Source organism: Lithobates pipiens, unplaced genomic scaffold, assembly GCF_037356315.1.
Source record: "Lithobates pipiens isolate NorthernLeopardFrog02 unplaced genomic scaffold, aLitPip1_a1.2 Scaffold_3, whole genome shotgun sequence".
Lineage (NCBI taxonomy): Eukaryota > Metazoa > Chordata > Amphibia > Anura > Ranidae > Lithobates > Lithobates pipiens.
Window position 1 is genome coordinate 194,802,278 of NW_027507790.1, and position 144,179 is coordinate 194,946,456.

General features: G+C 42.9%; 1 long non-coding RNA gene across 1 annotated transcript; it reads right to left on the reverse strand.

The window, feature by feature from the left end:
* Nucleotides 1-19,872: 19,872 nt before the first annotated feature.
* On the reverse strand, nt 19,873-87,743 carry LOC143940870 (uncharacterized). The gene is made up of 2 exons (XR_013263947.1): nt 87,663-87,743; nt 19,873-22,276 (listed from the first exon to the last, which is right to left on the reverse strand). It is a non-coding gene; the product is annotated as an uncharacterized LOC143940870 (long non-coding RNA).
* Between the last annotated feature and the right edge of the window lie 56,436 nt (nt 87,744-144,179).

Genomic DNA, 144,179 nt, shown 5'->3' on the forward strand with positions numbered 1-144,179 from the left:
AATCCTCTAAGCACATGTGGCGACTCTAGGAACAATATATAGGGGGGCACATAAGATACCCCAGTCACAACTGGGGGGCACTAATAATTTTCACACCACTGAAATATTTTTTTTTATATATCTATTTTTTTTTCTTCTGTATGTAATGACAGCATACATGTGATTTTTGTTACTGTGTATGTATGTTTTGTTAGTATATTTGTGAAAATTGTCTCTGTGCCTGTGTGTGTAAAATGTCACTCACATGCAGCCTTTATTACACATATACAAATCACATCACTCGCACACAGTCTATATAGGCTGCATGTGAGATGTATTTGTGTAATACAGTGATGCAAGTTGTATATGTGTAAGATGCACTACAGGAGAGAGACTGCAAACATACTACAGGACTTGATCAGAAACTGCAGAAACACTACAGGAGGTGGTCAGAGACTATGCACACACTACAGGAGGTGGTCAGAGACTGCAGACATAGTACAGGAGATGGTCAGAGACTGCAGACATAGTACAGAAGATGGTCAGAGACTGCAGACACACTACAGGAGGTGGTCAGAGACTATGCACACACTACAGGAGGTGGTCAGAGACTGCAGACATAGTACAGGAGATGGTCAGAGACTGCAGACACACTACAAGAGGTGGTCAGAGACTGCAGACACTGTAATATGTAATATATGTGTGTGTATATATATATATATATATATATATATATATATATATATATATATATATTAGTGTCGGCACATTGATCTTCCCGCCAGCACAGTGAAAAAAAAAAAGCACAGAAGCACTTCTCTTATGGAAGAGCCGGTGAGAGGGAGATCTTTCCCATCTCCCTGCTGGTACATAGAGCAATAATGATAATGTGCATGCAACACGGGGTGATTAGGGTATGCCCAGGCACTCCTGCACACCCTGTGTGCACCCCTATGAGTACAGGAGATGGTCAGTAGGGGTGAGCCGAACACCCCCCAGTTCGGTTTGCATCAGAACTGTTCTCCGTATTACTGGGAGCAGACAATTCATTATAGCCGCGAGTGCTTTTAAATGACTTTTTTTCTTCAGAAATTACACTTTGTGCAGGGACAGTTCTAAACACGGGTAACATGGGCCCCTTTACAGGCATACTATACACACCCCCTAAGTACAAAATTTAAAGGAATTTTACACTTTTATTGTTTCACTTTAAGCATTTTTAAAATCACTGCTCCTGATCCTTTTGCATTGATACATGTCCCCTGGGGCAGGACCCAAGTCCCCAAACACTTTTTATGACAATAACTTGCATATAAGCCTTTAAAATTAGCACTTTAGATTTCACCCATAGATTATTACAGGGTGTTCGACGGCTTTTTGAATTGGTCAGAGAACACCCCAAATTGTTCGCTGTTCGGCGAAAGGGCGAACAGGCAATGTTCAAGTCGAACATGAGTTTGACTCAAACTCAAAGCTCATCCCTAATGGTCAGAAACTGCAGACACACTAAAGGAGATGGTCAAAGATTGTAGACATGATACCGAAGATGGTCAGAGATTGCAGACACATTACAGGAGATGGTCAGAGATTGCAGACACTATTGATACAGGGGATGGTCAGAGACTGCAGACACGATTGATACAGGAGATGGTCAGAGATTGCAGACACGATTGATACAGGAGATGGTCAGAGATTGCAGACACTATTGATACAGGGGATGGTCAGAGATTGCAGACACGATTGATACAGGAGATGATCAGAGATTGCAGACACGATTGATACAGGAGATGGTCAGAGATTGCAGACACGATTGATACAGGAGATGGTCAGAGATTGCAGACACGATTGATACAGGGGATGGTCAGAGATTGCAAACACGATTGATACAGGAGATGGTCAGAGATTGCAGACACATTACAGTAGATGGTCAGAGATTGCAGACATGATTGATACAGGAGATTGTCCGAGAATGCAAACACATTACAGGAGATAGCCAAAGACTTCAGATATAATATAGCAGATGGTCAGAGATTGCAAACAAATTACAGAAGATGGTCAGAGATTGCAGACACGATTGATACAGGAGATGGTCAGAGATTGCAAACACGATTGATACAGGAGATGGTCAGAGATTGCAGACACGATTGATACAGGGGATGGTCAGAGACTGCAGACACGTTACATGAGATGGTCAGAGAACACCCCAAATTGTTCGCTGTTCGGCGAATGGGCGAACAGGCAATGTTCAAGTCGAACTAAAGGAGATGGTCAAAGATTGTAGACATGATACCGGAGATAGTCAGAGATTGCAGACACATTACAGGAGATGGTCAGAGATTGCAGACATGATTGATACAGGAGATGGTCCGAGAATGCAAACACATTACAGGAGATAGTCAAAGACTGCAGATATGATATAGCAGATGGACAGAGATTGCAGACAAATTACAGAAGATGGTCAGAGATTGCAGACATTATTGATACAGGGGATGGTCAGAGATTGCAGACATGATTGATACAGGAGATGGTCAGAGATTGCAGACACATTACATGAGAAGGTCAGAGATTGCAGACACATTACAAGAGATGGTCAGAGATTACAGACACATTACAAGAGATGGTCAGAGATTGCAGACACATTACAAGAGATGGTCAGAGATTACAGACACATTACAAGAGATGGTCAGAGATTGCAGACACATTACAAGAGATGGTCAGAGATTACAGACACATTACAAGAGATGGTCAAAGATTGCAGACACATTACAGGAGAAGGTCAGAGATTGCAGACATGATTGATACAGGAGATGGCCCGAGAATGCAAACACATTACAGGAGATAGTCAAAGACTGCAGATATGATATAGCAGATGGACAGAGATTGCAGACAAATTACAGAAGATGGTCAGAGATTGCAGACATTATTGATACAGGGGATGGTCAGAGATTGCAGACATGATTGATACAGGAGATGGTCAGAGATTGCAGACACATTACATGAGAAGGTCAGAGATTGCAGACACATTACAAGAGATGGTCAGAGATTACAGACACATTACAAGAGATGGTCAGAGATTGCAGACACATTACAAGAGATGGTCAGAGATTACAGACACATTACAAGAGATGGTCAGAGATTGCAGACACATTACAAGAGATGGTCAGAGATTACAGACACATTACAAGAGATGGTCAGAGATTGCAGACACATTACATGAGATGGTCAGAGACTGTGGACATGATACAGGAGATGGTCAGAGATTGCAGACACATTACAGGAGAAGGTCAGAGATTGCAGACACATTACAAGAGATGGTCAGAGATTACAGACACATTACAAGAGATGGTCAGAGATTGCAGACACATTACAAGAGATGGTCAGAGATTACAGACACATTACAAGAGATGGTCAAAGATTGCAGACACATTACAAGAGATGGTCAGAGATTGCAGACACATTACAGGAGATGGTCAGAGATTGAAGACACATTACAGGAGATGGTCAGAGATTGCAGACACATTACAGAGTGCAGTGTGCAGAGTGCAGTATGCGAAGTGCGGAGTACAGTGTTAGGCAGCTAGACCCGTGTACAGTCAAATGTGGTGGGCTGGAGAGGGGTAGGGTTACATTGCTTGCTGACTGGCTGTGGATGGGTGGGAGGAGGAGCAGGTCCTCCCTTATACTCCCATAAGCAGCACTTTTCACTGCGGGCCCCCCACTATCCGAATGGTCAGTGGCCCTAATTGGTGCTGTGCCAGTCACATGACTAAAAAATCCCCTGCAAGGGATAGTTTGTTAAGAACAAAAAAACTGCTGTTGTTACTGGTACTTTAGTACATGAGCCCTCCAGTAAAGTTCTTTTGTTCATAGTACTCTTTTTATTTTAATAGAAAGTTTATGAGTCAGTTCTTTAACATGGAGAATACAGTGAATCACTAAAAAGTACAACCAGTCATTGATCCCAAATCATGCTGACCTCTGATGCAATCTTGAAGAAAGTGAAAGTACTGTTTGCAGTGAATGAAAATAAAAGAGGAACTGAATGGCAGAGATTTTACTAATGATATAGAATGCATAAAACCACTGAAATTTGTCATCTGGAAAATTTTAAATAGTATGCCGAGCTTTCAGAAAAACCCGAGTTCAGATTACTGGGGAAACACATAGCTTTACTTTAATGATGAAATAATTTTGCAATGAAATGAAAAGCAATGTATAAAAATGACTAATGATATCTCAGATGTTCCAATAAAATAAAACAGCACAAAGTTGTGGTTTTGTAGGTGTATATATATATATATATATATATATATATATATATATATATATATATACACATTTATAATAGGTGCTCTATGGAATGATTTTATTTTTATTTTTTTCTTTTCAAAGATCATGATAGCCAAGAAATCCTGCAACAGAGGCCCATTTGCCTGCTATGCTGTATCTTTTCATCTTTTAATGATTCATTATCAGTGAGCAGGGCTGATACCCAATCCACCCAAGAAAACAGACAGAGCTATATCACGGTAGGAAAAAAGGAAATTAATTTAAAGTATAACTGCAGCTTCATTAACCCCCCCCCCCCCCCATACCAAGACTAAACTAATCACCATCCACATAATGATATGTGAAAACTGTTCCTTTTAAAAGTGCAGAGAGCTCAATCTGTGTGATGAAGCTGCCCCGGGGTCAATGACAATCTGGGCTCAGGAAATGGTTTGAACCAATCAATCAACCTGAAAGATTAGCAACATCTAGTGGCAGGAAAGAATAACTGTATGTGTGTGTGTGTGTGGGGGGGGGGGGGCAAGAGAAACTTCACACTGAGGTCGTTTTTAGGCGTTTTAGCACTAAAAATAGTGCCTGTAAAGCGCCTCAAAACTGCCTCTTATGCCTCCCCAGTGTGAAAGCCCGAGTGCTTTCACACTGGGGCGGTGCGCTTGCGGGATAGGAAAAAAAGTCCCACAAGCAGCATCTTTGGAGCGGTTTGGGAGTGCTGTATACAGTGCTGTATACCCCTGACCATTGAAATGAATGAGCAGCTCTTCCGAAGCACCTGAAAAGAACTTTGAAAGCGCCGCAAAATGGGCTCTTTTAACCTCTTCTTTGTCCACTAGCAGGGGTTAAAAGCGCACCGCTAACGGCCAAAAAGTGCAGTTTAAACAGCAGTAAAGCGCCTTTAAAACTCGCGGTGCTTTACACTAACAGACATGCTGAGCCAGCAGCCATAGAGTGAGGAAAGTGCATCATTTTATTACACTTGTGAATCAATGGAATACACACACATTAAAGTGGATGTAAACCCACTCTCATCCTTTCTAAACTACTGCAATATTGGTTATCTAGAAGGATATACATGCCTCCTGCATGTATACTTATCTGTCAAATGTCTCCCCTCTGTCTTCTATGAGACCCGAAAAACTGCAGATTTTGTGGGCGGGTCTGTTTTCCAGGGCTCAGTGGGTGGAGTCGTGATGTCAGTAGACTCCCCGCCCACCTCTACACTCCCCTTATCAACATGCATTTTCTCCTGTGTATTTCTTACATGGAACTTCTGCTATGATCACTCACTAACATCCAGTCAAAACCCAGAAAAGTCCCCACATGACTTCAGCATGCCAAATCATGCTGAGGTGTGGAACAGCCAATTCTTGCAGAGCAGCAGAAGAAAGGAGTGGGAGGGAATTCAAAAATAATGCTTAGGCTAGTGCACGAGATATGTAAATCACCTGTCACTCACAGCAAGGGGAAGGATTTGACAAAGTTTTTCTCTGTTTGTCAAGATTTTATCTCACTGAACAATAAAAGAGGATTGCTCAGAGCTGGATTAACTCTTTGTGGCAAGACTGGGCTCAAGTGATAGGAAATCTTATACTCTACATTATGACATCAAAAAATTTCGGGTTTACATCCACTTTAATTGTATGAATAGTTGCTGTTATCTTAGTATAACCTCATACCTTACTAGGACAAGTTTTACAACAAAAAACAGCTCCCAAGAGCACAGTTTTTTGCCTTGCCTTATTTAAATGGGAAAGTGTGGAACCCATACAAGTCTTTATTCTAATGACCCTTGATAGTGGTGTTCCAGGCAGTATACAATATTCTATGTAGGATTTTGCTATGTTCAAGGTTGTTGTTGGTTATATAAGGCATAAGAGGTTGATTGAAGAGATCTAGTTGGTCACAGAATCATTGGCCACAGTTGAAAGTGTAGCCAGGAGCTAGATATTGTACCTACAATTCAGGGACCATATGCAGTGCTATTAATTAGTAGCTGTCTCCCTCTAGTGTTGGCCTGGACTCCATGTGTCATTTCCTAAAGACAGAACTTAGAGCAGAGCAAAGCATTGTGGGATTTGTAGTTCAGAATGCTGGTGTTTCAATTTCAGCAAGACTGGCCTGAACTACAAACACCAGATTGCTGAGGCAAGAAAAACAGACTGCTGGGAAAGAATATTATAAAGGCGGTTTAGGCCTAGAGCGCTCTCTTGGGACCCAGGCCTGGATCTGCCAGCAGGAGCTCTGTGACAGTGTGAGCTGTGGCCAAGTTGTGGCATGCTTAGGAGAAAGTTGTACAGCTGCATCCTGAGAGACATTTGCAGTCAGCATCGCTTCCTTTCTACAGCAGTCTGGAGGCTGTTCCTGATCCTTCAACTATACCTGCACTTCAGATTCAGGTAGGCCGTGACGCAGTGTGACGGAGGTTGGTCCCCATTCCTTGAGCCAGGACCCAGAGAGATTTTCTAAAAGAGTTATTATTGTCATCTTCATCACTACTAGAAACTTTTGTGACGCTGTCGGTGAGTGGGTATATGCCCATTTAATCCAATAACACACTGCATATAGACATCACTTGTCTTTGCCCAATTTGCTGTTAATTGTAGTTCCACTGGAAGCAAGTTCTTTACTCCAATAGACACTGTATGCAGACATCCGTGCTTTGTTCACATCCCTATCATTTGTAATCTCGCTGGATACAATAATATCAAACAACAGCTATGGTGACCATGTACACTGAGGTCATACAGGAAAAGTCTGCAACTGAAGATGGATCTATCACATACCAGCTAAGTTTACTCTGTTCTATCATAAAGGATTATTCCATTCATCATACTTTAAGTGCTAGCTGAAGGTTTGCTGGATTCCATGGAGTTAACTCCTTTTATTCTCTCCTGAAGTGACGAGTGTTATTTAGAACAAGGGGTCTGCTCTCATTCCTCTGGAACTCTGTTTGAAGGAGCCAGCCAATTTAAGCACAACAGTTAACAGTGCTTGTCAGTTGTTGGTGTTAAGTGCCTGTTGGCTGAGGAGGTAGATTGGAGTGGCCTGACATAGTTCTATTAAGTGTCAGTCTTCTGCCCCTCTGCTACCTGTTCACATAGGCCTCAGTGACCTAAATGTGTTGGATTGCACTGTGTTTCTTTGCATTTTTGTCTTGCTAAATAGAAAGCTTTAAATTGAAAAACTGTCTTCCACGTTAGTGCTATGTTGTTCAGATAAAACATTTTATGACTTAAAGTGTTATGCTTTTCATTTTTCTGTGCTACTTTTACCACAGTAAACAAACTTGAACTGCTTCATTGGTATTGTTTAAGTTTCTTGTTATTGGGGACAATTGGTAAAATAATTACCGAACCCAGGGTGTCAGAGGTGTTGGAGGACTTGCAGAGTCGGGGAAACCAGTGGGGTACAGAGGCTACCAGCGGCCCTCGCGAGGGTATCGCTACATTAGGGATAAATCACACCATGTATTATTTTACCAAATGGTTGATGATTATCAAATGAAATCACATTAGAAGAAGGTGTCAGCTGTCAATAAATATTTTCTTTCACATTACAAACAAAATATCCTTTTCTGATGATATCTAATACTTTGTCCCACTAAGGGCATTATAAAGCATGAATAAAAAGATAAAAAATGACATGGTAATATGTAATTATAGCTTTTTCCTCTTAATAGCTGTTAAAACATCTTCAAGAGGTGCCAATATTCCAATTGTGATCCTATTCTACAGTACATATTCAAAATGTTTGATCCTACTGTGCAATTTTCCCCAGGGGCAGAAACATTGATCTTTCCCCTGTATCTCTCTTCCAGCATATACACATTTCTATTTCCCCTTTATCCCTCCTCTGGTAAAAAACACATTGGTTTTTCCCCTCTATCCTTCCTATAGCACACACACATTGGTCTTTCTGCTCTATCCTTCCTATAGCACACACACGTTGGTCTTTCTCCAGTATCCCTCCTCCAGCACAAACACATTAGGTAGGCTTTCTCAGTATCCCTCCTCTAGCACACACATATTGGTCTTCCCCCTGTATCCTTCCTCCAGCAAAAACACATTAACCTTTTCCAGATTTCCTCCTCCGACACACACACACACATTGGTCTTTCCCCTGTACTCCTCCTCCAGCACACACATTGGTCTTTCCCCTGTATTCTTCCTCTAGCACACACATTGGTCTTTCCCCTGTACCCCTCCTCCAGCACACACATTGGTCTTTCCCCTGTATTCTTACTCTAGCACACACATTGGTCTTCCCTCTGCATCCTTCCTCCAGCACACATATTAATCTTCCCTTGTATCCCTCCTCCAGCACACACACATTGCTCTTTCCCCTGTATCTCTCATCCAGCACACACCGTCTTTCCCCTGTATTCTTCCTCTAGCACACACATTGGTCTTTTTCCTGTATCCTTCCTCCAGCACACATTAATATTTTCCCGGTATCCTCCCTCCAGCACATCCATTAATCTTTCCCCTGTATCCCTCCTCCAACACACACATTGGTCTTTCCCCTGTATCCCTCCTCCAACACACACATTGGTATTTTTCCTGTATCCTTCCTCCAGCACACACATTATGGATTATCCCTCCTCCAGCACACACATATTGATCTTCCCCATGTATTCCTCCTCCAGCACACACATATTGGTCTTTCCCATGTATCCCACCTCCAGCACACACATTGGTCTTTCCTAGAGATGTAAAATTTCCAGACATTTTTAAGACATGGGAGGCCACTGACAAGAAATTTTTTGAAAAAAAAAAAATCAGTGTGGAGTAGTTTTACAAATTGAAAGTCATTTTCTTATACTTCAAACGTGAAATGCAGTGTACCATATATAAAAGTAGTATGCTTAAAATAAAAAAAAACAGCTTATTCAGTAAATAAACTAAACTTGCTTTTTAAAATAGAATTTTTTATTACAAACAGAATAACAAGGACTGTATATGTTAAGAACATTTCATCTATGCATGAGAATAGGTACCCACCCCCCTGTGTCTTATAATAATTTAAAAGCTTCCTGCCAATATGCATTTTCAGCTATTGACATTGCTGATCCAGAAGCATTTATTGCTCTTGCAAGTGCTTGATCAAGATTCCCCTGATCTGTATTTTTGGGAGGCCAGGGTTTGTAGCAATTCCTTACTAGAATATGCTGCTGGTGTAGAAATACTTTGCAATGATTCAGAAGCAGAAGGAAGAGTGTTTCTGGATTGAGAACTCTGGAGGGAAAAGCTACTTGTACTTTCATGCTTGTCCTGATCATATAATTCCATAAACTATTTCTTAAAGTGTTTAGGGCACCCCTGGAATGCCAGGATGTATTTTGACATCCTTGTAGCATTTGGAAAAGAATATTTCTTATCAAAAAATATGCAAATTGCAGGTTTGCTCTCAGAAGAAATTGCACTGTGGAAATGTTTCAAAACTCTAGCTGTTGTTCTCACCATTTTACTGAGAGGAGAAAAAAAAAAAAAAAAAAATCACTGATCAGACTATAGGGAAACATTATGTTGTGATGATGAAGAACATTAATAGGAATCATTTAACCCTTTCACTCCCAGAGCCGTTTTTGCATTTTTTGCACACGTTTAAAAAATAATTTTAGGCCTGAAGATTACACAAAACCCACAAACATTATATATTTTCTGAAATCAGATACCCTAGAAAATAGAATAGTAGTAGTTCCAATTTTTTATATAACACGATATTACTGCAAAGGTCTAGGAAATGCAAAATTTCTGTAGAAAACACACTAACGTAAAATTTAGGGCATACAAATGCAAAAATGTATCTACATTTTTGGTAAAATCTAAAATACGAGGTTGCACCAAGTAAATAGGTATCCAGCATGCCAAATCTTAAATTTTTGTGCACCAGTGAAATGGTGTAAAACTTCAGTACCCTATATTTTCAATAGGCGACGCTTCAAAAGCCCCCTATAGGTATCAGTTTAGTGTTACAGAGGAGGTCTTGTGTTAGAATTATTGCTCTCACTCCAGTGTGAGCGGCAATATGTAACATGTGTATCCCAATCGGCATGCGTTTACGTTCATGTGTGTGTGTATGAGAGGGGGGGGCCTCAAAACTTTTTGGGGGGGCATTTTATGTGCTTGGGTGTATTTTTTTTTTTTTGCAAAAAAAACAAAACATTTTTTTTACTTAAAGCGTAACTCCACTTTTGAGAAAAAAATACAATCCCCTCTGGGTGATGATCTATGTACTTTGCAGGAATTTTAACAACCTTTGTTGCAGATTCCTACCTTTTGTTATTCTGAAGAAATCCCTGTGCATTCCTCTGTGCCTCTGTGATGTGGGTCTAATGGGAGAGGTTTCATAATTATCAATCAGATGTGCACCTGCACAGCACTAATGAGTAAATCTGCTGGGCCTGCATCCCTTTAGACATGTTCCTACAGGGAGTATCTCACCAAAAATAAAATTTTTGTTGCAGGGAACGCCTGAAATCTGACTTGTATCTTAGGGCAGACTTCTGTGAAAATTGTGAGCAAATCACACAAGCAGGAAAGATGTTTCTGGGGGAGTGGTCAGTACGCATTCTGTAAAGAACAACTCCAGGTAGCCATATTGCATTGCATTTACAGAAAATCACAGTGGCTGCAGATTGAAAAGGAAAGTTAATTTTTAATAACATTCATTTACAATATGACTTGTGTCGCAATTGTGTACGCTGTATTATTTTTTCTTTATTTGTTATTTTTTTTACCCACGAAAGTGGAGTTTCCCTTTAACTGTTTCATTATATAGGGGACAAAAAAGTCCCCTATGTGATGGTTTTTTGGTGACCCTGCATGTCTCCCCTGTACTCCGCTGATTGTTTTGCAATGCAGATCACATTGCAAAACATTATTTCCGGGCTGAGCTAGCCAGGGACACCAAGAGCTTGATCTGGAAGTGACGTCAGAGACCTGGCGGCAAAAGGGTTAAAGGTTAAAAAAGAAACAAATTTGTCAGACAAATGTACTTTCTTACCTGTCAATTAAGGCCTGAGAGGACATTAACTATCTTCCCAACAATCACCCAACTGTAGCCGACATCGGGCAATACCCTTCTGTCAGCCGACTCTAGTCATCCATCTCATACTATAAGAAGTATTCCAGTAGGACAATTTTTGAGACTAAAGAGGCTGTGCACCAGACAAACAGACTTTGAACTAGAAGCAGAAAAAATGTCAGTCAGATTTGAAGCCAGGGGTTATCGCAAGTCTACCATTAATCGGGCTCTAACTATCGCTAATAAGACATCACAGGAAAATTTGTTAATTGATAGGAAACGTCCACAGAAAAATTCCATATAGTATTGAGTTCCAAAAAGTTGTTAACCTCCCTGGTGGTATGATTAGTTCTGATTTTAGGTGCTGAAAGCTGTACAATTATTTTACATGGACATTTGGCGTTTTATATTGTAGGCCTGCAATTCTTAGGAATAACTCTCTTAAATCTGTTCAAACCAGAGTCTAGCAGACATCCCGGGTATGATAAAGTTTATAATATAATAAATAATAATAAAAATTATTCAATAATGTAATCAAATCCAAAAACACTGCAATTTGCTAATTTGCAGAATTGTCGCTGTCATTAGATTTAGTGTTTGATGACGAATTTCCCCACAAATCTCTATCGCTCAATTCTGCAAGTGATTATAATTTATTGTTGCTGTTTTCTAGTTGGTCTAAAATTACTTTTGACATAAAGGGACAGTTTTTGGTTGCTATGGACAATCTCCAAATTCCAGGCAGAAAAAAACTGTATTTATAATATAAAAGTGCATGCAGGGCACTGGACAGACCACTAGGGACAAAGGGGGTGTGTAATTTTTTTTTATACAGTACTGTAATCTGTAAGATTACAGTACTGTGTGTGTTTTGTGTGTTGTTACTTTTTTGAATTTGGCGCCGATCTCCGCTTCTGTGCACCGTAACGTCGCAGGGAATGGAGCTCGGCGGCACCCGGGCACTGTGTGAATCGAGCGGATGACAGCTTGATCACACAGCGCGGAGGACATCGCTGGATCCAGGGAAAAAGGTAAGTAACTTCTCCCTGTGTCCTCCCTGTATCCAGCGATGCGATCCCGAGTCTGGCTCGGGCGGTTACCGCTCGTGGTACTGAAATCCCAGCCCGAGCCAGACTCGGGATCACCGCCAGGGAGGTTAAAATAGTTACAAAATTTTTGCCAGTTTTATCTAATGATCAGGTCTATTCACAAATCCTTGAAAAGGGTATATGTACAGTGTCCAGAAAAGCCCTGTCTTTGGGAGGACTATTATCCCCCAGTCTTTATCATAGTAAAAAATCAGCCACACATTGGATGCAGTTCAAAGGCACTTACAAATGTGGAAGTCGCACTTGTGTTTATTGCCATTTTATTAAAGGGGGAGACACTGTCACTTCCTCTTCTACAGGTAAAACGTATAAAATATTCATCAACTGTAACACCCGTCATATTATTTATACTGTCACATGTACTATGTGTTCTGTGCAATATGTGGGTAGAACCACCCGTAGATTAAGGGACCGTCTATATGATCACCTTTATGATATCGACAAGGACCATGCAACCAACATAGCTCGTCATTGGAACGATGGTCATTCAGGTGACACCTCAAACCTATGTATACAGGGTTTGGAACTAGTGGTTAAACCTCCTAGGGGTGGAGAATTTAATTTGTTATGTAAACAGGAAGTTTGATGGATTTTTAATTTAAACACTAGACGCCCTGCTGGGTTGAACTACGAGTGGGATGTTTCTTATTTTTATGACTGAACGCACAGACATCCACATGTGTTTTTCGCATGTTTGACAGATTTACTGGGGAGGGGTACATTTATGTACCTCCCTTCACTGATGTGTCATCAGCTCTGTTCTGTCTATCCGTCTAGTGTGTTTTGATGCACATTTATTGCCAATTTTGCTACTTATGGCAAATAGGCGAGCTCATTTCAAATGCATATGTAATCAGCTTGAGAATGACTTGTTTTCTTCGCTTTCACTATTCTAGTTTCTAGTTTGTTTGGTTACTTTTTTTGTTTTTCTGAGGTCCTTTGAATGGGACATTTTTGACCTCTGTTATTATAGGCTTTGATATGGTGGTTCATGTATTGTGAATGTGTTTCATCAATTTTGATATGCATGCATGCACCTGCACAGAGCTTGGATACAAGTATTTTTATGGATTTTTTCCTTCTTTTTTTCTTTAGTGTACCCTATTTTCCAGGTGAAGCTCATTAGAGGAGTGCACACTCTAGCCCAGCGGTCTCAAACTGGTGGCCCTCCAGCTGTTGCAAAACTACAAGTTCCATCAGACATTGCAAGGCTGACAGTTTTATAAGCATGTCTCCCACAGGCAAAGGCATGATGGGACTTGTAGTTTTGCAACAGCTGGAGGGACACCAGTTTGAGAACCCTGCTCTAGCCTGTAATTATTCTGTCTGTGCAGAGCCAGCGCCTGAGAGTCCCATTAGGGTATCACGTTGGTGGTGTTTCTGAGAGGCTGGAGCGGTCATTTTCCCTATAATCACCCAACTGTAGGAGAAACAAGACGGAGCCCACAAGCAAACCAAACTGGAGCCTTACTCCTGCAGTGCCCCCTAGTGACAGAAATGCATGTTTCTCTTGTTTGAGAACTGGATTGAGAAGTACAGTGTTACTTGAACTGTTTTCCAGGATTTGCTTGTCTTCAGCTGAGTGAACTTGCCATATTTTTAGACTTTACATAAAGTCTCAGAAATCTTTCAGTAAGGTCTTCATGTTTTAAATAATATATTCCACACTTCTTTCTTTTTTTTCAAAATTTTATGCAAAACAACAAAAAAAGGGTTGAAAAAAACTTTTTTTTCACAATTTACTTCATTTTTTTCTAGGCCTTCCCATCTCTAGTTTTCCCTTGTACAGTATCCCTCCTGCAGCACAAATGTCTTTCCCTGTATTCCTCCTCCAGCAAACTGTAGCACAGCTCATGTAGCTTAATATCTTAGAACCCAATGAATGTGCTGTAATCTCCTATCACATATTCTTATGCTTATGACATCTGTTTAAATGCTTGAATCCGTCAAAAGCCATTACCCAGTGCATATGTATGTATGTGGCCAGTCATTAGCACGTGTGTTAACCCCTCAACTGCCAACCACCAGCACATGTGTAATAATCTGTGACCAGCTCATGAGCATTAACCCCATAGTAGCACACAGTCTCCAGAATATGTGGTTTATTTCCTCACATTTGATCAGTGCACCACACCAAATCATTTTATGGTGGGGATATTATGGTGTGGGGTTGTTTTTCAGGGGTTGGGCTTGGCCTCTTAATTTCAGTGAAGGGAATTCTTAAGGCATCAGCGTACCAAGACATTTTGGACAATTTCATGCCCCCAACTTTGCAGGAACAGTTTGGAGATAGCCCCTTCCCGTTCCAACATTACTGTACAGTGCACACCAGAACAAAAAGAAAGGTCCATAAAGACATGGATGAGTGAGTTTGGGGTGGAGGAAGTTGACTGACCTGCACAAAGTCCTGACCTCAACCCAATAGAACACCTTTGGGATGAATTAGAGTGGAGACTGCAAGCTGGGCCTTCTTGTCCAACATCAGTGCCTGACCTCACAAATGCGCTTCTTGCCGAAACCGCGAGAGGGGCCGAAGGCGGCCAAGAGCTACCGGGCGCCGCCGAGATACACAGGACATCTCGGCGGCGACATTTTTAAAAATAAAATCTGAAATTAACACTGACAAGGGGACAACAATGCACAAGGCTGCATTACAAGGCTGCAATGATGGACAGGCTACATGACAATGCTGCAATGATGGACAGGCTGCATGACAAGGCTGCAATGATGGAAAGGCTGCATGACAAGGCTGCAATGATGGACAGGCTGCATGACAAGGCTGCAAATGACACTGATAAGGCTGCATTGATGGGCATTTAAATGTAAGTTTTTTTTCCTTAAATTCCCCCCCTAAAAGTTTTCTTCCTTAAAATTCCCTCCTAAACTCGGGGTGCGTGTTATACGCCAGCGCGTGTTATTCGCCGGAGCGTGTTATACGTTGATAAATACGGTATGCAAAATGTGTTATACGAATTCATAAAGCGCAGATAAATAAATGTGCATTTAAATTGCCATCTAGTGTCTCCAATAAGTGGCAGATAATCAAAAACAGTGTACAAAAAACGAATTCAAATGTGTGATAATAATGATGATGATAAACTTTCCTCAAGTGATTTCCAAAGGTGCAATGATCTCATGGATCCCACAATCAAGTGACTGAATTTCTTCCTCCACCAACACCGATCATTCAGCCTACTCACCAGATTTACATGACCCCCATTATAGAAGTCATATACAGCATATGGATACTAGCTGTTCCCATTGTCCGCCCCAGTGACTCAGCGATAAAGCCTCCAGGACCACATAGGAAAAACACCCACAGGATCTCCAGACGTCAATGGAAGGATACAGAAAGGAAGCATTCTCCCTTGGGGAAGTACGTATGTCTTTTATTAAAAATAATTGCTAAAAATCCACTTGAAAAGTGTACAAATATTAAAAAGAAAGAAAGTGGAATCAGGGATGCAGTTCTGCGCTCCATCTGCGTTCCACTATGGGAGGAAGTGATGTATCATGCTTGTCCACACCCAACGTTTTTCTTCAGCATGTCTGATGTCATCAGGGGACACGTCACTTCCACCCATAATGGAGCGCAGGTGGAGCACAGAAAGGCATCCCCGCTTCCACTTTCTTTTCTTTTTAATATTTGTACACTTTTAAAGTGGCTTTTTAGCAATTATTTTTAATAAAAGACCTACGTACATCATCATGGGAGAATGTTTCCTTTCTGTATCCTTCCATTAACGTCCGGAGATCCTGTTGGTGTTTTTCCTATGTGGTCCTGGAGACTTTATCGCTGAGTCACTGAGTCCTGCCATTAATCCAACTTTGCATCTGGCATTGATGTTCACTAGGTGTGCTGAAATTAAAGCAGAAGTTTCACTTTTGGGTGGAACTCCACTTTAATGAAATATGTTTATACAGAAAGCACTATGACATCCCCAACCCTGGACTCCAGGAGGAGACCATCACGTCCCCGACCGTGCCATGTTCACAGCACAGGGTATCCTCTACCGCTGATATTCTTCACCTGCAGGACTCCATGATGACCATCTTAACACCCTCCCTTTAATTCTTCCATCTTTCAGTCCCCCTCTCACCACCACCATTTTTATCTTTGAACTCTTCCATCCTTCTGTTCCTATCCATGGATTCCTCCATCTCCATCCCCATCCTCTTTCATCCTTCTGTTCCTCTCCATGGAATCCTCCATCTCCATCCCCAGACTCTTCCATCCTTCTGTTGCTATCCATGGATTCCTCCATCTCCATCCCCATCCTTTTCCATCCTTCAGTTCCTAACTCCAGACTCCTCCGGTCCCTCCATTCTCTATCCATCCTTTCTTTCTTATTCATGGATTCTTCCATCCTTCAGTTCCTACCCTTCCCTCATATCCTGGACTTTTCCATGTCTCCATGTCCTTGTCTTGCTATATGCTGGGAGTGTCCTCTTTTTTTTTTTTTAAGCAGATAAAATTTAAAAAATGTAGTTCTTTTAAATGATTGAATTATTTTTGATAGCAACCATCATCAATAATTGTGACGCATTGTGATGCATCGCAGAATTAAATTGTATTGAATCCTTGACCAGATAATCGTAATTGAATTGAATCATGAGACCAGTGAAGATGCGCACCTCTAGTGTTCACTGCAGGGTAAAGCATTCTCATTCTGCCATGCAGCTGCCCCATTTTGGGTACATGATTCCATAGTACAAGCAATGACACTAATTTCCCTTTTTCAGTCGCTCTATGGGGTGTTTCTAAAACTCTCTAAATGGAAGGTTGCAATGCTTTCAAACAAATTTGTAATACTACTTTATAAATTAATTTAGATGATGGCACTGGAAAGTCTGTTGGGAGAGGAGTTTCCCAGTAAACATTCAACTGCTACCCCCCTGAAAGCATAACTTTATGCAGGTCCTTTGCAGTGATAGTGTATGGATGTTTTGTATACCTAGCAATACTACACGTAGTTCTGTGTCAAATTTTATTTCTCTTAAGATCTTGACCTAACTTCTATTCATTTCTCTTTAATCTGCATTTTTCAATGACTTTCTGGATCATGGAACATGCAGGCAGAAAGAATCAGCTATCATTTTAACGCCTTATCATGATTTATAACCATCAATTATATTTATTTTCAGAAACTGCCCTTGGCTGTTGGGTGTAATCACAACACCTTGAGAGTCACCATAAGTCAAAGAATATTTTTGGGTTTGTAATTGACATCACCTGACTTGGAATAATGCCCAACTTTTCAATAAAAACTAAAATCCATTTTTAAATTAGTCTGTTGGTAAATCTCACAACCATGCTTGTTATGTAGGTGCACGTCCAAATGTCCTGGTACCCCTTGTACCTACGTAATGACTAAATGACTAAATAAGTTTGTTTACTGTAGGTATAGTGCAAAGCAGTGATTGGAAAACCTTTACATTTTTATGTAACTTAAATATATAAGTTATTGAAAGGGTGAGTTGGTAATGCTTTGACTGAGTCATCCTAAAAAGCAAAATCACAAGTTCTGATTCATACTTATGTGACTTAGCCAGATGGATCCACGTGATAATCAAGGTTTGCTTTCAATGCACATTCGATTTGTCCTGATTACTCAAATACTCTTGTGTAATTATTGGCACGGGGTGAACGTCTATTTAAATATTTTAACTATTATCTAGAAAGCTGCAGTTCGTGAAAATGGACTTTGACACTAAAATGTCTGTCATTCTCTTCATGTACTTTCCATTGCTTATCTGTTGCTTAATTAAAAGGGGGTTTCCAAGAAAACCGCAAATCCCCCTTTTTTTTTTTATTTAGTAAAAAAAGAATACCAGAGACCTACAATACCATATAGGAACTCTGATTTATTTTAATTTTTATATAGCACCATCATATTATGCAGCACTTTATAGAGTCCATGAACTCATTCAAATCAGTCCCTGTCCTCTGGAGGACCTGAAAATCTGGAGAGTCCTCTGCAATGAGGACTGGCAAATGATATCAGGTGTGCCTACTGTATGTCAGCCTTTTTAAACCAGGGTGCCCAGGTACCTAGGGATGCCTTCAGGTTTCTTCAGGGGTGCCTTGGCAAAATACCTAAAAATTGCCCAAAAACTGTATACAAGCCAGTGGGGAGATCAAATCTGCCTTTTAGTTACACAAAGCCACAGGTTTTCATTGTGCACCATTACAATCTTCTAGCCACCGGGTCTCTGAGGACATCAGGCCCCTGTATAGCAACCTTATTTTCCCCTTCCCTGCCCTTCTCCATCAGCAGCGGGGTCACATTAGCTGAGTGAAAGGGAGAAACTGAGAGGGAAGAGAAATGCCAGAGTACAAGTGTGCAAGGTGTGCTTGCATTGGAAGAATAAATCACCTCTAACGTTGTAAAAATATTTGTTTAATTTTTAACATTTTAGAATGAGCATAATTGTAAAGGGTGTCTTGATAAACAAAAAAGGCTGGTCTATGTTTCTTAGTCTAAAATTGGTTCTCTGGCTAAAAAAATAATAAATAAATTGGGACTAGGATTCCGTGCACATCACAAGCCAATGCCACAGCTAAATCTTTGAAATATTGGAGCAAAAGATTAATTTTTATACACTGGATGCACAGATCTTACTGCGGTAAAATAAAAATTTTGAGCAGCCACAACAATTACCCCTTCCAAAAATAATAAAGCTTACCTGTAGGTTAAATGAATATCTTCTAAATGTGCACCATTTAGGAGATGTTCTAGTGAGCAGCAGCCGGTGACATCACCAGCGCATGTGCTCTGAAGGAACAGCGTACCTGTGCCATTCCTTCAGAGCTGTGTGCCATGCCTGGGACCCAAGCATGCATGTGCAGGAGCAACGCCATCACGGCTCAGCCATTCAAGCTACAGCAGCCCACGAACCTGGAAGGAATACTGGGTGAAGATGGAAGCCTCCTCAGCAGTGACAGCATGCCGCTAGAGGGCTTACTCAAGGCAAGTCTTTCATAACATGCTAGTATGCGATTCATACTAGCAAATTATGGCTTTATCTTGTAGGTGGAATTTTTTTTTCTAACGGTTTACTACCAATTTAAGGCTGCCAACCCAAAGACTCAACTCCCAAAACAATAGCACTGAGAATAACAACCTTAATTGCACCTGTAATTGTAGAAAAAGGAAACACACAAATAGTCTCAAAGCAGAGTTTTTGTAAAAAATTACATAATCGGCAACCAGGCAAGCCAGTAACCGAGAAGCTGGTTGGTAAACAGGTCCTTCAGACAGAAAATTTTGACTATCTGGGAGGGCCCATGGAGAGTCTGCCAGGAGCCTGACAAAGTCCACCTACCATGTCCTCCTGGATCAGTTGTAATGTCTCAGGCAGTGAGCTAGTAGTGTTTTTGTAGAGGATCACAGCTTCGGACTTATATACATACTATGTGGTTAAGTGGTAACACCTTATGGCACAATACAGATAAAGGAACAAAGGGATGTTGAAGGATTAGTTGGGGTTTATTTAGAGAGTTTATATACAGCCATAACTTAGGTATCAGGAGGGTCGGCAAGGCATTAGCAGTTAGGAGTAGTACAACGTTTATGCAGTTCAGGAATACTTGCAGTGAGTTGCGTTATGCTGATGGGGACACTCCGTAGGTCTGGAGAGATGGTGGTGAAGCGTTCATTGGCCCAAAATGGAGAGTAGAAAGTGGAGGCTCTGTCCGGCCCAAACAAAGAGGATGAAGTGGGGCTCTGTCCGGCCCAAATGAAGAGGATGAAGTGGGGCTCTATCCAGTCCAAATGAAGAGGATGAAGTGGGGCTCTATCTGGCCCAAACAAAGAGGATGTAGTGGGGCTCTGTCCGGCCCAAGCGAAGAGGATGAAGTGGGGCTCTGTCCGGCTCAAACGAAGAGGATGAAGTGGGGCTCTGTCCGGCCCAAACAAAGAGGAGGAAGTGGGGCTCTATCCGGCTCAAATGAAGAGGATGAAGTGGGGCTCTGTCTGGCCCAAACTTGGAGAAGTAAGCAGCAACGTGCGCCTGGTGTACTAGGCCTGGTAATAGGTTCCTAGTACGAACGATGAGTCATTGGCGGCAGCTGTTTAAATAGGAAGAAGAGGAGGTATCAGGTGATGTGACTGAGACCTCATCAATGTGCTGAGGGGATAGTGGAGATGACTGAGCCCCCAGTGGAGGAATCAGACATTACACCAGTGCAGTAAGATCCACCAGAATGTCTTCAACCCTGATCCTGCTTAACAGGCGAGGAAGATATATTGCTCCCATTGGGCTTCCGGAGCATCCACTGCAAAGGTAAGTGAATCCCTGGACCTCGAGAAAAACCTGGCTAGTCTGTTCCTGAACCTGGAGACCAAGAGGTCCACATCCAGCATCCTCCCTGCAACAAAGTTTATGAAATACATTGGGCTGATGACACTACTCTCTGGAGATCAGATGCTGAGAGCAGTCACTTCAGCACCAACTGGAGATTCTAAATCCACGCAAACCTCCATAGGGTCTGAAAGATCCAGTAGAGATTACCTTACAGAGTCTAGATGCAAAGATAGGATATAGTAGTTGACTCAGTAACATCCAGTTGCGGTTAGATTTATTTAACTTAAAGGTGAGTATAGCATAATTCGCCAGCTGTATCCTATTTTTGCATCTAGTCTTATGAGTGATACTGGAGACACTATCAGCCTGGGCACCAGTTTTTCTCAGTTTATACGTGGAATCTTAGTGGTAGCATTGTCTTTTTCTGCTTACAGAGTCTGAGCTGACTGTTGCCTGAGTAAGAGGTCATCCAAATCTGTCACTATGGGGATGCCCTGTAAACGAAGCACAGAGGCTAGCACCCGAGGGCAAGGTCCAAGGGCAACAAATTGGTAATTTTTTTTGTCCAAAGAAATACACAGGATGCACTGATGCTCCAAATGATGGGGATATGCAAATAAGCATACTTTTAATCCATCAGTTTAAGTCCTCAAGTTGAATGGAAGCAATGTCTGACCTTGCAGATTCCATGCAAAACCTTTGCACCTGGTGGAAGGTGTTGAGAACAAAAATGGGGTAGATAGATAGATAGATAGATAGATAGATAGTGTTTTTTTAACATAACTTTCAACTGAGGATAACGAATTCTAATGAGGCTAAGCATGAAAAAATCTGTCATTTTAAAATGACCTTCATTGTCATCCGTGGTGCTTGGATTAAAGGCACAGTTGGCAAACCTCTTGCCAGACAGCTTATGCTTTGCACGCCCTGGGAACACAAGTGCACACCTTTGAATAATAGGGCTTTCAAGCTTTCCATGTGGCAGAGTAAATTTGAAAGTGCTCTTATTAGGAGCGTGGAATCACATTGACATTAATAATATTGAAGCCCATTGCGTAATTTCATTAGCTGATGCAGATGCAGACAAGGGATGATGTCATACTTCTCTGTTCCTTCTCTCCCGCTCTCATTCTCTTGTGTTCTGAAATCTGAGACAGGCAGCACAGATAGAAATCTGTTTTACTGCCTTTAATCGGATTAACGTTCCTGGCATCTAATGATCGATTGGTTACCAGAGAAATCTATAAACGCTGACAGGTTTCTTAGTTCATGTGAAGATTTGACTCCTCACAAGAAGCTGGATGTATCTCTCTCTCACACACAGCACTGTCAAAAGATACACAGATCAGTGAAAAGTGAATATGAAATGTAATAAAGCAGACAGTCTAATCCATGAATATGGATTGTTCCAAGACATTTTTTGTATGAAGACTTCTCGATAAGCTTGCAAGATGCATTACCTCATCCTTTAGCTCTGAGATCAATGAAACGAGTCTGACAATCAGTTATAGATCCCCCAGGTTCTTTTATAGGTAAACATGATCTTCAGGAAATAATACACAGGACGCCTAAAAAAATAAATAAAATACAAGATTATAATGTCTTAAACACGGTTGCTGAAAGCATTTCAGACCCTAAAGCAAGTAACAGAGCTCATGTATTATTAATGGTCTGCTTGTAATCAATGATATATGCTAGATAACTTTGAAACTGACTAAAGCTCATTTACCCCATTGTAAGTGGCATTTTCCACAGTAAATGTAATCAGGCAAACATTCAGAAGCATACATACTCAGCAGTTGTGTTATTTCATGTTCACAACTATGCATTTAAGAAAATACATTTATTTAATGTACAATTTGAATATTTACATTTATCAATATATCTCCAGGTAAAAAAAAAAAAAATGTTTCTCACCGTATACAATATGTGGATAAAAAAAAAAGTCCCTAACCCCCACAAAAAAACTATAATGAAATTGTAATTGTGCTAAAATGTGTAATAGGTTACAGCTGCTAGCACACCAATAGATATAAATTGGTAAAAAAAGATTCATATAAATAAGTGCTGTGCTCTGAACATCTCATGCAGTACCCAATAAATTATAACAAGACAGAACAACAAAAATAAATCAAACATGCAAACAAAATACACAGGTGAAAAAAACAATCCTCGTAAAAAAAAAATAATAATCCACAATGTAATTCCACCATCCAAAATCAGTGATGGAACCCATCTTTGCAGTATATTCTTCCAAAAAGTACAGCAAAGTGCAACTCTTTAAACTGTGAAGCACCTCACCACTGTGTTCATCCACCACAATCTTAACCACACCTGCTTACCAGAAAAATGTCATACTCAATGCTAGAGATGTCAAATAGCTTTTGATGGAAAAGCGCTCTGGTCACAAAAGACAAAGTACATCCCACTCAAGTCCACTGGTCACCCTCTGGTTCTCAAATATATTCTAGAGAGAAAAAACAGGGAAACTGCATAGGGTAGATTTTTTTTTTTCATTAAAAAATATAAGTTAGGTCCAGAGGGGCAAAGTAGAAAGGGGATTTTGTATATTTTCCCTGCGAATAAGCCTTCATCTTTTGTAGGCCTATTGCACCGGGTAATTGCATGGAACATGGAGGTGTTGTACACTACTTGTAGTCAGGCTGGAAATGTAGCTGTCTCGAGGCTGGGAAAGAGTTAAACATATTCAGCTTAGTTTTATATATATATAGGTGTATATAGCTATATATATATAAAAACTATGGGTGGAGCCTAATGTTAGGCATGTAAGCCTGAGCTGTAGCTTCCATAAAGGGCCCTGTGGTGCATGGCTGAACTGCCAGGGATAGTGATTGAGGACACTTGGGAAACAGGTGAAGTCATCTTGTCTACCCCTGACCTTCTTCTGCATGTCTGTACCTTAGTGTGGATTGCCTTCGGGGTCTTCATGTCAATATGGGCCTATGGTCAGGAATATCATGAGCCAGCCAGGAGACATGTATCCAAGATCGTGGCCCTAAAGACAGGTATGTGGTGGCTCTGTTTGAAAAAATGCAGGGTGGGACCCCGGGACAGCATAGCGCCAACTGCAGTCCATTCCAGGTTCCCTTACGTTTTGATGGTCTGCTGTGCCACATGGCAATTTAGAACAAATTTCTTATTCTTACTATTGGATACTTCTACGTTTTTAGCACCCCCCCCCCCCCCCAAGCTCTATTTACCCCATCAAATCTTGGTCCAAGGCCAGTGACATTGTTTAGATCCCTCTACACATTAAAGACACCTCTTTCCTTCCTGAAATAGTCAAATGTCAATATCTAGTAACTAGTGGCAATGTTGTTTAGTCAACTTACAATTGACATGTTGGTTAAAGAAAGAGAGTGTTTGAAACAGCTGAATAGATTATGACGGTACTGTTATGTTTCAATGCTTGGTCAATAACAGCACCCCACTTCCCTGCCCAACAAGGTATTCTCACCCATTTGTGCTCCCTCATTGCCTTTCCACTCTGTTGGAACATTCACCCTCGATTGCTATTTCAGCAAGGCTTCGAGATATGGGGGAGCATGTTTTCCTTTCTGTGTAACAGTGCTTGGGCCTGGGTGACTAGACCTGAACAATATTATGTGAGGTGGGGGGGCCATCCTAAATAAAAAATGCACATGAATCCACTCGCTTAGTCAATCAGAAGATCAAAAGATTAATACTTCAATGTGACGGGCTCCCTCCCATGAAGCAGAGTCAATATGCATACACAGAAAAAAGGGAATGAGACCATAGCAAGCTCACGACTGCTCACAGTGGGAAAAGAGAGCAACAAAAATATATTTTGATCATCAAAGAGTAAACTTTATTGAAAAATATGCACAAACATCTAAAAAGTAAATCCCACAGGTGTATCACATGTTATCACCTGTGAGATCATTTCCTTCACAGTACCCCATAATCAGTTTGACATAAATGCATGAAAACTGTAGAAATGAATGAAACAAAAAAACAAAACAATGTATTATACAACGTACAATGTATATATATTAAACAAAACAACCTTATATTATATTTATTATACTAATAATATTTACTATCTCTTATGTACTGCCAAGTTGACATATATGTATCTATTATGTTTATGTCATGTGTATTGCATTCATTTTTTTTTACATCATCTTGGAAAAAGGACCAGGTGAGAGGGTTCCTAAGCCATTTAACACTTCCTTTTTGCAATTGTGATTGCTGTTCAAGTTATTTCAAGTTTAAGGATACTGTACATTACAGGCTTATGCAATCAGCACATGTGCCAGAGTCCATCTATTGCTGCAGTTCTGCTAGGCAGAACTCTGCATTTAGTCCAGTTCAAGTTCAAGCCACCCAAGGAAGGAATTAGCAGCAAGTTCAAGTTCTCCATTTATCTACATCAATAGTCATGCTGACATTGCATTATAAGCTGGATGATTGTGTAACAGTTGTTCAACAATGACACTTCATTGTCCTTCTTTTATAGGTAAACTGTACATCAATGTATGGGGCACGGGGTACATTGTTTTCCACGCCTATGTGCTGTTGATTGTTGTTTTCCATATCCAATGTGTTCTGGATTTTTGTATGTCTTATTTTTAATGCTCAATAAACGTCTTTTATTTGGGAGGGACGTATACATTTAACAATCCCCCCCCCCCCCCGCTCCCCTACTAAGGTGATGTTTTCTTACCTTTCAATATTCTTAGCCCTTGTACACATGGTCGGAGATTCGGATTTTGTCCGTCGGATTTTGTCTGACGGATTTTGTCTGAAACTGTTGCATACACATGGTCGGACGAAGTTGTTGGAAAATCCGATTGTTCAGAACGTGATGACGTTATTTCGTTACAACAGGACTAAGTTCAGGCTAGTAGCCAATAGCTTTGATGTAGGAATTTGATCTGAGCATGCGTGGCACTTTGTCCGATCTGAATTTTCTACACATGATCGGAGTATGTCCGATCGGAGCATTTTGTCAGAAAATATTTCCGGCAAGTTGGAAAATTTGGTCCGATGGATATTCCGACGGAAACAGTCCGATGCAGACCACACACAGTCGGAATATCCGTCAAAACGCTCCGATCAGACACATTCCGTCGGAATCTCCAATCGTGTGTACAAGGGCTTAAAGTGATCTTCCCCATGAACTTCACATATTAAAGGGGAACTTGGCTAACCACTCTATCATCTATAAAGATTATTCTGTTTTCTTAACTTAAAGAACCGCATCCTTCATTGCGCGCCAACATATGGGCCCCAACTAAACCAGCAGAGGAATCCAATGTATATTTATTGTTTAGTTGTGGGAGGTAGTTCTGACAAACGTTCTGAAGCTTAAATTTAGTATTTTCTGACTGAGGGTCTATAAGTGAGTTAGCCTTGTGTTTTTGTTACCCCTCTTTACTCACTTGGAGAAAATCACTAAGTCTAAGAGCTATCATTTACATCTTTAGTCCTGAAGGATGGGTGGGTATGTCCCAAAGTGGTATTGGACTGTGTTGTCCCTTTTGCTGTAGTACCTTGTTTATTGATAGTTTTGTTTAACTATTTTCTTTGCATGCCATACTATTATTTGATCTTAATACAAGCTAAACATTTACATTACCAGTGTGTGCGTATTTTTCCTTTGTGTGACAGCCAAGGAACTACCTGGCGAAGGTACATTTGTGGTGTCAGCAGGGGTGGTGCTCTGCCCAGTGCTCAGTGATGAACAGAGAACCCAAAATATTCTAGCGGTTCCTGCAGGGGTAGCACTACAAGAAGATGGCTGCAGATTACAGTTTTCATGGAGAATACTGAGTTTACTGTTAGTGTATATCTGAAGATCATATACTCTGCCTGAGAAGTCTGGGCTGCTGCACCAAGGCCACCAAGGACAAGGTATTGTTATAGTGCATGCACAAATAGATGTCCCATGACCGATTGTCTCCAGATGCACTAGAAACACTACACTAACACATTACAGCCCCAGCTAACCCTGCTATCCCAAGAAAATGTATATGAGTGCATTTTGGTATAGTTATAAGCTAGTACTTTTCATGCAATCTTCAGAATTTTGTATTTATTTTTTCCCATTAAGGGCAAAGCAACAGGTTTGCTTTACGTCCCCATATTCATATCAAATAGAGGATAGAGGAAGAAGTGTCCTCATTGCAGGAGAAACAGCAGCTATTTTGAGACCAGACAAAGACTTAGATTCTGAAACCAGCAGAAGAGAAAGTGGGTGCTTCTGAAGAGATGGAAGAAAATGTGGCAGAAATGTGGAGTGCTGTGAGCTGTGCTGTCGAGAGGGTGCAGTACACAGGGCCACAAGGAGCTAGATAGAGAAGGGCTGCTCACTGAGAACTGAGGTGTCGCACAGTGTTGTGCTGTTTTGAGACAGAGACTAGATAGAGAACTAGAGACAACATGCTGTGCAGTGCTACAGAGAAGAGAGATACCCAGAGGGACCACCTAGATTGAGAACTGTGAGCTCCAGAGAGGGAGAAGATCCAGTTGGCATCGGCTTAAGGGGAAGTCTGTGTGCAGACCTCTCATCCGGCCTACAGAGCTCAGACTTTTTGGTGTGAAAGGCTTTTTGGCCACCTCTATTGTTACTGAAATTGTTTTCTGGTTGCATAAAAACTTCTGCTACTTGGAGGGTTGGCCCAGGATGTATGAGGCATGCTCTTGGGTTGTAGATACTCTCATGAGAGAGAGTGAGCTCTCCAACAAGAGTTCATAAGCCCAGTGCCAGCAGATTGTGTATTAGACTCCACACTGGCCAGTGGAATAGTTAGGGTGGCAGAACCAAAGATAGGCCACATTGTTGTCCCTTTATAATCATCCTATTATAACAGTTTTTGTTCTGGAGCCTGCTTAATGCTATATATATATATATATATATATATATATATATATATATATATATATATATATATATATGAAAATGCAGTGAGTTTCAAGCTCAGTTAGGATCAGTAAGCACTGGGAAGGGCAGAAGAATCAAATATACCAGCAGCTACTTCAGGGAATTAAGCAACACAAGAGGTTTGTCCATGATCTTTCTGCCTCCTCCTCATCTGGAAGCCAGGTCAGTAGGATGGACCTAGTCATTGCTGATGAGTGGTGAGAGGAGCAGAATAGTCCATAAGGGCTAAGCATAGTAATGGACATGGTTAGGCATCCAGCATAGGCATCTGTCACCTATCTGGGGCAAGTCATCTCTGCAAAGGGAATGGTCACTTATCCAATGAAGTTAACAGCCATTGTCTCTTAGCTGAGGCCCCAAAATGTCACAGATGAGGGTGGGTCCTGGGATTCCGGCCTTATTACAGATGGTTTGTGGAGGGGTTCTCCAAGATAGCCCAATCCTTCATCAAACATCTGAGGACTAAGTATAAGCTTTATGACTGGTAGCCACCAGACTCAAATTCCCAAACTAAAGTGCCTAGAAAGTCTCAGCAAGCAATACTGTAGCTGTAGTGCTACAACAAGATTAGTGATTAGACCAATATGAGCATGCCTTCCAACAGCTAAAGTGGAGAAACCCCGGTTCTGGCCTATGTTGAACCTGATAAGCAATACAAACTGCTTATGGATGCTATCAGAGAGGGATGCAGCACACTGTTGTACAAAAGAACGATGGACATCTTAGACCTGCCACATATGTTAGTTAAAGCCTCATCCCTCTCCCCTGAGTCCTCTGAGTCAACCCTTTTGACTATAGAGAACATTTCCAAGGCATTTAGGGAGAACACATCAGAGTTTTGACCTTGATTCAAGAAGAACAGGAGTGGCAAGAAGCGTCTGTTGAATATGCTCCAGAAGCACAAGAACTCTCTTTACATCCCATTGAGTCTGTGAGGAAGCTCTTCACCCAAGTCGCTCTTCAGCCCAGAGAGCATGGAGTTAAGAGACTGATTTGTCCTCTGAAAAGTATGACTTATAATTCAGAAGGGAATAACTCTGAAGTAAGTAGTTTACACTGTGTGTAGTTACAAATATGCGCAGGTGCATTCCATCACCATTCCGGTAAATGATACCGCCAGCGGCAGCGAAAAAAAAAACAAATATTGAAGCTCCCTTGCCCCCACCATTTGTTGGTACTTGTTATATAGTTCTGTGTCAATGTTAGTCTGGTTTATTTGGTTTGTTTGTCCATGGGGTCAGTTAATTTGTACCCTATATGGAAGAATAGCATGCAAAAACCAAGTAAAGTGGTACAAATATTATTTGGTTAGATGAAGCATGTGGAGTACAGCTGTGGAGAACAGCTGCAAGTTGCAAACACTATGGTATCAGCGTCTCAGTGACACAGTCAATACAGGTGCAGTAGTTCTCAGCAATGTTAGTGACACATTGGAATAGTTTCAGCACGAAGGTTGTCACTCTATTAAGGCTTACGTTATCGGAACAACATCTGAGTGGAGGGGTGGCCATTAGATAGTATAAAAGTGTAACATCAATTGGAAGAACTAATCCAAAAACTTTATGTCAGTACCAGAGTGCAAGGAATGTTGGAGCCAGCAGCTGTGTCTCTAGTCTGTCTCTTCTCATCAGGAACCTCTCCCTAACGCAAAATAAGCTGTCCCTATCCATCATGGATCCTGTCCCTACTATATCCATTTCGCAACTGTGCATCAACTGCAGCAGAGGACTGCTATTTATTAGCATTGGCCCCAATAAAGATGGCTGCTGAGGTCATCCAGTGTGGCAGCTTCCAATTGGACCACTGCTGCCCTTGTGACACCTACAGAGGCTGCAGACGAACAATATTCCCCTCATCCTCCATTCCATTCAGCTCTTTTGGGAGTATGAGCTACAATTACCCTATCCTTCTCTCTCCCAGCATTATGTTCAGTACCAGGAGCCAAAAGGAATACCCTGTCTGCTGGAGCAGGTAATTTGGCCATGTGACAACACTGAGTTCATAGTCCTGTGTAAGCTATGAATCCAACAACTCAAAGCTTACCAAAAGGGTTTTTTTTTAACACCAGCAGTTGAACGATGTGGAAGGTGAGCAAAAGGAAGGTAAGTACAGTATATTTGTCCACATTAAAATAAATGCTTTGTTTTGCATTACAAAACACACCGATTCAATTTAAAAACAGCATGTGAAAAGATATAAAATAGCTCCATACATACCGAACTCACACATAATTTTATTTTCATAAGAATAGTTTGTTTTTAACCCCACCTTTATTTTCAAAACTACTTTTTTTTTATTCCTCAGACAGCAAAAAAGGCCATGGAAGGTTTCCCAGTAGTTGACTCCAGAGATCAGAACTCCCTGACTTTCAGTATTTGCATACTCAGCAGGTTCTCACTAACATCCAGACAGCAGTTACCGTTGACCCTTCCGTGCTTGTTCCTAAGCAACAAAACAACAGTTAAACAGAACCTTTCAGCCTGCAATGTGCTTTGAACACTAAACTCAGGGAAACCATTAACACCCAGCAGAAGACCACTTGATGAAGCAATATGATGCAATCATTCTCATGCTCTAAAAGCACTTTCTAAGAAGCCAGATGCCCTATAAAACATAAATAGCTCATTAGCAAAATGTGCAGTTAAAGCACAAAAAGTTATCAATAATTGCCAAATCACTGCCAAATTAAGCAGTTTTTGCACTTTTTGTCACTATGCATAACAAGAAAATTTCAGTTCTAAAACATCTGTTACCTGTACCAATTGTCTGACCCCAGCTTGTTTCAGATTTGACACATCATTCCAACATGTCTACCATAGCTTTTTCCTACAGTAGTAGGGATTAGCAGCTGATTTTACCAAATATCATTTTTCATCAAAATTACTGATTTTGCTATTGGCAAAATGTTGATAAAATTAGTCTCTATATTGGTTTGGGGGACTGCTTAAAAATGTTGCCTTTATCTGCTAGGAGAATTATTAAAAGGATAAAGGGGCTTATTTTTAACATTAGGATTAGAATTATCAATAACCCAACTTCACACTTATGATTTACACATGCATTACCACAACATATGGAAACACAGGATGCAAACATTAGAGCATTATGGTCACAAACAAACATTTCCTAGCACACTTACCAGCTAGCCTGCAAAAACCTATCCTGTCTAACAATTCACGTTAAAGACAAAAGGTTAGTTGCACACATTTGTAAATATATGTGTAAGGCACAGTGGCCACATCTTTGTATACTGCGTTTCTAACTCTATACTTTTGAGAGCCTCCAAATTGGAGCACATATTGCAATGGATAGATTACGGGCAGGTTTGTCTGGAGAGAGCCCACTCCTCCTTAAAGAGGAAGTAAACCCTGATGAGTTTACTTCCTCTTTCATTCCCTGCAAAGGTAAAGCATAATGGACTACTATGCATCGCATTGTAGTCCATTATGTGTCACTTACCTGACACAGGAGCCAGCGATGTCACCGCTGTCCCCTGTAGTCCGGCGCATCCATCTTCTCGGTGGGTCTCGCTGCTCCGCCACTGTCATTCGGCGAAGCCGCGATGACGTCACTCCTGCGCATGCGCACGGGAGCCGCCACGCGCGGCATATTCGCCGTTGACGGTGCCGCGCTCAGTGCGCATGCACCGTAGACAGCGGTGCCTGTCTTTCGGCAAATATCTCCTAAACCGTGTAGGTTTGGGAGATATTTCTTGGACCTACAGGTAAGCCTTAATCTAGGCCTGTGATGGCGAACCTTGGCACACCAGATGTTTTGGAACTACATTTCCCATGATGCTCAACTACACCGCAGAGTGCATGAGCATCATGGGAAATGTAGTTCCAAAACATCAGGGGTGCCAAGGTTCGCCATCACCGATCTAGGCTTACCTGTAGGTCAAAGTGTGTTGTAAGGGTTTACAACCACTTTAAAGGCACAGGGACACGCTGAACGCCCAGCAAGAGCACAATGTCAGCTAAAGGCATCCAGTGTGTCCCCACACAAAATCAAGCCATAAAGATGTGCAAACAAGTGGCAACCGCCAAAATCCATAATTAGCCATTGCAGTAAGGTGCACAACTTTTGATGGCAAAAAAGCACTAAAGGAATGCACCTCTGATGCACCTACATTGCAGCACACCGCAAGGACGTGTATAATAGTGCAGGCATGCTTTTTTGTCCATTTTGGTGCTTTAGTAGCAGAGAAAAATGATTTGGATGCTTTAATACATGTTAGGGCATGTGCTTTACTGCTCCAGATAGGAAAGGTGTGAAAAGGAACTTATAATTACTGTGCTGCCCCCCGCAGTATGTGGAAAATGTTGTTGCATCTATATGTTTAGTCTAAGTTGTTCTCTGGTTAATTGTTTTTTTATTATGTTTTCACCTTGTGTTCCGAAACTGTATGCAGAGCCTGAGATGATGAGGGTAGCCCCTTGCACAGTTCCCATCTAAGCAACCCATGGATGTATAGACAGGGACTGCAGGGAAAAAGGGAAGACACAAGCACTGTGAGCAGGAACTGGGTAGAGCTGGTATCTGACAAGCACAAGTACAGCTGATGATGCACTGTGAAAACACAAAGTCCAGTTGATGGTGGTGTCCAGTCCCACACCAGGTCAAGTAAAAGCAGAGTTGAAGGAAACCAGGATGTAAGCAGAATCAGATTATGGAACAGGCAGAAGTCAGCAACAACTGGGCAGCAAGGTACAGAGTCACTAGGCAGAAGAGTGGGCAATAGTCTAGGCTGGGGTCAGTAACGAAGGAAGACAGCAAACATGAGCAGGCAAGGGTATTCTGAGAGGAAGGTCATAGGGGAACCCGGGTCAGTAATAGGATCAAGGATGCACATCAAGACTGGATTGCAGGAAGAAGGCTGAAGACCATAGAGCAAAGAACTAGTGAACTAGAACTAGAGTTCAGGCTTAAATATGTAGCCTGGCAGTAGTAGATGTGCACACACGTCCGCATCTGTGCATGCTCATATGTTTGGATAATGATGAAGGTGCAGTCCATCTTCTTTGCTCATAGAAATGTGCATGCCTATGCCTATGTCTATGCACACATGCATTAGCCAGACAAGCCATCTTAGACTGGTGGCTGGCACCATGTTCAGGCACCTTGTGACCATTTTTTGTATTGCATATTATTTTCTGTATTTTCTTCCCCTTCTTGTGAGGTAATAATTTCCTTTTCCCCTATGTGGGCATTTGTAATACAAGACACACATTGGGGCTAGGAAAGCCAATACTCTTTTTTGACCGCCTACAATAGTTCTATATCAAGTCTACTGCATCGTATTGTATTGCCACTGCTTTCTGCATGCAATAAAGACACTCGTGGATTTCAAGTGTTTAGTGAGTTCAGCTGATGAAGATTGTCTCTGCTATATTCAAGATAGGCATAGAGGTCTCAGGAAGGGATAGTCACTATTACAACAATTGGAGTCAGAATAGTTACCATTAGGGCCAGCATTAGTGTAATGCCACGTACACACGACCGGACTTTTCAACTTCAAAGGTCAGACGGAACAATTCCGGCAGACCATTCGATCGTGTGTGTGGGCTGCAGCGGACTTTTGATTTGCAAAAATCCGACAGACTTTAGAAATGGAAAATGTTTCAAATTTTTCCCCCGGAACTCCGCCGGACCCAGTTCCTACCGAGAAATCCGCTCGTGTGTGTGCTAGTCCGACGGACAAAAACCGACGGGAGGGCAGCTATTGGCTACTGGATATGAACTTCCTTATTCTAGTCCGGTCGTACGTCATCACGCTCGAATCCATCGGACTTTGGTGTGATTGTGTGTGGCCAAGTCAGTTCATTCGGAAAGTCCGTCAGAACTCCGTCGAAAGTCTGTCGGACCTAGTCCCTCGAAAAGTCCGGTTGTGTGTACGCGGCATTAGTCTTAGGACTGTGGTTAGTGCCAGGTTAGGGTTAACGTTAGGTTTAGGGCTAGTGTCAGGGTTAAAGTTAGAGTTATCTTTAGAGTTAGTGCTTTTTGCTACACAGGTTCAGGGCCAATTTAAAGCCCTTTGCACCCTCAAAAACAACTTTCCTGTTGCTTTCCTCTTGACTATAATGCAATTCACTAACTTGTGCCAAAATGGCCTTTGGAGGATGAATTACACTATATTACCAAAAGTATTAGGGCGCTTGCCTTTACACGCATATGAACTTAATGGCATCCCAGTCTTAGCCCATATTGCTCAATATTGAGTTGGCCTATCCTTTGCAGCTATAACAGCTTCAACCCTTCTGAGAAGGCTGTCCACAAGGTTTAGGAGTGTGTCTATGGGAATGCTGTCCACTGATGTGGGCGAGAAGGCCTGGCTAGCAGTCTCTGCTCTGATTCCTCCCAAAGGTGTTCTATAGGGTTGAGTTCAGGACTCTGTGCAGGTCAGTTAAGTTCCCTCACCCCAAACTCCATGTCTTTATGGACCTTGCTTTGTGCACTGGTCCAAATCATTTGGTGGAAGGGGGTTATTGTGTGGGGTTGTGTTTCAGGGATTGGGCTTTGCCCCCTAGTTCCAGTGAAGGGAACATTTTGGACAATTTCATGCTCCCAACTTTGTAGGAACAGTTTGGGGATGGCCCCTTCTTGTTCCAACATGACTGTATGCCAGTGAATGAATAAGGTCCATAAAGACATGGATGGGCAAGTTTGGGAAGGAGGAACTTGACTGACCCGCACAGAGTCCTGACCTCAACCCGATAGAACACCTTTGGGATGAACTAGAACGGTGACTGTGAGCCAGGCTTTCTTGTCCAACATCAGTGCATGATCTCACAAATGCGCTTCTAGAAGAAGGTTCAAACATTCCCATAGACAAACTCCTAAACCTTGTGGACAGCCTTCCCAGAAGAGTTGAAGCTGTTACAGCTGCAAAGAAAGGGCCAACTCAATATTGAACCCTTTGAACTAAGACTGGGATACTTTTGGTAATATAACGTATTTGGAGTCTTTACATTGCAGTTAGCTAGCTTCTAACCTCAACTAGGTTTTAAGGGGATTCCATCTCTCAGATCTCACTTACACACAGAAATTCCACAATTAGGACAGTCCACTGCACACGTTGACTATACATTAACTTGAGGCATTTTAACCACTTGCCGCCTGCCCTATAGGCGAATGATGGCTGCAAAGTGGTTTCAAAATCCTGACTGGGCGTCATATGACATCCTCAGGCTTTTGAGCCGCTGCACACCCCCGGGGCGCGCATCGCGGCGATCGTTGTTGTGGTGTGTCAGTCTGACCCCCCGCAACTACGATCTCGGTAAAGAGTCTCCGACGGAGACTCTTTACCACGTGATCAGCCGCTTCCAATCACAGCTGATCACAGTGTAAATAGGAAGAGCCGTTGATCGGCTTTTCCTCACTCGCGTCTGTCAGACGTGAGTAGAAGAGAGCCGATCGGCTGCTCCTCTGACAGGGGGGTCTGTGCTGATCGATTATCAGCGCAGCTCCCCCCACTGAGAATGCCCACTCTGGACCACCAGGGATGCCACCAGACCACCAGGTATGCCAACCTAGACCACCAGGGATGCCAGTCAGTGCCCACAATGGATGGCAATCAGGGCCCACAATGGATGCCAATCAGTGCCCACAATGGGCATCACTGATTAGCATGCATTATTGTTTGGCACTGATTGGGCATCCATCAGTACAAAACAATACAATACAATGCCGCTTATCAGTGCCCATCCGTGCCACCTATCAGTGCCCATCCATGCCGCCTATCAGTGCCCATCCATGCCACCTATCAGTGCCCATCCATGCAGCCTATCAGTGCCCACCCATGCCCATCTGTGCCACCTACCCATGCCCATCTGTGCCGCCTATCCATGCCCATCTGTGCCGCCTATCCATGCCCATTCATGCCGCCTATCCATGCCAATCCGTGCCAACTATCAGTGCCAATTTGTGCCACCTATCAGTGTCCATCCATGTCGCCCATCAGTGCTGTCTATCAGTGCCACATATCAGTGCCCATCAATGCCACCTCATCAGTGCCACTTCATTGGTGCCACCTCATCAGTGCCCATCAGTGCCGATTTATCAGTGCCCGTCAGTGCAGCCCCATCAGTGCCCATCAGTGAAGGAGAAAACATACTTATTTACAAAGTTTTGAAACTGAAACAAAAAAATACATATATTTTTTCAAACTTTTCGGTCTTTTTTTATTTGTTTAGCAAAAAATAAAAACCATATAGGTGATCAAATACCACCAAAAGAAAGCTCTATTTGTGGGGGAAAAAATGCTAAAAATTTCATTTGGGTACAGTGTAGCATGACCGCGCAATTGTCATTCAAATTGCGACAGCGCTGAAAGCTCAAAATTGGTCTGGGCAGGAAGGTGTTTAAGTGCCCGGTATTGAGGTGGTTAACATGTAAAAAAGGCAGAAATAGCAAACTTCTGTACCTTGTAAATACAGTCCATTTGGTCAGGCAGAGATGTGTGTTTAGATCTTTTTAAACTCTCCAGGATAACTACTCTTGCTACATTATTCTGCCACTTTAAATTTCAGGCAGCACTAGGTCTCCTGGTCTACTGCTTCGGGACTTACATTATGTCTCCATGTTGTACTTCTGTTACCTTTTTGTTGTGAAGCCTTATACAAGGATTTATTTTAAATCACAGTTTTATTGTCTCCCTTGACTTGACTGTCCACAATCAATACACTACAGAAATTCTGCAACGCTTTTAACAAGGTAGTATAAACATTATTTAGAGACATGTAAGAATATAATAATTTAATAAAACACTAAAGTGATGAAATCTGAAACTGCAAGCAAACATACTTCTGAATCAGCTAAAAACTGTGTGGAGCAGATAACATCCCCAGTGTGTTTAAATGTATTTTCCACTCCATGGATTGATTTTGATTAGTGTGAAAAAATATAATACTATTGTTACTGTTGTTACTTATTTATACAATGCCATCTACAGTCTCTCAACAATTTTGGTGTCCGGTGGTTTCTTGCAGTGCAGAAAAAGTATCAATCCGAACAAGTTACATGAGTTGGACCACTGGTTGGGTGGCAAAACAGTATTGCTGCAGACCAGTTCAGGATCTAGGCTTAGTTTCTGCTTACCTAACATGTAGTGTAGTCAAGCAAATCAAGCAGGCATGCATACTGTTTGGCGGCAGCCTGGAGGTCATGCATACTGTTCGGCAGCAGCCTGGAGGTCGCTTCTGTCCAATTCACCCTGCAGAGTTATCAGATTGGTGTGAGCCGTGGAGCGGTGCAGTGGAGGCCGGAGATTGTCCCTTGAGCCAGAAACTTGAGCGATCATCATCATCCTCATCATTGTCATCATCATTTCCTGTTCTAGTGTGGTGAGCAGGCGATTTACCAATTTAACAGACACTGCGTATAGACATCTTTGTTCCTTACACTCTTTGTCATCCCAATGCCAAGATTTGCTCCAGTATATCATGGACACTATACACAGACATCCGTGCCATCCATTGATCTGCTGTTGCTTGTGGTTCCACAGACCTTAATATCTTTAAGTCAGTGAACTGTGAATTCAACTAGAATTCTGGTTGCACAGGAATACTGTTTACTTGCTACACAAAATCTATTGGAACAGCTACATTATTTTAGCAAGAAGTATTCTTTGCATGCAATTAGGTACTTGAAAGCTAGCTGAAGATTAACCGGATTTTCAACTCTGGATTTAGAGAATTGTTTGTTGAAATTATTGTAGCGTCGGTACTCCTGAAGAATATGTGCTATATCTGTAAATTTAGTTTTTTGCCAAGACTATAGTTGAGACTTGGGATTAATTGTTCTAAATTGTGGTTTTGGCATCAGTTTGGCTGGGGTGTACTAATGTTCTGCCTGGTCATAGGTGTAGGTAGCACCTTTGACAGGCATTGGAACGCAGTCTGGTTGGACGCATTGGGTACCAATCTCTCTCTCTGAGCCAATCAGTGAATGTGTTGTCTCGCTGTGTATTCCGGGAGAGGGTACTTAAGGTGCTGGAGTCACGTGGTTCTGGCTTCCGGTCCAGAAGTATGTTCTGACTCCATGGTCCTGGTCCTCCTGACAAGCCCCCAGGGGCCCATCTATTTCCGAGTCTCGTAACTGGCTAGTTCGAGGCAAAGTAACTGGAAGGAGAATTCTAAAGTGGTCCGGTGCCATCTCGGGTTTTGGAGGGGCCCAGCAACTCGTCATGCAACCAGGGTAGGACTCTTCAGAAGAGGGCAACGCACGAGGCTGGCTGCTCGGTAAGAGCCTGGATGCTGAGCTGACACCACAGAGACCTGCTGCCCTTAGATAGATACACAGCAGTGCCATTAATTGTTAATGACATCCTCACACATCTGCTGAGACGTGTGTATTCATATCCACCAAAATGTACAGTGCTGTTCCAGATCCAGATGCTGTATCCAAAAGGGTTCCACCTCCAATTTGTTTACTTTTGCAGAACAGGCTGATGATAGACTTAATGACCACAGTTGAAGGCAGGACTTTCCAGCATGCCCCTTTACCTCTTCAGTGGGCAGCATTCAGCAGAAGTGATGGTGGATATGACCTCAGGGGGCATGATATACATATCAATGTCGCTGGTCCGGTCCGTGGCTATTTACATATTAATGCAGCCACTATTTACATATGAAACATTTTATTTACATGTAAACACGGGGTCTGCAGGTGAGCCATCTGTTCACAGCAATAGGGCAGAGCTGGACAGCAATAGAAACAGAACTTCACACTGAGCTATCAGTACACAGCACAGGACTAAAACCTCAAGGGAGAAGGAAATTTAAACTGGGATAGTTGGCACGTATGAGGCAGCTGCTTTGGGCCTCACAACAATGACAGGGCCCAGGGCAACTGTCCCTTTTGCCCTGCCTGGCTGGAAAACTGAAAGAATAATCGGTAATAGAAAAAAAAGTTGTAAACAAAAAATAAAATCCCGGCAGAGTTTGTCCATGAGCGGAGGGCCATGTTAAGGGGGCTGCTTTGAGGAGAAGCTGCTCTGAGGATTTGAGCAAAGATCTAAGAGACAGCGTTGATACCATTTAGGAGATTTAAAGACCGATTTAAAGACCACAATATCAGAGGCGTGATTAGACCCAACAGGGTCTTCCCCGAAGATGAGCGGGCAATTCACCAGGAGGTGGCGGTGATGTTTTTTGATATAACTGATTTTTAGGTCGCACCTGTTGGAGCAAGTTGTTTAATCACTTCAGCCCCTTGTGCTGGAGAGAACACTGGATTTTTTTGTAAATACAGCACTGCGTCGCTTTAACTGACAATTGCGTGGTTGTGCAACATTGTACCCAAAGAAAATGTATTTTTTTTCCCCACAAATAGAGCTTTCTTTTGGTAGTATTTGATCCCCTCTGCAGGTTTTTATTTTTTGTGCTAAAAACAAAAAAAGAACAAAAAACAATATTTTTTTACTTTTTGCTATAATAAATATCCCCCCAAAAATTTTTTTAAAAAAAAATTCTTCTTCAGTTTACGCCAAAATGTATTATTCTACATATATTTGGTAAAAGAATTGTAATAAGCGTATATTGATTGGTTTGTGCAAAAGGGACTGCGACTTTGCGGCGGACAGATCGGACACCTAACTGGCATTTTTGACACCTGTTTTTGGGAACCAGTGACATTATTACAGTGATCAGGTCCAAAAAATTGCACTCACATTGTACTAATGACACTGGCAGGGAAGGGGTTAGTATCAGGGGCGATCAAAGGGTTAACTGTAATCCCTCAGTGTGTTTACTAACTGTATGGGGGGATGGACTGCTTGGGACAACACACAGATCTGTCTTCCTGCATAGCAGAAAAACAGGCTCTCTGTGTGATCCCCTGTCAGAATGGAGATCTGCCTTGTTTACAAAGGCAGATCCCCATTCTGTCTCTGTGGGGAACGATTGTGGGCTACCAGAGGACATGAAGTTAGCCGGACCCGCTGATTGGCTCGCCCACTGGCCAATGAGCCCAACATACAACTATGCCGCGTCACGCAGCGGAGCCAACGTGCCGCAGTATAAGTGCGGTGGCTCGTCGGCAAGCATGTTAAGGAAGAATTATTGTTTTTTCTACTTTGTGGGACTTTTATTCACTGTTTTAATGGTGCAGCTGTTCTTATTTTACATTATCTAAATATTTGACATACTACTAGTACTAGAATTAAGATTCTGCACAGGATACATCAGTGTAAAACTGGTCAGCAGCAGGACAGTTTTAAACAGGGATACAAAACCTAACTGGTGTATGCCTAACTTTTATTATATCTATGGAGATAGGGCTTGTGGAGAATGTGAGTGTTGTAATGGCAGGTAGTTTAGGAGCAAACTGTTCTTGCTCCCTTTTTTTCTATACTCTCTACTTATCATTATTGTTTCTAGAGGCTACCCCTACTTTGTTATGTTCTTGCTCTTTAGTGGTATGCTGTGAAAAAAGCAGCTTCAATAAAAGATGGTCAGTAATAAGTGAATGCTAAGCTTTGAGTACCCCAGACTTAAAAAAGGAGGCCCTAACAACATAAACTACAAATCCACCTACCCCCCAGCCTGACCTCAGCCTGAAAAGAAATTAAAACCCCAACATACTAGTCCTAAAACAAAAGCTCTCTTTATTTAAATGGAAGTCTTGCTACCAAAAAAAAAGTTTAACCTAAAGTAAAGTCCCTATCAATACAAATTATAAACCAATATACCCCCAAAATAAATGAAAAACCCGCAAATTCCAGCCCACTGAAAAAAAGCCCTTTTTTTTAAAGCGGTTGTATAGTCCTTTTTGTAACTTTTACCTGCAGGTAAGCCTATAATAAGGCTTACCTTAGGTAAAAAGAATATCTTCTAAACCTGTACGGTTTAGGAGATATTCCCCTCGCAATGAGCCATGCACACAGGGGATTCTCGGCTGAAAGTCCAGCAGACGCAAGACCCTGCCAGGAAGAAAACTCCTGCGCATCGCGGCTCCGGCCACTCACAGCACCGGAGCTGCGATACCCGGAAGACACGCCGAGGGAACATGTCAGCTCCCTCAGCATGGACCTAGTATTTCATAATGAGCTAGTATGTGGTGCATACTAGCCCATTATGCCTTTTCCTTTACAGGTGTAAAAAAAAAAAAAAGGTCAGCGGGTTTACTCCCGCTTTAAAGGCAAGCTTGCAACAAAAAACATTGCTATAGCTCAAACAGCAGCTAAAAGTAACTGCTGACCTCAAATCAACCACAAAATAAAATCCAGAAAATCCCAGAATAATCCGTCTTTCGGCTATGGCCCAGTCGGCATGTGGTTAATAGACTTTTTATCATTTATGCACTTTAATCAATGATGTTAATACAGTTCATGCTTTTTAAAGTTCACTTTAATTCATACCAGCATCACGCCCCCCGTGACTTCACCATTAATATCAACAACACAACCATTGGTCCCTCCACACATGCCAGGATCCTGGGTGTAATCCTTGACTCTGACCTCTCCTTCATCACCCATATCCAATCACTGGCTAAATCCTGCCACCTTAACCTTCCGCAACATCTCCAGAATTCGACCCTTCCTGACTAATGACACCACAAAGCAACGTATTCACTCCTTGATTATTTCCCACCTTGACTACTGCAACTCTCTCCTTAATGACCTACCCTTAAGCAGGCTATCCCCCCTTCAGTCTATTATGATTTCTGCTGCTAGACTAATACAAACCGATCTGGGACTGCTGCTCCTCTCTGCCAATCCCTTCACTGGCTCCCCCTACCCCACTGTGTAAAATAAAAAATGCTAACCATAACATACAAGGCCATTCACAACATCGCCCCCATCTACATCACCAACCTCATCTGCAGATATCGCCCAAATCGTCCCCTCCGCTCCTCCCAGAACCTCCTGCTCTCTAGCTCCCTTGTTACCTCCTCCCATGCTCGCCTTCAAGACCCAGTATATCCGATTAGCCCCTATCCTGTCCACCTTTAAGAGATCCCTGAAAATTTATTTATTCAGGGAAGCCTATCCCACACCTACCTAACTGTCCCTGAGCCACCCCCATCAAATCATTCTCTGCAGCTATTGCCTTTTGTACCACCCCCTCCCTTTAGAATGTAAGCTCTACGAGCAGGGCCCTCCTGTACCTTTTGTATTGAACTGTACTGTAATTGTGTTGTCCCCCTATACATTGAAAAGCGCTGCGTAAACTGTTGGCACTATATAAATTGTGTATTATAATAATAATGTGAGATAACACTGCTGTTTACTCGTCGCAAAGGGTCACTGACAGCATATGTTGTGAAGATTTATTTTATTTTATTTTATTTTATTTGGGGATTAATTATTTATGATCATAAGCTTTTTTATAGCACATAGTGCTCACTTTAAAGTTGTATATGATAGAGAATTAAGGCCTTGTACCTGTCTGCACGATGATACATATGAAAATAATGCTGGGATGGCTGCAGGTAGACCACATAGCTAAAAAAAAGTATAATTACAGACATTTACAGATATGTAGGATCTCTTGGGGTTATTTTTTGTTAAGGTCAAGAAGAAGGTGTTTGCAGGTTTCTTGTATAAAGAACACTTATGCAAACAAAAAATGTCTGAAAGCTGTACTCTGATCTGATATTCACCTGTATACATAAAAAAACAAAACAACAGAATGGGACAGAATAGAATTAGTCTTAGCACAATGAAGGTTAGCTTTTCTCGTTCCTTTATATGCATCTGATATGTTAAAGAGGGATTCCACCTACAAAAAAAAATATTAAAAGCCAGCAGCTATAAATACTACAGCTGCTGACTTTTAATAAATGGACACTCACCTGTCCCAGGGTCCAGCGATGCCGGCAGCCGAGCCCGATTGATCGCTCGGCTCTCGGCTGCTGCCGCCACCATTCTAGATGAGGGGATCAGGAAGTGAAGTGAATCGGCTTTACTTTCTGGTTCCCTACTGCGCATGCGCGAGTCGCGCAGCGCAATAGGAATTGTCCGCGCTGTCTCTGGGACCCGTGTGTGTCCCAGCAGACAGCGCGGCAGGACAGGAAATGACATAGACTCCCACGGGAGTCTATGCCCGGAAGTGCGTGTAAATACCTGTCTTTGACAGGTATCTCCACCCCCCTCCCCCCTGAAAGGTGCCAATTGTGACACCGGAGGGGGGGAGGGTTCCGATCAGCGGAAGTTCCACTTTAGGGTGGAACCCAGCTTTAAGATATGTTAAAAACATACTTTCCCGAATTTAGAAAGATAGAACCAAACTTGTCAAATGATGTCTAATATTGTGCACAGGGGACAGTCATGTAGGAACAGAAAAGGACCTTCCCCAAACTGCTTCCAAAAGGCTGGAAGCACAAAATGGTCTAAAATGTCTTTGTATGCTGTAGTATTCTTTACTGGAAACAACCAACTTGATTTAGAGGGGTGTCCACATACTTTTTGGCCATATAATGTATTCTACACACTTCTGTACATCTTTACCCAAATTGTGCACTCCACTTACCATTAAAATGCTGTGCAGCTAATCTTTTATGCATACAGTGCCTTGCAAAAGTATTCACCCCCCTTGGCATTTTACTTATTTTGTTACATTACAGCCTTTAGTTCAATGTTTTTTTAATCTGAATTTTATGTGCTGGATCAGAACACAATAGTCTAAGTTGGTGAAGTAAAATCAGAAAAATATATACATAAAACTATTTTTCAGAAATAAAAAAAATGATAATTGGCATGTGTGTATGTATTCACCCCCTTTGTTATGAAGCCCATAAAAAGCTTTGGTGTAACCATTTACCTTCAGAAGTCATATAATTAGTGAAATGATGTCCACCTGTGTGCAATCTAAGTGTCATTACATATACACACCTTTTTTTTAAAGGCCCCAGAGGCTGCAATACCTAAGCAAGAGGCACCACTAACCAAACACTGTCATGAAGACCAAGGAACTCTCCAAACAAGTAAGGGACAATGTTGTTGAGAAGTACAAGTCAGGGTTGGGTTATAAAAAATATCCAAATATTTGATGATCCCTAGGAGCACCATCAAATCTATCATAACCAAATGGAAAGAACATGGCACAACATCAAACCTGCCAAAAGATGGCCGCACACCGAAACTCACTGACTGGGCAAGGAAGGCATTAATCAGAGAGGCAGCACAGAGATCTAAGGTAACCCTGGAGGAGACTAGAGTACATAGGGGCAATAATAAGCCGTACGCTCCATAGAATTGGGCTTTATGGCAGAGTGGCCAGATAGCTATTACTTTCAGCAAAAAACAAAATGGCACATTTTGAATTTGCGAAAAGGCATGTGGGAGACTCCGAAGATGTATGGAGGAAGGTGCTCTGGTCTAAAATTAACTTTTTGGCCATCAAAGAAAACGCTATGTCTGGCGCAAACCCAACACATCACATCACATCACCCAAATAACAGCATCATGGTGGTGGCAGCATCATGCTGTGGGGATGTTTTTCAGCAGTCGGGACTGGGAAACTGGTCAGAGTTGATGGTAAGATGGATGGTGCTAAATACCGGGATATTCTTGAACAAAACCTGTACCACTCTGTGTGTGATTTGAGGCTAGGATGGAAGTTCACCTTCCAGAAGGACAATGACCCCAAACACACTGCTAAAGCAACACTTGAGTGGTTTAAGGGGAAACATGTAAATGTGTTGGAATGGCCTAGTCAAAGCCCAGACCTCAATCCAATACAAAATCTGTGGTCAGACTTAAAGATTGCTGTTCACAAGCGCAAACCATGCAACTTGAAGCATCTGGAGCAGTTTTGCAAGGAGGAATGGGCAAAAATCCCAGTGGTAAGATGTGGCAAGCTCAGAGACTTATCCAAAGTGACTTGGAGCTGTGATAGCCACAACAGGCGGCTCCACAAAGTATTGACTTTAGGGGGTGACTAGTTATGCGCATTGACTTTTTCTGTTACTTTGTCCTATTTGTTGTTTGCTTTCCCAATAAAAAAAGAAAATGTTCTGTAAATGAAATGATGCAAATCCTCAAACAATCTATGTTAATTCCAGGTTGTGAGGCAACAAAACATGAAAAATGCCAAGGGGGGTGAATACTTTTGCAAGGCACTGTAGATGATTTGTATATAAAAATAAAAAAGCACAACTGATTACAATGAAACAGGATACTGTCATGAAATTTAGAAGTTAAGTGGGGTCATACTTGATGAACAGAAGTCCACCTTTCCTATGAAATATACATGCTCCATACTCTCATAATCAACTAGCAATTAAGGCAAGATTGCAGAAAGACAAGAGAGATAATTGCTCTACATTACCTATTATCAAGATGAGTTTTGAATTTGATGAAGGACAGATGAGAAATAAAGAAAAGGTTATTTTACAAAAGTTCAGCATAGTGTGGTAAACTGACTTTGAAAGCTGTAAATTTATTAAAAAAAAAAAAGTAAATCACATTGAAAAAAGTTAAATGTGAGATGTTTGCTTTTTGTTGTTTTTTTATAGCAACTAACATTTAATACATTGAGCTCCATTCACAAAGCGGTATGTTTCCCCTTACAAAACGTAGGAAAATACCGCTTTGGCATTCACAAAAAAGTGCTACTAAAATACCACATGAGTTATTTTATGAAGTCTTGAGGTATTTTAGTTGTGAACCATGCAGTAATTTAACGCCTGGCACTAGCTGGCATATTTATTAACATTAATAATTGGCATTGTTAAGGAGAGGGCGGCCACCTGCGTCCTTAACAACTAGAAAAACAACAAGGTTGTTAAGGAGCGGGTTGCCGCCACATCCTTCACAACCGCTGACAGCTGAATCTAACAAATAAAATTGCTGGCAATAAAAAAAGCTCAAAAAAGGGAATGGGGTCCTTAGGGTCTTGTATGGATTTTGAGGGAACCCCATGACAAAATTAAATAAAAATGGCGTGGGGGCCCCAAGAATCTATACCAGACCTTTATCTGAGCATGCAGCCTAGCAGGTCAGGAAACGGGGAGGAGGAGCCCCCCTCTCCCTTCCTGAACCATAGGCCACATGCCCTCAAAATGAGGGGGGGTGGCAGTGGCTGCTGCCCACTCCTTACCAGCTGGGAAACATTCCACAAATACCACCTGGACCACTACATAACCCCTTGACGTCCGAAAGATTTACCCCCTTCATGACCAGGCCATTTTTTTGTGATACAGCACTGCGTTACTTGACTAACTGACAATTGTGCGGTCATGCAACACTGTACTCAAATAAAATGTAAGTAATTTTTCTCCCACAAATAGAGCTTTCTTTTGGTAATATTTGATCACCACTGTATTTTTTTATTTTTAGGTGCTATAAACAAAAAAAGACTTACCAACATTGTTTACTTTTTGCTATAAAACCTATCCAACAAAAATTAAAACAAAAACATCTAATTTCTTCATGAATTTAGGCCAATATGTATTCTGCTACATGTTTTTGTTAAAAAATCCCAATAAGCGTAATTGATTGGTTTACGTAAATGTTATAGTGTCTACAAACTATGGAATATATTTATAATTTTTATTTATTTATTTATTAAATACTAGTAATGACAACAATCAGTGACTTATAGCGGGACTGCGATATTGCGTCGGACTATCAGACACTAATTGACACTTATCGGGAACCAGTGACACTAATACAGTGATCAGTGCTAAAAATATGCACTGCCACTGTACTAATGACACTGACTGGGAAGGGGTTAAACATCTAGGGTGATCAAAGGGTTAACTGTGTGTCTAATTAATGTTTTTGTGTACACAGTGTGCTGCTTTGTTCTATTCTAGTCCCTGCTTTGCAGAGACACAAGATTGTCTCTTACCCCCTGTCAGAACTGAGATAAGCCTTGTTTACATAAGCATATCTATTTGCTATATTCTCTGTGTTTTACTAACGATCGCCAGGTGCCGAAGGATATTGAGGACCCCGGGACCTGCAGATCAACTTCTGCAGGCGGAAATGCAGAAACACGTATATATACGTTATCCTACGCACAGCTGCCGCCCTGTAGCAATAACAGTGCTAAATGCCAGTCAGCAAGTGGTTAATTTCCGCATGCATTTAATTATTTATTTCCTTATGTGAATGGATTTCAATGCCTGTTCATATGGTATTTACCAAGCGTTTTTACCAAGCGTTTTCAATATTTTTCGGTAAATACCGCACAAAAGTTCTATTGAATTGACAGTTTTAGGATTGCATGACACTCCCACTAAAAATGTTTTTTTGTTTTTAAAGACAAAAACAAGGATGCGCTAAACCCGTGCCTTAATCCTCTCTTGGCCTAAAACATAACTTTTTCTAAATAAAGAATAAAATATTTGTCATTATGCTAAAGTCAAAAATACTGCTAAGTGTAAAACCTTACTCATAGGGAGAAAAGAAACAGGACGGGACTAAGCCCTTGTACACACGGTCGGAGAATCTGTCGGAATGTGTCCTATCGGACCGTGTCGACGGATAATCCGACTGTGTGTGGTATGCATCGGACTGATTCCGTCGGAATATCCGTCGGACCCAATTTTCCAACATGTTGGAAATATTTCCCGACCAACTGGGCCGGTCGGACATACTCTGATCATGTGTAGAGAATTTTGATCGGACCAAGTGCCACGCATGCTCAGATCAAATTCCTACATCAAAGATATTGGCTACTAGCCTAAATGTAGTCCCATCGTAACGAAATTACGTCATCACGTTCTGAAAGATCAGATATTTCGCCAACTTTGTCCGACCGTGTGTATGCAACAGTTTCGGACAAGATCCGACGGACAAAATCCGACGGGCAAAATCCGACGGATTTGGTTGTGGAAATCTCCGACCGTGTGTACAGGGGCTAAGAGGTAACAAACATGGGGACTTTTAAACGGTATCAAATGTATGGGATAAATCACCAAACAATAGAAATTTAAAGATTTCATTTTATTACAAAGTCATTAAAACATAAGAAAAGGAAGACAATAATACATCCATATAAACAGATATATAGGTTACTCAGACAAGTATATGTATAGCGCTACCACTCTCGACATGTTTCACTCATTAGAGTTTCTTCAGGAGATTGATGGTATAGCTCTTTTGTATGCTGAAAAGATGAGATAAAGAAGAAACATCCTTTTAAGTACATAAGACATAGATGCAATAGCACTGGAAAAAACAATCAGCTTGGAAAATCCATTAGCAACCAAGCAATTATTGATACAACCATAAATACATGCAATGTCAATATTATAGGGACATAGAAACAAATTATCAAAAATAGGAAATGGGACACTCAACATAGTGATTCTGAAAAATACATATAGCATAGTGCAGAAATGCTTAGTAATAAGGCTTCACAGGGAAAACAAACAAGCTTCTCAGGTTAGCAAAAAATATTACCTTTATTATAAATGTTGACAGTAGTAGAATCAATGCAGATAGGGAATAAGCTAACTTGCTGGAAAAATAGAGACCAAAGCGTCAGCATCTGACTGAGTCCAGGTGCTGGTTGTTCTGGGCATCTAAATAAAAATAATTTATATAAATGTAGCTATATGGCAGTAGTCAAAGATGGCCAATAAGCTCAATCAGAGTTAGATCAACTCCCAATAAAGGGAGTTAGAGCTATATTCAGTTGTTACAAGAATAAATCTTACCCCATATAGTTGAATGTGGAGGAAACCTGAGGAGGGGGACAGCAACCGTGTCCCTCACACGGCCGTCTCTGACAGAATGTGTAGGCACAGGGGAACTGCCTATAAAGGCCCTCTCTGACATCACTGCCAAGTCGTGGGTGGTAATTACGGAGCCGTCATTGTGCCAAAAATCTGGGACTGCCCACCGCGCATACTCGATGATGCCAAACGCGTCATAGGCATGCCGCAGCCATCTTTGAAAACCCAATGCCCTGATTGCGGAGAGAGAGGGCCAACGTCAGACTGAGGGGATGGGCAGGAAGCAACCAAGCCCAGCCCCACCGTCCGGAAGGGTTCCAAAGAGCTCCGGAACAGCACAAGACAGAACCCAATAAAGGGGAAAGCCACCACGGCTGAATGATTGATTAGCATTTCAGCCCATGCGGTGTCCCGGGCGCCATTGACCGAGAGGAAGCCAGTGGAGGGATTGACAGAGAGGAGTAGCAAGCACAGAGCAATTGGTAAGGTGGTTGAGTCTGGCAGCAGCATTCATGGTGGATTGAAGAGGTGATAGACTATGTAGAGGTAAGCCAATGAGAAGGGAGTTGCAGTAATCTAAGCAACAAATGACCTGTGAGTGAATTAAAGAGCTTTGTCATTGGTTAGAAAGGGGCATATTTTGGAGATGTTGCGGAGGCTGAGTCGGCGGGATTTGGACAGTGATTGGATGTGTTGCTTAAAGGGGAGTTCAGAGTCCAGGACTACACCTAGAACCTTGGCATGTGGGCATGGGCTTATAGTTGTGTCATTGATTGTGACAGAGAGATCAGGGGAAGGGGCATATGGGGGAGGAAAAATTATAAGTTTGGTTTTGGATAGATTGAGTTTGAGGAAGTGGTGTGACATCCAAACTGATATATCTGATAGTAAATTAGTGATACGTGACAGGGAGTGAGCTGAGGGGTAGAGAAATAAATTTGGGTGTTGTCAGCGTAGAGCTGGTATTGGAAGCCATCGGAGGCTATCAGCTGACCCAGGGAGGAGGTGTAGATTGAAAATAGGAGAGGTCCAAGAACAGAACCTTGGGGGACCCCAACAGTGAAAGGAAGAGGAGAGCAGGAAAGAGTTGTAAGAAACACTAAAGGTGTGGTTGAATAAGTAGGAAGACAACCAGCAAAGAGTACAGTCACGGAGACCAAAGGTGTGGAGTTTTTTGAGGAGGAGGGGGTGGTCAACCGCAGCAGAGAGGTCCAGGAGTAGGAGTACAGAATAGTTTTGATTGGTTTTGGCCGTTAGTAGATCGTTTGTTAGTTTTAGGAGAGCAGTTTCTGTGGAGTGTTGAGGACAAAATCCTGACTGAAGGGGATCAAGAAGGCTATTATCAGCGAGGTGGATGCTCAATCAGTTGTAAACCAGATGTTAGAGGAGTTTGGATAAGAAGGGGAGCAAGGAAATGGGGCGCAGGTTGTTAAGATTCGATGGGTCCAGTGAGGGCTTTTTAAGTATGGGTGTGACAAGTGCATGTTTTAGAAAGTTGGGGAAGATGCCAGAAAAGAGGGAGAGATTGAAGATGTGGGTTAGAGAGTGTAGCACAGAGCCAGAGGGTGAACGTAGCATTTGTGAGGGAACAGGATCCAGAGGGCAGGTGGTAAGGTGGACATTAGCAAGTAGTTTAGCAACCTTGTCTATTGTGGTGGGGCTGAAAGAGGGAAGTAATGATTGTGCCTGTGGGCTCTATCCATCTTCCCATCAATTCAGACCAGCTTCCTTGCCTATATTGAAGAAAAGTATCCCCACAACATGATGCTGCCACCACCATGTTTCACGGTGGGAATAGTGTGTTCAGGGTGATGTGCAGTGTTAGTTTTCTGCCATACATAGTGTTTTGCTTTTAGAACAAAAAGTTAAATTTGACCAGAGCACCTTCTTCCATGTTTGCCGTGTCCCTCACATTGCTTTTCGCAAACAGGACTTCTTATGGCTTTATTTCAGCAATGGATTTCTTCTTGCCACTTTTCTATAAAGGTCAGATTTGTGGAGTGCACAACTAATAGTTGTCCTGTGGACAGATTCTCCCACCTGAGCTCTGGATCTCTGCAGCTCCTCCAGAGTTAACATGAGCCTCTCGGCTGCTTCTCTGACTAATGCTCTTCTTGCCTGACCTGTCAATTTAGGTGGACGGCCATGTCTTGGTAGGTTAGCAGTTGTGTCATACTCTTTCCATTCAGGTGATGGATTGAACCGTGATTGACATGTGCATTCATTTTTGTCTGAATGCATTTTCATCCGGATTTCAGGTATTTTCGTTATCGTTTTAACAAACGATAACGAAAGTGCAGAGTCTGGAAAACAAAAGATCCGACATAAACAAATGCTTTATTTTTGTTTTTGTTGTTACAACAGTTCGATACAGATAGGAAATTCGACATGACGCTGACAATAACAATCTGTGTCTATCGAACCTGTGGTCAAATGTGCCTAACCTTAACTCTATTAGTTCAGGATTATTCTACATAGAGAGAAAAAATTTGACATAGAGAGAAAAGATTTGACATAGAGAGTAAAGATTTGACACAGAGAGAAAAGATAGCTGCTGGAATTGGGTGGGGGAAGTAAAATAAAAATAATGATGATGATGAATGTTATTGGCTGATTGTAACCAAAGAGGAGGAGCAGTAAAATAGCTAGAACTAAGTACACACCTTACAGCCAACTTACTTTCACTTACGATTGCTAGCAGAGAGACACACACACTGAATCATTTCAGAAGACAGTCAATCTTAGCTGGTCCGTTTGTCAGAGAACCTAAATTATATAGCAATTAAGCATAAGCACAGCAGCAGAACAATAGTGAAGCAAGCTACAGTTCAACTTAACTTTTTCATAATAATCTGCTGCTATTGTGTTAGTGTTGTGAACTTGATAGTGATACTAGTGTTGCTAGTGTTGTGATAGCATCAGAGGCTGCCCGTGTTGTGGGGGGGGGATTTATTATTATAGATTCTATATTATAGATTGAGATTCAATATATATTCTATATACCCTATCTTGTTACCTGTCTGATCAGTGATCACTCTCACCAGTCCATTTGCTGTTTGAACTATATACATTCAACATGAACGACAAAGATTCGACAAAGCAGCGAAAAACATACAAACGTCGAATCTTTGGCTTATGGTGTTCTAAGTTCTAAGAAGATTCAACGGAGCAGCTAAACTATACAGAGTCATACAGTTTAGCTGCTTCGTCGAATCTTCTTTGAACATTCGACAGACACCATAAGCCTTCAATGACAGATTAGACCTTAATTAATTTGGATTTTCTGATGAATGCAATTTTTAACGAAAAACTAAATAAATAAAAACGAATTTCAGGAGTAACTAAATAAATGTATTTTTTGGACGAAAACAAAATTCGGAAACAAAATATTTCAGTGTGCACATGTCTATTAAACGGTGCTCCATGAAATGTTCAAAGCTTGGGATATATTTTATTAACCTAACCCTGCTTTAAACTGCTCCATAACTGTATCCCTGACCTTTCTGGTGTGTTTCTTGGCTTTCATGATACTGTTTGGTCACTAAGGCTAACAAACCTACGAGAGCTTCACAGAACAGCTGTATTTATACTAAGATTAAATTACACAAAGGTGGACTCTATTTGCTAATGACTTCTGAAGGCAATTGGTTCCACTAAACCTTAGTTGGGGCATTAGAGTAAAGGGGGCTAAATACAAATGCACGCCACACTTTTCAGATAGTTATTTGTAAAAAAAATGATTGAAATTAATGAAAACCATTTATCATTTTTCTTCCACTTCACAATTATGTGCCACTTTGTGTTGGTCTATCACATGAAATCCCAATAAAATACATTTATGGTTTTGGTTGTAACATGACAAAATGTGGAAAATTTAAAGGGATACGAATAATTTTTCAAGGCACTAGATCTCCTCAACAATGGGAGAACTCATCCATGCTACAGGACAGGGCTACTCTCTGCATGTATTCCTCCCAAACTCACAGAGAGAGTTATTCCTGTCAAACAAAGAGGTATACTAAGGGTTATCAACATAATAACCTCACCTCCCTACCTACAGGCTTGGACTAGGCTAAAGGGTACTTCAGCTACTGAAGGACTTGACTGTCTTTCTAAAGCCCAGCACGCAACAGTCCCCAATTCCAGCCTATTAACAACACTGTTCTGCTCAATCTACCTCTTTTAGCAATTACATATCTCCTTTCTGGCTTCCAGCACAGTTACACACACTTTCCCCATAAAAAAGTGAAAAATAAATAAAATGTAAGACCCTCAGCCCAACAAGTTGTGGAAAGCATAGCGTTTAGTGGCTCAATCAAAACACATGGCAAATGGCAACTAATCCCATTCCCAAGATGGGGGTGTAGTTATCCCCTAAGATGGGGGTGTAGTTATGTCATGATGCCCACCAACTGGGTGCATGGTGTCATGTGTGCTAATATCATACATCTTGATGTCACGTGTGTGTCACGACATCACTGTGTCGAGCACTGCACATGTGTGTTATCCATGCCCATTTGATTCCTGTGAACTCCATCACCATCATTAACGGACACATTATATAATCACACGCCCCCCCTTGTGGCAACAAATATAATAATTGTGCACATACGTATCATGGACTCATTGCCTACCAATCATAAGACCACTCTATATCATATCAATTTATTTACATGCATTATTCATAACTCAATTATATGCAAAGGACATTGGTAAGTTGCTCCAACACCCTCTATCTAAATTGCTGAATTATCTTCCCTACGTATAAGAGGGTACACAGACAGCTGGCTGTGTAGACCACCCCACTTGAGCTACAATTATGGAATGTTGAAATCTCTATATCTTATGCCATTTTTAGGATTCATAAAATGTTTTGTGGTTGGTACATACATGCATGTCTTGCAATGCCAGCAATGATATGGCCCATTGGGTCTCATCGAGAGCCATGTTGGATTTCTAGGTGTTACATAGTTCTTTTTTAGATGACTATGGACAAGATATCTCTTATCTTTCTCCCTATCTTACATGTAATTAGAGGATACTTAGAACAGTGGCGTCACTAGGGTTGGTGTCACCTGGTGCCATAAACCGGGTGTCACCCCCCCCCCCCCCCCCCCCCCGCCTAGCTGGCTACAGTGCTCTGTCCTTCCTCTGCAGAGTGACAGCAGGACAGGCAGTAGGGCACTGAGCTGGCCAGCACACTGAGCAGGTCTGCACACCTCTCACACCCCCCCTCAGCCTGTCAAAGTGCTACTTGATAGTGCCCTTCTCAGAGAAAAGGTGCAGGAACTAAACCATGCCTCACACCTTTCCCCAGAGTAGGGGGTGGGGGATTGAGCAACTAGGTGTGGGAGGGTCCTAAAGGGTCAATAAATACCAGGACGGTGCTACATGCAGAGTGCAAGGTTCTGGAGGGTGCTAGGTACAGTGTGCAGAGTTCAGGGGAGTGTAGGGTACAGAGTTCAGGTGGGTGCAAAGTTCAGGTGGGTGCAGAGTTCCGGTGGGTGCAGAGTGCAGGGTGTAGAGTTCAGGTGGGTGCAGGATGCAGAGTTCATGTGGGTGCAGGGTGCAGGGTGTAGAGTTCAGGGGGGTGCAGGGTGTACAGTTCAGGTGGGTCCAGAGTGCAGCGTTCAGGTGGATGCAGGGTGCAAAGTTCAGGTGGGTGCAGGGTGCAGAGTTCAGGTGGGTGCAGAGTTCAGATGGGTGCAGAGTTTAGATGGGTGCAGAGTTATGGTGGGTGCAGAGTGCAGGGTGTAGGGTTCAGGGGGGTGCAGGGTGCAGAGTTCAGGTGGGTGGAGAGTGCAGAGTTCAGGTGGGTGCAGAGTTCAGGGTGCAGAGTTCCGGTGGGTGCAGGGTGCAGAGTTCAGGTGAGTGCAGGGTGCAGAGTATAGGGTGCAGAGTTCCACTACCAAGCCACCATCCTTGACAGGGCTGTCTTCCCCCTCCCAGCACAGACACCCATTCCCCTTCCTGCTCAGTTAGCACCCTTTAATTTCTCCTCAAATCTCCCCTTCAAACACAGACATCATGATGCAGCATGGCTCAATGCCTCTCAGGCTCCTCCTCAGCTCTGACGTGCTAAGACACGTCAAAGCCGAGGAGGGTCCACCTAGCAAAAGCTTCCTCAACTCAATGTGACAGGCAGAAGCAAGAGATGCTGCAAGTGCAGAGAATTGGTACGTGGCCAGCATCAGCAGTACCCAGCTGCTCCCAGGGGTTCAGTGCAGTGGCCTGACAGCCTGGCTTCTGTGTTAAGAAGTGACAGTAGTAAGCAGAAAATACTGGGCCAGCGTTGGAGATGGCAGAACCCTCTTCCGCCACGATCCAGCTGAAAAAAGCTCTGGTGTCACCCTTCTGGTGGGTGTCACCCCGGTGCGGGCCACACCCCCATAGTGACACCACTGCGTAGGAACATATTTAGGTCCTATTTAGGTCCTTTTTAGGTCCTTTTCACCTAGTAAAACTTGCCAATTTTTTTTAATAATGTTATAAATGTGCCCCGATTGACGGGAGTATGTACAAATTATCTGTGTCTCTTTCCTATCATCTTTGTTGTTGTTACGACCCAATAAAGATTCTCTCAGCACTGCTTTTGCCTTCCTATACAATCTCTACAAGTCCCTTCTGGCATACCCTCTTTAGATATATCTCTCAAAGAATACTCCACATTCTCATTCAAATTCTCTAGATGTGGAGCAATTTAGTCTTACCCTCTTAAACTGACCTGTAGTGGTCCCCCTCTTTAGAAATTTGATGTGGTCACTTGTCCACTGAAAAAAGTCTATTTGCTGATGTCGGCTTGCGATAGGTGGTATATATGGGTCCATCTTCATCCCTTCTAATTTACAAATCTAAAAAATAATGGCCTTCCAATGTACTGTATTTCACAAGTGAAATACATCCTAGTGGTGGAAAAGTCCTTAATACCCATACTCAGTTTGTACTGAACACAATGATTTCCTATTTAGTAGTAACATGTATAGACAAAGCATAAGGACAGCAATGAGTACAGCCTGTGCACCCACCTACGCTAATTTATATTTAGACTGGTAGGAGACTATTGTGTTAACAGAAAGTATCCTTTGGTTCACATCATGCATCTTGCTATGGACAAGGTTCATTGACAATGTGTACGTCCTGTGAAAAGGTACAAAAGAATCCTTTCCACAATTTATGGAGTGTCTAAAGGACAACACCAATGGAGATGTATTTCAATTGTGAAATATATTGGATGGCCAATACAATTTTAGATCTGTAAAATGAGTAGGGATGAAGATAGAGATGTATATACCACCATCTATCGCAGGCCGGCATCAACAAATAACCTTTTTGACTGGACAAGCCACCACCCTAAATCCCACAAGAGGTTAATCCACACAGATCAATTCATAAAGACAAGATGAAATTGCTCCACACTGAGAGAATTTGAATGAAAATGTGGAGTACTCTTTGAGAGATTTATCTAAAGCTGGTACTACAGAATGGACCTGTAGAGATCGTATAAGGTAAAGGCAGTGCCAACAGACATACTCCAGTCAATCAGCACACATTTATAACATTATAAAAAATATTGACAAATTTATAATTTTTATATATATTTATATTTACAAGGACCTAAATACATTCCTCCCCAAGTATTCTCTAATTACATATTACATATAGGAGAGGGAGGAATTTAAAGGACATGTTGTTTCATACCGCCTTTCCCTGAAAGTAAGACATTCTCCGAAAATAAGACCTACCGCCATTTTTACCTCTCGCAGTAATATAAGGCACCACCCCCCGATAATAAGGCCTCCCCGATAATAAGTCCTCCACCGAACATAAGGCCTCCCCGATAATAAGTCCTCCACCGAACATAAGGCCTCCCCGATAATAAGGCCACCCGGAATATAAGGCTCCCAAAGCTACGGTACCATAAGGAGTCTGACTCCTCTGGACCATAGCGGCGGGCGCCTCCACACAGCTCACTGATTGACTGCAGCACAGCCAGAGCTGTTCAGGCAGTGCGAGCTCTCTGGATGACGAGTGACGTCACCCATCATCAGAGAGCCCACACCGCCGCCAGGACAAGCTGATGCCTTCTGCTGCTTGCTGCTCGCTCTGCCCTGACGGAGTCTGGCTGACTCAGAATTAGACAGTGAGTGAGTCGTCCGGGGCAGGAGTCAGGCACATTGGAAGGGAGAGACTAAATAATCCACTGTCCACTGGCACAGGGGTGGGGAGAGGGGGACTCCCTTAAATGACACAGGGTGGATTTGGGGGGGGGGGAATCAAAATGGCACAGGTAGATCAGAAGAGGGGGAATCAAAAGGGCACAGGTGGTTCAGAAGGGGGGAAATCAAAATGGCACATAAGGATCAGAAGAGGGAATCAAGATGGCACAGGTAGATCAGAGGGGGGAATCAAAATGGCACAGGTGGATCAGAAGGGGGTACTAAAATGGTAATCCTCCTGTGCCATTTTTATTGATTCCCCTCTGATCCCCCCTGTGTCATTTTAAGTGATCGCCCTTCCCCCATCCTGATACCCCTGTGCCATTTCAATCCTCCTCTCTGATCCAGTGTGTCACTTTAGGGGGTGACTGCTTTTCTGCAGAAGGGTCTAAAGTACAAGAAATACTGGTAAACAATGCTGGTATATTTTTACCCCTAGACATGAGCTTAAAAAGAAAGAACTACTCCATGGAGTACAAGAAAGGAATCGTGGAAGACTCTTGGGGCCAAAATCTTACTGCTTTCTGCAAAGAGAAGATGTTGAGTATCCGATTGGTCCAAAAATGGCGAGCAGAGTACAGTAACCTCATTGAACAAGTGAACAAGGGAAATGCTAAAAAGTGCGTGGATCAGGTCGGCAACCATTATTTTCCGAGCTGGAAAATCTGATCTGTGAATGGGTTGTTGACAGGAGAGCAAAGGCTTTGGTTGTGAATAGGGCTCAGATTAAAAAATGTGCCCTTGCAATGGCACCACAGTTTGACATACATCCATCAGGGACCTGCTGAGTGACCACAGTATTATACTGTTATATGCCTATTGATCTTTATATTAGTGTGGGTAGCCATTTGGATGATTTTAATTAAATATACCATTTGTTGCATCTTCTGCTGCACTTAGTTTTTGTCCCACCTTGTTTTTCTCCATTGTTCTTCTAGAGACTGCTTCGCTTTCAAGGGAGCTGCCACTAATGCTCTATATGTACACTTCCTGGAGTGACTTTTAGTTGTGTTATCAGTGTGTTCTGGTACCCTCTCGTGTGCCATTCTGTTTTTGTCTTGTTCCCATCCAGTGTATGTTGAGCATTGGTCCACTGATTTGGGTTTAGCTCTGGAGGCAGAAGACTGGAAGGAAATCGGGAAAACGACAAATACTCACAGAATATATGGGCTCTTGAAACCACCTACAGTCCTGTCACGATGGTACTTAGTAGGCTAGGATAGCTAAATACAGTGCTTTGTAATAGTATTCACCCGCTTGGCATTTTTCGTGTTTGTTGACTCACAACCTGGAATTAACATGGATTGTTTGATGATTTGGATCATTTAATTTACAGAAAATGGCACATCTTTGAAGATGTTTTTTTTTTATTGTGACACAAATAACAAATAGGACAAAATAACAGAAAATGTCAATGTGCATAACTATTCACCCCCTAAAGTCAATACTTTGTAGAGCCACCTTTTGCGGCTATCACAGCTCCAAGTCACTTTGGATAAGTCTCTATGAGCTTGCCACATCTTTCCATTGGGATTTTTGCCCATTCCTCCTCGCAAAACTGCTCCAGCTCCTTCAAGTTGCATGGTTTGCGCTTGTGAACAGCAATCTTTAAGTCTGACCACAGATTTTGTATTGGATTGAGGTCTGGGCTTTGACTAGGCCATTCCAACACATTTACATGTTTTCCCTTAAACCACTCAATTGTTGCTTTAGCAGTGTGTTTGGGCTCATATTGCTGGTGGAAGGTGAATCTCTGCCCTAGCCTCGAATCACACAGGGTGGTTTCACTCAAGAATATCCCTGTATTTAGCACCATCCATCTTTCCCTCGACTCTAAACGGTTTCCCAGTCCCGACTGCTAAAACAACATCCCCACAACATGATGCTGCCACCACCATGTTTCACTGTGGGGAGGGTGATTTGATGTGTTGGGTTTGCTCCATACAGCGTTTTCTTTGATGACCAGAAAGTAAAATTTTAGTCTCATCAGAACAGAGCACCTTCCTCCATACATTTTGGGAGTCTCCCACATGCCTTTTCACAAACTCAAAACGTGTCATTTTGTTTTCTGCTGAAAGTAATGACTTTCTTCAGGCCACTCTGCCATAAAGCCCAACTCTATGGAGCATACGGCTTATTGTCATCCTGTACAAATACTCCAGTCTTTGCTGTGGAACTCTGCAGCTCATCCAGGGTTACCTTAGGTCTCTGTGCTGCCTGATTAATGCCCTCCTTGCCTGGTCCGTGAGTTTTGGTGTGCAGCCATCTCTTGGCAGGTTTGCTGTTGTGCCATGTTCTTTCCATTTGGTTATGATAGATTTGATGGTGCTCCTGGGGATCATAAAAGATTTGGATATTTTTTTATAATCTAACTCTGACTTGTACTTCCCAACCACATTGTCCCTTACTTGTTTGGAGAGTTCCTTGGTCTTCATGGCAGTGTTTGGTTAGTGGTGTCTCTTGCTTAGGTGTTGTACCCTCTGGTGCCTTTCAAAAAGGTGTGTATATGCAATGACAGATCCTGTGACACTTAGATTGCAAACAGGTGGACATCATTTCACTAATTATGTGACTTCTGAAGGTAATTGGTTGCACCAACGTTTTTTATGGGCTTCATAACAAAGGGGGTGAATACATACGCACATGTCAATTATTAGTTTTTTATTTCTGAAAAATAGTTTTATGTATATATTTTTTTAATTTTACTTCACCAACTTACACTATTGTGTTCTGATCCGTCGCATATAATTCAGATTAAAAAAACATTGAACCAAATGCTATAATATAACAAAATAGGTAAAAAGCCAAGGGGGTGAATACTTTTGCAAGGCACTGTATGTCCCCAACTACATGCAACTCGCTTTCATAACTGTGTGTCAGAAACCATGAATCAGACTGAGACAGAAGTAAAGTTAAATCACATTTGTTTAATAATAATAAAAAAAGGTAAATAGAGTAAACGTAGTCAAAACACAGCCAGAGTTCAGGAGCCAGAATGGATAGTCAGACAAGCCAAAACGTCAGGGAGCTAGAGAGCAGCATAGTAGAACAGCAAGCAGGATCTGGCCAAGCCAAGCAAGTTTTTAACAGGAACACAGTAGAGCGTCTCTAAAGATGTGACCAAGGCGAAGGTAGAGATCATCTGGACTGGACGGCCTAAGTAGGCAGGACCGACGAGCAGGATCATCAACAGGTGAGTCACTGTGGAGAGATAGGATCTGGCACATGGCTGACAGCTGAGTGGCCAGCTCAGAGAAGGAAGGGCCAGGCCCAGTTCTGACACTGTGGGGGCCTGGGAACCCACTACCATATCTGGTGGATCTATCAGATAGTTAATGCATTCTGGATCAACATTTTTAGCCTCCTCCCACAGTTGTTCAATTTTGCTCTTGTAAGAAACCATGAAATCAGACCGAGACAGAAGTACAGTTAAATCACACTTGTTTAATAATAAAAGTAAATAGAACAAACGTAGTCAAAACATATCCGGAGTTCAGGAAGCGGAACAAATAGTCAGACAAACCAAATGTCAGGGAGCCAGAGATAAGCGTAGTAAAACAGCAAGCAGGATCTGGAGCCAGAAGGGATGTCAGTCAAGCAAATCTTTTAACAGGAACGCAGGAGATAATCTCTGTGATGTTGACTAAAGCAAAGGCAGAGATCCACTGGGCTGAACGGCTTAAGTAGGCAGGAGTCACGAGCGGGATATCATCGACAGCTGAGTACCTGTGTAGAGATAGGAGCTGGAAATTAGCCGACAGCTGAGTGGCCAGCTCTGAGAAGAAAGGGCTGAGCCGAGCTTTGACAGTTCTCCCTAATATGCATTCACCGGATCTAACCAAGGAGCAGTTTCAGTTGCTACTCCAAGTTACTACATCTGATAAACAAACTATAGTGAAAGTCTGCAAAGACACCTTCCCTATGTCTCTTTGTCACAAAGAATAGTCACACAAGCCATACGCCATGCCAAGACTGAAGCAACCTTACAAGACAGAATATGCACGCACACACAGATTTGGCAGACTTAGGTGAACCATTGTCTTCCACCAAATTTTGATTCTTCCCTACTTGAACCTGGATACTTTAAACAATCAATTGTTGATGATATCTGGGCCGAAGGCTGTGGCCTACATGACCCCTAAGAAGATCTCTTCCCTCTTCCCCCTTTCTCTCATACACTCCTCCTTTCCCTTTTTTTTTTACTTAATCCCCCCCCCCTTTTCATCTCTGAATCTCTGAATCCTAGAAGCTATAGTCCTCTCTCCTTTTCCCCATTTATAATATGTGATACTTTTATGCATGCATATTTTTACAACCCCCATCTTAGTAAAAAACAGATCTCTCCTGCCAAATGTTATATTAATTGTTGGCAACTTATACTCCACGCGGTTATATATGACTTGCTTGTTTGCCCTACATAGAAGGTTGACTTTACAATAATTGGTTTTGGGGTTTGTGCTCCCTTTTATGTTTTGTTATGTTAAAACCTTTTAATATAATCTTTGAACAAGAAAACTGATAAGTACATACAGTACATTATGTCACATAACATGTACACCCTGTACATTTCTAAAGATGCATTTACTGTTTTTGTAGTTTATAGCTTGTAAAATAAAACCTTTTGCAAATAAGCTGCAACTTATAAAGTACCTACAGTACATTTTTATGTAATAAAATGCACAGTGTACATTGCTCTTTTTTATTGGTGTCATTTGAGTGCAAAGTCTTGTGGTTGATGGGAAATCCAAAGGTGTCAAACACCCTCTAACTCAGCAAACAAAATGTTGGGTTTTGTTTTGCTTAAACTCGATCAGGCAAGTGTCAAACTCTCTTAACCACATACCAACAGGTGAATGGAGAATTAAGTGTTTACAAAAGATTCTCCTTTCTATATTAAAGAGAAGTCATCCTATACTAAGTTGTTTTCACACAATATAGGGTCAGAGCTGTCATACTGTAATACAAAAAGTGTTATTTAAATGATCTCAACAGTTACAGATCTGTGATAGTTTATAATGAGGGTAGTGAGAGAAACAATGATAGTAATGAGTTTATCCAAGAAACTTGATGAGTTATTTTCAAGAAAAATATATCTGATTAATGTGTCAGCTCATTCCACTGTATTTTACGAATAAGCACAGAACAACGCTTTTAATACAAATGTAGCGATACCCTCGCTGGATCCTCTTGGTAATTTGGGTTCTCAGTTCTGATCCTCGACTTCAAGAACAAATTCAGCCCTTCTGATACACCCGATTGAGTTAAATATTTTACAAGAACTGATGGAAACACAGGTGTAGATATCTTTAACTGGATTATAAATTAGTACCAGGAAATGGACACATGACCATTTGGTGGTAAATAAACTCACAGAAGGTACTGGAGGTTCAAACACAGTCTGCTAGACAGCATAATCACTATCCCAAGCTAACTTAGAATATAGTTCTGTACCACTAGAATGGAATTAACACATACATCATCAAAGTCAGCAATAAATAGAGCATATAAGCATTAACTGCAATGTGAAAAATAATACTAGTCTAGAATGCACTCTAGGAGAATTGCTAGGATATGGTGTAATGTTCTCTGAGAAGTACCTCTTAGCATAAGCAATAGCTACTGGGGGCAATAGCGTTGGGGTCCAGTTGTACCGTTGGTACATGAGTACAGTCCCAGTCACACCTGCAAGTAAAAAATAAGGCTACAGGATGGCTGTATGATCACTTCTCAATAGGTATGGATTAATCTCGGGCTTTAGCAGCAGATAGTAAATCACCACAGCAGCATCTCACCATCCAGTCACACGCAGCGATTAATCCACTCTCTCCTCTGCACCCTGGTGACTCTGTCTGCACTCATCACTTCGGATTGTGCTCAGAGTTCAATCAGCATTTTCCCTTGTTAGATACACAGCTCTGTGCAATACCTTTGATTGGTTTACAGTGACAACCCTTCCTCCCACAGTTTGAATGGTGATGATTTTGGAACTGCATGAATTTAGTAGAAAGGCAGATAGTATTCAACAATACATGAAGCATGATTAAAGAGTATATAACTAGATTAAATGTTGGCCTTTTATAGCTGCCTACACTTATACTTTTAAAAATGTTCTCCCAAATATACTTTGATATACATTTGGTTGTTGTTGGGCTTTAAACAACAGGTTTACATTTCAGTGGTTTGGTGTAATATGTTTTGAATAGATCTGAATGACTGTGGGTGAAATTCTAACTTGAATCAAACTTGTACTTTCCCTCTATCCTGTTAAATGGCTGAAACCCAATGAAATAGCCCTTTGTATATTCTGGGTTGGTTTGGGTTGAAGTGTGCAGATGGCTAAAGGCCCTTAGCTTACCCCTACATGACAGCACTCTGCCCTGGTGATTGGCTGCTTAGGTAATGAGGCATTCCATTGTGGGAATAATGGGGAAGAGTCGCATGCTTCCCCATTCCTGGAGCTACCAGATATTTCACATGGCTCTGGCGGGGGAAGGGGATGGTTGAGGGAGCATGCGTAAGGTAAGTATTAGTAGTGGAAGTGTTTGAACAAGCCCCATTACTTTATTCCAAAGTTCACTTTAACACTGGTATTCTAAGCAGCCTATTCCCTGAATCACCTTGCAGCAGATATATTTCAGAATCATTTTCTCTCAACCACATGAAAACCCTCTTTTGGGATACAGAGAGTTGCCTCTGGCTGGCTTTTTTTTTTACAAATGTACAGCATAATGTTCAAAGCAGACATCATCAACAGATTCTGCAAAAAGAAAAACTGAACTGTTAAAATATTGATGTGCTTTGCTGCGCTCCTCAGTACATGCTCTGTAAATCTCCAACTCAAGACAGGAACAAAAGTGTTTTAAAGAATTATAACTTTACTGGTTCTGAAGAAATTATTTTACTTTATTTTAAAGTATAAAGTTATATTACTGAATTTTAAATAGATTCCACTGCTGAAATCAGCAAAATGTATACAATTTGACATATACAGTATACATGACAATCTCTCTCTGTATATATATATATATATATATATATATATATATATATATATATATATATACACACACACACACACACACACACACACACTTTAGTATAGTTTCCCTAGAAGCCAATATTTGTGACAGGTTTAAGTATAGCGAACCAAGAGGAATAATGAGGACATCCAGTTGCCAAATTGCCCATTATTATAAGCATGAATTTTTTTACAATGTTAGAATTGAAAAAGCTCTAATAAAATATAAGGAGCCGTTCACCATATACAGTATCTCACAAAAGTGAGTACACCTCTCACATTTTTGTAAATATTTTATTATATCTTTTCATGTGACAACACTGAAGAAATGACACTTTTCTACAATGTAAAGTAGTGAGTGTACAGCTTGTATTACAGTGTAAATTTGCTGTCCCCTCAAAATAAATCAACACACAGCCATTAATGTCTAAACCACTGGCAAAAAAGTGAGTATACTAAGTGAAAATGTCCAAATTGGGCCCAAAGTGTCAATATTTTGTGTGGCCACCATTATTTTCCAGCACTGCCTTAAAGAGGGAGTCCAGCGATGTCAACAGCCGAGGCTGATCAATCGCTCGGCTCTCGGCTGCTGCCACCGCCATTCTAGGTGAGGGAATCAGGAAGTGAAGTATTGCGGCTTCACTTCCCGGTTCCCTACTGCGCATGCGCGAGTCGCGCAGAGCAATAGGAATGGTCCACGCTATCTCTGTGACCCGTGTGTGTCCCAGCAGACAGCGCGTCGGGACAGGAAGAGGCATAGGCTCCCGTGGGAGTCTATGCCTGGAAGTGGGTGCAAATACCTGTCTTAGACAGGTATCTGCACCCCCTCCCCCCTGAAAGGTGCCAACTGTGACACCGGAGGGGGAGAGGGTTCATATGAGTGGAGGTTCCACTGTAGGTTGGAACCCCGCTTTAACCCTCTTGAGCATGGAGTTCACCAGAGCTTCACAGGTTGCCACAGCAGTCCTCTTATACTCCTCCATGATAACATCTTCTGATGGATGATAGAGACCTTGCGCTCCTCCACCTTCCATTTGAGGATGCCACACAGATTCTCAATAGGGCTTAGGTCTGGAGTCATGCTTGGCCAGTCCATCACCTTTACTTGATTGCCACCACACAAGCTTGACACTATCTAAAGCAAATAAGTTTATCTTGGTCTCATCAGACCACAGGGCATGGTTCCAGTAATTCATGCCCTTAGTCTGCTTGTCTTCAGCAAACTGTTTGTGGCCTTTCTTGTGTATCATCTTTAGAAGAGGCTTCCTTCTGGGGCAACAGCCATACAGACCAACAGGCAGGTGTCTGTTCTATGTTTCTATGATCTGTCTTATGCTTATGTATGTGGTGATTATCCACTTGAGATCTGCGCTATAGCCGAATGACGGCTACAGCGCGGACCTCCTTTGCCGGGACGGCGTCTATTGACGTCGTCCCGTGCACGAGCGGCCTGCGTGCCCCCTGAGGGGCGTGCGTGGCGCGCTCTGTGATCGGTGAGTCTATGAGACTCGCCTGATCACTGATCCGAGCAAGGGGTCGATCCCGACCCCTTATCACGTGATCAGCTGTCAGCCAATGACAGCTGATCATGTGATGCAACGGAGCCGGTAATCGGCTATTATTCCTCCTCGCGCTGTCAGCACGAGGAGGAAAAAAAATAGCCGATCATCGGCGGCCGTGATCGGGACATCATTCCCGATCACGGCCAGCCCTGCCAGTGCCCACCTGCCCCCTGCCAGTGCCCACCTGCCCCCTGCCAGTGCCACCTTTATAAAACATAAGTGCCCCCGTCAGTGCCACCCAGCAGTGCCCACAGTGCCACCCAGCAGTGCCCACAGTGCCACCCAGCAGTGCCACCCACAGTGCCAACCACAGTGCCCACAATCTGCCTCAACAACGGTGCTGCACCCCAGTGCCACATATCCGTGCCCATCAGTGTCATCTACCAGTGCCCATCAGTGCCCAGCAGTGCCGCCCATCAGTGCCCAGAAGTGCCACCCATCAGAGCCACCTATCAGTGCCACCTATCAGTGCCCATCAGTCCCATCTATCAGTGGTACCTATCAGTGCCCCTTAGTGCCACCCATCCATGCCACCCATCCGTGCCACCCATCCGTGCCCATCTTTGCCCATCAGTGCCGCCTTATCTGTGCCCATCAGTACTGCCTTATCTGTGCCTATCAGTGCCACCTTATCTGTGCCTATTAGTGCCGCCTTAACTATCAGTGCCAGCCAGTGCAGCCTATCAGTGCCCACCAATGCAGCCTATCAGTGCCCACCAGTGCAGTCTATCAGTGCCGCCTCATCAGCGCACTTCAATGAAGGAGAAAAATGACCTGTTAAACATGATTTTTTATTTATTTTTTGCATCTTTTTTTGTTTGTTTAGCAAAAAATAAAACTCCGAGCTGTAATTAAATACCACCAAAAGAAAGCTCTATTTGTGGGGAAAAAATGATAAAAATTTCATTTGGGTACAGTGTTGTATGCCCGCGCAATTGTCATTCAAAGTGCATCAGCGCTGAAAGCTGAAAATTGGTCTGGGACGGAGGGGGGTTTAAGTGCCCAGTAAGCAAGTGGTTATTAGAAATCTGCTATTTCATACTTCTTATAAAAGGTCTTTGCTGTTACTGTTAGTGCTAAAAAACGTCACTTCTCTTTCTAGCTTTTTAGCTCTTAAGTTGTTAGCTTTACTTTTTTTTGCTAGGGACCAAATGTGCCCCTTCCCCCCCCCCCCCCCCCCAGTTCTCTAAGAAGTCCAGACTTCCTATTTATTATTTATTTATTCTTGGTATGCTTATTGCACCCACTATTTAATCCCACCAAATAAAGTTTAGCCCAAAAAGCTTTTCAATGCCTTTAGCAACCTAACTTACCTATAGTGAACTACAGTATGTCCAATGTTCTGCAGGCAACTGTATCCTGTAGAACTCTTCTGAGCAGGGTGCACTGTCCTCTTCCTGTTGCTGAACTTCTGGTGCTGAGGCAGCTAATAGCTCTGAGATGTCTGTGAAAGTGCAGTGAACAACCTCCCAATGGGGACCTAGCCCTTCCTTCTCCATTGTGAAAAGTTCATTCATGGTGTATACTAAAATTTGTGAATGGGAGAGAGGCAGCTGAATCACAGGATCCTCTTCCCCATTCATAGATAATGTTTCATGCAGCAACTTTTCCCAGTGGAGGAGGTAGGAGGGGTAGGTCCTTGTTGGGAGTTTGTTGACTACAGCTTTACAGAAGACTCTGAGCTATTAACTCCCTCAGTGCCAGAAGTTCAGCGGCAGGAAGAGGACAGGGCACCCTGAACAAAAGAGTTCTACAAGATCCAGCTGCTTGAACAACATGGGATCATTTATTACAGATAAGTTAGGTCCCTAAGGCTCTTAAATGAGCTAAACTTCAGCTTTAAATATAACCATAATATACTAGGTATTAGCTATAAGAATAAATGTATTTAATGTTAGTTCTAGTCCATCGACCATTTATCATTTGAAGACATCATTTGAAGACATGACACGGGGCCATGTGCTCAGTACAACTTGCACAGAATTGCTAAATTAGACAATGCATTGATCTCATCTTAATAAATTGAGAGAAAATTAATTCAGTACCGAGCTGACCTCATATTCTTAGAATTATTCTGATTACCTTCACTGCGCAAGAAGAAAAATACTTATGCAATATATTTTTTCCTGTATTATTTAAAGTGAACCTGTAAGAATTGTGGTAGTTCGGAATCTCCAATCCTGGGACCGGGTTTTGGGAACAGCCAGCAGTCTGGCTGGATGATTGCACAGGTGGGTCTTGGGCTTAAAACAAAGCCAACACCATGGTTCTGGGCTCCACCCTCCCGAGGAGTCCAGGCGTGTAAGGGAGAAGAAGTATGCATGTCTGCACAGGTCGGTCTGTCAGAGCAGACAGAGGGTCCAAGCTTGTGGGCTGAAAGAGAAGCTGTTAAAGAGTGCTGAGGTACTGGGTGTACAGGAACTCTGTTAAAGAGCCAAGAGGGCTGCAGCAGAAGTCTGAGCAGCAGTGCTGCTAAAGAGAGCCAGGTGGCTTGGTATTTTTGGTTCTACATACATTACTGCTGTGGAAAGCTGAAACCCCTGTGTGGGCAACTATTTTGTTATCTGACTTTTCTTTCTTTAATAAAAGTGGGCCTACGAGCCCTTAAACGACATCTGGTGTGGATCCAGCTCACTGGTAAGCTCTACCTTTAAGCTAAAATAACCCCCAAATACTACAAGTGGTGGAGAATGCGGGCAGAAGACGGTGGAATCCGGGTCCTTGCTCTACACTAAGTTCAAGTCAGGAACTATTGGCTGTGTGTGAAAGTGCAGCCAGGCAAAAGGCATTGCGTGTTGCAGGCGGTGTACCTGTGAATGAAAAGTCAAATTTTTTTTTTCCTCTTGCTATGAACTGTGTTTGTGTGCATGAGACAGCACAATCAGTGTGTGCAATGTGCAGGTGAGGAAAGCTTGCATTAAGAGAAAAGCAACTTGCTTTAAAAGAGACCCTTTCATTTTCCTGGACTGTTTAAAGTTGTTCTGGAGTCTCTAAGTATGGGGCGGTCAAAGCTCTTAAAAGAAGCCAGGTTTGCTGAAATGAGAGACAGAGCTCTGTGGTTGGAGGGGTTGTTACCGCCTGAACGAGCCCCATACATACCTGATCAGAGTTTATCAAGGAGAAAAATGGCTGGGGTTGTCCCTAGCAACCCTGGTGCAATGAGTGCACAGGTGACTGCTGTTATGGAGAGTCCACCAGCATTTGAATCTGCAGTGGATTGGTGCAAGCGGCATTTAGCAGCACTGAACCAAGCTACAGAGGAAAGGAAGCCAACCCTCAGTGCAAGGGAAAAGCCGCTGGATGTCCATAACTGGAAGAGGGCTGTTGTTGCCTCTGGCAAAGCTGCTGCAGTTAAAACCACAGCTATTGTGAAAGATGTGAATGTGTCACAGCATGAGATGGGATCCAGCAGAGAGAAGCCCATGCGATATGCAAGGAGAGAGGCTGATCAAAGGCTGAGGATGAGAGTGGTTGCCCATAGCAACGCAGAGGAAGCCAGTCGGGCTGTCGCTGTACCATGGGCTATGTCTAATAAGGATCGTGGAAAGCCGCTTAAGGAGGAGCCAATTTTTCATGTTGAAGAGAGCCAGCAAAGTTCTGCTGGGAGAGTGCGGTCTCCTATGGCAACCGGAGTGAAATTTATGCCTGAAAGGAGCTGCAGTAGAGGTTTGGTTCAGCGTCCCCACAAAGGGGCCTGTGCATTCCGGCCTGCTGGGAATCACCAGGAGAGAATCGCTTTGGGAAAAAATCGTCCAGTACCATGCCTGGAATGTGGCCAGCTGGGGCATGGCATGTTTTCTTGCCCTAGGTTGTGGAATACGGATGGAGATAATGTTGCTGAGAAAGTTTTGTCTGTAGGCCCAGGTTCCGGTGAAAATATGTTTGCAGTCACCCCTAGCAACAAGAAGTTTCCTGTGGTGCCTGCAGGGGGTGCTAAACGGTGGGAGATGCCTGCTATAGTTTCATCCCATGGCCACCAGAAGGAGTTGGCCAGTAAAAGTGCAGCAGAGGACTGGTGCATAAGACGACGTACTCAAATGAAGATGGTGACACCAACTACTGCGGTGGGTAAGACTGTCTTTAATGAAATGATGGCTGGAACTGCTGATTTCATGTATAAAAGGACTGGTTACGAGACTGTCCATGATGATGTGAGAGTGACCCCAGTTAGTGGGGCCACTGAATGTGCACTTGAGAATGACTTTTCCCTATATAGTGGGAATGCAAGGGTTAAAATCCAAATGGAACCTGTGTTGATGACTAAAAGTGTTGTGTCTAATGACTATCAGGCTCAAGTTGACCATGGGCTAGGACAGCCTACAAATGCGAAAAATGCTATAAGTGTTACTGTTAATGAAAAGTTTAATGCTGTTGGGAAAACTTTTGCTCTGAAAGAACCTGGGGTTATCAAAAATGGGCCGTTGCCTGTAGCAACTGGTGGTAAGACAGCACAGTTGTCCACAGGAATCTCCAGGGAACTTCATGTGTTGGAGTCAGAGGTTGCCCTGGACAACTGCGATGTCACTCTGGTGGGACAGAGTGGAACTGTACTGTGTAATGGTAATGTGTTAGTGCAAACTGCTAGTACTAAAAATGTGCAGGTAAATGGTGGATTAACACAACCTGTGAAAAATGCAAAGGTGTGTGAGGCTTATGAAATGCAAGCAGAGAAAGGTGGTGAATATGGTGTATTGCAACCTGTGCTACCACAGTCTGATGTGATTTACAATGGCTGGTGTAATGAGTCTGCAGCTAAGCCAGTCTGTTCTTATGTGTCTCCTTGGGCAGATGGATCGGTGCTGAGGAGTACCGCAGAAGGGAGCGCACATACAACAGATTGGGATAGTTGGAGTGAAAATCTTATCTCCCTGATAGATAAGGCTTTTATGCACAAAGATAAGGTGGACACGGTTTCTGCTGGGCCAGCAGGAGGGGCTGCAGAACAGCTTGTACCTGAGGGTGCGGTGGCTGCTGCAGGGGTTAACCCTGGTGAGCAGGATGAACCAAATAAGGGCACAGCAGAGACATTGTCCGTGACCCACAAAACTGAGGTTGACATGGAGTGTCAACGTGACGTCACTGGTAATGTGCTGGAGCAGTTCACTGATGCTGAGCCTGAGAAGTTGGGTATGAGTCCAGCACCTGGCAGCGCTCTGGTGGAGCACCAGGCTGTGTTTACTTCCAGCCGGGGGGAGGTTCCGTTAACCATTGCAACTTTTCAAGTCTCAGCAAGTGAGTCTCTCTGCATCCCCAGTGTCATGAAAGTCCCCAGGAAGGACTTAGGTCTGGAGTCAAGGGCCTGGTTTATAACTGAAGCATTAAAAGAGATGCTTGAACTTTGGGATGTACAGCCAATCTATACTAGTGTGTCTCCTCCACAGTCTGATGGGCTGGTACTGCGCAGTACTACTAGGTGGAGCACTGTATGGCAGGCTGTACAGAGCAAAGCAATACAGGACAGGAATGATTTATTCCTAAATCTGCTACTTTTGTTAAAAGTTGCCGCTACGTATGCTGCTAGATTACGTCCAGAAGAAATACTTGAGACAGACTTTGGAGAAATGGTAAATAAGCCTAAAATGTCTGTGGTTTCACCTCCTAACAGCCAGATGGGAAGCATTTCTGCTGCTATGGTCCAGTGTGGTGCTGGTCAGTTGTTGGTGAAGGGCGCGTATACTGCACCAGTAGAAAAACCACATGAGGTGGAAGGGCCATGTGTGGACCTGAAAGCAGCAGAGATCCTGACCAGGGCTCAAACAAAGGTGGTTAAAAAGACTGGGGTCCCCAGTCCAGTGGTTGGTTTAGGTGACAAACCTAATAAGGTCCCCGGGACAGGGGAATGGACAAGGAGTGTGATAAAAATTGTATGTGGATCAGACCAGAGCTTGCCTGTTCTGGTGGATAAAAATACAGATGGCATCAGAACAGGTCAAGTGATAGGACAGCTGCCTGCAGAGTGGGTGAACCCAGGGGAGGTGGCGTCCTGTGAGGTTCCTGTGGGTGATGGCGGCCCTCCAGTATGTGTGCCCTCTGCAGACTCTGCCCTAGCAAATTTTGAAAAAAAAGGCATTGGTGACATGTGCAACATTGAGAGGTCTAATGTTGGTTTGAATATGTCTGTCAATGATGAACCAAATGTGTTAATGGTACATGATAATGTGGTGTCCAAAGGTACAGGTAAACCTGGTAATCAATTAGTGACTGCTGAGTCAGGTACCAGAAATAAGAGGTGGGTTTCCGTTCTAAACACTATAGAAATAGGCCCCCTACGGTCTCAGAACAGTACTGCTGAGAGAGTTTTGGGGAAACCTGGGAACCTGAAGCGTGGAGGCAGAAGGGTTGGTAGGAAGACCAACGGGAACCCATTAAGAGTTCAGGAGAGGAAGTGCTTATGGAAATGCACTCGGAAGAAAAGTTGGGAAGGTCGCATCAAAGCGCATAGCAGAGTGACAGTAAGGCTTAGAGGGAGACACCAAAGGAGGCATTGGGTGGAGTTCCCCGTTAGGAGAAGCGAGGTTGGACAGGAGGGTACTTCTGTAAATGGTATCTGGCACAGAGGTGCCAAAAGTAACTTGGGTGTTCCGCCCTCTGGGTCGAAACAAAGGGGGGGGATATGTGGTAGTTCGGAATCTCCAATCCTGGGACCGGGTTTTGGGAACAGCCAGCAGTCTGGCTGGATGATTGCACAGGTGGGTCTTGGGCTTAAAACAAAGCCAACACCATGGTTCTGGGCTCCACCCTCCCGAGGAGTCCAGGCGTGTAAGGGAGAAGAAGTATGCATGTCTGCACAGGTCGGTCTGTCAGAGCAGACAGAGGGTCCAAGCTTGTGGGCTGAAAGAGAAGCTGTTAAAGAGTGCTGAGGTACTGGGTGTACAGGAACTCTGTTAAAGAGCCAAGAGGGCTGCAGCAGAAGTCTGAGCAGCAGTGCTGCTAAAGAGAGCCAGGTGGCTTGGTATTTTTGGTTCTACATACATTACTGCTGTGGAAAGCTGAAACCCCTGTGTGGGCAACTATTTTGTTATCTGACTTTTCTTTCTTTAATAAAAGTGGGCCTACGAGCCCTTAAACGACATCTGGTGTGGATCCAGCTCACTGGTAAGCTCTACCTTTAAGCTAAAATAACCCCCAAATACTACAGAATATAAATATAGAAGCAGCAACTGTTGACTTGGTTTGAAAAAACCAAGTGTACACTCCTAGCATGCACTCAACTTCATAACCCAATGTCAGATTGACAGCTCAATTACTCATTCAGAGGAGCCCCTGTGTGAATGACTACTGCAAAGGGCAACACAGTCTGCAAGGTCAAATTGTACAGAAATCTCAAGGTATGTTGTGTTACATCTGACTACAGCTGCAAAAGTGTGTATATCTCAGTTATTGTAGGAACTGGAGCTATCTAATGGATAATAAAGGACTTTAATAATTAGTATTCTAATTATAAAGTGCTGTGTTATATTACTCTTGGCTATAAGTGACACAGAAGAGTCTGTTAGAATGTTTATATGTAATTGTGGGTAAAATTACAATGACATAAAGTACATTTTTTAGTGATTATAATATCTTACAATCTAAGCAGCAGCTCATCTGACTGTCCCTCTGCTCCTATCAGCATGCTTCTCATTAGCATTGCAGCACAACTCATGATATAACAAATTTTCATTTTCAATAGTAATCTTCCTGAGAGGAAAAAATCGTATTTGTTATGATTTCCCTGTTCCTATAAAATGCCAAATAAATGTGCATAAATTACCATTTTAACTGCTTTGTTTGGCTTGTCCTTTTCTTAGCATATTTAGGAAACATACCATCTTTAGTCCTGTTTGAGCTCTGGTATTTATTTGCTCATAGAAAAGATGGCCACAGACAGGTATTTTTCAAGGATGCCAATCATTGGGTTTGTATATCAGTTATGCCTTCAATGAATGGAAAGTGTGCTGTATTTAGTGACTTCAGCATTAACGATTAGCATCAGATCTGCTCATCTTAACTCTCAAAACAGTCTTAGTGAACATAATTAAAGGTAATCCAAAAATCAGCTAATACTAAAAAGCTAGACATTTTTCAGGTCTGTGATTGGTATCTTGGAAAAACTTCTTAAGGTTCAACCTGCACTAATTTCTAAAGTTACCTTAGATGAATGCATTTGAAATCTATACTTGGTAGAGAAAATCTTTAAAGGAAAATAAGCCATCTATTTAATGTCTCTATATTGTGGTATCTTATCTGCGCACATTTCTGTAATTGTAACATTTTTAAACATATTTTCTTCATTTAAAAAAATTAAATGTTAAACTAATTTGAATGGACACCACAAATCCTTTTATTTTTCCCGGTAATGCTGTGAATTAAACATTCTGCTGTAAGATCTACAATTATCCAAGGAATTCCTGAGAAGTGTAGTATCGGGAAGTATGAGCAAACTGATGAAATCATTTTCCATTATTAACAAATAAAATACATCCATTTGTTCACTGGCTAAAACAAGAAATAAACTGCAGATATGGTGTATGGACTACTTAAGGTTAGAACACAAAATGCACATTCCATTAGATCACTTTCTCAGAATTGGCCTCTTCTTTTATTTTTTAAAAGGTGTTTGATGAGATCTGATTGTTATCTTTGTCAAGATGATAAAGTAAGATGCCATTTAACAAGCAACACACAGTATATTGTGTAGGCATACAGTGGGGAAAATAATTATTTGATCCCCTGCAGATTTTGTAAGTTTACCCACTTACAAAGAAATGAAGGGTCTATCATTTTTATCATAGGTGTATTTGAATGATAGAAACAGAATATCAACCAAAAATCCAGAAAAAACACATGATACAAATGTTATAAATGGAGTTGCAGTTCAGTGAGTAAAATAATTATTTGATCCCCAAGCAAAACAGAATTAAGACGTTTCTTGTAGTTGGTAACCAGGTTTGCATACATCTCAGGAGGGATTTTGGTCCACTCTACTGATCTTCTCTAAATCCTTAAGGTTTCTTGGCTGTCGCTTAGCAACTCGAAGTTTCATCTTGCTCTATACATTTTATATAGGATTAAGGTGTGGAGACTGGCTAGGCCACTCCGTGACCTTAATGTGCTTCATCTTGAGCTACTCCTTCCTACCCTCATCTTGACCAACACTCCAAGACTATTGTTAACCTCTTGGAATTTAAATTAGAAGAAAGACATAGAAAATTGCTTGAAAAAGGACTCTCCTACTCACCTACCGTGTCAATGAACGCTTGAGGTATATAAAGATATCACTTTATTTTTACGAAAAGTGTACCAGAGACAGTTACATCAAAGACCTATCCAAGAGGAAGATGGGAACCCTCCAACGGAATCCCAAGATGATGAGGCTCTAGATATACTGAACTCCCTATTAACAGAAAATGAGGATGAGGACCAACCTACCCGTACTCCTTCTAGCCCATGGAAACGAGACCCCAACCTACTTATAAAATCAACAAGAATGCCCCCTATCAGTAAAATAAGATGGTTGGGGGTCTTTTTAGACTTGATGATCTAACCAGGGTAAATTGGCAAATAGGAAGAAAAGACAACCTGAACCCTGAACAACGCCGGCCCTTACGAGAGCTGAAGGAGTCACCAAATCTGGTCAGACAAGACGTTCCTTGTAGTTGGTGACCAGGTTTGAACACATCTCAGGAGGGATTTTGGTCCACTCTTCTTTACAGATCTTCTCTTAATCTTTAAAGCTTTTTGGCTGTTTCAGCTCTCTCCATAAATTTTCTATAGGATTAAGGTGTGGATACTGGCTAGGCCACTCCATGACCTTAATGTGCTTCTTTTTGAGCTATTCCTTTGTTGCCTTGGTGGTATGTTTTTGGATCATTGCCATGCTGAAAGACCCATTTCATTGTATTGTAAAATCTTGGATGAGAACCTTCTTCCCTCAGCCAGAACACTGAAGATGGGTCGTGGATGGATCTTCCAGCATGACAATTACCCAAAGCATACCGCCAAGGCAACAAAGGTGTGGCTCAAGAAGAAGCATGGAGTGGCCTAGCCAGTCTCCAGACCTTAATCTTATAGACAATTTATGAAGGGAGCTGAAACTTCAAGTTGCCAAGAGACAGCCAATAAACCTTAAGGATTTAGAGAAGATCTGTAAAGAAGAGTGGACCAAAATCCCTCCTGAGATGTGTGCAAACCTGGTCACCAACTACAAGAAACGTCTTACCTCTGTGCTTGCCAACAATGGTTTATGTTATGTTTTCTGGATTTTTGGTTGATATTCTGTCTCTATCATTTAAAATACACCTATGATAAAATTTGTAAACCCTTAATTTTTTTTGTAAGTGGGCAAACTTACAAAATCTGCAGGGGATCAAATAATTATTTTCCCCACTGTACAAGTGCCCCCTTGGAAAGCCGCTTGCTATGGGGGCACCCATGTGAGGATGCTCCCAATCTGAGCTTTGTTTGTCCATAGACACACACAGCATCTGTAAGCCACACCTCTGCTCCCTGCCCACAGAAGTTTAACTATGGCTCTTGCTGTTGCCAGTTTCTCCTGTGAGACCATGAAGTGGAGGAGAAATGCTGCAAACTGGGCAATGCTCAAGCAATGAAACAAGCCAGGTAAGTGTTTAGGGACAGAAGGGGTGGGGTGGGGGAGTAAGGTAGTGGGTCGTTTTTTACCTTAATGTATACAATGCATTAAGCTAAAATCCATTTTGACTTTGGAACCACTTTAAGGCTGGGTTCACACTTGACCTAAGTGTCTTTGGTAATTTTAGAGGCTTTTTTTTATATCCATACAGGAATTTTTGTGCATCTTCTCTAGCATCTCAGGCTTGCCTGTTTTTTTTATTTATTTTTAGCCAATGGAAAGCCACTTACCAGGGAAAAACATGTATTTTTATGTGTTTTTCAGGCACTCCCAAGTCTATTGAAGACAAAAACACTTGCAGCTTGAAGCTTGTGGCTCAAAAGAAACGTGTTTACTTTTTCATGCTTAAGGCTGGCAATAGACGGTGTATTGCAATAATTGGAAACATTCCGTCAGGCTGGTTGTATCCAAGTTGATCGATAGATCAACTTGGTACATTCAGCCTGCCCATTAATGGTTAGGATCTCTGGCGCTTCCTGCTGAACTGGCTGAGATTAGAATATGTATATTGAGCCTCTAGCGTCAAGAATCAAGCAACTCTATGCTCAGATGTGAACTGGCCTAATTGAAAATCATGGGATTTTAGCTGCTGGGCGTTTTGGAGCTTTGAGCTGCAAAACACTCAGATGTGAACAGGGTCTAAATTGTAACTTTAATTTCCTTGGAAAAAAACTGTTTATTCTGTGTAATACATCCACTGTAAGGATTATTTTATTTTCACTTTCTTTTCTTCTAATTTGTATTTTATCGTGTACTTTCTCAAACCGATTTCTGTATCGGAGATAAATAGATAGATGAGTGCTCTGTAAATCAACAGGGTGCAGAATTTCTGTATGTTGCCATATTAGAAGGAAGCAATATTTATTTTTTTCTGCCAGTTTGAAATTGAAAGGTAATTAAAAAAATTGAAAGGTAATTAAAAAAATATATTAAAAGGGGTGTGTATGATTTATGTATTTTGTATATATGTAACTTCTTTAAAGCAGAGGTTCAGCCAAAATGACAAGATAAAAATGAATAGTCCATTAAAACAATATCAAAAATAAAAATACCAAAACCAGCTTTTGCTGCAATATTCATATTCAGTCCAGAGATCTCCACTTCCTGCCTTTTGCTTCTGCTGAATGTCCCTAGTCTGATTCAGCTTTATTCAACAACCCCCTTGCTCTGAGCCCAGGAACCAAGCCCTAACCCCAAAAAATTCTAGAGTATTTTAGAAAAGAAAAGACTATGGCAAGCCCTATATATTACCATATTGTCTATATATAAAAAATCTGCCACGTGAATGTCTTAAGCATTTATACAGGCACAGCAAATGATCACCATATTGTTTCTAATTGTATCTCCTATGATCTTAAGCTCCATTTAGTATTTTTCTGAAATATCTCAATAGAGAATGGAGCTTACAATCACAGGAGATAATCATATTATAATCAATACAGTTATCATTTGTTGTGCCTGTGTGAATGCTTAAGACATCTGCCTGGCAAATCCTTTTCTACCTAGACCTCTTAGTGTTATATAAAAAAAAATAGCATGGGATTAGAAGCTAAGGGCATGCAGAAATCCTTTTAACTTGTTCATACAGTATGTTCACTATAGGAAAAACAGCAAAAAGAATGTCCATGGAAAATCATTGCTCATTAAAGAACATTGGTCCAAATCTCAAGTTTAGAAAAGACCATCCTTATTGCCCCTACAACAACACCATGTGGACAGAAGAATATGCTAACTCTCCATTAAATAGCGAGGCATTGGGGGCATGGGATTGCAGGTGACACCCTGGGCCAGCAACATAACATAACACAATAAAATGAAAAAGACAACAACCTCAAGCATTAAAATGGCCTCAACATTTTTATTGGTTTATATAAAATTGAGCATCAAATCTCAAACCTTATTAATTGATTTTCACCAGACATATTGTTAGGTGTTGAGGACAAATAATTAAATTTTAGTCTCATATGACCATAGCACCTTTTTCCATGTGGCTTCAGAATCTTCAAGGTGTGTTTTGGTAAAGCTCAGACGTGGTTGCATGTGGCCTTTCTTCAGGAGTTGGCTTCTTTCTTGCAACCCTCCCACAAAAGCCACATTTGTGTTGTCACATGCAGGCAATGACGACTCTTTGTCATAAATTCCTGGATCTGCTTCAGAGTTGCTGTAGACCTCTTTTTAGCCTCTCTGACCAGTTTCCTCTTGGCTCTCTCATCCAGTTTGGAGTGACATCCTGATCCAGGGAGGGTCTGTGTTGTACCAAATACCTCCCACTTCTTAATAATATATGCCACTGTGCTTCTAGACATTGATCAAGCCTTTAAAATTTTTTTTGTATCCATCTCCTGACTTGTGCCTGTCCACAACTTTATCCTGGAGGTCTTTTGACAGTACTTTGCTACCCATTGTTGATTGTCTGTTTCAGTTGCACTACCAGGGACTGAAATGCTCCAGGAAAGCTTTTTTCATGCTGTGCTAATCAAAATGACCACAGCTGATCACAGTTGAAAGTCAAATAGATTTTTGTACCATCAAGAAGGTGATTAGCTACACCTAAATTTATCTCAGTTTACAAGGGGTGACTCCCTTTTCTAACTCGGTGTTTCTGTTTTTGATTATTTTTTTTATTATTCTGACATACTGGTGTTATATCTTTCACTTGAATGTTATAAGTTGCACTGGGTAAATACAGCTGAATAAAACAAAAACTGTGTCTGTCTTTATTTCGGGCTGTAAAGCAACAAAATGTATTTATTTTAAAGCGGGAGTAATTCTTTTCTATACCCACTGTATATAATTTAATGAGTCTTTCTTTTAAAGCTTGCTTGTTTTATTATCCTGCAGCCTGTCCTCAAGTTGTTGTCTCCCCCTGTCTGTTTGTGGATATCTCCTTCACCAACCAGCTGCTAAGATGACACCCATGCATTCGTGCTTCTGTCCTGGCCCAGCAAGTAAAGCCCTTGCTCTTTACACCTCCTTCTTTCCAGCAATGTGGGTGATGGCAAAAGGAGTCAATTATTCGACTGTCCTCAGTACCCTCCTCTAGAACCTGGAAGATGGGGAAGTGGTGCAGATCAGCCTGGAGCCAGCAGCGGTGATAAAGGACCACAGGTAAGCTTTTGGGGACATGGGGAACAGAATGGCACTGGAACTTTTTTAATTGGATGCAATATGTGTTAAGGTAAAAAAAAAAACTATAATTTAGTAACACTTTAGGTTTCGCTGGGCCTGTCTCTTGACATTGGGATTTACAATGTTATAATCATGGGGGACTTCAACTATCCTAATATTGACTGAGCAGACGAAACTGCACAGTCAACTAATGCCGCGAACACACGTATCAGACTATCCGGCGGACTTAGTCTGGCGGACAAACCGCCGGACTGTCTGCCGGACTTTCCGAACGAGCTACCTGCCCACACACAGTACTTTTGCGGCGGACTATCCGCCGTACCGCCGGACTATCCGCCCTACTTTTGAAATGAACGGACTCGCCCATACACACGGAGGAAAGTCCGTTCATTTTGAGCGTGGCTCCAGGTAGCCGGGACCAGCGAAGGAGGCATCGCTGACACCGTCACCTGGTATGGAGTTAAAGGGGAAGCCCTACGCCAAAAAACGGCGTGGCCCCCCCCAGGTCCATATTAAACCCTTATCCGAACACGCTACCCGGCCGGTCAGGAAAGGGGGTGGGGACGAGCGAGCGCCCCCCCCCTCTGAGCCGTACCAGGCCGCGTGCCCTCAATATAATAATAATAGCTTTTACTAGCAGAGGAGCCCGGCTTTCTTCTTTGCCGCCGCCCTCTTCTTCCGACTTTGGGGGTCTTGTCCCCCTCTTCGGTTCTTCTTGCTGGGCCACCACGCCTTCTTCTAGCTCTTTTACAAGCGGTGGCCCGGTCTTCTGTCGCTGCCGCCTTCTGTTCTCTTCTTGAGCTGTTGCCTCGTCACTGTCTCTGGCTACGATGACAGGCACGCGACATGCGGCAACTTATATAGGGACATCGCCAGATGATGTCCCCGCCCATTATGATGTCACAGTCCCAGAGAATGTTTGATCGTGTGTACGTGGCTTAAGGCTCGTTATTTCTTGAATGTAATGCAGGACACTTTCATAAGTCAAATCATAGAAGCTCCAGCTAGAAATATTGCTCTGCTTGACCTTTTATGGGGATGATTTAGGTAATAGCAACCACAGAGTACTTACGCTTGCCATAAATTATAGGAAAAAAAAGACAGGAGGGAAGAATAAGGACACTACATTTCAAAAAAGCTAATTTTAATAAACAAAAAAATTTAAATAATTTTAATAAGCCATGCTAATCACTACATCACTATCACTACATGCTACTAAATGGGATAACATTCTTGCAACAAAGAACACTGAAGACAAATGGGAGTGCCTTAGGGACATATAAAACAATGGCATTTATCAGTGCATTCCACTGGGCAAAAAATATAAATGAAAAAAAAAGGTAAACCTGGGTGGCTAAATAATAAGGTAAAAGGCATATTATTGAGAAAGATGCCCTTAAAAAATATGACTGAAGGATCACCATCGGCATTCCAAAACTACAAAGAAGGCAAGAAAAAAATGCAAGAGCATAATCGGGGCAGCTAAAAGAGAGACAGGTTTCAAAGGAGAGTTAAAAAAAAAGAAAATTCTTTTTTAAAATATATTAATAGTAAAAAGCTATAAACTGAATGAGCTTGCGCGCAAACTAAACTAATGACTCAGAAACTCCTCAATTGATACAGCTGCTGGCATTGATCACAATCTCATAAGTGCATGAATATATAAAAACAAATAAAATGGTGCGCTATATTAAGATTACCAATGTGATATGACACATTTAAATGAATGAATATCTTAGTGCAAACAGTGCATGATATCAAACATATTAAACAATAAAATAAAAAATGTCCATTGTGCTGGCAAATTAAAACAATAACAGATGAGAAGTGCCGCACTATATTGAAGTAACCAATGTAATATAACGCATATAAACAAAGATATTAAATGAAAAAAAAAGTCACTCATGCTGGCGAAGTAAAATCCTGTGATTGTGCCCCCCCTGTGTGAATCTGCTCATTTTAGGGCATTTGACCGCACACCTAAGTTTGGTCAAAAAATGCCTGTGAACCACCCCTGGGTTCTATGTGAATGAAACACTTTGGGATCCTGAGATGTCCAGCAGAAAGTCCATATACAAAAATAAGGTCTAAATGGTGTATTATCGTGTGTGTGTTTTATAATAACTTATTTTATTTATAAAACATCAATATGAGTACTCACATCTTCCAGGGGCTAAAGCACACCACTCTATAGCAGATAAAAGAACAAAACTATGAGATAGCTTGTCCATTTGCAGCGTTCAAACCTGCTGCCTACTGGACCATCCTGTCACCTCCACTATGCGTGTTTGACACAGGGATCTGTCACGTGTCTTCCTCAGGGGGATTGAGGAAGAACAAGTGGTTGTAAAGTCAAATAACTATTACTGCCAGACCCTCTGTTTTACTAAATGATTCTACACTGTGTACATGTTTTTATAAAATTGTCCCTGTAAATATCTTATTTCAGATCAGTTCTGGCCGGTCATGTGACCTCCGGCTGCTCCCCTCCTCTGATCTAAAGGCCCAGATCCTCCCCTGATGTTAGCGGGGAGTTCTTGTGACCACTGTGCTCTCCGCTCAGTCCCTCCTGCTGAAGCCCTTAGATCAGAGGAGGAGAACAGCTGAAGGTCATGTGACCAGCTAGAACCAATCTAAAATAAGGTATTTACATGGACAACTTTATGAAAACATATACACAGTATAGGATCGCTTAGTAAAACAGAGGGGCTGGCAGTAAGCTTTATTTAACTTTACTGCCAGCTACTAATAGTGGCAGGAGTGGGGGGGGAGGAGGAGACGGCTCCAACACACATGAGCAGACAGGTTAGCGAGGGAGGGGGAGAGAGGAGAGCAGCAGGATGACAGAGGCATGTAACCTGACCATGGTAATCATGGATCAGCGGCTATGATTACTGTGGTCAGCACACTAAGGGGAAACAGGAACAGGCAGGATCAACCAGGTTTTTTACAGTATAGAAAGAAACAAATTGAACAGCACAAGCACTGTGTTGTTTAACCTGCTATAAGGGAACAGGATCTCTTTTTTTTATAGGGTCACAACCTCTTTAACCACTTGACCACTGGGCACTTATACCCCCTTAATAACCAGACCAATTTCCAGTGATCTGACATTTTGAATGACAATTACTCAGCCATACAACACTGTACCCATATGAAATTTTTGTCCTTTTTTCACACAAATAGAACTTTATTTTGGTGGTATTTAATCACCATTGGGTTTTTTATCTTTTGCGCTATAAAAGAAAAAATACTGAAAATTCTGTAAAAAAATATATTTTTTCTTAGTTTCTGTTATAAAATGTAGCAAATTAGTAATTTTTCTTGATATATTTTGGTCAGAATTTATACTGCTACATATCTTTGGTAAAAATAAGTACAAATTGGTATATATTACTTGGTCTTTGTGAAAGCTATAAAGTCCACAAGCTATGGTGCCAATATCTGAAAATTGATCACAACGGCCTATCTCAGTTCTTGAGACCCTAACATGCCAGAAAAGTACAAATACCCTCCCCCCCCATGACCCCTTTTTGGAAAGAAGACATTCCAAGGTATTTAGAGGCATGGTGAGTTTTTTGAAGTTGTCATTTTTTCCCACAATTCTTTTTTTCACAAAATTGTCATATTAGCAGGTTATTTCTCTCACACAGCATATGCATACCACAAATTACACCCCAAAACACATTCTGCTATTACTCCCAAGTATGACGATACCACGTGTGAGACTTTTACACAGTATGGCCACATACAGAGGTCCATCATGCAGGGAGCATATATTTTTTTTAGCAAAGACCCTAGAGAATACAATGGTGGTCATTGCAACTTTGTATCCCACACGGTACTTGCGCAGCAATTGTTCGAACACGTTTTTTGGGGAAAATAAACATTTTGTGCTTTACAAATAACAAAACAGTAAAGTTAGACCAATGTTTTTGCATAATATGAAAGATGAAGTTACGCTGAGTAAATAGATAACTAACACGTCACCCTTCAAAATTGCACACGCTCGTGAAATGGCGCCAAACTTCACTACTTAAAAATCTCCATAGGCAACGTTGTTTTGAGTTACAGATGAGGTCTAGGGCCAGAATTATTGCTCTCGCTCTAACGTTCGCAGTGATACCTCACATGTGTGGTTTGAACATCGTTTTCATATGTGGGCGGGACTTACGTATGCGTTTGCATCTGCATGCGAGCACATGGGGACAGGGGCGCTTAAAAAAAAAAAAATGTATTGTTAATTTTACTTTATTTGTTTTAGTTTGATGCTTTTTTCCAAAAATTATTTTTTTGATCACTTTTATTCCTATTACAAGGAATGTAAACATCCCTTGTAATAGGAATATGGCATGACAGGTCCTCTTTACAGTTAGATATGGGGTCAATAAGACCCCACATCTCACCTCTAGGCTGGAAAGCCTGAAATAAAAAAAATAAAAAAAAAATAAAAAAAACGATCCTGGCTTTGATTGTAGTGGTGAGTCCTCCCTAAAAAAAAAAAGAGATCCTGTTCCCTTATAGCAGGTTATGCAACACAGTGCTTGTGCTGTTCAATTTGTTTCTTTCTATGCTGTAAAAAAACCTGGTTGATCCTGCCTGTTCCTGTGTCTCTTAGTGTGCTGACCATGGTAATCATAGCTGCTGATCCATGATTACCGTGGTCAGGTTACATGCCTCTGTCATCCCGCTGCTCTCCTCTCTCTCTCTCCCTCCCTACCTGTCTGCTCATGTGTGTGGGACAGCCATTATGATCATTCTTATGGCGTAGGGAATCGCTGGCTGAAAAAGCTTATATCTGAATGATGCTTGTAGCTGCAGGCATCATTCAGATATCCCTGCACAAAGTCAAGGATGTCATATGATGGCCGACAGGTGGGAAGTGGTTAAAACACATTTTTTTTAACACAAAGTTGTCCATTTATACAAGATTTCTAACACATAGCATGTACATACCAAAAATGACACCCCAAAATATATTCTTCTACTCCTTCTGAGTACGGCGATACCACATGTGTGAGACTCCCACAGCCTGGCCACATACAGAGGCCGAGTATGGCTGAGCATGGCCGAGCATGGCTAAGTATGGTTGAGCATGGCTGGATATGGCTGGGTAGGGCAGGGTATCGCCGAGTATGGCTGGGTATGGCTGGGTATCGCAGAGTTTGGCTGGGTATTGCAGAATATGGCTGGGTATCACTGAGAATTGCAGAGTATGGCTGGGTATTGCAGAGTATGACTGGGTATTGCTGAGTATGGCTGGGTATGGCTGGGTATTGCAGAATATGGCAGGGTACTGCAGAGTATAGCAGGGTATTGCAGGGTATGGCAGGGTATTGCAGTGTATTGCATGGTATTGCAGGGTATGGCAGGGTATTGCAGGGTATTGCATGGTATGGCTGAGCATGGGGGGATGGCTGAGCATGGATGGATGGATGGCTGGATGTGACTGCAATTGTCACAGAGCAGCGTTGTGGGCACTACAGCGCTGTTGCCATCCGATCTCTCCCCTTTCCTCTCACAATGTACCGATCGGTACACAGAGAGGACAGAGGAACCAGCGTCATGTCATTTGACAGAGCGATCATGTAGTAAATGGATGATCTCGGGTGTGCGCCCCAGGGGGTGTACGAGAGCGGAGTTCTGGGAGGACGTCATAGTACGCCCTCCCGGGGTTAAGCAACCGCCCTGTAGCCGTCATTTAGCTATGGGCCGGTTGCTAAGTGATTAATTTACAAATGGCATTGATGATATTGTATGCACCTGGATAGAAATCTGATTTCAGGAGCGCATCCATAGAATAGGGATTAGTGGCATAGTTTCTGAATTAGCGATGTTCCCCAGGGTTTTGTCATGGGACCAATTATGTTTAACTTGTTCATAAACGTTAAAGAGGTTGGAATAAATAGTTCAATCTCAGTGTTTGCTAATGACACAAAACTAAACAAGGCAATCACTGTACAACATTACAAGAAGTTATAGCAACTTTACAAGACGATCTAGTTAAAATAGAAGGGCGGTTAGCTATATGGCGATGAGGTTTAATACTGAAAAAATGTAAAGTAATGCACTTGGGAACTAAAAATATGCAAGGTACTTGCTAAGGGAAGAACTTCAAGAAAGGAAAAGGATCTGGGGTTCCTAGTAGATCACAGACTCAGCATTGCATGCAGCGCCAAGCTGTAGCTAGCAAGGTTAGAGACTATCATGCATTAAAAAAAGTATTTATTCAAGAGATAAATCTCTAACTCTACCACTTTGCAAAACTCTGGTATGCCATACAAGGAGGGCAGTGAAACTAATAATAGGGCTGGAGGACCTCGGTTATGAGGTACGACTGCAAATATTAAACTTATTCTCCCTGGAGAATAGATGCTTAAGATGGGATATGATCACATCAAACAAAGCTTTAAACGGTGACTGTATTTTTGGAATAAAACTTTTTAATCTCAAGACTCTAAAGAAGATGCATGGCCACAAAATGAAGTTGGATGAGAAAGGGTTCAACCTTAAACTACATAAGGAGTTCCTTACTTTTATAAAAGTAAGGATGTGGAACTCCTTTCCACAGTTGGTGGTGTCAGCGGGGAGAGAAGATAAATTCGAAAAACTTTTAGGTATGGTTCTTAGCAAGCACAATGCACAACGATAATGAAAATGGTAGGGACATGAACATACAGGCACACACTCAGGATGAACTGAATGAACCAGTGTCTTCATTTAACTTTACCAATTATGTAAATGTATAACTATAAGAATAGAGAATGTTAACATTGCAAAACTTTGTAAGTTAAAAATAAATTCGGCAGCTACTTACAGAAAAGTAAATTGTACTTTCTGGTCTGTAGAAGCACTGATACTGTAGCCAGGGTCTCACTAGAGGCCTTCTCTAGAAATATAGTATGTACACTGAGAGGTCTATGTAGAACAAAATAATAAATGGGCTTTCTCCTGAGATCTCATTCATTCTTTTTTTTACACAGATCTGTGGCAAACATCATAAGTGGACCGACACAAGGAAAGAGAAAAAATACATTTTCATATTTGGCAGGTAATGGGGGGCATATCTCTAAACGCCTAAAATTGCTGACAAGTTGGACTCGTCATTTTGAATGTCTGTTGGTAGAACAAAAAACTCCTTAAAAATAATTACAAGTCATAAATACAATGCATAATACAATAAAAAAAATGTTTCGACATTTTTGTTATTACATCAATGCCCTTCTCAAAGGTTTGAATTAAAAATTGTAAAGAAATAAGTAATTATACAAATCCAGCCAGAGCTATTTTTTAACAATATTACATCTGAATTCACAGTGCAAACACATTTACAGCGCTGTAAAAAAGAAATCTCATTTATTATTTAGTCAACACCTTGCATGATTGAACATCAGCTAAAAGTGGCTCCAACTGCATTCCCAGCCACCAGGAACACTGGAGATTTAGTTACCTGTTCCTGGGAATTGCTGAAAGTCTCTACATATTAGTTTACCACTGGAGGAATTACAGGCATTGGTTGTGGAGAGGATTCCTAACTGGCGGGCATGTTCGTGGAAAAGGGTTTATTTTTTCCACAGTGAATCAGTAACTGTGACATTACCGCTACAGCCATGAGTTTTAAAGTCTACCTTGAACTTGAGTTTATCTAGCTGCAATGTTTAATAGTTATAATGGTAAATCCCAACTCTAGCCAAAAATGTTTTCCTTTTGTTTTGCAATGAGCGGAAATTCTCCAGTTTTTCTTTCAGATTTTAAGGGGAGTCTGTATTCTCTCCGGGGGAACTTCCATTCACTTCCTGTTCTTCATGACCTCAGTAGAGAGTCAGAAAACAATCAAAATGTTACAGAAGGCATAGCTCCCAACTGTCCCTGATTTTGAGGGACTGTCCCTGATTTCGAGGGACTTTCCCTGATTTCGAGGGACTGTCCCTGATTTCGAGGGACTGTCCTTGATTACGAACAATGCCCCCCTGTCCCTCATTCCTCCTCATTTTGGTCTGATCTATATAGTTGTATATAAAATGCACTTTTTATCTTTCAAAAAGTCTTAATTGCTACATTTGTAAATTTCAAAACAAGTATAAAGGAATAATAGTAGTAAAAAAAAAGCACACGTGGGTTACCTAATCTTTTTTTTTACATATAATTCTCCTTTAAGGGGGTGTGGCAGGGGGTGTATCCTATGCCTACATAAATTTGCTAATAGGTGTCCCTCATTCCCTTTTGAAAAAGTTGGGAGGTATACAGGAGGTTCAACTCCTTCCTGCTGTTTTAAAAGCAATTTTTTGTTTTTATTATTGTTGTCTGCATCCTAGTTGGGGAGATTTCCCATGCATCCTGTTCTGTCTGACAATTGTCAAATAGACCCAGAAATAAAGGACCCAGGCAGCAACAAAACCTGCTAGAATTTTTAACTCTTCCAAAATCTACCTAAAACTGAAAAAAAAAGAAAGTTTTGGCTAGGTTTGGTTTTTATGATTGTCTATTCTAACACCAGAATGATGTCACTAATGTGGCTGACAGGCCAAATATTGGTTCAGCTAACAAAATAGCTGACTCTAATGGACACTGATAACAAGTACAATATAAATGAAGAATGTTTCCTCTTTTATCAAGAAAGCGTATGGCAAAAACATCTGTTGCATATAAAATCCTTGTGTTCGGTAAACTAAGGCCACATCCAGCAATTGTTCATAAAATATAGCAAGAGTGTGTTGAAATCTAGATGTGAGCTGCATATGTCTTAACTGAAACCTGGATAAGTTATTCTGTTTCAGCTGCTGAGGCTATGTAGATTGTGATTTCCAAACTTTCCTAGGTTATGATGGAATAGCACTTACATACTGGCAGAATCCACAGGTAGCTCATTAGAAAACACGACTGAAGATCTTGATAAAGTTTAAACTCAGAGGATGAATCCTACAATGTGACCAGGTCAAATGAATGAGGTCAAAACAGGTATTCAGAAAAAGATCATAAAACAAGCAATCTTATGCGCTTAGATAAATACACTATATTATAAAAAGTATTGGGGCACTTGCCTTTACAAACACATGAACTTTAATGGCATCGCAGTCTTATGCCGAGTACACATGGTTGGATTTTCCGATGGAAAATGTCCGATCGGAGCTTGTTGTCGGAAATTCTGACCATGTGTAGGCTCCATTAGACGTTCACACAATTTGAGATCTGGATATCAAATTTTCCAACAACAAAATCCATCGTCGGAAATTCCGATCATGTGTACACAATTCGATGCACAATGTTCTACACATGCTTGGAATCAAGCAGAAGAGCCGCACTGGCTATTGAACTTCAATTTTCTCGGCTCGTCGTACATCACCACGTTCTTGACGTTCGGAATTTCTGACAACATTGTGTGACAATGTGTATGCAAGACAAGTTTGAGCCAACATCCGTCAGAAAAAATCCCATGGATTTTGTTGTCGGAATGTCCGATCGTGTGTACGCGGCATTAGTCCATAGGGTTTAATATTCAGTTGGCCCATCCTTTGCAGCTATAACAGCTTCAACTCTTCTGGGAAGGCTGTCCACAAGGTTTAGGAGTGTGTCTATGGAAATGTTTGACCATTGTTCCAGCGCACATTTGTGAAGTCAGGCACTGATGTGGACGAGAAGGCCTGACTCGCAGTCTCCACTCTAATTCATCGCAAAGGTGTTCTATCGGGTTGAGGTTAGGATTCTGTGCATGCCAATCAAGTTCCTCCACCCCAAACTCACTCATCCAGGTCATTATGGACCTTGATTTGTGCACTGGTCCAAATCATTTGGTGGAGCAGGGATTATTGTGTAGCGTTGTTTTTCAGAGGTTGGGCTTGGCCCCTTAGTTCCAGTGATGGGAACTCTTAAGGCGTCAGCATACCAAGACAATTTCATGTTTGGAGATGGCCCCTTCCTATTCCAACATGACTGCGCACCAGTGCACAAAGCAAGGTCCATAAAGACATGGATAAGCGAATTTGGGGAGGAGGAACTTCACTGGCCTGCACATAGTCCTGACCTCAACCTGATAGAACACCTTTGGGATGAATTAGAGTGGAGACTGCAAGCCAGGCCTTCTCCTCCAACATCAGTGCCTGATCTCACAAATGCGCTACTGGAAGAATGGTCAAACATTCCCATAGACACACTTATAAGCTCCTAAACCTTGTGGATAGTCTTCCCAGAACAGTTGACGCAGTTAGAGCTGCAAAGGATGGGCCAACTCAATACTGAAACCTACGGACTAAGACTGGGATGCCATTAAAGTTCATGTGAGTGTAAATATTTATTGAGAATGCAGAACACAATCAATTTGAATACTGGGTACAAATAAAAATGATAATCAAGTGCGCAATCCCAACACTAAATATAGATCTGTTCTACCATATGTGACACAATAAATATAAAGCACAGATATAAAACAAATATATTACACATACATACACAATGAATAGACCTCAATGGTCATATAGCATAAAAAATTTAAAATATGTGAACGTTACATGGGTAAAATGAAACAGACAATAAAAAAGTCCACAACCAGTGTCAATAAAATAAAGTGTACGGCCCTTTAAGGCGATGATATTAAAGCCCTGGGAGTAGGCTGAAATGTGTCAGCAAGCATGGCTGGACAGGAGCTGAGGCTGAGGCTGTTCCTTAATACAGGGGTCATCAACCACCAAGCTGTGGCCCACTACTAGCCTTTCTGCAGCCGGGCCGCAGGTGCGGGCGGCCGGTATGAGACACCTGGGCGAGCAGACGGGATGAAAGAGCCGAGTGGCCAGCATAAGAGAGCTGGGAGGACAGCATGAGACAGCCAAGTGGACGGCATATGAGAGCTGGGTGGATGGAAGAAGCGAGCAGGTAAGCAGAGATGACATCATCTCTCTCCACCCCCCGCATCACCACTCTTTCGCCCTCACAGCCGATGTTCTGACAGCCTCAATGTCAGAGGTATGGAGGAGAGCAGAGAGATGACATTCTCTCTCACCGCCTGCCCCGCATCACTGCTCTCCTATCTTCATTCAGAACCCACCACTGCACAGAGGCCTGCAGTGGTGGCAGGCAACGTGGCAAGTGACATTCCACATCTAGTGACAGGCAGCGTGGCAGGTAACGTGGCAAGTGACAATCCACATGGCTCCTGACTGATTGTGCATTATAGTGAGTTAAACTATTTAGTTTATTACTACAATGTAATAATAGAAATAATGTTCTTCAATCACCCTGACACCATATCAAGCATGGTGCTGTGATGATTGAAGCGCTAATCATTTTTTTTTTCCGGTAACGTTGGCGCCGTGATTGAAGATGGATGGACATTGCAGGACACTTTTTTTAAAATAAAGGAATTGTCCAAAACTGTCTCCTGTCATTTTAACTGTTTTAACACTTTTTTGGTGAATGGGTAGGGGTACAATGTATCCCTACCCATTCACATGGGTGGGTGGGATCTGGGGGCCCCCCTTCCAGATTTCGATAAGTTGCCTGCCTGCAGACCCTCACAACCAACCGGAAAGGGTTGTGGGGATGAGACCCTTATCCCCATCAAGATTGGGACAAGGTGCTTGGGGGGAAGTGCTTTAATTAACCACTTGCCTACTGGGCACTTAAACACCCTTCCTGCCCAGACCAATTTTCAGCTTTCGGTGCTCTCACACTTTGAATGACAATTACTCAGTCATGTAACACTGTACCCAAATGCATTTTTTGTCCTTTTTTTCATAAAAATAGAGCTTTCTTTTGGTGGTATTTGACCACCTCTGGGTTTTTGTTTTTTTTTGCGCTATAAATTAAAAAAGACAGAAAATTTGGGGAAAAAAAACAAATTTTTCTTAGTTTATGTGATAAAATTTTGCAAATTATTAATTTTTCTTCATAAATTTTGGCCACAATTTAAATTGCTACATATCTTTGGTAAAAATAACCCAAATTAGTGGATATTATTTGGTCTTTGTGAAAGTTAGAGAGTCCACAAGCTGTGGTGCGAATCATAAAAAATTGATCACACCTGATGTACTGGTGGCCTATCTCATTTCTTGCTCCCCGAACAAGCCAGGAAAGCAAATACTCCCCAAATGACCCCTTTTTTGAAAGTAGACATTCCAAGGTATTTAGTAAGAGGCATGGTGAGGTTTTTGATGTTGTCATTTTTTCCCACAATTCCTTGCTAAATGAAGATTTTTTTTTTCTCACAAAATTTTCAATGTAATAGGTTATTTCTCTCACATGGCATGTGTATACCACAAATGATGCCCCAAAATACATTCTGCTACTCCTTCTGAGTATTACAATATCACAAGTGTGAGACTTTTACACAGCCTGGCCACATACAGAGGCCCAATATTGAAATAGCACCATCAGGCATTCTAGGAGCATAAATTACACATCTCATTTCTAAACCACCTATTACACTTTTGAAGGCCCTGGAGCACCAGGACAATGGAAACGCCCATAAACTGACCCCATTTTGGAAAGCTAACACCCCAACATATAATCTATCAGGCATAATGAGTCTTTTGAACGGTTCATTTTTTTCCAGAAGTTTTGGGAATATGTGGAAAAAAAATGAAAACGCATTTTTTTTTACTCAAAGTTGTCCATTTATAAGATATTTCCAACACATACCATGTACATAGCAAAAATGACACTTCAAAATACATTCTGCTACTCCTCCTAAGTATGGCAATACCAAATGTGTGAGACTTTCACACAGCTTGGCCACATACAGAGGCCCAACATGCAAGGAACACCATCAGGTGTTCCAGGGACACATAGCATGCACATTCCAAGAATTACACCCCAAAATACATTCTGCTGAGCAAAGAGTAAACAAAAGATTACCTGTGGTTTTAGCAGCGCAGTTGTCCACAGGATGATAGCACTGGTCCAGGCAGCAGGCAGGGACTTGATCAGCAAAAGCGAACACAATTTTCCAGGCAACAGGCAGGTATACTGTCCATAGTCAATACAGGCAGCAGGCAGGGATACTGTCCATATACAGCCCAAGATCAGTGCAGGCAGAGATTGTCAGCAGTGCCAAAATATTGGTCCTGGTAGTAGGCAGGAACATGGTCCATCCATTTGGTGTGGTCAGTTTATGCGACAGGCAGAGGCATGATGGCATAGGTCCTACAGGCAGCAGGCAGAATTAGGGCCTCGTTCAGGACAGAATAGGGATAGGGGTAGAGGCTTCTCCCACCCAAATCTCTTTGAAGCCTCCGGGTCTCCAGACTCTAATCTAGGAATGAGAAAACAAATTAAATTGTTTTCTTCATCCAGAAAAACAATTCTGGAGCCCCTCACATATGTGAGGCCCCTGTTATGAATCCCACTAGTCCACTGGGAGGGTACAAGATCAGTCCAAGAGGCAGGCAAGAGGCATGGTCAAACAGTCCAGGGTCAATTCCAGATCAGGCAGAGGTATGTACAGATTTGGCAGGCAGAAGCGTGGTCGAATAACAGTCCAGGGTCAGTTCCAAATCAGGCAGGGGCATAAACAGAATCAGTAGGCAGAAGCATGGTCGAATAACAAGCCAGGGTCAGTTACAGAGCAAGTAGAGGCATAAGGGGTGTGAAGGTAAATGGCAGGAAGTGAGAGTTATGGTTACCATACTTCACTAATAATTCACTGAAGTATGGTAACGGCGGAAACAGTCACCTACGCAGAGGCCTGGTTGGGAAGGGCATTGGGCACAATAATAAGTGGTGTCTCTTCTCAATCCTTGTTTGCTGCACACCCAACATTTTTTCTGACGTTTTTGGCCTGTTGGTCTGGGAGGGATTTTATCAGGAAAGTGGCATTCAGAGAGTCTGCTAAATACATCGGATCGAATGTTTTCTGGTGGGCCATTCGGGTATATAAGGGCAGTGGTGATTTCCTCCTGGTAGCAAAGGAAGGGTTTGGGTCTTTCAGTGGATTTTCTATAGATTACATAGGTGTTGTACATGGCCAATATAAAGATATAAATTGAAACTTTTCTATACCACTGGTATGTTCTTCTTGTGGAAAGGTAGGGTTCTAGCATCTGGTCGTTGAAGTCGACACCCCCCATGAACATGTTGTACTCATGGATACAAGTTGGCTTTTGTATTGGACCATTCCTCCTGGTGATCTCAACGAATGTATTGTTGTGGATCGAAGAAAGCATGTACACATCCCTTCTGTCCCTCCACTTCACAGCCAAAATTTCCTCATTCCGTAAACTCGCCGCTTCGCCTTTTCTTAATTTTTTGTTGACGAGGCTTTGAGGAAAGCCCTTCCGGTTCATCCGGACGGTGCCACATGCTGGCGTTTTCCTTCTATGAAATTTGCGGAACAGGGGTAAACTTGTATAAAAATTGTCCACAGAGATGGTAGCCTTTCTCCAGGAGTGGGTTTATGAGTTCCCAAACGACTTTCCCACTCGATCCGATGTATTCCAGGCAATTAGGGGGATGTAGCTGGGTGTCCTTCCCTTCGTATACCATGAAGGAATATGTATAACCTGTGGTTCGGTCGCACAATTTATACATCTTCACCCCATAGCAGGCCCTTTTGGAAGGAATAAATTGTTTTAGGCCTAGCCTGCCAGAAAATCTTCTGAAGAAAAGCATCCTCGCAACAAGATGCTGCCACCGCCATGTTTCATGTGGGGATGGTGTGTTCAGGGTGATGTGCAGTGTTAGTTTTCTGCCACACATTTTGCCCAATTTTGGTCTCATCCGACCAGAGCGCCTTCTTCCACATGTTTGCTGTGCACTCCACGTGGCTTCTTGCAAACGGCAAACTGGACTTCTTATGGCTTTCTTCTTGTCACTCTTCCATAAAGGCCAGATTTGTGGAGTTTATAACTAATAGTTGTCCTGTAGACAGATTCTCCCACCTGAGCTGTGGATCTCTGCAGCTCCTGCAGAGTTGCTATGAGCCTCTCGGCTGCTTCTCTCCTTGCCCGACCTGTCAGTTTAGGTGGACGGCCATGTCTTGGTCGTTTTGCAGTTGTACCACACTCTTTCCATTTTCATGTGATGGATTGAACAGTGCTCTGTTCAAAGTTTGGGATTTTTTTTTAATCTAACCCTGCTTTAAAATTCTCCATAACTTTATCCCTGACCTGTCTGGTGTGTTGGTTTCCCTTCATGATGCTGTTTGTTCACTAAGGTTCTCTAGAAAACTTCTGAAGGCTTCACAGAACATCTGTATTTATACTGAGATTAAACTACACACAAGTGGACTCTATTTACTAATTAGGTGACTTCTGAAGGCAATTAGTTGCACTAGATTTTAGTTAAAGGTATCAGAGTAAAGGAGGCTGAATACAAATGCACGCCACACTTTTCAGATATTTATTTGTAAAAAAATGTGAAAAAATTTATAATTTTCCTTCCACTTCACAATTGTGTGCAATTTTGTGGTCTATCACATAAAATCCCAATAAAATACATTACGTTTTTAGTGTAACATGACATAATGTGGAAAATTTCAAGGGGTGTGAATACTTTTTCAAGGCACTGTATACTTCAAGAATATATAGCTTTGCAACACATTTGTTGGCCTCTTCTTTGTGAGTTAGGTCAGTCAGCAGCGTTGCTCTCTTTCAGACCCTCACTGAGCTGCTGTTTCAGAACAGTCTGAACATTTTCTGGAGGATTTTGACTTTTCTGCCACTGGTTTATAAGGCCAAGCCTTGGAGAATGTCATGTAGCTCCAAGGCCTCAGTCTAAATCTGTCCTGCTTAACAGCTGCTATGAAACATCTAATTGGTGGGACTTGAAGGTGGCAATGGTCCATTTTGGCTACCATCCTCACCAGGGCCGCTGATAAGCCAGTACAGCTGACCCTGTTGTACCGGGCCCAGCCAGCAGGGGGGGCCCGAGCAATCTTAACAGCATTTAGAATAATAATAAAAATAAAAAAAAGTCTGACTGCACAGGGCTGATCGAGGGAGGAAGAGAGCATCACTCCAGGAGCCCAAATCTCAGATAACACAGGGGTCTATGGATAAGAGAAGAGCGGACATGTATTCCTATCAGCACCCGAGCCTCCCTCCCCCTCCTCGGGAAGGACAGAACACCGGAGCTCTCCTCAAGGCAAGATAACAGGTGACAGATTGCATTCTTCTGTGATCACCGTTCTGCCTCTGTACAAATCTGTGCTGTAAACTTGCCCTGCACCTCAGCAGGACAGGTCTGGTGGAAGTGAAAGCTAAATTCATGAATATGCTAGGAAAATAATGGGACTTTTCAGGTACTACACACAGATGCATTTCACAAAATTATTCTTTTAATATATGTGTATGTTGAATATATTTATATAGCACCTGAAAAGTCCCAGTATATTCCTAACATATTCATAAAGTTGAGTATTAACAGCAAAGAAAGTGTATATATATATATATATATAATACAGCCCATCTCCAGGAAATGAAATAAAGTCCAACCTTGCAGTGTGTGTGTGTGGGGGGGGGGGGAATAGACTCTTTCACTTACCTGTTTCCATGCTCAAGCCAGCTGCAGAGCCCTCTTCCTCCATCAAACCTCAGCCTCATCACATCGCAGGGGGGCTGAAGTGTGAGCAACTGGGCTTAGGTGTCTGTTTGTGAAGCAGTGATCAGCAGTGATCCAGAGGATCGCCGCTGATCACAGCCCATAAACAGTTTATGAACCAGAGATAATCGGGGGGAGAAGTGTTTGAATATGTTCTCCCGCCGATTATCTCCGCACACTGAGAATCCTCATAGAATGACACAGTAACGGCCAGTTTATGAAGCTGCGATCTCAGCGCTTCACTGGCGATCTGTGTCAGAATTCACACTCCCCGATTCACCATCTCAGAGGTGGAGAATCGGGGAGTGAAGAGAGAATGTGGGGGGATCTGAGGAGGAGAGAGGAAGATAATTAACTTCCTTATGCCTCGTTCAGACCCCCAACACTGTAACCATGTCCCCCTGTCATATTTATGTGTACTGTATATATATATATATATATATATATATATATATATATATAATATGTATATATATAATGTTTGTGTATATACATGTATATATATATAATGTCTGTGTGTGTATACATGTATATATTATGTAGGGGGACTCTTTATTTTACTAACATTAATCACACCGTGTGTCAGTGTATTGAGCTGTGATAACTTATCACTGCTTAATAAATTGACATCTCTGTGTATCGGTGAATTTCTAGTACTGTAATCTTGTAATCACGAGATTCCAGTATTAGGGGCCGTTCTCCAGTGTTAGAAGCGTTTGTAGATCGCTTCACTCCTCCAAGGGTGAAGCGATCTACTCCGCTTTATAAACTGGCATACAGAGGAGAAAGATCTCCTATGTGAATGCCGGAGAATGAAGTAGTGAATAGATTTCACTGCTTCATAAAAGGACACCATAGTCAGTAAAACATACACAAGCACTGTAGGGAACCATTCAGCGCTGGAAGAAGCCAGCTAAAGCAAGAAATTGGGTAAAGCTGGGTACACACACACATCAAAATTCAGTTTAGCAGTAATCGGACAAATTTTGATCTACCGTATATACTCGAGTATAAGCCGAGATTTTCAGCCTCTTTTTTGAGGCTGAAAGTGCCCCCCTCGGCTTATACTCGAGTCATCGCTGTCTGCCTGCTCGATCAGCGTGTCGAGCAGACAGACAGCGGACATTCTACCATTCAAACGCCGCGCCTCCGCCTCCGCCTTCGCCTGTGATAGGCGGAACACTGAATTTCCCAGCAGCCTGTGTTCCGCCTATCACGGACATCGTCTCATCCTCGTACTACGGACGAGGATGAGACGATGTCCGTGATAGGCGGAACACAGGCTGCTGGGAAATTCAGTGTTCCGCCTATCACAGGCGGAGGCGCGGCGTTTGAATGGTAGAATGTCCGCCGAGGCGCCGACGAAGAGCGGCGATCCTGGCAAGGCACGGGACGGAGGCAAGGCAAGGCACGGCACGGGACGGGACGGAGGCAAGGCACGACACGGGACGGAGGCAAGGCACGGCACGGGACAGAGGCAAGGAGGCAAGGCACGGGACGGAGGCAAGGAGGCAAGGCACGGGACACAGGCTCGGGACACAGGTAGGCTGGACACACACACACACACACACACACACACACACACACACACACACAGGGATGGATGGATACACACACACACAGGGATGGATGGATGGATGGAGACACACACACACAGGGATGGATGGATGGATGGAGACACACACACACAGGGATGGATGGATGGATGGAGACACACACACACAGGGATGGATGGATGGATGGACACACACACACAGGGATGGATGGATGGATGGACACACACACACACACACAGGGATGGATGGATGGACACACACACACACAGGGATGGATGGACGGACACACAGGGATGGACGGACACACAGGGATGGACGGACACACACACAGGGATGGACGGACACACAGGGATGGACGGACACACAGGGATGGACGGACACACACACAGGGATGGACAGGCATGTCTCACCCTCGGCTTATACATGAGTCAATAAGTTTGCCAGTTTTTTTGGGGGTAAATTGGGGGCCTCGGCTTATATTCGGGTCGGCCTATACTCGAGTATATACGGTAATAAGGCAGGGTCTGGCCCTGACTCTCTACTATTTTGTGTTAATTGAGATTTGCAATTGCTGTATAAAACTACTGTGTACTTTGATCTGAACAAAAATGTTAACTTTGCAACAGACATGTAAGGCCTCCAAATATACTACAGTTCTACGAAACATCAATATACCAGCTGGAAGCAGTGAATAGATTATCTGTAGAAAATCTGGTAAATTTCATAATGTTTTGCCATTTTTCTGTTTGCTTAAACTTAGCAAACAGCAGATAGTGTCTCGGGATACAATCATTACACAAGCATTTGTTAATAAGGTCAGAGCGCTAGGGAAACATGACACTTTACTGACTCTTCCGAAATCAGGCTGGACTCATTCACAAAGCACTAGAACATAAAAAGAAAGAAATGGCATCCTCCTGAAATTCCAGTGATTCAAATGCTGAGACACCCCCTTCCCCACCAAAAAAAGAAGCTATAACTTTAGTTTTGTATGGCTGCTGGGGAGCTAGATCTCACATCAGCTTAGAATTTCTGAGGGACTTACTTTAATAGTGAGATATCTCCTCCAGAATTCCAATTTATGTACATCTGTCTTAGCTATTACAAAGCCACCTGCTCCTCCTCAGAGCTGTGACTCAGTAGTCATGCAATATTCAAATCCATAAGGTAGGCACAGAACAGGCAATCTAGAACGGAAAGCATAGTGATCTGAGCTGCTGGAAGAACAAATTCAGCCTCAGCTGTAAACTTTGGAAATGAACTGCTCCACAGTTCCTTTATTTTCCAATTTCATTTCCAATCCCTCCAGTGAGGATCAGGGCTGCTGATAGAAATCATGGGGCCCTGTACAGCCTACCTGATGGGGCCCCCTTTAGCCACATCCCTGGCCCCGCCCCTATACCGAGAGGCTAGGGTATACAGACAGCACCCCCCACCAATTTAACACAACTAGAGGATGATCAAATGAAATGGAATCAGTATACAGAGGTTAACTTTTTCTGAGAGATATTAAAGGAACACTCTAACCACAATGACCACTTCAGTGATTTGAAGTGATCAAAGGTGGTAGGAGTCAGTATGTGGGATGGCATATGAATATACCAAGGTGGTATAATGATTGGCTTCTAACACGGAGGGCTACACATACCGTATATACTCGAGTATAGGCCGACCCGAATATAAGCCGAGGCCCCCAATTTACCCCCAAAAAAACTGGCAAACTTATTGACTCGTGTATAAGCCGAGGGTGAGACATGCCTGTCCATCCCTGTGTGTGTGTCCGTCCATCCCTGTGTGTCCGTCCATCCCTGTGTGTCCGTCCATCCCTGTGTGTCCGTCCATCCCTGTGTGTGTGTCCGTCCATCCCTGTGTGTCCGTCCATCCCTGTGTGTCCGTCCATCCATCCCTGTGTGTGTGTGTGTCCATCCATCCATCCCTGTGTGTGTGTGTGTGTGTGTGTCCATCCATCCATCCATCCCTGTGTGTGTGTGTGTGTCCATCCATCCATCCATCCCTGTGTGTGTGTGTCTCCATCCATCCATCCATCCCTGTGTGTGTGTGTCTCCGTCTATCCATCCATCCCTGTGTGTGTGTGTCTCCATCCATCCATCCATCCCTGTGTGTGTGTGTATCCATCCATCCCTGTGTGTGTGTGTGTGTGTGTGTGTGTGTGTGTGTGTGTGTGTCCAGCCTACCTGTGTCCCGAGCCTGTGTCCCGTGCCTTGCCTCCTTGCCTCCGTCCCGTGCCTTGCCTCCTTGCCTCTGTCCCGTGCCGTGCCTTGCCTCCGTCCCGTGTCGTGCCTTGCCTCCGTCCCGTCCCGTGCCGTGCCTTGCCTTGCCTCCGTCCCGTGCCTTGCCAGGATCGCCGCTCTTCGTCGGCGCCTCGGCGGACATTCTACCATTCAAACGCCGCGCCTCCGCCTCCGCCTTCGCCTGTGATAGGCGGAACACTGAATTTCCCAGCAGCCTGTGTTCCGCCTATCACGGACATCGTCTCATCCTCGTCCGTAGTACGAGGATGAGACGATGTCCGTGATAGGCGGAACACAGGCTGCTGGGAAATTCAGTGTTCCGCCTATCACAGGCGAAGGCGGAGGCGCGGCGTTTGAATGGTAGAATGTCCGCTGTCTGTCTGCTCGACACGCTGATCGAGCAGGCAGACAGCGATGACTCGAGTATAAGCCGAGGGGGGCACTTTCAGCCTCAAAAAAGAGGCTGAAAATCTCGGCTTATACTCGAGTATATACGGTATCTCCTTTATTATTATTTTTTATTATTCCAGAATGATAAATGGTTTTCAATTTTTTTTTCCAAATAAATATCTGAAAAGTGTGGCTTGCATTTGTATTCAGCCCCCCTCTCCCCCAACCCCACAAGTAAATACTTTGTAGAACCACCTTTCACTGCAATTACAGCTGCAAGTCTTTTTGGGAATGTCTCTACCAGCTTTGCACATCTAGAGAGTGAAGTCTTTGCTTATTCTTCTTTGCAAAATAGCTCAAGATCTGTCAGATTACAGAGCATATGTAAACAGCAATTTTAAAGTCTTGTCACAGATTCGCAATTGGATTTAGGTCTAGACTTTGACTGGGCCATTCTAACACATGAATATTCTTTGAGCTAAACCATTCCTATGTAGCTCTGGCTGTATGTTTAGGGTCGTCGACCTGCTGGAAGGTGAACCTCTGCCCCAGTCTCAAGTCTTTTGTAGCCTCTAACAGGTTTTATTATAAGATTTCCCAGTATTTGGCTCCATTCATCTTCCCATCAACTCTTACCAGCTTCTATGTCTCTGCTGAAGAAAAGCATCCCCACAACATGATTCTGCCACCACCATGTTTCACGGTGGGGATGGCATGTTCAAAGTGATGTGCAATGTTAGGTTTCCGCCACACGTTTTGCGTTTTGCTTTTAGGCCAAAAATTCTAATTTTGGTCTCATCTGACCAGAGCACCTTCTTCCACATATTTGCTGTGTCCCCCACATGGCTTCTCACAAAATGCAAACAGGACTTCTTATGGCTTTCTTCCAAGAATGGTTTTCTAAACCATTTAGCATTTTCCTTCCAGTTTTCAATCATGTGGCACTTTGTGTTGGTCTATCACATAAAATCTCAATAAAATATATGTTTTTGGTTGTAACATGACAAAATGTGGAACATTTAAGGGGTATGAATACTTTTTCAAGGCACTGTATGCCAAATGTGAAAACAGGGACCTGGCAGACAAAGCATTATTCTTTATACTGTGCTGAACCCTGTAAGGTAATGAGTGTAGCACCCCGTGTACATAGTTATATAGGTACATTTAGTTGGGCTCCACTTTAGCCAGTGAAGCCAGGGTTAATTGTTCATTTAGCTGGCAGGCTTTGCAGGCTGAGTCTCTGTTGCCACCCAGTGGTTTCTAAAAGTTCCTTGAAGGTTCTAGATCAGGCATATGCAATTAGCAGACCTCCAGCTGTTGCAGAACTACAAGTCCCATGAGGCATAGCAAGACTCTGACAGCCACAAGCATGACACCCAGAGGCAGAGGCATGATGGGACTTGTAGTTTTGCAACAGCTGGAGGTCCGCTAATTGCATATCCCTGTTCTAGATCTTAGTGGGCAGAGAGGCAGAGATAAGGGCCTGAATATTCAAGGGATCTCTGCCAATCCCCAGAGGCTCAGAAGGTGGAGAGATAGCCCTTAAATCTTGTGAAGTCAGGCCATGTGGGGAGAGTTTTCAGGATCCAGGGGCCTGGAGGGGACCCCTGTGCTGGAGGACTCTGGCTCCAGGCAGACGTTTCCAGAGAGAGAGAGAGAAAAGGAGTGAGAAGGAAGTAAGCTGAGAGGAACCCTCACCCCCTTCAGCCTCAGGAAAGGCTTGGCTGAGACACCCAGGGAGCATATGGATGCCTGTCCAGAAGTTACCATCCCTGTTACAGGACTCTAGGAACTGAGTGAGTAACCTCTGTTTGTTCAACGCCCACAGCCTATAGGGGAAGGCAAACAGGTGTGATACCAAGCTAGCCATATAGGAGGGACACCTATTGCCAAACCTTCACCACCTGCTTGAGAAGATTTGCTGCTGACATACCAGTGCTGGAATCAGTATTGGAATTAAAGCCAGTCTGTTTGGAAGTAGTCTCCCATAGGGACATTCTGTGGACTAAGAAGACAGAGTAGTTGCAGTTGTCCTCAAACATTCTTCAAGTCCAAGTTCTGGGCATTGTATACCTCCCTATACCTACCCCATCCAAGTTGTTTAGCCCAATAAAAAACAAAAACACAGCCCTTGAACTGGTTTACTGACTTTGTGTGCCTGCCAAAAATGAATGTGGCCTGGCTGTGCAGAAGAAGGGGGACCCAGAATCCAGTGGGCCTTAAGGGGGTAGTGTTACATGAGTATGATCCTCATCATAGAAAAACTGCTCCCTGTCAGTGAAGTTGCCCACAATAATAATGTAATAGTAGGAATGCAGGGAAAGAGGGGTTAGCAGCAAGCTCTGACTTTACTTTTTGGGATTCAGAATGGCCTGGCATTTAACCATGACAGGAAGGTTTGGGACAGTGCTGCAGACATGTGCATCTCTAGGTGCTTGCACTTCAACCCTGCAGCAGTTTGCACCCACCCCAGTGACAGAGTCTATCAATGCATTAAGTTTACCTTTCCAATGATCTTTTGTTTAATCATATTCATTTTAAACATACAAAATATGCAATACACTTAAAGTAGACTGTAAAAGAACAATCTTGCATGTGCTTAACTAGTGTACTAAACAGAAGGAAAATGACTTTAGGCAATGCTCCTTGGGAAATATAAGCAAATAGGCCTGTATAAAAGAAGAAATAACTGAGTAAAATCAATCTTTGCAAGGCAGGGTGGTGAGCCAGTGCCTTACCCTTTAAGGTTTAGTTGTATGTCAACTATGTATGTTTGTTTTTACCCCAGCAATTTTATTTCTGTGGCATCTCACAAGGTGGCCAAAACTATCAACCAAGCTCAAAACCGTATCTCATATTGGTGGACAGTCTCTCTTTTTGGAACCAAATCCCTCTGTCTCTCTTTTCTGCTTAATCTATTTTTGGTCTGATGTATAGACTCCTATAAGCCCTTGTACACACGGTCAGACATTCCGACGGAAAATGTCCGATCGGACCGTGTTGTCGGATAATCCGACCGTGTGTGGGCTTCATCTGACTTTTTCCGTCGGAATGTTCGACCAACAAAGTTTGAGAGCTGGATATAAAAATTTTCTGACAACATGATCCGATCGGACTTTGTCCGATCGTTTGTAGAGAATTCCGATCGGACAAAGTGCCACGCATGCTCAGATCAAATTGCTAGACCAAAGCTTTTGGCTACTAGACTGAACGTAGTCCAGTCGTAACTAAATAACGTCATCATGTTACGAACGATCGGATTTTCCGACAACTTTGTCCGACCGTGTGTATGCAAAACCAGTTTCGGACAAAATCCGTCGGAAAAAAATGACAGATTTTGTTGTCGGAATGTCCGACCATGTGTAAAAGGGCTTAGACGTGTCATTTAATTGCCAAAAGGGTTATAATAAAATAAAACTTTCACCCAACCAGTAAATTGCATTTGTTATCTTGAGGGAGTATATGGGAAAGGTAGTGGTGGAAAAAAAGACTTTTGGGTTAAACTAGTCATTTTTGCGTAAGATTTCTTTAACCACCTCAGTACAGTGCACTTACACCCCCTTCCTGACCAGACCAATTTTCAGCTTTCAGCGCTCTCACAGTTTGAATGACAATTACTCAGTAATCCATCACTGTACCCATATGAAACTTGCGTCCTTTTTTCCCACACAAATAGAGCTTTATTTTAGTGGTATTTAATCACTAGTGGGTTTTTAATTTTTTGTGCTATAAATAAAATAAAACGTAAATTTTGTGAAAAAAATGCCTTTTTCTTTGTTTCTGTCATAAATTTTTGCTAATTAGTAATTTTTCTTCATACATTTTGGCCAAAATTTATACTGCTACATATCTTTGGTAAAAATAACCCACATTCGTGTATATTATTTGGTCTTTGTGAAAGTTATAGAGTCTACAAACTATGGTGCCAATCGCTGAAAATTTATCACATCTGATCAGGCCTTCAGTACATTAGGTGTACCTCATTTCTTGAGACACTAACAAGTCAGGAAAGTACAAATACCCCCCAAATGACCCCTTTTTACAAAGTAGACATTCCAAGGTATTAAGTAAGTAGCATGGTGAGTTTTTTTAAGTTGTCATTTTTTCCCACAATTCTTTGCAAAATGAAGATTTTTTTTTATTATTATTTTTTTTTACAAAATTGTCATATTATCAGGTTATTTCTCACACAAAGCATATGAATACAACAAATTACACCCCAAAATACATTCTGCTACTCTTCCCGAGTATGGCGATACCACATGTGTGAGACTTTTACACAGCCTGGCCACATAGAGAGCACCAACATTGATGTAGTACCTTCAGACGTTCTACGAGGAAAAATGACGCATCTCATTTCTCAACCACCTATTACACTTTTGAAGGCCCTGGAGTACCAGGACAATGGAATTTCCCATAAAATTACCCAATTTTGGAAAGCAAACACCCCAACGTATAATCTGTGAGACATAATGAGTGTTTGGAACGGTTAATTTTTCCAGAAGTTTTTGGAATATGTGGAAAAAAATTAAAACACATATTTTTTTTACACAAAATTGTCAATTTATAAGATATTTCTAACACATAGCATGTATATAGCAAAAATTACAACCCAAAACACATTCTGCTACTCTTCCAGAGTATGGCGATACCACATGTGTAGGACTTTTACACAGCCTGGCCACATAGAGAGGCCAAACATTGAAGTAGTACGTTCAGGCATTCTAGGAGCATAAATTACACATCTCATTTCATTCCTACCTATCACACTTTTGAAGGTCCTGGACCACCAGGACAGTGAAATTACCCACAAAATGACCCCATTTTGGAAAGCAAACACCCCAACGTATATTCTATGAGACATGGGCTGCAAATAGATACTCGGGTAGTCTGATGGACTGGAGATAGGTACTCTGGTACTCTGATGGCCTGGTGACAAGTACTCGGGTACTCTGATGGCCTGGTGACAGGTACTCAGGTACTCTGATGGCCTGGTGACAGGTACTCTGATTGCTTGGTGACTGGTATTTGGGTACTCTGAAGGGCGGTGACAGGTACTCATATGGACTGTGACAGGTACTCGGGTACTAAGATGAACTGTGACAGGTACTCAGATGAACTGTGACAGGTACTCAGGTACTCAGATGAACTGTGACAGGTACTCGGGTACTCAGATGAACTGTGACAGGTACTCGGGTACTCAGATGGACTGGGACAGGTACTCGGGTACTCAGATGGACTGTGTAAGGTACTCGGGTACTCAGATGGGCTATGACAGGTACTTGGGTACTCAGATGGGCTGTGACAGGTACTCGGGTACTCGAATGAACCGTGACAGGTACTCGGGTACTTTGATGGGCTGTGACAGGTACTCGGGTACTCTGATGGGCAGTGACAGGTACTCAGGTACTCTGATGGGCCGTGACAGGTACTTGGGTACTCTGATGGGCCGGGACAGGTACTCGGGTACTCTGATGGGCCGGGACAGGTACTCAGGTACTCTGATGGGCTGTAACAGGTACTCAAATACTCTGATGGACTGTGACAGGTACTCTGATGGACTGTGATTGACACGTACTATGAGGAGTGGTGACAGGTCCTCTTTATTTGGGGGGGCAATCAGTGTGCTTGATGTGTACTGTAGGCAGTAACGAGATGTTACCGCAATCTCCTCCTCACACACGATCGGTGTGTGAGGAGGAGAACAACCCGGTAACCTCTCATTACCGCGGTTTGTTTACATTTTAGTGATCGGTTGTGAAAGGATCACAGCCGATCACGTGGGTAAACAGCCGGCCAATGGCCGTTTACCAGCGTCGGTGACAAGCAGTGTTCCCGGGGAACACGCCGCCACCGACGTGCACGCGCAGTGCCCTCACGATCACGCGCATGCGCCGCGCACAGTCGGGGTGTGACCATCTGTGATCAGCCGTGACTTCATCACGGCCGATCACGTGGTAAACAGCCATAACCAATGGCTGTTCACCCCCTTCGGTGGCGAGCGGTGTCTCCGTGACACGCCGCCACCGAAGAAACAGGGATGCGCGTGCACGATCGCGCGCATTCCCTGTTTAAACGGGAGGCCGTCATATAGGTGCGCTGCCTGGCCGTCATTTGACAGCCGCCGGTCAGCAACTAGTTAAATTCACGATGACAGCAACTCATCTCTCATTCTCAAAGCTGGCTATACATTGATCGAAATGTGGCCAGTTCAGCAAGGACCAGCCAAAATTTGATCAGTGTGTGAGAGTCCCTGCACAACAGAAGTTGAACGGCTTCTGATGAAGGGATTTGTTGGAAACTTTTTTTAAACAGTGGCTGCAGCCAATCAGCTGTAGCCACTGATCAGTGTATTCTCACAGCAGTGGATGCAACTGTTAGGGAGTCTTTTTTTTTTTCACTCAACCAGCGGGTTGAACAAAATACAAAATGATCCGATTCCCTCCCTCCCCTCCCACAATCGATGGAGGAATCCTTCCATTTTATTATTGTGTGGAGCCTTCCCCACCGTCAGAGTACAATGATCAGTGCTGTTGGCTTTAGCTATAGTGGGTGGCACTGATCGATCAAGAAAAACCTGACAGGCTGGTTGTACAGAAGTGATTCTGTACAATCAGGGTGTCCATACATCGGTCCCTGCTAAACTGGCTGAATTTTGTATGGCCGGCTTTAAAATACAACATTGGGGAGGAGGGGGGGGCTCCTCCATCCAATTCCTTTGTGTGGATGGAGGAATCTGTTTTGTTCGTTCAGCCCAGAGGCTAAAAAAGGAAAACTAACAGTGCATGGCCAGCTTAAGAGGCCTGCAAACCTTGGGCTAAAAGGCCTAAAAGGGTGAAAGAGTACTGTTTTGAGAGTTGTCTTGAGCCAACAAAGGCTATAAGAAACTAAAATAAAAAAACTCAGTTGATAATAGGCATCAGGCATTAGGCAATAGTATAATAGGTCTACCAAATAACTATGCCATTTATCTGGAAGACTTTTGGAGAGGCTTATTAAAGCTGTCTTACTCTGTTTTAAAAAAAAATAAACTGTAACACTTTTATCAAGCAACAATGAAACCATTTTATTATATTAATAAACAGTAAAAACACCATGAGGTTTGTATTAGTTCCAAAAATAACAAGGGATTATAAAATGCATACAGTCTCCTTCCTGCAGTACAAAGATAGTTTGCTCAATGGATACCGTATATGTTTCAGCAAACACAGGCAGAGATAAGCCACGATTAGAAGGTCCATATATTGCATAAATGTACTCCCCCTAACCCTCACCTCTCACCAATCCAATGAAAAGGAAATATATACAGGCTCAGTACTAAGAAAACGAGAACAGGATCGGACTGGTTCTGCAGAGATAATGTACAAAGGCTATGCATGGTCATTCCTCTTGTTAACATTCACTTTAACATTTACATAGCTATGTTATCAAATTATGTATTGTATAGGAGAAAACATCGTATTTTCTTTTCCCCTTGACGCAATATTATTTGAGATTTATGCTAATGTTTAGGTTTTATGCGCTTAATGTCTTTCAGAATGTATTTGAGAACATTAGCCGCATACCTGAAGCTTAGGCAATTTTTTTCAGCTTACTTCAAGATTACCGTTGAAATTAATAGCAACTAATAAAGGGACCATATAATGTAAACTGCTTATTTAGTATGGCTTATTCTGCTTATGACTTGTTTTGTCTTGATTGTTTATAAGGGAAAATTTTGGTAATTATTCACCAAGTGAGTATAGATAATTGTATCCCCAGTTCAGTAAAAATACTGTATGTATAAACAGATACTCTACCCCCAACTAAAGGTGTAATGTTTTGCCTGGGTAAAAGACAACCCCAAAGAGAATGCTCTGTCCTGAATTTAGAATGATTGTCAAATATCCTGCTGCCTAATGACCAATTGATGTGACAGACTGCCCAAACAACAAAAGTGAACAAACTGAATGCTGGTCTGATACACAATTCAGATGGTTAAAGTAGAACTATATATTTTGGAGTAAGGGAGGGTTGTAGCCTGTCAGATCTGTGTCCCATTGGGCAGATTTACCTTCACTTCCTGTCCTATGGCCAAAACAGGAAGTGACAGGAAATCCCTCCAAATTAAGGGAATCTCTTGAGGGCCACCCAGGTCACCAGAACTAGTGCCCCATTGGAAGAATTTTTTCCTCTATTACTTTTCTGGGGACAGCCCAAAATGTGGGATTTTCTTTTACTTTCACTTTCAATTATAATGGTAAACAGGACAAATAGAGAGTGTGAATCTCTCTAATGGGGACACAGACAGCAGTAAAAACCTAAAACCTCTCCACTCTAGCCAAAACTGAAAAAGTTTTGCCTGTAGTTTTACTTTAAGCATCAGTAATTTGTCAGCTTCTAGCACAGGTACTAAGTCATAGGTGCTGTGCCACAACACAGTTAATCAACCTATACAACAAAAGCATCTGTAGTTCACTCAGACGTAGATGCTGGACACATCTTCGAATGGGCAAATTGTCTTAAGCTGCCCACACACAAATATTTGCATGAACATCCGCAGTACTTTCAATAACTTGACGAATATCATTTGAAAGTACTTCAAAATGTAATTTGCTTTAACATTTGATGTTGTAATGAATGTAATTTCCTGAAGGAAAACTACATTCACTGTTATGCCACATACACACGAGCGGAATGTTCGACAGAAAAAGTCAGACGGGAGCTTTTCATCATATATATTCCGATCGTGTGTATGACCCATCAGACTTTTTACGTAGAAAATTCTGACGGACCTAGAAATGGAACATGTTATAAATATTTCCGACGGAACCAATTCCTATCGAGAAAACCGCTTGTCTTTATCCTGTTCCGATCTACCAAAAACGACACATGCTCTGAAGCAAGTATGAGATGGAAGCTATTGACTACTGGCTATTGAACTTCCTTTTTCTAGTCCCCGCGTTCTTGACGGTCGGACTTTGGTGTGATCGTGTGTACGCAAGACAGTTTCATCGGAATTCCGTCGGAACGGCGTCGGAAAAACCTTCAGAGTTTATCACGTGACCGGTTGTGTCCAATCACAGCCGGTCACAGAATTTCAACAAACCGTGCTAACGAGATATTACCGGGTTCTCCTCCTCACACACCAATCGTGTGTGAGAAGTTGATTGTGGTAACATCTTGTTACCGCTCACAGTGCACACCAACCACACTTATTCCCCCTCCTAATAAAGAAGACCTGTCACCAGCCATCAAAGTACCTGCCACCAGCCATCAAAGTACCTATCATCACCTATCAAAGTACCTGTCACCAGCCATCAAAGTACCTGTCACCAGCCATCAAAGTACCTCTCATCACTCATCAAATTACCTGTCATCACCCATCAAAGCACCTGTCTCAGCACATCTGAGTACCCAAGTACCTGTCACAGCCCATCTGAGTACCCGTCACAGTTCATCTGAGTACCCGAGTACCTGAGTACCTGTCACAGTCCATCTGAGTACCCGAGTACCTGTCACAGTATATCTGAGTACCTGAGTACCTGTCACAGCCCATCTGAGTACCCGAATACCTGTCACAGTATATCTGAGTACCTGAGTACCTGTCACAGTCCATCTGAGTACCCGAGTACCTGTCACAGTCCATCTGAGTACCTGAGTACCTACCACAGTATATCTGAGTACCTGAGTACCTGTCACAGCCCATCTGAGTACCCGAGTACCTGTCACAGTACATCTGAGTACCCGAGTACCTGTCACAGCCCATCTGAGTACCTGAGTACCTGTCACAGCTCATCTGAGCACCCGAGTACCTGTCACAGCCCATCTGAGTACCCGAGTACCTGTCACAGGTCATCACAGTACCCAAATACCTGTCACCAGGCCATCAGAGTACCCAAATACCTGTCACCAGGCCATGAGAGTAAGACTCAAAAGACTAATTATGCCTCATAGAATAGACGTTGGGGTGTTTGCTTTCCATAATTTGGTCATTTTGTGGGTAATCCCACTGTCCTGGTGCTCCAGGGCGTTCACAAATGTAATAGGTCGTTAGGAAATTAGAGATGTAATTTATGCTCCTAGAACCCCTGATGGTGCTCCCTGCATGTTGGACCTCTCTGTGTGGCCAGGCTGTGTAAAAGTCACATACATGTGGTATCGCCATACTCAGGAGGAGTAGCAGAATGTATTTTGGTATGGAATTGGAAGTATGCATATGGTGTGTGTGAGAAAAAAATTGTTATTATGACAATTTTGTAAAAAAAAAATCTTAATTTTCCGAAGAATTGTGGGAAAAAATTACAACTTCAAAAAAACCTCACCATGCCTCTTACTAAATACCTTTGGCTGTCTACTTTTCAAAAAGGTGTCATTTGGGGGGGTATTTGTACTTTCCTGACATTTCAGGGCCTCAAGAAATTAGATAGGCAGGCCATGCATTCGGTGTGATCAGGTGTGATCAATTTTCAATGATTTGCACCATAGCTTCTAGATTCTAAAACTTTGACAGAGACTAAATAATATCCACTAATTTGGGTTATTTTTACCAAAGAGATGTAGCAGTACAAATGTTGGCCCAAATTTATGAACAAAAATGACTAATTTGCAAAATGTTATCATAGAAACTAAAAAAACGTGTTTTTTTTTAAAACATTTTCACACTTTTTTCACTTATGTTGCAAAAAAAAAAAAAAACAGTGATTAAATACCACCAAAAGAAAGCTCTATTTGTATGAAAAAAATATAAAAAAATGTTGTTTGAGTACAGTGTTGCATGACTGAGTAATTGGCATTCAAAGTGTGAGAGCGCTGAAAGCTAAAAATTGGTCTGGCAGGAAGGGTGTATAAATGTCCTGTATTGAAGTGGTTAAATATGGGCATTTATGAAGTTTTTACATCTAGCCATGGTATACTGAAATTAATCCAGAATGCTGCACTCATTAATGCTAAAGAGAGCATGTCTGCTAAAGCACAGAATGGCACCTTCAGTTTCACTTCCAATTCTTCATTCTCTGTTGGGATCCCCCAAGGTTCTCTTCTTGGACCTCTCCTATTTTTTTTCTTTTTAAGATTTTATTTGACAATTGCACATACCGTATATACTCGAGTATAAGCCAAGATTTTCAGCCTCTTTTTTGAGGCTGAAAGTGCCCCCCTCGGCTTATACTCGAGTCATCGCCGTCTGCCTGCCCGATCAGCGTGTCGAGCAGACAGACGGCGGCCATTCTACTATTCAAAAGCCGCGCCTCCCTGTCTGTGATAGGCGGAACACTCAATTTCCCAGTAGTCAGTGGTCCGCCTATCACGGACATCCGCTCATCCTCATACTACGGACGAGGATGAGAGGATGTCCGTGATAGGCGGAACACAGGCTGCTGGGAAATTGAGTGTTCCGCCTATCACAGACGGAGGCGCGGCTTTTGAACAGTGGAATGGCCGCCAAGGCGCCGACGCCGTCTGTCAGACGAGAAGAGCGGCGATCCTGGCATGGCAGAAGCACACAGGCTCGGGACGCAGGCTCGGGACGCAGGCTCGGGACGCAGGCTCGGGACGCAGGCTCGGGACACAGGTAGGCTGGACACACAAGGCTGCACACACAGGGATGGACGGACACACAGGGATGGACGGACACACAGGGATGGACGGACACACAGGGATGGACGGACACACAGGGATGGACAGGCATGTCTCACCCTCGGCTTATACACGAGTCAATAAGTTTCCCAGTTTTTTTGTGGTAAATTGGGGGCCTCGGCTTATATTCGGGTCGGCCTATACTCGAGTATATACGGTATACAGAAGGAAAAAAAATCAGGTTACATGTATAAATGAACATAAAACCATATCAATAGTTCTTATGCTATGCTAGGTATCTGTACTGCTAAACTCAATATAGTCCATTGAACCTCTCCTATTTTTAATCTACACCTCCTCTCTGGGTCAGCTGATAGCCTCCTATGTCTTTCAATATAATTTCTATGCTGACGACACCCAAATCTATCTCTCCATCCCTCAGCTCACTCCATCAGTCTCCTCACGCATCAATAATTTACGAACAGACATATCTGTCTGGATGTTACACCGCTTCCTCAAACTCAACTTGTCCAAAACCGAGGTCATAATATTACCTCCCCATGTGCCTCTTCCCCTTACTTCTCTGTCAACAGCAATGGCACAACCATCCGCCCATCCTCACATGTCAGGATCCTAGGTGTTATCCTGGACTCTGAATTCTCCTGTCAGCCCCACATCCAAACACTTTTTGAGTGATGGGGCACTGTTTACTCTCACTAATGTCAGAAAAATGGCTACAGTCCCCGTAAAGTCTGCAGGATAGTAAACTAGCCCTTTGTTAAGAAAGTTTGGAGACCCCTTTTTTAACCATATTGCTATCACAGAGAGGGCAAAAGCCTTCGGTAGACTTCGGAGATTATCATCATGTCCATGTGAAGGCCACTCACTCACTGAACAAATTTAAACACACTCTTGGCTGCTGTAGCAGCTGGGGAAGTGTGTTTAAAATCCTTGTCTACCAGCCCCCATTTATAAACGGCACTGATAGGCAAGTGGTTAAAACAATCATCCATCTACAAAATGAGCAGAACTGATTAATACGTAATGAGTCTTAAATAGTATGGGAGGGTGGAACCAGATCTGTATTTACCATAATGGCACTCATGGGCCAGTGCTTAGGGCAGCGGGATTATATTAGGCAGAAGCTTGCATTTGCAAGTTGAGAAAATATTTTCCTTATTTTGCTTCCCTCTTCTGGTCATCTCATCTCAGGTCATTTTTGACCAAGAGAACTGCAATGGAAAGGGAGAGCAGGGGGTGGCTAGAGGTGTCTTTGTTCAAAAAACATGAAGTCATCTTTCTATTCTCTTGTTTAATATTCTGTATAGTTTAAAAGTAGCACTGCATAGTAAGCAGACCCTGTGCTCCCTCCAGTAGAAAATTGTATTTTTTAATAAGAAAACAATCACCACAAGCATTGGAGATTGTACAAAAGATTTCATCATTCATGGGTAACATAATGTCTCAATTTTGACTTCATCTCTCCAAAATGCCCTAAAACCTTACTAAGTCAACCTTCTCTATGCACCTACACTGCAGCATATCGTTTTCTCTGAAACTGCAGCTGCTCTTTAAAGAAATAGTATAGTGCTTTTTTCAATGAACTAGGATCCAAAGAGCTCCATAGGAACACATGGATGAGTTTGAAGACGATCACCACAAGGTTTTTACCTTCCATTGTTACGTTAGACACCTTTTATGTTGGGTCTGGTTTATGTTTGAACAGAGCGGCACCTGATGCCTTTTTTGCTGGCATGCAACACACCTAGCCCACTCACCTCCCTGAGGAAAGCACACAGGCACTGGAGTTGTCGTAAAAGTGTAAGCAAAGTCCACGCTACAGGTATGCTATTCTTCCAGGTGGCCAGTCTCATGGAACCAAAATGAACACTTTCAGCATCTTGAACCACCAAATAGGCCACTGCGGGTATTCCCTGACTGTAACCACCACATGATACAACTACCCTGTTTCCCCAAAAATAAGACCTAGCGTGATTGTCGTGATGGCTACAATATAAGCCCTACCCCCCAAATAAGCCCTAGTTAAAGTCCTTGTAGGTCTTATTTTCAGGGTAGGGTTTGTTTTTGGGGAAACAGGGTAGGACTTATTTGGGTGGTAGGGCTGATATTGCAGCCATCACCGACAATCACACTAGGTCTTATTTTCAGGGAAACAGGGTAGGCCTTGCTGTCTTCTTCAGTTAAGAGTAACCATAACTAAAATACAAACAAAGGAAGAAGGCGTGCCAGACTAGCGCATTACTGTATAACTAATTTAATAAATATTAAAAATCAAATGTACTCACGAAACTAGTTATCAGAAGCTGATTCCCCCATTCATAGCTGCTGGATGTAAAGGTATGGTTCAAAAAGGGGTGTACAGCAGTTCCTCCCATCTGTTTTGTTGAGCCCTCAATAAAAAACTGAGGTTAATTATGGGGTGCTGACGTTTTCTGTTTTATAAGCAAAAAATCTAACAGGGGTTCAAAGCTTTTCTCACTCTATCCAAAACTAAGGAAAAAAAAGCTTTGACTTTAGAGATACTTTAACTATTATAATTAATTTAGAATCACAAAGAGAAGCACCCTGTAAGCCAATCATAGGTATCCTCTGAAGTTGAGAACCTAGGCTGTTGACTGGATTCACAGGGGCTGGTAGCATTACGAAAAGTGATGACAATAGTGTTGGTGAGGCCATTTGAGTACATGCAATAGTGAATTGTGATATCTGGCCAGCAGGAGATAAAATGGGCATTTGTCAGGGAACCAACAGCAGGAGAAGGGCTCTAGGACCCAGCATCCCTACCAGCACTTATGACAGGAGAAAGTCAGAAACCATGAACCAGACCGAGACAGAAGTACAATTAAATCACACTTGTTTATTAATAAAAAATAAAAAGGTAAATAGAGTAAGCGTAGTCAAAATATAGCCAGAGTCCAGTAACCGGATTGAGTAGTCAGCCAGGCCAGAGTGTCTAATAACCAGATCGGGTAATCAGCCAGGCCAGAAGTCAGGGATCCAAGTGGAGAAACAGCAAGCAGGATAAGGAGCCAGAAGGGATGTCAGAAAGCCAGTCTTTAAACAGGAGGATGGTTTCTTGTGATGTGACCAAGGCGAAGACAGAGATGAAGTGAGCTCTCTCACCATTGGCCTCTAGCACCAGGTACGTGATAGCATTTGCTTTTGTAGAAACATACATATAGGAGGTGCCTTGGTACCTTCTGATCTGGCCAGCTGGCAAGAAGGAATGCACATAATAACTGGAACAGCAATGACAAGCATGAAAGGGGTACCCAACTGTTGATTTGCTCAGAAGACTAGTGAAGTCCGTGCCCAGTCCACCACTTATTGCATGTTATTCTATTATAACATACTATCATATGCCCAGCTGCAGTATGCTATTTTACTGATTTGCTTGACTTTGCCTGCACAAGGACATGCTTATTTTATCACAGCCTGATATGATCCTGGATCAGAGTGTTCAAAGTCCTATCTATCAATGTTTAGTTTATTCTGTCAATAGCAACATTCAAACATTTACATGGTGCAAATTGCAATTCAACAGCTGAAAGAGGGAAAAAAGATACAGATAAAATCGCATTAAACAAAGATTTCACTTAATGGCCAATATTGTTCAGAACACCCACGTAAAATACACATTGCCAGGCTTATTATTAATGATATCACATGAATGTTTCCATTGCTATTGTCTGAAATTAATTACTGCACTGTGCCTTTCAAAAGCGCAGGGAAAGGTCTTGTGTGGTGCCTGTCTGCCTTCCAATGATATGCGCCAATGTGCCTATAATTAACCTAATGTTTATACATGTCACCAGCTCTAAATATCCTATTAATATTATCAGTGTATTGGGAATCAAAATTAAACATTGCAAAATTAGCAGCAGGCTTGAATGCTTATGAGTAGTGGCTGACAAATAAATGCAGGTTTCAATAACCATTCAGTCTCACAAAGGTGCTAGCAGAACCTTTTAAAGGGAATACATTTTATATATTGATTTTAATATAATTTAAAATATTTATTTTTAGCTGATTTATATCCAGTACTAAAAAGAAACTTTTAAAAAATTGCATTTTGTTAATCACACCAATAAACGATTTTGCATAGCAATCATTTATATCACATATATCAGCTTTTTACCAGGCTGATCCTAACTAATTTGTTGAACAAACACCGGTTGTTTACAGGGCTGAATAGCTCAGTTTATAAAGTGCCTTGAAAAAGTATTCATACCCCTTGCAATCTTCCATATTTTGTCATGTTACAATCAAAAACGTAAATGTATTTTATGTGATAGACCAACACAAAGTGGCACATAACCATGCAGTTGAAGGAAAATGATAAATGGTTTTCAATTTTTTTTTTTTTTATAAATATCTTCAGAGTCTGGCGTGCAAAAAATATCCTAAGCTTTGAATATCTCACAGAGCCCTGTTCAATACATCATTCAAAAATGGAAAGCGTATGGCACAACTGCAAATCTACCAAAACATGGCCAGCCACCTAAATTGACAGGCTGGGCAAGGAAAGCATTAATCAGAGAAACAGCCAAAAGGCCCATGGTAACTCTGGAGGAGCTGCAGAGATCCATAGTTCAGGTGGAAGAAGCTGCCTTTATGGAAGAGTGGCAAGAAGAAAGTCATTGTTGAAAGAAAGGAAGCCATGTGGAGGGCACAGCAAACACGTGGAAGAATGTGCTTTGGTTAGATGAGACCAAAACAAAACTTTTTGGCCCAAAAGTAAAACTAAAATGCTATGTGTGGCAGCAAACTACCACTGCACATCATCCTGAACCATCCCCACCGTGAAACATGGTGGCGGCAGCATCATGTTGTGGGGGTGCTTTTTTCAGCAAGGATAGGGAAGTTGGTCAGAGTTGATGGGAAAATGGATGAAGCCAAATACAGGGCAATTTTAGAAGAAAACCTGTTAGAGTCTGCAAAAGCCTTGAGACTGGGGTGGAGGTGTATCTTCCAGCAGGACAACGACCCTAAACATACAGCCAGAGCTACAATGGAATGGTTTAGATTAAAGCATGTTCATGTTTTTGTATTGCCCAGTCAAAATCCAGACCTAAATACAATTTAGATTCTGTGGCAAGACTTGAAAATTGTTGTTTACAGACGCTCTCCATCCAAACTTCTTTGCAGGAAGAATGGGAAAAAATGTCACTCTCTAGATGTGCAAAACTGGTAGAGACATACCCAAAAAGACTTGCAGCTGTAATTGCAGCGAAAGGTGGTTCTACAAAGTATTGACTATGCCACACTTTTCAGATATTTTCATGTAAAAAAAAAATTGAAAATCATTTATCATTTTCCTTCCACTTCACAATTATGTGTCACTTTGTGTTGGTCTACCAGATAAAATCCCAATAAAATACATTTACGCTTTCGGTTGTAACATGACAAAATGTAGGCCTCAGCCAATCCTCAGAGGTAGGCTCACAGGGGGCTGAGACCACTTCATAAATAGACATGGGTCATGCTAGCATGGGCAGTCGGGTGAAATATGGAGATAAAGTGTTGAGGAGGCTGTCGTGGCCCTCAGGGGTGCCCCCTAGTCTGGGGTGGGGGGGTGCCCTGCCTTGAGCCAGGGCTCGGGTGCTGGGAGGATCCCGCTAAAACACACAGGAGAAGTCTTTCTTGGAGACACAGGAGCAAGAGCGAGGACAGAGTGAGTAGTCAACACTGTGGGAACTAACAAATGGGGGAGACTGCCACATGTAGCCAGCCTCTATTGAAGGCAGGGGTGTGCTTAAGGCTTCAGCTATTCCCTAGAGATCTCCTGAGAGTCAACCGGTGGGCTGGTGTGGAGAGTTAACTTGGAGGGATAGTGAAAGGGGCAACTGCAGCCAGGTGGGTTGGCAATGCCCGAAGAGATGGTGCTGGGATCAGTGGCCACAGAAGAGAAGTTACATGCTATTTCACTAAAACTGTGCTAACAAAGAGAGGCTAGGAGTTTCTGCCTGTAATGGGCTATTGCTAATCTGACTGAAAGCCTGTCAGATCATTCAAGTGATTCAGCTGGAGCAAAAAGTGTGTGCAGGAGGAAAAGAAGGAGACTGTATATACTGTATATGTATATAGGAAGATGTCCCTTAAGTTTTGCTGAACTCAAATGGGCACCCCATGACCTCCCATCCCTATCCAAGTTATTAACCCTCAAATAAAAAAAAAAAAAAAAGTCACAGGTTGTTCTCCGACTCCGGATGCTTGTGAAAATTGGCTGGCTGTGCAGGAATGGGGAATCCAAGTTCATCAGCAGTCCCATAGGGGACTGATACTACAGATACTGTACAATGAAATGAGTTATTGAAGTGGATAAGTCATACACTGATACACTGAGGGACCAACATCATTCACCCCGCCCTTAACCTCTGCAAATTAGAGGAAGGGTGTTATTCTTCAATAAAAATACAAGGGGCATCCATGGAAAGGCTAAACAGTGTTTTGCCCAACTCGACTGTAGGAAAGTGTACCATCGATAAGCACTGAAACCACCGATCAGTATATTCAAACACCAGTGGGTGTCACTACCGGAGTATAATGAAGGGGTGAATTCTTCCATCCAATTTGTTTGTGTGAATGAAGGAATCATTTAGGTTTTTTTCATTCAACCACGAGTGTATGGCCAGCTTTAGTATATCACTTTAAAATGATAGTAGATAGCAAAGATGATAAAAATGTACAAAAAAGTTGATCCAAAACCATTTCAGTTTCCTTAACGCCCAAATCTAAGGGAAATAAAAAATTTGCCCTTGCAGTGGAGCTGCACCCAAAATGCAAGTGTTAAATCCTTGTTTTGGTCTAGGGGAACAATAAAGAAAAATGCACTATTCTCCAATCCTCCCTGGTGTTAGACCAGTCTCTACAGCACTTTCACCCCCATGCTCCAGCAGTCTAGGATCTTGACCTTATCAAGACCGAAGCAGGGACCATAGCCCCGCAAGGGAGGATAGTCCATTGACAGAGCATGGGGAGTGCCATCTGCCAGGGGAGAGAAGGATCAGTTAAGTAAAAGTGTTTATCCTCTCCCCTAGGCAAAAAAAAACAATTAAACCTTGCAGTGTGGGTACAGTCCCACTGCTAGGCAGCATTTTTAATTTTCCTGTAATTGGGCTTGAAAGTACTCAAGAAACAGGTACTTCTGCTGACAGCAATAGGTAAACAGTAGACCGGACGTGGTATACTGAGGGGTGTTTAGGTGGGTTTTTGGTAGATAATCTTTTTAAGGGAACTTTACATTAGAGCTCAGGGGGGCAGGTCTTCTACCTTGAAAAGTGCAGCACCAAAGTTGACTTCATTTTACATTTTTGATTCAACTTTGCAACGTTCTTTTATCTAGTTGGTCTGTCTGTAGTGTCCTACTAATGCACTAGATAGTAAAAGTGCATGTGCTGCATACAATTATCCAAATAATACATATTCACTGCAGTCTAAGGCTGTGTCAACTGAAAACAAAGCCATGCCCATGCTTCATGATTGTGTTCAGCGACACGGAAACAAAACCAAAACCATTTAACTTTATTGTGATATCTTAATGTATGAAAACAATGTGACACGAAGCTAAAGAGTCATGGTTACAACTTTGTAGATTACTGCTTTTAATGTATTAGATATACAAGGTCTGTCCAGAAAGAGTCCAGGCTTAATAAAACGAGAATGGTTTTGCGCGACATCAGTGTAACCTCACAGACAATAAGAGCGTACTAGAATGTGGATACATGAACAATTATGACTTCACTGCACTAGTCAGTGGGTGCGCTAGAGGCCGTTGAGTGAGCATGTGTACTGTGTGGCTGACACATTTAAAATGACTGAGAAAGTGGAGGAACAAATCTGCATCTAAGTCTAAATTAAGCTTGTTTCTAACATGTATTTTTTTCTCATGTAGTGAATTATAGTCCCACAATACACTGTACCAGTAACCGTTTGGTGTGCTCACACTAAATGACTTAAAATAATGTGTGTGCTGACTTTGGGTTGATTGGTGGGAGGATATGTAAACCCAGCCTAAAACTCAAAAACTCCAAACAAAACTGAGGTCCATCAAGTCTCCATTTTTTTCAATTTTTCAATTTTTTTGTTATAGATTATAGATCTATATTTGTCCCAAACTTGTTTTAATCTACTTCCTGTTGACTGACTCTCTGCCTCTGCTGGAAGTCTATTCCAAGCATCAAATGTCACTCCCAACTCAACGTGGTATCACATAGGGAAAAACATAGGCTCCAGATAGTGTAAAACCAATGATTTTAATTTGCAAAAAACGAACGTATACACTTACATAAAAGACTTTAAAAACAGGTTCAAAACAGAGGCGTGCACCGGCCGGACACACGCCAACGCAGAGACCAACCCGTCCTTCCTGGTCTGAAAAGAACGAACACGACTGGGGTGACGTCGACAAACACGACTGGGCGGTGCGAACGTGTCGACGTCACCCCAGTCGTGTTCGTTCTTTTCAGACCAGGAAGGACGGGTTGGTCTCTGCGTTGGCGTGTGTCCGGCCGGTGCACGCCTCTGTTTTGAACCTGTTTTTAAAGTCTTTTATGTAAGTGTATACGTTTGTTTTTTGCAAATTAAAATCATTGGTTTTACACTATCTGGAGCCTATGTTTTTCCCTATGTGATACCACGTTGAGTTGGGAGTGACATTTGGAGCAACAGCCACAGCCCTATTGCGTGAAGGATTCGGGATCGCCTTAGGGGGAACCGTTACCCGGATATCCTTTGATTGTTTTTGCCTGTGGTGACCCTCTGTAACGGGGGGTCGCTTGGATCTGGTAAGGAGCCAATTCATTCATTCGGTGATGGGAAAAGCACATTATATTTCTGGAGAAGATTTTTAATTTGTGCACTTCTAATCCAGCTCTCACATGAAGTTTTTCTTCACCGGTGTTATTTACCATATGGACATTTTATAATATTTTGGTATACAACTATATGGACATTATATAGAGTGTCTCAGAATATATATATTTTTTGACAATTTATTTTATGTAAAAAATTGGAAACAAAATATTTTTTTCATTTTAGGGGTATATGCACAGAGATCTACACAATCTGTATTGCGTTTGGGTAATTCACATTATTGACACGTATCTGTGTCCCATTTTTGTATTTAATTTCACTTATTTGTACATATAATAGTATGCATTATATTTTTGAGGTGGTCTTAGAGACAATAAGACACTAAGACTCATATCGTGGGTTTGGCACATACACATACCCCATTCACTTTGGGTATTTGAGGTTAGCGCAGTTCTCTTTTTTTTCTCTTTTTGTTTAGTGTATTTTTGGTGTACATTTGAATTGCTGCTTCCGACCAATATCATTCTTATTCCGTAGCGCAGTTTCTTCCTCTTTGCTTTTTATTCCAAGCATCAACCACCCTTTCGGTAATTTAATGCTTTATAATGCCGCGTACACAAGATCAAACAATCCGGTGGAAAAGGGAGGATGCTGGGACTGTGACATCATAATGGGCGGGAACATCACCTGGCGATGTCCCTATATAAGTCGCCGCACGCCACGCCCCTGTCATTGTGGCCAGAGACAGCGACGAGTCAACAGCTCAAGAAGAGAAGAAGAGAAGAACAGAAGGCGGCAAAGACAGCGGCAAAGACAGCGGCGAAGACAGCGGCGACAGAAGACTGGGCCACCGCTTGTAAAAGAGCTATAAGAAGGTGTGGAGGCCCGGCAAGAAGAACCGAAGAGCGGGACAATACCCCTGAAGAGGGGGACAAGACCCCTGAAGTCAGAAGAAGACCCCCGGGTGGCAGCAACAAAGAAGAAAGCCGGGCTCCTTCGCTAGTAAAAGAGCTAGTAAAAGAGCAGAAGATAGCGGAGGAGTCCGGCGAGAAGACCCCCAAGACGGAAGAAGACCCCCGGAGCTGTGCAATAAACTATTTTTAACCCTTGTGTGTTGTGTTTTATTTACATCTTTTTCACAGGTGAATGGGTAGGGGTACATTGTACCCCATACTCATTCACATAGGGTGGGGGCGGGATCCGGGGGCACCCTTATTAAAGGGGGCTCCTGGATTCCGATAAGCCCCCTGCCCTCAGACCCCGACAACCAACACTCAGGGTTGTCGGGAAGAGGCCCTTGTCCTCATCAACATGGGGACAAGGTGCTTTGGGGTGGGGGGCCGTGCGGCCCCCTTCCCCAAAGCACCCCCCCATGTTGAGGGCACGCGGCCTGGTACGGCTCAGGAGGGGGGGCGCTCGCTAGTCCCCACCCCCTTTACTGACCGGCTGGGTAGCGTGCTCGGATAAGGGTACGATATAGACCTTGGGGGGGACCCCCATGCTGTTTTTTTCGGCGTATGGCTTCCCCTTTAAGTCCATACCAGGTGACGGGGCCAGCGGCGCTTCCTTCGCTAGTCCCGGCTACCTGGAGCCGCGCTCAAAATGAAGGACTTTCTTCCGTGTGTGTGGGCAAGTCTGTTTATTTCAAAAGTACGGCAGATAGATCTAGTCCACCGGAAAAGTCCCGTGTGTGGGCAGGTCCACTCGTTTGGACAGTTTACGCTGGTATGTCCGCCAGACTAAGTCCGCTGGATAGTCTGATCGTGTGTACGTGGCATAAGATTAGCTTTTAACTTTCCTGCTGCTAGTTTGAAGGCATGTCCCTGTGTTCTTGATCTTAGGGTCATATTGAAAATACTGCCTTTTCACCCCCTTGATATATTTGAAGATTTACATCTTCCTTTCCCTTCTTTCCTCCAGACTGTGCTTATGAAGTTCCTGAAGCCTCTCCTGACTTCATGACTTGTCCCCCACAACATGTGAACATGGTGCCTTTTTTTGGCTACATCGTATGGCTCAGGAAGGGTCCCCTCCCCAAAATCTATACCAGACCTATATCCAGACATACAGTCTGGCTGTCCAGGAAAAGGATGGGCAGCAAGCATTGGCACCACACCCTGAACCATACCAGGCCACATGTCCTTAACATGGATAGTGTACCTTACCTGTGCATAGCACCATGTCCTGATATTGATGGGAAGTAGGGTCTTATACCCACATCCTTGTCCCAGTGGATGCTGAGGTCTGCAGGGAGGGCTTGTAATAATCTGAAAGTCCCCTTTAGCATAAGGAGCCCCCATATCTCCACTCCCCAGCCCATCAATGCCATTTTTTTTATAAACCAGCTGTCACCAAGGAACCTGCCCTTCAGCAAGGTGTAAAGATGGAAGTGGATATGCAGGTGGGTCAGTGTGTTTGTTCTTTCATAGGCTTGTGCAATTCGTTTCGTAACGAATCGAAATTCGGCCGAATTTTGCATCTTTCGGACATTCGGATGCATCCGAATGTCCGAATAAAAAAATAACGAATTACAACGAATACGAAAGAAATATAACAAATGAATTCGAATGAATTCGACATAAATCTGTAATTCTTTAAAGATCTAATGAAACAAAAGGTCAGCTCAAAGTAAATCTTATAGGCCAATCAGCTAATTAATTTTTAGCTGGAGGATGGATTACTGGCAAAGGGCATTCCTAGGACTGAGTTAGAAGGGTGTTGGATTGTATTTGAGCCGAAGTACTAAATGATTATTATGATTCGACATTATTTCAACCGCATTCGAAATGATTTCAACATGATTCGACATTATTTCTTTTTTTTTTTTTTGGTGCTCCAGGTGAGGCCCGAAGATTCGACATTATTTCAACCGCATTCAAAAATATTTTGTGACCCGACTTTAGGGCCATGTATCTTGGGGTCACTTGGTGCTAGAAACACCAAGCGATCCCAAGATACATGGCCCCAAATTCGGGTCACAAAATGTCAAGCACTTTTCTGCAGCAGAGAATGGCATTTTGCAACCTGATTTTGGGGCCACATATCTCGGGGTCACTTATAGCTAGAAACCCCAAATTTGGTATGCAAACATAATTGTACTGGCACTACAACATATCCAAATTTGGAGTTTCTAGCACCAAGTCACCCCGAGATACAATGCCCTAAATTTGGGTCACAAAATATTTTCGAATGCGGTTGAAATAATATTGAATCATGTTGAAATAATTTCGAATGCGGTTGAAATAATATCGAATCATGTTGAAATCATTTCGAATGTGGCCGATTTTTCGAATTCGGTAGAAAACGAAACGAAATCCAAAAACGAATTTAAGGAAGTTAACGAATATAACTAAACGAAATGAATGAATTAACGAATTAAAACGAAACGAAACTAAACAAATTTTTTCCTTTTGCACATGTCTATTCTTTCAGTGGGTCATGATTGATGAGGATCTGCATCGCTGGTCGATGTGATGATGGATTTAAATTGTGGGATATTTTTGTTTTGTTGTCTTTTTTTTTGGGGGGGGGGGGTTGATAAAGGGTGTTTACTGTTAATATTTTTATTTTGTGAATGAGTAGGAGTACTATGCTCACCTCAAAAACATGTATAATGTAGCGCTACCTTCAATATACATAAACAATCAATAGTATACTTAACACATTAACTAATACAAAATAAGTGTCCCAAAAATAAATTGAAGTCAACTTTATCCTAATAAATATCTGACTGGGTTGAACATCAAGAAAGGTTCTAAAGGTTTTCAAGGATCAGAATATAGAAACGGGTCTTAATAGAATAAAAATCAAGATGAGAGAGGACAAGAGTATAGAGGACAAGGATATACCCCAAGACAAAGGTTCCCCCCACGGAGATATGAACTAAATAGGAATGGTCAGTGCTATTCATATAATGGTATACAGAGGGGAAATGGATATGGGATTAGAAATTAGGTTCCTTTGTATAACAGGCATGGTGCATTGGAGAATAAAGAGGAGGAGGTATCAAACTCTTTTTTAGAAGCACAGAAAACTCTACAATAGGAAACAAATTTGGGGTAGGAAGAAGAGAAACAGAAGGAAAAGAAAAGAAGGAGGGCAGGGAGAAAACTTCAAAAGAAGAAGATACAATTAGGTGAAGGGATCTTTATATTTAGTGGCGTTCCCCTTAAAGATGAAGATGAAGAGATAAAGGTGCTCGATAAGGGTCTCAAATTTGCCCCAGTTAAAACATGAATACGTTTGACACATCCTGTCACCAGACCCTCCCCGATAGGAGATGGGCATCATTCCTCATTAAGGAATAAATCTGTTTCCAATCCCCGGAACAAAGACACTAAACACATAGAGGCATTCCAGAATATGATCCTAGGGAATTTGCATAGGTTAAAAGTTAAGAAGTTGCACAATCCAAGTTGGATTAAAAGGGGATTGAAAAATTGGAAAAGAAAAAAGATTTAGTAATCCATCCCGCAAATAAAGGGGGAAGGAGATGACTTAAATGTATTACAAAAGTGAGATGGAAAGACTGCTACAAGATCAAGAGACATATCATATTTTAGGGAACAATCCGATATGTGAGTATAAAGAAGAATTACAGAAACTTGGTAAAAAGATGTGAAAAAAAAACCTCAATATTTAGTTCCATTGCCATGCGGGACTCCAGTGATATACTTTCTTCCCAGAGTACATAAAAGTATTGAGAATCCTCCGGGGAGACATATAGTGAATGGGACTTGTTCCATCACTTTCTGTTTGGGTCAATATATAGATTATTTTATAGAGCCTCTAGCTTGCTCTATGAATGCTTATTTGTGTGACACTAAACAATTACTGAAGATTTTAGACGAAATGACTTGTTCAGATTCATGTATATTGGTTACTGCCGATGTAAGCTCCTTATACACGGTAATCAAACACGAAGATGAGTTATTTTTGGTTGAGGGGGCATTGCAGACATCCGAGCCACCTAAGAAACAATGAAAGTTTCTAGTGGATAGCCTGGCTTACAGTATCAATATTTCTGGTTTATTACTAAATATTACCAACAACTCATGGGAGTTGCTGTGGGGGCTCATTCTTTTCCCAGTGTTGCCAACATTTTAATGGCACACTGGAAGGCTGATGTTGTGTTTCAGGACAAACCGCAACAATTTAGATGCCACAGGCGTTTTATAGACTATGTGTTTATGATTTGTAAAGGGGACAAGGCCAATTTATTATCTTTTATGAGGAAATTATGAGAATAATAAAAATATAATTTTAGCATGGAAAATGGATCGAAAGAGCATGGAGTTCCTAGATTTAGCGATATCTGTAGATAGGGGTAGGTTTGTAACAAAGACACATTTAAAACACACAAACCGTAACAGTTAGATTTCACTAGATATTTGTCATCACATGTTGCAGCTATTTACTATACCCAGAGGACAATTTATTAGATTACAACATAATGGTAATTGCACCCCTGAGGAAGATTTTTATAGCAATCTGAGATAATTAGTAAAAGGTTCATTCAGAAAGAATATCATAAAGCAAGGATCATGCAAGACGTTAGAAAAGTGCAGAAATTGTATAGGAGCACATTGATTAAATTAAAGAGCTCACTAGTGCAAATTTTTTTTCTTAATGATTTTTTTAATATTTTGGATTACAATGTACAATATAAACATGTTGAGAGGATTATTACTAAATACCAGGGAATACTACAGAAAGATAAAGCCTTGGGACCGGTTTTAATACTACGCACTAGGTTTATCTATAGAAAAGCATTCAATCTGACAGTTCTGTTAGCCCAGTGGTGATTGATCTTCCCAAAAATTACAAAAATATTTCATTTTAATTTCTTTCAGGATTTTATTCTTGTTGTAGATGTACAGCGTTGAAGACCTCTACAGTGAATGTAAGGAGGAAAAGGGAAGTTGTGGTACATGCCACTGACAAAAAGTATATGATATGTGCCAAAGAGGGCATGGTGTACGTGCTATAGTGCCCTTGTGGCCTTCAGTATGTGGGCCACACATTCAGACAGCTCCCGGTACACCTAATGGAGCACATTGGTCATTTTTAAAGAGGAGAAAAAAATCACAATGTTTCTAAACATTTTAAGACTCATCACAATAAAGACCCGAGTGGATTGAAGTTTTGGAGGGTGGAGAAAGTGGAGAGACACTGCAGAGGGCATCATTTTCTTAGACAGTTGACCCGGGGGAAGTCTTTCTGAGTTCTTTAGACCATTGTTTCATCTCTCTCTGACAAAACATTGATTTTGATTTAAACTGTTTCATTAGTGATATGTGACCCCCTTCCATAGGTTTTGGAAACTCCACAGCCATTTGTATATTTTTTTGCTTTACCTTCTTTCTGTGCATCTGATACTTGAGATACTTGTCATGGTTATGCAGTGATCTTCCTGTGTTTGCTTACTTTCCCTCATGTCTTCAGACTAAGAGGTCAGCCACTTCCACCTGGTCATTTTTATAACCTCTCCTCTAAGCATGGCTCCACCCCAGGCCCTATCAGGGAGCCCTATATTATCAGTGCTGATCAACCATTGTGTATTCCTTTCTGTGTTAGCTTCCTGCCGTGTGCTCTGCTTCTGTTTTCCGTTACCGACTTTGGCGTGTCTTGACTATCCCTGTTTGCCTGTGATCCTGACCTTTTGGCGTGTACCCGACTATTCTTGTCTGCTTGTGGCCCCGACCTTGGCTTTGTCCCTCACCATCCCTATCCTCCTGTTGCCTACTGTGGGTGTGAGCTGGGGGACCCTGGGGGTCGCGACCTGGAGCCAGTTGCAGCCAAGTCCATCCTCACCACTAGAGGCGCTGGTGAACACCTGCTGGCTCTTAGACTCCGCGCCCCAGGGAATCTTACGCTCTAACCCCAGTGGGATCTGTCCCCTGTCTGCAGCAGTCAGCCGTAGGGTCCACAACCTTGCGGTGCACTCCTGATCCCTACAGTGTGCACCTGTCACCTCGCCTCAAGGTGACTTGACAATACTGATGTTATACCATTTGTCCTCTTTATTTTTATACAAATATATTTGAGTTTTTTTATACAAATATATTTTTATGTTTTTATCATATTTTAGGCATACTGTATGCTTTTACTATTTTTCTTGTTTTAGGAAGGGAAGTATAGTTTTTTTATTTATTAGATGCATTTACATGTTTATTGCATATGCTGGTTTGATAATCCCTGGGAGGTCAGTGTATGGCAAATAATTGTCAATTAATTTGGTTTTGTGTATTTATTTTATGGCTTGAAGCAGATTTGAGCCTTTTTTTGTTACTTCTGTGATCTCCCAGGTTGTTTGGCCTCCTGTGGATGTCACTTCCGGCCTTGGTGTATAGTTATTTATTATGTATCCATGGCAACATTCGGGTATCCTTTTTAAATGTGCTGATGGTGCAGGCTCTGTTCCTACTGAAAAGGGAACAGAAGGGGTGCCAGACTGAGTGCAGTATGTCCAAGAATTTTTAGTTAAAACAAGTAGTAACTCACAATTGAGATGAAATCGAAATCAGCACTATTAAATATGTAATAGTGTTGGTGGCATCCCCCTGATCATACTCTGGTGGGCTATGTGCTCTTCTTATTAATAATTATATATATATATATATATATATATATATATATATATATATATATATATGTATGTATGTCTTTTCAATGGATAGATATATCCTTTGTGGTGATGTCTAAGTATTATTATGGTTTTTAATTTACTATCTCTCAACCAATTAATCAATAATAGTTATTATTTAATAATTTTTTTTTTTTTTTTTAAACAATGAATGAATGAATTCATTAGTTTTCCTTTTTACACACCACAATATTATAAATGTTTTTTATTAGCAAGCAAGGTTTCACTATACTTAATTTGACTGATGTGTCTGCCAGAATATCAGATCTTTTTTTCCTCTAGTCTACCTGTATTTTATTTAGGAATGTCAGTCAATCACAGTCTGATGAAGAAGCTTGTTGCTTCAAAATGCATTACCGCCCTTGTAACTGAGAATAGTCGTATTTCCTGTTCCTGTGACATCACAACCGGTCTACATGATGACCTCATTTCATCTCACTTGTAAGTTACTACCTGTTTTAATTAAAGATTCTTGGAAATACTGCACTCAGTCTGGTGCCCCTTTGTTCTCTTTTCTATACAGAGTACATTGGTTCACTCTAATTCCCCGTACACACGATCGGACTTTCCGACAACAAAACCATAGATCTGTGTTCAAAGGATTTTGGCTCCAACTTGTCTTGCATAGACATGGTCACAACTGTTGGGCAACAATTACGAACGTAGTGACGTACAAGACATACGTGATATCTCCATTACGAATGCTAGTTATATCTCCGGCTTGTACTTGATTCCGAGCATGTGTGGACTTTTGTCCAACGGACTTGCGTACACAAGATCAGAAAGTGTGACAGACAGACAACAGTGGAAAATTTGAGAACCTGCTAGCCAACATTTGATGGCGTAAAGTCAGACAACATGTTCAATGGGGCATACACACGGTCGGATTTTCTGCCAACAAGCTCACATCCAACATTTGTTGTGGGAAAATCCGATCGTGTGTACAGGGCATAAGGGTACTGCCTTCAGGGGCTGAACACACATGAAAAAATGGACTGTTAATGGACTATTTGGATTTAATATATGTTTTATAAGATTTGTATGTGTGCATGTTCTCACACACATTTTTAGATGTGTACATACTCCAGTTGCTATATAACCTTATGCTATCACCCTCATCTAGCGCTGCTGTTTACTACTTTTTGTTCTGTTCCTACTGAAGACATCCTGCCTATTAGACGTAACGCGTATAAAGCCATGTGCCGATAACATCATTATGCTGTCATTCTGGGATTGATAAGCAGTGAGAGACTGGTATAAGCAGACTGATAGCATACTTCGAGGAATGATTTATTGAGGGTGATTATTTGATTTATCTTTGTGAGTGTTTTTAATCTAATTGATTTTTAATAAACTTAGTGCGCACTATCATTTCCCTTTTCTCTTATACAGTATATGTGATGTTATACTTGAGCTGCATATGAGATCAAGCAAGGAGGGTTCAATAGATTGATTCAATATATGAGCATCAGCCACATTGGGGGTTAAAAAGCACTGTTTGACCTCATCTCACGATAGGAGGTCAGATGTGAAGGTGAGCAGATTGGAAATATCACGTGATGGTGTGTTTTCACTTGGTGTCATATGTGCAAAGAAGATTTGGAAGTGATCACAGCTCTTTCCACTGGTGTTTGGAGTCACAACAGTGTTGGAATATCATTTATTTTTGGGACACTTATTTTGTATTAATAAGTGTGTAGTAATTTATACCATTGATTGTTTATGTATATTGAGGGTAGTACTACACTGTTTTTGAGTTATACATATTGGCTGGAATGGAGTCACTTATTTGGTGTTTAGCTAGCAATCCGTATTTTGTGTTGGTATATATTTGAGTATACAACAAAATCAACAAAAACCCCTTCCCATAGCAAACAACTCCCTCCAAGTCCCATCAGCGAGGCTACCAGGGGTCATACCATAGAGCTGGATATCATGTCAATAGGTGCCCATCGTGGGGGGAAGACATGGTCCTAAAGCACTGCTAACATGGATGTACACAGGGTGGATCATCCATTTAGGTAAATCTAAAGTAGATTATACTGTTGGATTACAATGTTTAGTTAGCTTTGGACTGTCATGACCCTACATATATCACAGCTGACAAAGAGATGTCAACCTACTTTATATTTGTGTAGCGCCGGCTCCTGATGAGCACGGGCTATATGTTTTTGAAAATTATTATTCCTAAAACCATAGTTGGGTTTTAGGGCCAATTTTGCTAAATTATGGTTTCAGTACCAGTCTAGCTGGATTGCACTGAGCTCTCCTTGGCTGCAGGTGTCGCTGTCACCGCCAGCAAGTGGCAGAACACAGTCTAGTTGGGTGTATTGACTGCCATCCTTGTGTCGGAACCAGCCCAGTGGGAGTGTTTTCCTGCTGTGCATTCTGGGAGGTGGTATTTAAGGTACTGCGATCATGTGCTTCTGGGTTCCGGTCCAGAAGAGATTTTCTGTCAGTTTGGTCCTGGTCCTCCTGAGCAGCCCCCATGGCCCTCGTGGCATGGGGTGCGGATTCATGTAGCCCGAGGCAAAGCAACTGCAGGGACAAGCCTGAATGGATATGAGGCCGTAATGATTCAAAGGTGGTCCGGTGCCGTCTCATCTAGGGAGAGGCCCAGCAACTGGAGAAGCATCCAGGGGAGGACACTTTGTGGACCTATATTCATACGGTATCGCCGGACCGGCTGAGAGATACTGGTACTGTATCATAGTTCTCTATTTTTGTCTACGTCCTTCAGTTACACCCAAGACTGTGGCAGAGACTTTTGCTTTTCAAGTGTTCTACATCCAAGTCTGTGGCAGAGACTATTCTTTTGCTTAGCACCCTGCTGGCTGCTAGGGCTAGTGAGAGGAGGTCTATCCGGAGGTTGTGAGAATCCAGCTGTGAAACGTTTATTCTCTGGATTTTGCAGTTCCAAAAGTACCTGAACTTCCTTTCAACTCTCTCCCTTTATTAACCACTTAAGGACCGCCTCACACCGATATACGTCAGCAGAATGGCACGGCTGGGCACAAGCACGTACCTGTACGTTGCTTTTTAAGTGCCCAGCCGTGGGTCCTGAGCTCCGTGACCGTGGCCGCAGGACCAGCGGACCCGATCGCCGCTGGTGTCCCGCGATCGGGTCACGAGCTGTAGAACGAGGAGAGGTCTGTGTAAACAAACCTCTCCCCGTGCTTCCCTGTGTGGCTGTCACCGATCCTTTTATAGGGAAGGACGATCAGTGACGTCACATGCCAGGCCACGCCCCCCTACAGTAAAAAAAACACATAACGTCATACATAACACCTACACTGCCCCCCAGTGGTTAACTCCTTCACTGCCAGTGTAATTTACAAAGGAATTACACAGGATTTAAATAGCACTGATTGCTGTATAAATGACAATGGTTCCAAAAATGTGTCAAAAATGTCCGATGTGTCCGCCATAATGTTGGAGTCACAATAAAAATCGCTGATCGCCGCCATTACTAGTAAAAAAAAAAAAATATTAATAAAAATGCTATAAAACTATCCCCTATTTTGTAAACGCTATAACTTTTGCACAAACCAATCAATAATCGCTAATTGCGATTTTTTTTTACCAAAAATATGTAGAAGAATACGTATCAGCCTAAACTGAGAAAAAAAAAATTTTTTATATATTTTTTGGCGATATTTATTATAACAAAAAGTAAAAAATATTGCATTTTTTTTCAAAATTGTCACTCTATTTATTTATAGCGCAAAAAATAAAAACCGCAGAGGTGATCAAATACCACCAAAAGAAAGCTCTATTTGTGAGAAAAAAAGGACGCCAATTTTGTTTGGAAACCACGTCGCATGACCGCGCAATTGTCAGTTAAAGCGACGCAGTGGCAAATCGCAAAAAGGGGCTTGGTCCTTTGGCTGAAAATTGGTCCGGCGCTTAAGTGGTTAAGAAACTGTGTTATCTTCTAAATAAATAACCCAAAAGTGGATCCAGTGACAGTTTTTAGATTTTCAGGCTACTGCCTAGCCACAATCCACCTTTTTGAAGTGTTACTAAAACAACAGTAAAATCAGTCTGTATATGCAGTAAAGCATGCTTGTTATGAGTTTGATCCTGTCTTCTCTGATCCTCCCCTTCTTTTACTGTTCCCAATCTATCTCTTGATAGTACAGAGCCTTAGGGGCACTTTGCACATGCTCAGTTTAGTACAAGCTTTAACCATAGGACAGCAAACTTTGTTCTGTTTCAAATGCTGCTTTGTGCATTGATATACCTCTTTCATAGTTTCATAGTTAGCAAGGTTGAAAAAGACACCAGTCTATTCAGTTCAACCTGAGTGAGTGTCTACAATTGTCCCTATCCCTGTACATTGCACACTCACATCGGCCCCTACCCTCAAGAAGCCCACAATCCAAGGTCCCCATTCTTTTTTTTTTTTTTTTCTCAATCAAAGATTTTAGTGAAAATAAGATCAGGTTTACAGTCAAAGTCTGAATACAAATAGCAATGCAATCAATCTGTAAACAATATAACATATAAGTACATCTCCACTGTGTTCAGATTCGGTTAGTGGCAAGGTTGGAGTAAGAACACAATTGAAGACGCAAAGTGGCGCATGATGTGGGGGTGTGGGGGGGGGGGGGGTGGGGGCAAGGAGGGGGGGTGTGGGGTGTGATCAGCCCATTGCTATCATTCATAAAACTCCGTTAATTCGAAAGGTTCTATGTTGGCTTAAGCTTTGCTCCCACCGTGATGAGTGTCAAAAGCTGCTGAGGAGTTTAATCCCTTAGGCCGCGTACACACGGGCGGACTGTTCGCCCAACCTTGTCCGCTGAACAGTGTTTGGGCGGACAGTCCGCCCGTGTGTGGGCTTTCAGCGGACAATTTCAGCGGACAGTTGGACGGACAAAGTCTTTCGGAAATTCCGAAAAACTGTCCGCTGAAACTGTGTTTGAGCGAACAGTCCGCCCGTGTGTAGGCTACTTTCGAAATGAGCAAACTGTTCCCGCTCGGAAAGTCCGCCCATTTTGAGCGCGTGTACAGGTAGGCGGGGCCCGCGAAGGAGACGTCGCGGGCTCCGCCGCCTGGAATGGGCTTAAAGGGGAACCCCAACGCCGAAAAAAATCGGCGTGGGGGTTCCCCCAAAGTCCACACCAGACCCTTGTCCGAGCACGCTACCCGGCCGGCCAGGAAAGGGGGGCGAGCGAGCGCGCCCCCCCTCCTGAGCCGTACCAGGCCGCGTGCCCTCAACATGGGGGGTGCCTTGGGGAAGGGGGGGCCGCGCGGCCCCCCCACCCCAAAGCACCTTGTCCCCATGTTGATGAGGACAAGGGCCTCTTCCCGACAACCCTGGCCGTTGGTTGTCGGGGTCTGCGGGCGGGGGGCTTATCGGAATCCGGGAGCCCCCTTTAAGAAGGGGGCCCCCGGATACCGGCCCCCCACCCTATGTGAATGAGTATGGGGTACAATGTACCCCTACCCATTCACCTGTGAAATAAAGTACAAAAAAAAACACAACACAGGGAAAAAATATTTTATTGCACAGCTCCGGGGGTCTTCCGTCTTCGGGGGTCTTCTCGCCGGACTCCTCCGCTATCTGTGTGTAGCTCTTTTGCTAGCGGAGGAGTCCGGCTTTCTTCCTCCCCGCCGCCGGCCTCTTCTCCCGACTTCGGGGGTCTTGTCCCCCTCTTCGGTTCTTCTGCCGGGCCACCGCGCCTTCTTGTAGCTCTTTTGCAGGCGGTGGCCCGGTCTTCTGTCGTCGCTGCCTTCCGTTCTTCTGTCGCCGCCTTCGGTTCTTCTGCCGGGCCACCGCGCCTTCTTGTAGCTCTTTTACAGGCGGTGGCCCGGTCTTCTGTCGCCGCTGTCGTCGCCGCCGCCGCCGCCTTCCGTTCTTGTTCTTCTTGTTCTTCTTCTTCTTCTCCTGGAGATGTTGACTCGACGAGCTCTCCGGCCGGAATGCCAGAGCCGCGCTGTGCGGTCACTTATATAGTGACAATGGGGCGGTGTCACATGGTATATGTCACATGGGTTGGTCACATGGGTTGATGTCACATGGGGACTATGACATCGTAAGGGGGCGGGGTCACCATGTGACCAACCCATGTGACATATACCATGTGACACCGCCCCATTGTCACTATATAAGTGGCAGCGGAGCGTGTCCCTGGCATTCCGGCCGGAGAGCTCGTCGAGTCAACATCTCCAGGAGAAGAAGAAGAAGAACAAGAAGAACAAGAACGGAAGGCGGCGGCGGCGGCGACGACAGCGGCGACAGAAGACCGGGCCACCGCCTGTAAAAGAGCTACAAGAAGGCGCGGTGGCCCGGCAGAAGAACCGAAGGCGGCGACAGAAGAACGGAAGGCAGCGGCGACAGAAGACCGGGCCACCGCCTGCAAAAGAGCTACAAGAAGGCGCGATGGCCCGGCAGAAGAACCGAAGAGGGGGACAAGACCCCCGAAGTCGGGAGAAGAGGCCGGCGGCGGGGAGGAAGAAAGCCGGACTCCTCCGCTAGCAAAAGAGCTACACACAGATAGCGGAGGAGTCCGGCGAGAAGACCCCCGAAGACGGAAGACCCCCGGAGCTGTGCAATAAAATATTTTTTCCCTGTGTTGTGTTTTTTTTTGTACTTTATTTCACAGGTGAATGGGTAGGGGTACATTGTACCCCATACTCATTCACATAGGGTGGGGGGCCGGTATCCGGGGGCCCCCTTCTTAAAGGGGGCTCCCGGATTCCGATAAGCCCCCCGCCCGCAGACCCCGACAACCAACGGCCAGGGTTGTCGGGAAGAGGCCCTTGTCCTCATCAACATGGGGACAAGGTGCTTTGGGGTGGGGGGGCCGCGCGGCCCCCCCTTCCCCAAGGCACCCCCCATGTTGAGGGCACGCGGCCTGGTACGGCTCAGGAGGGGGGGCGCGCTCGCTCGCCCCCCTTTCCTGGCCGGCCGGGTAGCGTGCTCGGACAAGGGTCTGGTGTGGACTTTGGGGGAACCCCCACGCCGATTTTTTTCGGCGTTGGGGTTCCCCTTTAAGCCCATTCCAGGCGGCGGGGCCCGCGACGTCTCCTTCGCGGGCCCCGCCTACCTGTACACGCGCTCGAAATGGGCGGATTTGCCTCCTCCTTACGTGGGCGAGTCCGTTCATTTCAAAAGTTGAGCGAACTGTTTGGCAAACAGTTCGCTGAAACAGTCCGCTCGTGTGTGGGCAAGTCCGCTCATGCAAATTTTGAGCGGACTGTTTGCCGAAACTGTTTGACGAACAAGGTTGGGCAAACAGTCCGCGTGTGTGTACGCGGCCTAAGGGTGCGGAATTCAGGGGAGAGCGTGAAGATCAGCCATGGTTGCCATGTTTTGATAAAGTTCGTGCTATTTTCATGTTTGGTCGCCACGATCTCCTCCATCTTGTAGATATATTGCACTCTGTCTAACCAGTCTGTAATGCTCGGTGTTTTGGTTGTTTTCCAGTGGATTGGTATCAGTGTTTTAGCGGCCGTGAGTAAGTGTCTGGACAATGATTTTTTGTAGCGGCTTAAATTGGTGGGGACTAGATTGATCAAGCACATGGCCGCGTTCAATTCTAGGCGAGTTTCTGTTATGTGTTTTATCCAGGATTTGATTGCATCCCAATATGCTTGTATTAGCGGGCACTCCCACCATATGTGCAGGAAGGTACCTTTGTGAGTTTTACATCTCCAGCACATGTCTGAGGTGGAGGGAGACCATCTCCTGGTTTGCTGTGGCGTAATATACCATTGAGCTAAAATTTTGTAGGATATTTCCTGGTATTTGGAGCTTAAGGAACACTTGTGTGCCAGCACGCATGCCTTATTCCATTGCTCCTCAGATATGCTTGTCTGGAGATCACATTCCCACTTTGTTTTGAATTTGTTTTTGTCAGCTTGTGACGCTTGATTAAGCAATGAGTATGCAAGAGATGTGGTGTTCGTGATTGGTGATCTCTGTAGGCATATATTCTCGATCTGAGTCAATGGGAGGCAAAATAGATTTTTGTATTTGTTATTTACCAGGAAATCCTTTAATTGGATGTAGAACCAACTTCCAGGAAACAGCTCCCCCACCTCCTCGTTCAAAGTTTCAAATGACTTAACTTGTGTACCTGATATACAAGTGTGCACTAGAAAGTCTTGTGGTAAGTTGTGGTGCAGGCCAGGGATGAAGTCGGGGTTATTCGCGATTGGCGTCAGGGGACCTGGGTTTGTTGCGATCTTGTGTGACTTTACCAGTGTTTGCCAGATCTTTATTGTAGTTTCAATTAGTGGGTGATCTATAAGTTTGGGCTGTCTGGAATGAAGCGACCATGGGAGGTAGAGGGTGCCGCGTTTTGCCAAATTGTTTTCTATTTGAACCCAATCCTTATTCGGGCCGTGGCAGTGCCAGTCTATTACTCTTGTGACATGGGTGGCCTGGTGGTATTTTTTGAAGTCGGGCAATCCTATACCCCCATCTCCTTTAGCCAGTGTTAAATGTCGGAATTGGATTCTAGGTTTCTTATCAGCCCACAAAAATCGCCTCTGAATTTGGTTTAATGTTTTAAAGAAGAGTTCTGGGATTTTAATTGGTAGGGCGTTTAATACATACAGAAGTTTAGGGAGTACCGTCATCTTTAATATGGCGGCCCTCCCAAACCAGGAAAACATTTTTGCATTCCACTTAAGGAGGTCTCTTTTAATCGTGGCAAGTAGGGGTTTATAGTTTGCATCATATAAATTTTCAATGTCGCTGGATAACTTTATACCCAAATACTTAAGGGCGCCCCGTTCCCATTTATAGGGGTGATTGGTTTGTAGATTTTCGAGGAGGTTCTGTGGCAGGGTGAGATTTAGGGCTTCCGATTTAGACTGGTTTATTTTAAAGTTGGAAATGTACCCAAAGGTTTGAAAAACTTTGTGTAGGTTGGGTATCGAGATGTGGGGGTTGGTGAGAAAGAATAGGAGGTCATCAGCATAAGCAGCAATTTTATATTCTCTATCCTTTAATGTAAATCCCTGTATGTCCGTGTTTAGGTTAATAGTTCTAATTAAAGGCTCCAGGGTCAGAATAAAGAGAAGGGGTGACAGGAGGCAGCCTTGTCGTGTACCGTTATGGATGGATATAGGTTCTGAGAAAATATTGTTAATTTTGATTTTGGCTTGGGGGTTCCGATAGAGAGCAGAGATCCATGACAACATGTTTCCTCCAAGGCCAATGTGCGAGCATGTAGCCATCATGTACTCCCAGGAGACCCTATCAAAGGCCTTCTCGGCATCGGTAGAGAGCAGCATGCCCTTAGTGCTGGATTTGCGCGCAAAATGTATCAAGTTCAAGGCCTTAATGATGTTGTCACGGGCCTCCCTCCCCGGCATGAACCCCACTTGTTCAGGGCCGATTATGTTCGCTAAGAGGGGTTTTAGTCTATTGGCTAGGATTTTGGCCAGGAGTTTTAGGTCTATGTTAAGGAGTGAGATGGGTCGAAAGTTTGCGCAGTCAGTGTGTTCTCTGTTGGGCTTGGGAATCACAGCTATATGCGCCATGAGAAAGGATTGGGAGTCGTGTTGGTTTTTTGCCAAGAAATTAAAGGCTGAACGGAGGGGCTTTATTAGGGCAGTGGTGTAAGTTTTATAATATTGTGATGTGAAGCCGTCGGGTCCGGGGCTCTTCCCTGCTTTTAAGTCTGCAATCACGTTTGAGATTTCAGTGGCAGTTATGGGGTCCTCAAGTGCATTTGTATCCTCTACTGTCAGTGATGGGAGTCCGCTATTCCGTAGAAAATCATGTATGTTATCCCGTTTCGTGTGTGTAAGATGAGGTGGTTTGTGTTGGGCTGGGAGTTTATACAGTTCAGAATAATAGGTATGGAATATACGTGCTATTTCCTCCGGGTTGTGTTTCAAAGTGCCTTTCCTATCTTTCAGCGCGTGGATATGGTTCGCCAGCGTGGCGTCTTTTAGAGCTTTGGCCAATTGTTTACCACTCTTGTCACCGTGTTCGTAAAAAATGCTTTTCTTAAAAAACAGGGAGCGTTTAAGTTTCATGTCTAACAGGAGTCTTAGGGCGGTCCTGTGTTGAGTTAATTGGTTTTCTACTTTGAGTGAATGGGACTGTTTGTGTTGTAATTCAAGGTTTGCTATTTGCTGGGAGAGATTATTAATTTCATTTTCCCTTTCCCTCTTTTTCCTGGCACCCCATTTAATAAGTTCGCCTCTAATCACAGATTTGTGTGCCTCCCAATTATTCAGAGGGGTTGTGTCAGAGTCAATGTTGTGATCGAAATAGGTGTTGATGGCGTGTAGGATGTCCTCTTTTATAATTGGGTCAGTGAGAAGGTTGGAGTTCAGTCTCCAGTTAAATGCAGACTTGCGTGGCGCTTTTAGCTGCAGTGTAACCGCCGTAGGTGCATGGTCGGAGAGGGCTATAATGCCTATTTCCGCTGAGAGCAGATTACCGAGGTCCCTTTGCGAAATGAATATCATATCTATTCTCGAGTATTTTTTGTGTGGTGCGGAGAAAAAGGAATAGTCCCTGCCTGTGGGGTGCATGGATCTCCATGTATCCACTAGTGTTAGTGATTGCAGGAGGGCTTTTATTCTTTTGAGTGTTCTGTACGGCACTTGCGTGTGTCCCGTGGAAGTATCTTGTAGGGGTGCTAGGGGTACATTAAAATCTCCTCCAAGAATTATACATCCTTCTGCAAACCATTTGAGCTCCTCTACGATTTTGTTGCAGAAAGATATATGGGAGGTATTTGGGAAGTAAACATTCGCAAAGGTTATAGGGGACCCTTCCCATGAGCCTTTGAGGAATAGGAATCGCCCCTCGGGGTCTGCCAATTGTTGCTGCAGCACAAAGGGAGCGTCTTTGTGGAAGAGGGTGGATACTCCTTTAGTTTTGGCCAGGGAGTTGGTGGCGTGATATACTGTGGTAAAGGCGTTGTCAGTGAGCCTAGGAATATTACTGCTTTTAAAATGAGTTTCTTGTAGGAATACAACTGAAGGTCGGGCTTTTTTAAGTTCCCTCAATAGTTTAGACCTCTTTTCGGGCACGTTTAGACCGTTCACGTTATGGGAGAGAATGGTAGGAGCTTTCCCCAGGAAAGCGTATGCCATGTTGAAGGCGTGACTTCTAGAGTGATATGTTGTAAGGGGACAAAGTAGTCAGTCAATATGATCCGGACCCACTGTTATCGTGAGGTGTAAACGGGTAGGGGTAGTGTAGGCGCGAGGGGGTGACTATGTAAATAGGGAGTACGGGTAAGTGGGGGGGGGGATGGAACAAGTAGGGGGGTTTGGTGGGGCAGATCGATCTGCCCACCCTGTGAAATGGGTCAGATCGGTGTCTGGCCCGTTCCAAAGAACGGTGGTACTTCCCCTGCTGGGGGTAGTGGGAGGTGCGATAGCAGGTAGTGGTATGAGTTGCGCTGTGTAGCAGCGCAGTGTGGTACTAGAAGTGGTTAACCCTACGGGAAGGTCCAATGGGACCTGAGGACCTAAGAATTCAGGCTGGGGGGGTTCCCCCCTTGAGATTAGGGTGTCTGGGATCAGATGGGAGGCTAAGTTGGTGAGAAGTATTAGCCGCAGGTGGCATCGCTTGGGGTAATGACACTGCATATGGACATTGCCCAATTTAACAGATAATGTTAACAAAAAACCTTTATCAACAGTTCATAACCATGAAGAACGTACAAAATTGTCTAAGGTATTGGACCTTGGTATCATAACATTCTGCAACCCGGTATGTAACAACAAACAGTAAATAGTTTAACTCTTTAACAAACCAACGGACCCATCGAACCTATGGACAAGGAGCGTAGGCCCGAGATATATACTCAATACGATTCAGCTACAGTCCTGCGTATGCACCTTAAGACTCCGCTATGGCGGGGTCAGGGTGACCTGCACAAAATTCGGGAAGCTGTAAGAGGGACCCGGTTGACCGGGTCAAGTGCGTACCTTACCATACTGCACCGGAGAGGCATCAGCGGGTGTGGCGTGTAGTACTTACAGTTCAGTTGGAATCAGAAGACCAGGTGCAGTCGTAAGTCACCCTGCCCAGTGGCATACTGAATGCAGATTACACATGAGTGTAGCGTTCACGTTATTATTGTGCACGTCGTCTGTAGGCAATCGGGCAGCCACCGTGTTCAATGGGTGACAGCAGAACACAGGTTGTGGGTACAGAACTTATGAGCAGCCCCATCAGGTCAGTAGTCCCTTGCGTCTCTCCCTCTTGGGCTTCTGGCATTTCTGGAGGGGTACGGAGGTTCGAAACTGTTCCTATCCGGGTTCCTGCGGTGTCTACCAGGTTGGTAGGGCGACTGCGTATGTGACGGTCCCGGCGAGAATTGCGGATTGTTCACTTCTGGGGGTGGGTGGAATTCGGCATACCACTCTGGGAGCTCTACGGTGTCAATCTGAAGCTCATCACAAAATTTGTTGAGATCCCCTGGTACTCTGAGTAAGTGTTGTTTCCCCAGGAAGTTTGCTTGAAGCGCGAACGGGAACTTCCATCTATAACTAATTCCTTTGTGCCGTAGCAGGAGTGACTTCAGGGCTCTCCTGTTTTTGAGCGTAATTGGCGACAGATCCTGGAAGAGTTGGATCACAGCGTCTTCATGTACAATCCGATCTCTGGCCCTGGCCTTTTGAAGAATGTCCTCCTTCAGGCAGTAGTTGGGTAAACAGCAGATGATGTCCCTCGGGGGGTTTCCATCTTGTGCCCTAGGCCTGAGGGCCCTATGCGCCCTGTCAAAATCAATAGGGGATTGTTCCGGCCTTTCCATGAGGGTATTGAATATGGCTGTGAGAGTCGGCTTAATTTGCTCTTGGGGGACAGTCTCAGGTACACCTCTAATTCTGATGTTGTTTCTGCGTCCTCGATTATCTAAATCTTCAATTTGTCGATTCATGTCAATCAGGTGTTGGGAATGTGTGGCTGCGATGTCATCCAGTCTTATCAGGGCTCTGTCTCTTCTCTTCCCTGCCCGATCGGTTATTGCCAGTTGTTCTGTTAGGCGCAGAATTTCGGTTTTAATGTCCGTTATTGCAGCTGTGAAGGAGCTTTTAATGTCGGCCGCAATGTCAGTCATGGCCGCATAGGTGAGCAGGTGGTCAGCCTTATTGGCACCAGCAATAGAGTCTTCAGAAGCAGGTAGAGAGACCTCGTCGTCTTCCATGTCTTCTATGATACCGTTGTCCTGTGGGGGCGCCTTTTTGGTATGTTTACTGCTGCCCGAGTATTTAAATTTGCTTAGGTTTGCGGATGATGAATTGCTCTGCGGGGTCCCCAGAGAGCGTAGGGTATGGGTATGTGTACTTCTCCGTGAGTGCGTTGACATAGTCAAGATGATCCGTTTTCACTTCTCAGGTCCCCAGGTCACCAGGGTTGTTTTACATCAATAGCATATAGGCTATACACCAGGCCGCTACCCCTATTGCTAGCTCTGAAAATATGTGGCAGATTAGCGATTGAAGGGGGAGTATCCTATGTACAATCCTTACAGGTGTACTTTTGTGTCCCGGACAGCCAGGTCAGTCTATTGCAGGTAGGTTTAGAAGTGGGTTCAGCAGTCAGGGTGTATCAATATGGCCGCTGGTACTCTGTCAATAGGCCTGCTGGCTCTTGTTGTCCCACTGGCAGCTCCTGTTCCCCAAGTGACCTAGGGCTTGCAGGGAGGGATGACAGGTGGAACCGGGTGCTGGGCAACGGTGGCTGTGGGGGTGGGGGGAGGTGAGATGGGCTCTGTGTTACTCACTGTGTGCCCAGGGTGAAGGCCCAAGTCGTGGCTGGCATTTCCGCGGGTCCTGGCTGCATCCTGGGACTCCTCAACAGCGGTCGTCGGGTGCTTCGGCTCTGCTGGTGTGAGGAGATGCCTGTAGATCTGGTGCCCGGCGGTGGAGGTTAGCACGGAAAGGCCGGTACATAGGCCCTAAGATGGCGCCCGTGGGAGTCAACTGCCGCGCTGCGGCCTACTTCATCCACGCCGCCCCGGGTGGAAAGAGGGGCCCGCCGGCGACGATCCGCGGCCGTTCTGTGATCCCCTGTAGCTGGCGGATGGATGGATGGCGGATCGCTGGTCTGCGGGGACGGACTACGGAGGCCCCGGTATGCGTTGGTGGCGTGTGGCGCGATGCGGCCTGTCCTTAGGCCTCAAGATGGCGCCCGACAGTCTGTACGCCTCGCGGCGTCTTGCAGCCCCGCAACCGTTCTCAGCTGCCAAATGACCCCGCGAGGAGTCGTCCGATGGACACCGCAGTTGCCCCGCGCAGGATGGACGGTTGTCCGAGACGTACGGGCTCCGGATGGCGGCGGATAGCAATCGCCTTCCCGGAGCTCGGCCTCTGTACGTCCGCACTCGTCCGCGGCTGGACACGCCCCCCCCCCATTCTTATACTAGGGCCAATTTTGGAAAGAAGCCAATTAACCTACCTGCATGTCTTTGGAGTGTGGAAGGAAACCGGAGTACCCGGAGGAAACCCACGCAGGCACAGGGAGAACATGCAAACTCCAGGCAGGTAGTGTCGTGGTTGGGATTTGAACCAGCGACCCTTCTTGAACCAGCGACCCCACTACACCACTGTGCTGCCCAGACTCAGTCTGTCCAGACAGTATTGTCACCTACTGACTTGATGCCATCCACTGGCAGTTTAACTCTGCAATAAAACACAGAAGCCAATGCAATTTTACTTAGCTAATTGCAATACAAAGAATATTTTCCAGTCTTTTGAAGTTTAAAAAGATGATGAATTTCCCTGTCTCTGTGAATAAATAACAAAGATTGTGGGGACCTGGAAGAAGTGGTTTGGGTCTAGCAGGACTAAACTAACTAGAACAGAAAACAGAAAGGGTGGGGAGAACAGAGGAAAATACCAAAATAACATTAGTAAAAATAAAAAAGTCGCAGTGGCCCAAAACCACCACATAGAACAGAAAAACATTAACCTCCTGCAGTTCAATACAACACAGGAAAATTACACGAAAGCAGGGGAGAATGCTTCAGTTCACTTTAACTAATTGAGGGTTTGTTCCGGGCTGATAGTTAATTATACAATGATAAGAGCTGCTGCCTCCACTGTGACACCTACCTAGATAGGGTATGTTGTGAAATAAGAAGGTTCTAGTGGGTCCTAACCCACGACACCAGTTTGCATGTTCTCCCTGTGCCTGTGTGGGTTTCCTCCCACAAAGATATGCTGGTAGGTTAATCGGATCACATCTAAATTGGCCCTAGTATAAGTATGATTGTGAGTTAGGGACCTTAGGTTGTAAGCTATTTGAGGGTAGGGACTGATGTGAATGTACAATGTATAGTGCTGTGTAAATTGATGGCACTATATAAGTACCTGAAATATAAAAATAAAAATAAATGCGTTCTTATTTAAGTGTTGTTGCTTATATTCACATGGTGTGCAATTGAAAAACCTCTGTGACCTCTATGGATGTGTGTGTAATGATTCCATCCAAATAAAGTGACAGGTGCAAATGCTACTCAACATAAAATATATAAATCATATATCAAACACAAAAAATGAATAAAAAATTTATATATAAACATTATTTTTGGATAAAGTGGTAGGTGGGATAATTAATCAGCAATCTTCAAATAAAAAATATGAACCATATGTCATACATAAAAGGTTAAATTCAAAGCGCAATAAAGTCACAACTTGTAAAAAAGTCCTATTATTGTATTCGAGTCCTAAGGTTGATAAACAGTCCGCCTGGAAATAAAGACCATTCTTCAAAAGCAAAGTGATTTGTTCCTTATTTTCTCTGTGCTTTCTAGAAGATATATATTAAAGAGGAAGTAAAGCCTGATGAGTCTACTTCCTCTTTCATTCCCTGCAAAGGTAAAGCATAATGGACTACTATGCATCGCATAGTAGCCCATTATGTGTCACTTACCTGACACAGGAGCCAGCAAAGCCACCGCTGTCCCCTGTAGTCCGGCGCATCCATCTTCTCGGTGGATCTGGCCGCTCCGCCGCTGTCATTCGGCAAAGCCGCAATGACGTCACTCCTGCGCATGCGCACGGGAGCCGCCACGTGTGGCATATTCGCCGTTGACGGTGCCACGTTCAGTGCGCCTGCACGCCGCTGTCTACGGTGCATGCGCCGTAGACAGCGGTGCCTGTCTTTCGGCAAATATCTCCTAAACCGTGTAGGTAAGCCTTAAAGAGGAAGTAAACCCTGATGAGTTTACTTCCTCTTTCATTCCCTGCAAAGGTAAAGCATAATGGACTACTATGCATCTCATAGTAGTCCATTATGTGTCACTTACCTGACACAGGAGCCAGCGAAGTCACCGCTGTCCCCTGTAGTCCAGAGCATCCATCTTCTCGGTGGGTCTCGCCGCTCCGCTGCTGTCATTCAGCGAAGTCGCGATGATGTCACTCCCGCGCATGGGCACGGGAGCCACCACGCGCATATCGCCGTTGACGGGTGCCGTGCTCAGTGCTCCTGCGTGCCGCTGTCTACGGCTAATCTGTCTACAGCGGTGCCTGTAGGTTTAGGAGATATTTCTTGGACCTACAGGTAAGCCTTAATCTAGGCTTACCTGTAGGTCAAACTGTGTTGTAAGGGTTTACAACCACTTTAATCTAGGCTTACCTGTAGGTCAAAGTGTGTTGTAAGGG